Raw genomic sequence first — 144,179 nt, 5'->3', positions numbered from 1 at the left:
ATTTAAAACAAAAGCGAAGTTAGACACATATTATACAGGTATTCGCTATAAATCAGTAATGCTTAAGCTACAGTTAATATTTTTTCGCTCTTTATTGGGAAATGTTAATTTTTTGGAATATTTGTTGTCCACCGTTAGTGTCTTGTATTTTAGAACATTAGATTGTAGTGGTGCGCTTTAACAAATAAAATTTGCAATAGGCCTATTTATTAATAAAAGTTATAATTTAAAGGTTAACAGGAACACATAATTTATCACCTATGCAAAGTAACGAAGAAACACTCATGCCAGATGTAAAGGTTATTTATTTAGCCTGATATATTGGACGACGGGCAGCCGTCCGACACTATCTACTGCTTCCATCTGCCACCTTTTCCAATTTTCCAAAGGGCTCATAAAACTTTATGTTAAAAACTACATTCTGCTCGCAATGTCCGTGGCCTTCTTGTTCATGGTAAGTTAAGAGTTTGTCACCGTTACACGATATGGGTACGTATTGTAAGGTGATGTAAGCGTAAAATGGTTTAGTGATACGGTCCAGGTGAGAGTGTTGAACAATTCAAGGTGCTTATTAAAATATTTGTTGAGAGACTATTTATTTGTATATGTTGAGCAGCTTTGTGATGCCGACGGCTCTCTTGTAGGTGGCGTTGGAACGTGGGTCTTTGTCGCAGGCATCTGTGACTAATTCCATTCTGTAAGATAGTTAGTTACATTGCAAAATTTACTTTTTCCTTTGTGTTTGCTGGAACGAATTTCCTTAAACAAATTCCTAAATTATGTAACACAATAGAACATGGTTTTATTCTATTCTAGACGATGTTTCTTTACTTACCAAATGTTACATTGAATTTATATCGACAATATTATGTACCAAAAGAGTGACCGAGCAATGAACTAATTGTCTTGGACTCTCAATACTTCCTTCCTGTTGTTCCATACAGTCCTTTTGAAGGATTCCCGCCATGAAGTAAGTATATCTTGTTTGGTTACAAGGTAAAAACGGGGATTGTAACATTTTCAGCATTTATTATGTTCATATAAAAATCTTTCAAATCATGTTACCGATCACACTTTTGCTGCAAACTTATAAGGGACTTGAAATGGTACGAACGCTATGATATTAATTAATATTTTAAGAATGCATTAACAATCTTTTGTTTTCTAGTTGCCGTCACAGGATAATAAATGAATCAATTAACGTGAATCGATTACGTAGACTCCGTGGCGGACTCCCGCTCCATCTTTAGTACGTTGAACGAATCGACTCAATTATAACTAACCCGGGGAGGAAAATTAAATCGGCCATCGGCTGCCTTCAAACGTCGAAACTGTTAAAACATTATGAGCTCCATTTTATCTTGAATCTAACTTGAGAGAAACATGGAGTCCGCAGACGATTCGGCGCAGGGGGAAAGAGATAGAACGCCCAGGAGAAAGCGGGACAGACGGGTTCGACCGGCAGAGGTCGAATGTGTGGAATGTTTATGGTTCTACCGTTTTATTTTATCTGTGCCGGCAACGCATTAGAGATTGTTTCAATGGAAAGGATTGATCAGACGTTAACGTCTTATAGAGAACAGATTAATAGACGCCGACGAATCAACTTCGCAACCAATTGGTATCACACCCGTATTACTTTTAGATGACGCTATCACAACTTTGTATAAATGGAGATTAAATCAATCTGCGCCGAGATTGTTATGATTTTATCATTGCAATGTGATAAACGTATGCCCATTATATCATGGTGTTAAAATTCACTTAATTTTTACGTTAGGTTAAATTAAATGAAATATTTTACATGATGACATTAATTAATGCATAATTAGTGATTTATACAATTAAAAGCAGTGAAGCCCTACTTGCTTCAGCATACAACTCTCAACCCAGAGGTCGTTGATTCAAGCCCCGGATTTTCACCAACGGACTTACTGTCTATTTGCATATCTTAAAGGAATACCTCGTGAGGAAACAGGCCTGTCTCAAATCCAAAAATCAATTACATCTGTCAGACAGGCTGGTCACCTATTTGTCTATGTAATAACAATTATCAAAGAAACGGATACAATCTGATGCCAAGAGACAAATAGGGTTGTAGCGCCGCTGGATTATTATTATGCAAATATAAATAACATATTTTGAAGTTACTACGAATTACTAGGACAACCTACAATTTGTGGCTGAATGAATATAATTTAAGTACCCGTAGTAAGTATAATTTGAGTACCCTGATGTACAGGTCTCCCTAGACTTAGTTCAGGGGCTTTATTATCTTCTAAAACAATGTAACTTGTTATTGAATAAAGAAATTTTGAATTTTGAAAGTACGAAAATGTTTCAGATTTTCTTCCTGAAAGAAAACCCGCTAAACATTAAGCTTTGATTACGAAACTATAAGGGAATCCGGTACTGTCACCGCCGCCCGCACACAGACCTTTTGTCTCGTTGGCTTTGAGCCGGCGCAAGATGCATTGTCCGCGATTAGGTTCGGTGCAGCGCCAGAGACGGCAATTGTGTGTTGTGACACCGCTGCGCCCGCGCCGACAGAGACCATGTTTGCATTGTTACGTGCCGTAACATATCGCTTTGAGCTATGCCGATGTATTGAGCTTTCAATGGGCCTATCTATTTACTGCCTATGCATATTAGTGTTAATTTTTAAACCATAATAAAGAAAAATAAAAGGCCTATGATGTATGTATGTGTATAAATAAGTGTGTGTTGCGACACTCATATGGAGCATAAACATTTGTCTCACAGGTCAGTCTTTTGTCTTGTATTGACGCGGTTCCTTCTTAACGCTACTCATAGATATTTGGGTGTTTTTCTTATACGATTTTTAATAAAACATCGATATAATATAGTTAATAGAATATCGATATTAACGGATAGAGACCCGTCAGTATTTTTAGATTCTTTTGTATACCTACTACCCTCGCGAACGTTTCGTCTTCGCCTAAATATGTTTTTTAACTTAGCCTACCAACATTAGGTACATACCAACATATGGAACGTTTTGCTATGCTATTCCCTAGAAACTGTTTGCTTTTCCGGTATAAAAACCAAGTACTAGATAAAAAAAAATTGTGAAATTTTTTTCTCCATAAAAGCCTTCCTCAGAGTTCAAAGAATAAATAGAAAGAAAAATATTCGAATTGATCCATCCGCCTTCGAGTTTTGCGTTTAGCAACATATTTTGCGGATATTTTTTATTTATATAGATACCCAGAGTCAGCTACTCAGAATTGTCCATTACAGTATCCCAAGCGTCATTCATACTTCTTAATTTACTATTATTCTTCTATAATTATAAACTTCAAACTAATGAGACTAATTTTGTTTTGAATGTAGAAATATGTATATTATTTTGTAAACCATTTCAGTAATTTAATATTCTTTATGGTGTTCTAGAGTTCACATTTAATTATAACGATATTAGGTATGTATCTAAAGACCGGCACAAGTTAAATCAATCAATCGTTAAGTAATCAGGCATTAAATAAATGCCTCATTACTAAATTAAGGAAGCATAAGGCAGTGTAACTTTTTAGTTTACAATAGTATCTATATTCCAAATCCTAATGTCTTTCTTTTCCTTAATATCCTGTCTATTGGATGAAGCCACATATGTAAAGATGTCAAGTACTAAAACATTGAAAGACAAAGACAAGATGAGAAATTTTTGATGGGACATTATTCTATATGTATACTTAAAGTTCCTACATAGTTTAAAAATACCATAATTTAATTTTGGCCTGTTACATGAAGGACAAGTCACGGACAAGGACAAGTCGTAAATTCAAAGACATTCTAATTAATAAATTTTACATGTCGATAATAATAAAACTTATAATAATTATATGAAATCATAAATAAAAAATAGCTTTATTAATTATGTAAAAAGCATTTCATTCCAAATTCAAAATAAACATTTGTGCTTAGTTCAAATGTTTGAAGTCCCATAAACCAAGGAATATTTTTGTGTCTATTTGGTTTATCTTTTCAGCTTTTGTGCGCCATAATTGATTCACTGGGAATCGAGCTCAGGTCCTCCGGTTTATACGCCATGTAGGTCAAACCACTAAGCCTAAATCAGTCAATATTTCAAACATACATATCAATTACATATCCTACACAAAAGCATCATTTGTCCGATTATATCTTTAATTAAAGGTGGGAATCCAGTATAATAAATGGTAAAATTTAATTAAAACTAGAAATGGTTAACACATACATTATATTTTCTTTTTATTACGATTACAATAAATTAATATGTTATTACTTATAATTACAGGTAGCTGTACATATTTACATTTTAACTAACAGAAATATCACAGATTCAAAATCTACGAAGTATAACAAAAAAGTAATTATTTGAGAGTTGGGGCTTTCCATTGTTTCTGCTGGCGTTAACTTTTCCTGAAATAAATCGTTTCTGATCAAACCGTGAATGCAATTATAATTTACAAGAAATATCGATTATCTCTCGTGTAAACGCGCTGTTTATTTAAGCTATGATATTTACATTGTTAATTAAATCAACTAAAAATCAAGTTTCTATCAACTGTGGGTTTACGAAGTTATGAGAATTGGACGAGATTAATCGTTTATTATCTGTAGGTCTACAAAACTTTAGAATACAAATCAAAGCGCAACAGAATCTTAAATGTTCCAAGAAATTATACCTATATATATATTATTTTTTTTACTACTGAAGTACGCGTGTAAATTCTAGGAATGGGAATTTTCTTAACTGACTTACTAAGCCTGTAGATACCATTGATAATTTTTAACTATCAGTGTCAATACAATGAATTTAATTGGTTATAGACGAACGCATATATGTCAACGCTTTGCAGTTTTATTTATTGGAGGTACTTACTTTTGCTAAGATTTTTAAAGTTAAAGTCTCTTCGTTTTTTACGAAGCGAAGTGACCAGATCAAGGCAAAAGCTAAGGTTACAGACGCGCTAACCCACGCCTCACAGCTGAAATGGAAATGGGCTGGCCACATGGCAGGATGTACAGAAGATGGACCGCCGAAGCCATCAGCTGGAGGCAATCTCCAGGAAAGAGAAACGAAGGGATGAGAAGATCACAAAAGCGATGGGCTGACGACATCATAAAGGTTTCTGGAGAGATATGGAGAAAGAACAGATCAAAATGGAAAGTTCAGGAGGAGGCCTTTACCCAAAAAGAAAGACGAAGTAGTGGAAATAACAACTGACTAACACCTATTTGTAAATTTTACAGTGCGGAATTAAAGTAGCGTTATTATTAATATTTTATTTTTTGTTGCAATTCTCGAAAATTGGTTTTAAAAATCTTGTTAATAACAAAAATGTATTAAAATAAGATCTGGATCATCTCATTGTGGTTCCAATTCGACTATACACGAAATTTACTGCGGCCTTATGATGTCCTACGATTCTTTCTTATTGAAAAAAAAAATGCACAACCGAAACAGCCTTGCGATTCTGAAATTCACTTTTTTTTCATTTTACGATTTGGCTTTCTGATAAGGATTTAGCTTGTAGTTTATTGTTTTGAGCATTACCGCCGCTGTGAAAACCGCTGTGTGAGTTCGAAAAATGAGTTACAGAATCGCAATGCTGGCCGAGGAACGACAACACAACCTCAAAACGTGAAAAAATTTTGTACTAAAATGATATAATTAAATTTCTAACATTTTAGTCCTCCGTGTAATTTTCACCTGTATATAATACTTTTCAAAGTAGTAAATTGGTGTAGATTTTTATGAATTTTTCAAGTGTCAAAGAAGGTCAAAATCTGAAATCTGAGGATGACCATTTCATTTCTACTAATGTCTATGTACGTCTATCTATTGAATCCAGATCTATGGATTATAATTGTAAAATAAACATAAGTCTGCACTTGATTTTTATGTTTAAGTAAATAGTATGAAGTAATAATGTGAATAAGCGACTAATATGTATATGCGCCGTTATAGAATAGCGAAGACGCCACTATTTATAGGCTTTTTAAAAATATAAAAACCAACATACCTATAGTACTATTACATGTAATCAATAAGTATTGAATAATAATCTACATCATGTATCTACAATTTTACACAATCTTTGCTAAAATCATTGTTCATCGCACGCGCTTGATACTATTGAAGGCATCCTTTTATTTTTATATATATATTGTATGTCTAGAAAATAAAGAAACCGTAGTCCAGAAATTATTAGATGTAGATAACAATGCAAAACATGTATTGAATGTGCATGAAGGTTTAGTGAGTAATTATTAACTTACCAATTTAATCTTGAAAATTCTTGTTTTCGCCTTTCATAGATAATTTAATTTATATTAAAAAACCTCATACAATAAAAAGGAATGTTCACATTTTGTTTAAATAGTCACTGTGTTCCCCTCTTCAAAACTATATAACACATGGCGTAAGGTGCCGCTACATTTTCTTAACACTAGAACTATTGAGATCTTGAAACTAGGCGAAGTGATACCTGGAAAGAAAAGAATGGCTATTAAATCTTGATAAAGAGATATTCAGAGTATATCGAGGAACCTTATTGTTATGACCAGTATTGATTTTAGGTCGTTGAGCTATATAGAGGTTTTATTTAAGAGTTAAATATGATTTAAAAATTTCGTGTAGCTGTTGGTTTTCAAAAATTACTGACTAAACATCAAATTCACTATCGCTGAAGTTAGATTAAGTATGAGGTTCATTTAAATTGGTATCTGTGTCGGATTAATTAAAAAAGTTTTCACCCAGTCACAGCGTCTAGTTACCACTAACCTAAGTCGTTTATCTACCTGTCATCAAAGTCTATTTTTATATAGAACAGTGGGCAAACGGGCAGGTAGCTCACCTGATGTTCGGTAATACCACCGCCCATGGACACTGTCAATGCCAGAGGGCTCGCGGGAGCGTTTCCAGCCTTTTAAGAATTGTCATGTTTTTTTATTGGAGTACCCTAAGTCGAATTTGTTCGGATGTACTTCAGTGTGTAGCAGGTTCCACATAGTGGTGGTTCGAAGCAAAAACTGCCTTAAATATCGCTCAGTTGTGGAACGACGGACGTCAAGGTGAAACGGGTGGAATTTCGTATACTACCTCTATGTCCGATGATTAAACTCAGCTGCAGATATTAACCCGAGCAACACCTCTAAGCAATCTCCATGGTAAATGCGGTAGCAGATGCAGAGAGACCCCACATCTTTTCGCAACGCCAAGAGATCAACCCAACAAAGCAAATCTATTCAAGTGCCTCTAACGGTCAGTAAATTTTAGGATTTGATTACTAATGTTTGGCCACATTTGGAGTGACACCATCGGGTTACGTGTTCAATCAGGGCCGGATTTAGGGGAGGGCACCCACAAAAGAGGGCCCCCCACAATAGAGACTTAGGATTATTCTTTATATTCCGACTAGTAAACAACATTTCTTTTGATATATTTGTTAAATACTAAAATAATCTACTTGGTTTAACAATAAATTATTCATTGAAAAACTCGACTGAAAAAAATTCTTCATTTTATTTGGAAAATAAACGGGGCCGGGGGCCTCCACTCCTTTGTTGCCCTGAGACAACAAACCTCTAAATCCGGCCATGTGTACAATACAATTTTCTTCTAAAAAAATTAAAAATGCAGATAGATTTTATTTATTGAAAAGTCCGCGGGATTGGATTGTTTTGAATTTGAAGGCATGAAAGATCCATGCACTTGAATACAAAAAAAACCTCTGTTGTAGGAGGTAAAGAAAAAAAATTCAATGTCAAGAATGCTATCAAGAAACTTTGAGAAAGAAAGAAAAAGAAGATACTTATGAAGTTTGACTTATTTCTATGCAACTGCAGTTATAAAAGATTTAACTTTGATTAATTGATGAATGAATGAATTGTCCCTACATTACAATACAATAGGATTGTATTAGCATGAAGACAACGTTTAAATAAATTTGAGTTAACAAAAGTGACATAAAATCGGTATACCCACCATTCATGAATTAAGCGTATAATGTGAGAACTGGCTATCTCGCCATGTCCAGAGAGGTGGCAGACAGGACTGCTGCAGGCCAGCCAAGAGTTCTGCGTGGTATCTTTGAGCGGCTAGTAGATACGGTGCTGGTAGTGGCATAGGGTAATGTGGCTGGGGCTGCTGAGGAGAAGGTGGCGATGGTGAGGACTGCCGCGGCTCAGGCTCTAGAAGTGCATCTATTGTGAATGCCCGACGCGGCCGTGGTCCCGCCGGCAACAACGCCGCCGTGTCTGGCCCATCCATTGGATCCGGGCTAGGTCTTGCACACAACGCCACTTGAGGTGCATACATAGTCATCCCTGATGAAGGCGTTGTACTCGCCTGTCTTGCTAGAAATGCTCGGTTGAAAGTGGCTAGGGCTGCCAACTCCGCATTCAAACTATCCTTATCACCTTTGTGCAACTTAAACCTCTTACGTCTGCGGAGAAGAGACCCATTTTCAAACATGTCAAATGCTTGAGGGTGAAGAGTCCAATAAGCACCTTTGCCGGGTCGGTCGGGCCGGCGCGGCACCTTCACAAAGCAATCGTTGAAGGAGAGGTTGTGTCTCAGAGAATTTTGCCAACGCTGAGTATTTCTCCTGTAATATGGAAATCGATCCGTGATAAACCGGTATATCTCTGATAGCGGCAGCATGCGCTCTGGTGAGCTCCAGATGGCCATGGCTGTCAGTGCGATGTATGAAAACGGTGGTTTCTGGTCTCCATACGATTCACGAGTTGGTCGAGGCATAATTTAACACTGAAACGTTTTAATGTTCACGTTGTTATTGTTTTCAGGCAGCACGTCTCTCACAAGTTAATGGAAGATAAGGACTGGTTGAGCGAGCAAGCGGTGGCGCTAGTTTCGGGCGGGGCGGAGAGTCAGACGCCTCCCTTCGCCGAGAGAGCCAATCGCCATCGCGGCACTTTGTTTGTTGTTTTTGTCGGCTCTAGACCCGTTACAGAAGAATTTAAATTGTTATCACGTTTACATTATTCAGAATTTATTCGACACCGACACTTGAGCTTGTTTCGAAATTGCAATGATTAAAGAAGTAGTACTTAGCGGTGTTGAGAGAGAATGTTGGAATCGTTCAGGCCGATCGTTATGGTCTGATTTGTTACAATATCGGGAAATCAAAGGATTCTGCCTTAGGTTTAGTTCTTAAAGTGAAACACTTATTATTGCAAAGTAAAAGCAAAGAAAGACAAAATACAAGAAGATTTCTGATGTTACAATATTTTTTGAAAAATGTTTTAAATATTAAAATGTTAGGTTTCCGTTTCTTAGAAGCTCTCTTTCTGACTTTTTCATTAAGACCTTTAAGCCTTAGCAAACTTAAAAAAGAGACTATATATTTTTTTCGTCAAAATCAACGTTTAGTGTGAAACATGTTCCTATGAAATCGCTTTCAGAACTTTCTTAAAGAACTTATATAGGAGCCTCACAAATCGCCTAGCTATCAATTTATATATTTAATTTATACTAAAATGCTATGAAGGTTATTTAATTAATTCTATCAAAATCTAAAGAAAATACCTCCTCTATTTCTGTTAATATTAATTTTAACGAAGTATATTAAATACTTACACATTGAATAAAGTATGAATAATAGTGTAAAATAAAGTGAACAGAGTATTTTTAAATAAAAAACGTTTAGACAATACATAACCTCAATTTTATAGCTAGCAATTTGAAGCCTTTATTCAAAATAACTTATTGTGAATAGAATTGAATATTTAAAACCCTCTAATTTAATTTAATTCAGTTTGTTATTAATTTATTAATAAGTTCAAAAATACATACATATTCTATAAGGCTTAATTTAGTTAGTGTGTAAGTTAAATAACAATGAAAATCCTACCGACAACCTCAGTTATTTATAAACATGATTTAGATTTTTCAGCTTAGTAATAAATAAAAAAGAAATTACAACACCTATATCCAGCAACCGATTAGTTTATATTTTTTCTAATAAACTTCTACGAAATAATTTTCAATATATTATGAACGCTACGAAAGTAAGTATCTACGCTTTAGCTACGACGATAATGGCGGAAATTTACAGTGACTTTCACATTTTCAATGTGATACATTTCCTCATAAATTTGAGTTGTGAAATTGTATTGCAAATATTTTTGTTTGTTTGCTGATTTGTCAAGAATTTTCATAATTTCCAGAGGTGGAAAACTTTACGTTTTTTATATCTACCCTATGAAAGAATAAATAAAGAGCTAGGCTTAATCAACAGTACCAACGATCACTTTCAAAAAGCGTATTGCGTTGCAATCCATCAAGAATTATTAAATATATTTTAAATTTATAACGAAAAAAGTCCGTGGGTGGCGAATATTCGCAAAAAATCTAATATGTGTCAAAACTGATACTATCCAAAAACCCTATGCGATACGATCACGTGGCACATATATTTCCTTTGAAATCGCCGCCGCTAGATTAAAAAAAAACGCCTACATCTTGTTATTAAGTGTGAATTCAACAAATTGTTCACAAATATTTGCCTCTACCTGTGATTTTTTACCCAATACTGATATTTGCCGTGACTGAGTCAAGGACGCCATAAAAGCTGCCCGATTGAGCACGGTGGATTATAAATATCTACTAGATATCGCCGCTTAATGGTTTTACTATGGGAATTAAATATTGAAGACAAAAAATACAAAGACGAATTAATGGAACTTCACGTGAACGTCTATCGCTGACCAAGACTGTTGTCGCACGCAAATATAGAGAAAAATATTTTAAGTAAGAAGGAAAATGGATAGGTATGTATGCAGTACGTGCGCGATAGTAAAGTTGGTGGGTGGTTTAAGTATACTATATAAGTTTAGTCTACGTCTTGACTCTGAATCTTACTCTTAGACTCCTTAAATAAGTAGTTATTTTCGGTTGGTAGGCACAGAATTTTGTTTACATAAAAAATAAGATAGACGCAGGGATGTTCCGCGTTGAAAGAAAATATATTAATTAATTTATAATTTTAAAGTCATAGATTTTAGGATTAAATATACTATTAAAGGTTATTGATATGATTAGTTGTCTATTAACGCCAACAAACATTAATATATATACAAATAAAGGCTCCATCGCAAAATTTTCGGTGAAATATTATAAATATTCACTTGAAACCTGGATTAAATAATAATATCAGTAATTGAAAGTAATAAAAGTCAAGTAGGTACAAAATTAAGTTCAAGACTCCTCCCGTATGGCAGATCCAATATGACATAGTTTGCGTTAAGTATTGACTCTGCGTTACGAATTACTGTAAGACATACCTGTACGTGCTGTGATAATCAAACACATTGGATAATCATCGCATTCATATGAACTGCAAAAGTTATTCTTTACAGTATATAGACGAGTTGAACAATGATGATGAAGATAATAAACATGTAAAAGGCAAATAATCTATTTGTTCTCAGACAGATATAATTAATACTATCTTGTGCTAAAGCTTTAGCTTATGACCTACCTATCCCACGTTAAGTTTTAATCGATCCCGTACATCATAAACACTGTCTTCCCAAGTTCGAAGTTTATATTCTAATACTCGTATAATGTCCTTTTTATAGAGTGTAAATAATTGAGTATCAAACCGCCGACATCTGCTTGCCTTCGGTTGTATCACTCCTTTTCGGATTTCCCACTTAACTTTAATGTCCCCATAAAATTTTACGTTCTAATACCCTTATGCAATTCTAACCATTATTACGTCATACATAAGATTCACAATTAGATATATCGAAAATCTCTTCGTGTCTTAGTCGGGGCTTAGAAAGAGTTTAATCTGGAGAGGTGTTAGTTAACCTCAAAATTAGTTTCTAAGGATGTGGAGAGTAAAGCGGTTTCTGTCTGTTCTTCCTCTTTTTGTACTGTTATTACAATATTTGTTGTGATATTATTTATGAGACGGCAGAGGACTATCGGCTCCGAGTGTAGCAACGTCGCGTCGCTACTATTGATCCTATTATTAGGATAAGGAATAATATAATGTACCTCTACTAAGTTACCTTATTCATTGTTAAGCGTGTTGACCTAGTCAACAAACGTGCGACTCTTGTCAGTGCGTTCGAATCACGGCTGTGCACAAATGGAAATGGAATTTCTATAGTTCGTAGGTTAACATAAAAAAAAATTGTATAGAATTTGATTTGATTATTTAATATCGTTGTCTCCGAGAGCGATACTTTGATTATAGGGGTCCTACAATTTTTCGATACAATTTCAATACCTACATACGATTTGTCTTTAGCCTCAATAAAGCTTTAATTTCGGCGAATGTGGCGAAAAGAAAAAAGTCGGTAGGGGCCAAAACTTTCAAAATTCAGATTTATTATATTGAATTATTTAAAAAAAGCATAGAAGAAATAGAAGCGGTAGCAGGAATCGAACGGAGGCAGAGAGCCTTAGACATTAGAGTCAGTTGAAAAAAATCTGGAGGAGGCCTTTACCCGTGAAGGAGTTCCGATCGACAGAACTAAAGGTAGGATTAGGATAACAAGCAAAAGAAAAAGAATCGTATAAAAATGTAAAATAATCTAAGCTGTATATTATAATTTGTTTTTGTCATGATTGGAAATAAAACGGGCTTTATTATTATTATATTATTATTTTAAAAAATCCGATTTATTACGATTGAACAGCTTCATACGCACAGAATCATCAATTCGTTGTTGTTTTGATCGACTGTGAGATCGGGCGGCACCCTATTTGAACAAAGTTTTCGCTTATCCCAAGATTTGTCTATGACTAGAGATGAATATAAACATTGAAAATCTGAATACTGCTTCATTAAAATGAAACCTATAAAGACTTTTAATAATGCTCTAGATTATGTTAGGCATATTTACTAGAATGGTTTTATGGTTTATTAAGAGCGATTTCAAACAACCCTAAGACGGTCATGAGTGGATGATCTATATTATTTACCTAGTTATTATATTACATATCGAATTCGCGAATCGCGGGGAATCGGAAAGATTGTATAGTTGGGAACAGGAGGTAAGAATTAATAGTATTCAATTTTAAATTCATACTTGATTATCGTAATTGTATAAGCTTATATTAATAACAATTCTCTATTCTAGTCTATTTTAAGCTCTTTAGACATACAACGGATGTGTTTAATACACTCCGAAAACCCGGTAGTCGTATTTGATTCTTGAAGTTATAGTTTTTCAAGTAGGTATGTAGGAGATGACCTGTACCTACCGGTCACAATAATTAAGTAAAAATTTAAAACTTGTGTAAATGTACTGGTCAAAACTTCCTGGCTACAACCACATACGAAAAGTACAAAAGGTGTGGAATACATTATAATATAGAGCGGGCTACCCTCAAAGCCACACCACATGCCGTTACCCCGAGGCAACTCCATTATATGCGACCACTAATTGAATTTATAAAAATGGATAGATGTAATGAATTAATATTAAATTGCCTTTTAAATTGTAACTGTAAAACTGTTTGAAATATAAGCGATTATTCTGAGCGGTATTGAGTTAGTAATGGAGGATCAACTAAGTACGATATGATTTGTAGTTCTTTTTAAGGCTTAGAAAACTATACAAATAAATTTGATGTGACTATTAAGTCAGAAAACCGCGGTCAAAACTTGACATTGACAGTGACATGTCTCAAGATGAAGACTTAAGGGTTGTTTCTAAACATGAACTCGTCTAAACTTCAAAGTTAAACCGTGTAAACTATTTTTTTTTTTTTATTGGACAATTCACACCAATTGACCTAGTCCCATGCTAAGCTGGTGAAGCTTGTGTTATGGGTACTAGGCAACGGATATAGATACATATTATAGATAGATAAACATATAAATACATATTTAAACACCCAAGACCTAAGCACAACACCAAATGCTCATCACATCGATGTTCGTCTCAGCCGGGGATCGAACCCGGGACCCATGGTTTCGCAGTCAGGGGTACTAACCACTAGACCAATGAGTCGTCACTATAGAATTACCTTTAAAAAAACTTTTTAAGGTCTGGCTGACTTTGATTTCTGTATCTGTTTCGTCATCATTTGTTGTCTATTATAGGTGATCAGCCTTCTGTACCTGACACTCGCCGTCGACTTTTTAGGTCTATGGCATGTGTACTATGTACATAGGCAAATAAACTATTTTTGCACTGCCGGGGCTCGAACCTACGACCTCAGAGATGAGAGTTGCAGGCTCTCATATAATTATGATTATATTTATCACATATGTACACACATCCAACTTCTTTCATCTTAATTAAGAAATCTTCAATAAAAATCTGTTTATAATATGGTGGATGGAACTGCTATACACCCAATAATGACGCCTGTACACAAGTGCGATAATCTCCGAAATATCCAATGATACAGATAATTAATATCGGACAGGCTGTACGCCCCGCGGCGCTTCGCCCCGTTTACCTTTGAGCTGCGCCGACGCAGCATTTGTCATATTAGCGCACCAAAGGTGTGAATCACTTTTCTAATTAATAACAATAATAGAAAATATTTTTTGTTAAAACGAGGTTGTATTTTTGTATTCTAATTGCGAGTGTGACCGATTAATTTGAATTCATTAAATTACTTAATTAAATATTTACTTACATATTCTATGGAATGCCCACAGATACCAATTAATAAACAGAAACAAAAAAAAATTATTAGAGGACATTTGTTAACCATCGTTTATTATAAAGCAATATGTAGTATTGACCTAGTGGTTCCAGCCTGCAACTCTCAACCCTGAGATCGTAGGTTCGATCCCCGGCTCTTCACCACTAGACTTTCTGTCTTTGTGCGAATTAAACACTCGCTGGTACGGTGAAGGAAGACATCGTAAGAAAGTTGACAAGGCTCAAAAAGTCGACGGCGTATGTCAAGCACAGAAGGCCGATTCACCGACTTGACGATGAAAACACAAATGATCACGAAATATACAGAAATGTTAGTCTCAGACCTACAACTTCATAGCGTTGTAGCACTGGTTTAATAGCGTTTATAGGTAATAATTTGCATCACTCTAGATCAAATTGTGGTAAAAACAATTAAGTAATAACACATATCTTTGAAGCCAATATTTGACATACATAGTAATGATTGACACCAAACGAGATTCATATGCATTCAATTGTAAAAAGTAGAAAATCTACGCAGTTTCAACAATTTGATTAAAACATAAAATATCGTATTGAGTAGTTTTCACTGGTCCATAGAGACATTTAAATATAATTTTTGGACTGTTTGGTGGGATTTGTTTCAAATTCAGTCCCATTTAGATAAGGAAACTATCCTTTTAAAATTGATTATTAGACTATTATTAATAAACGCGGACTAATTCATATAATATGGCTACGCTGTATGTTCTTATATTGAAAAATATTCAAAGGATAAAATGCTATTTTTCAATGCCCAACATAACTTGGGAAAAATGAGTCGAATCACGAAGGACGGAAAAGCACTCTCCCCTCGAGAGCATTGAATAATAAGTAACAAGCTCTATCCATTTTCTTACCCCTAAACAATGGACGAGGGGTAACAAGTGAACACAATCGAATTTAAATTGTTTTAATGCGTTAAAAAATGCTATAAATTCAGTTATGTACCTCATGAGGGTATTTAAAAACACTTGTTATTCTTTCCATTTTTTTAAAGCTTTATTAAGCCCTTCTACCTAAAAAAATCTTAATTATAAGCCAGGTAGCTCACTTGATGTTAAGTGTTACCGCCGCCCATGGACATTCTAACTGCAAGAACTCCACACTCACACGGCAAGTGCGTTGACGGGCTTTTAGGAATTGGTACGCTCTTATCGTGAAGATCTTATCCTGTGTCAAATAGGTTCGGAAATACTTAAGTAAACAGCTAGTTCCCCATAGTGTTGGTGCGCGGAAAGACGGACGTCGAAATGACACGGATGGAAATTCACAGTATCTGCCCTAATCGCTTCAACTTACTTAGAAATAACTTATTTTGAATTTTTATTTCATAAAATAAAATTAGCATCGCACCCATCAGTAATACACAGGCATAATTCGAAAAATAATAATTTTGGGAAATGGCGTTTTAAGATTTTGATTTGTTCCACTCCGGCTTGATTTTTTAATTAAATGTTTTTATTTAAGTCATCAATATGAAACGATTTGTTCTATGATAATGCAGTAGCAAGCTTTAAAATTAAATGTTGTTAATAAATTCTGTAAAATGATTGCTGATTGTTTAACAAAATTTAGTTAAGCCTCTTAGTACAAAAAATATTACAAAAATTATGTAATTCATCTACAGAATCAGTCTGGAATATTTTTTGTACTACCTTGGTAATGTAGGGATCTATTACATATATGACCTACAAAATAACTGCTAAATGTTGAGGAGCAGACTGTTCCACAGCGCTGGTCATTCTGCCAGAGACCACAGCAGCTAGTTTGCGCTTTAGTCGCAAAAAAAGAAAAAGAATGTAATAATACTAATACTATATTAATATTAGTAAAAGCTAGCAGTTCAACGTGTAACGGTTGAAACGAAACTCATCTATTTTTTGTCTTAGAAGGGTAAGTACAAACACGAATTGCACAACATTTGAACAGTCTAACTTCTTTAAAAATGGACAGTTTACGAATAAGTGACTCGTAGTAGTAAGATCGGCAGGTGTGTGAGAGAGGCACAAATATGTTTACTGAGTTATTATTGTCCACATTTTCTCTCTCTCAGCGCTGCTACATTTAAATTCCCTTAGCATTTAAATATCACTTCACCAAAAATGTGAGTTAGGCCCTAGGCTCTAAGGGTGCGATCTAGAGCTTGAATGATTAATGTTATTAATTTACGTCTTTGTTCTTACGATGTAACTGCGGGCTTCTATTTCGTCATGCCCACTGCCGGGACCTTTTGCTTCTTAATTAATAATTTCAATGAATCATTTATAATAATATATTCATTCCATGTAACGTGGAGTTGTTTTGGTAACCACTATTTACAAGCGTCTTAAAAAACATACTTGGTAATCACCAGGATTACAGGACAGTTTCTTGCCAGTTCTTTTCGTTCATTTTACAATTTGATGTACCAGTAAATGTTAATTTATAATTTATAATCCGATTAAATTAAACCAACTCAGTTGAAAACAAACCAGTAAAGGTCCAAACATCATCACACACATCACAACATATACAGTTTATACAATAAATCATAGTTCCCATGGGTTAAGGCATCAGAACAATACCTATTATGTTCGAGTAATGGAGGCTTTTGTTATCTAAAACATTGCTTCCGGTAAAAGTAGGCCAATCACTCGGACATCAATCATATTGCACAAATTAATTACTCTTGGTAAATTTGAGATTGATTAGTGATATAAAAGTGATTAATTAGTGTTTCTTTCTCAATATTGAATAAAACAGCTAATAAAAATGGCTATTTAACGTCATACTGTCTCTAAATTGTCTCCGACAATGTTTAACAAGTAGATTATTTATGATGAATTTATATTATAGAAAACGAGAAGAACTTCGAATGGGATACCCCATTCGATTCTTGTAGGATTAGAAATTATAGTGTTAAGGTACCTATTCTTCTAAAATAATATCAGCTCTCGTCTACCTCATCTGCCGTGTGATTCTGTTAATCCGTGAGTTCACCTCGCACTAACAACGTTCCCTTCGTCACTCACGTCATTTTTGGAATCTCATGGTATTCTGTTAAGCAATTTCACATTACGACTTGACAAGCGGAGGGAGCACGTAGTTTATTGTTTATCAGAATGACAACTCGTAAAATGACTGCTTCACGACTGATTTGAGCGCGACCGCCGCAGCGAAAACCGTTGTGAGAGTTACAGAATCGCAAGGCTGAACCTGTCCCATAATTAATTTACTAACAAAATTATTACAAAAAATTATAAGGCAGTAGAAACAAAAGTCGCGTGTGGCATACGCGTCTTGTGTTTCTACTATTTAATTTAATATTTAGACCCAAACATACTATGCACTAGCATGCATTTGTTTTGACTGGTTATGTACTTTAATTAACGATAAAGAATTAATTTATTTATGAAGATCCTATTAAGGGTTTAGCGTACTAAGTTATTTACCCCAATTAATTTAAAACATGTAATGACTTGGCACTTCGATTTTTAGATTTCGCGAATGTCTTGTTCTCTACTAAGGCATTTTAACGTACAAAATTATATTTCAGATGTTCATGAAACGTTGGCAAGAGTATGTTAACGTACACGACGAATAAGAAATTTGGTCTGATGACCATTTCCGTCGACACAGATAGACTATTAATTTGTTAAACTATCTTGTGATATATTCTTTACCTCTGGGACGTAAATATTCTGCTTATTATATTTGTACTACTTTGTTAATTACTTCATTCATTGACATAGGTAAATAAACCATACACCTGTCAGCGACTAATCTGCGGCGGCGCTAGTTCTACGCCAAAACGCTGCAAGTTCGAGTCCTTAGCATTCAAATCGACTAACTAACTAACCTCTTTTTGTAGTCGGTTAAAGATATGTCAACGTATGTGTTTTAACCTACGTTTTCATGACTGCTAAGCTGCGGGTGCTTATAAACAGCTCGAAACTTGTGTATAATAAACATCATTTACTTTGTAAAAATACAATTAAAATGCTTACATATCTAACAACCCGTATCTATAAAGAGGTATAATTTAAATTCTAAAAGAATTGGACGCATCACTAATCTCTTATTATTCAAAGATCCCGTAGATTTTCCGATGAATTAAACATGTTTTCATTGTTTGCGGGGTGTCGGGGGAGGTGAGGAGGCGTTAGAACTATTAACTCGCAGTTCAGAGATAACATCGACCGACAAACTCGATTAGTGAGTGAAGTGAGCCTGCGCGTGCGCCGTGTGTTATAGGCGATGGAGATTGTACAAAATACTTTTGTAATAAAATGATTTAAAAAATTGCTTAAGAAATTATACTCTTTTTCTAATAATACTTAAGTTATTGTATTGCACACACTTTCGAAACGTATTGATATTAAATATATAAAAGACATAGTACATTCATTAAAATGAATGCTAAAGTTATGTATATTTTTGAATTAATTTTTATATGTATTATGCGTTACTTAAGGAAGTGCATTATTATTTTTCAAAAACATAATAAGTGTACAATTTGTACCACATGCATACAAAGCTCCTTCATATCAATTCTTATAATCATAGACATGAAAGTTGAATTTATAATTTTCTAGTAAAGTTTGTCCATTAAACCCTATGAAATTAAAGTTTAAGTCAATTGTAGTTAATTACTTTTGGTCCGCTCAAACAACGCTTTGGCGGTAATTTGGTCTCATAACTCATATGTGTAACCTCCCCAAAACGTTGGCAGTGTAGACGGAACGGCGCGCATTGAACAAGGCAGATTAGACAGAGAGACTGCTGCTTATATATTTTGAATATTTACTTAAGTAATTATTATTTGACATTAATAGATAATGTCTTATTTTAGATTATATATATAAATAAATGTATATTAATAGATTAAGCCAAAAGTAATGTTTCTCATCTCTGGAAACTAAAAGCCGTACAAAAAGTAAGAAGAGATATTATAAGCATACATATTGACTTAATGACTTTCATGTCCCAGAGGGCATCCAGGGTAGAACGTAGAACACCAGCCTGATTGGTCTCATTGCGGCCTCTTTCGCCTCAACAGTAATGTTTCGTTGTCAGTTCTGACTTGCGATTCTGTAACTCACTTTTCGAACTCACACAGCGGTTTTCGCATCGGCAGTCGCTCTCAAATCAGTCGTGAAGCAGTCATTTTATGATTTGGCATTCTGATAAACAATAAACTACAAGCTCCCACCTAATCAGAAACCACCCATTCGAAAAGTGAGTTACAGAATCGCAAGGCTGGTCTGAGCGTGTGGCCCACTCACTTCCATTTTCGGCTTTAATGCTTCATATGGATCATACAAATGGACCAAAGAACGTTTATTTAAAGATAGATACGTTATAAGCTTGTTAGAATCCACCTAATTGATTATACGACCTGATACCTAGTTTTGTCTCTCTTGGTTTTGGAAGAGCTATTATTTATTCTGTGGTGTAGCAACCGAGACTATATAGTCAAATGTTTGGAACAGGCAGCAAGTAATAATTGGTGTCAGGCAGGCGCCCGCATCTCCCGACCGCAATACCATTGTGACCACGATGCTTAAATTCAACTTGTGAAATTAACCTTTTATCGATTTCTTAGAATATCAGCGGACATTCGGAACTATTTTTTTTCAAATTTCCTATTTTATATTTTTTCTAAAATACTCTTATAATAAAAAAACTTTGAACTTTTGATAGTATTTCGGTAATTTCATTGTATATCTAGTTTTTACTATGTATACGTAACAATACAGTGTTATTTATATAAGAAAATGGAGGTGGGATAAAGTCTTACATCATTAAAAATTCCAAAAACTAAATATTTAAACAAACAAGAAGATAATAATAATTTTGATTAAAAAAAAGGCTCTTTATTAGAAAAACGTGGCAAGACAGTATATACTGTAGGATATTGGGTTTGTGGCTAAACAATAAATTCGTCTGGTTGGAAGAGCTAGGAAATAAAATAAGACTAAAGATGTTCCACTCATAAGAGGATTATTACTTTAGACTTCACTTTTAGACGGCACTGCTAAGATTTCTTGGTAACATAACTTGTCTCGCCAAAAAAAAGTAGGGAAACATATCCATAAATATGTTACCTCCTTTGGGTTACGGGACTCAGAAGTACCAGGGTCCACGAGGTGGTCTTTAGTCGTTAATCTCTTATCTATAGCGATGTGAAACCGTAACAAATTGGAACCGACTCCACACCTCCGACACTATTGTGCTCCTTACCACGACATTGATTTTTATTGCTTATACAACATAATGCCCATTGTCATTACATTCATAAATAGAGCATTCAAAACCATAGAGTATTTCATGCTAATTCACGTTTGAATAACGGTTGCGTCGGTTCTTAATGATTTAGAAAGGCTAATGCTTAAATATATTATCTTTTAATATGTAAAATTCTCGTGTCACAATGTTCGTACTCCATACTCCTCCGAAACGGCTCGACCAATTCTTATAAATTTTTTTATGCATATTCAATAAGTCTGAGAATCGGAAAATCTATTTTTCATCCTCACATCGATATTGGATAAGATATATCAGTCGAATAAAAGACATTAATATGATGACAATTTGCATAATAGCACTCAAAGGAAGGTTTACAATGAACATCTAAATCGTGTTTGAATTGAAAGAAGCGTCTTGTCCGGGCTTCGCGCTGCTGGACTTTTTTTTAATATTAGTAATAAATATGGCCTATATATAGATAACCTATGTAACTGTACGTTCTAACGGTAAAATAGTTTTTAAATCTCTGGTAGATTTAAGTTCATTCATTACAAGAACAAATACAAACACGTCCTTATAATATCAGTATAGATGTATTACAGATACTTGATACCTATGCGTGTTAACTAATTACAATCTATCTTAGGAGCTTTTTAGATATTGTTATAAAATTAAAAATTCAGTGTAGTATCTTTGATCGACACTAAAATTATATAGAAAATATATAACGTAGATTTTGTTTAATCATGCTTCTCTATTTATCTTATGATTCACTGGTAATAAATACTTAATCAACAGCTACAAGTATTATTTACTTTCCACGATTCATCCCATTAAGCAACTGAATAAACTCATTACGAATGAATGCAACTACCCGCCGAAAGGTCTCTTTCAAACGATATTAAACCGCATTACTACCTTTATTCTCAACATTGATTAGTACCATATCATTTAGTCCTGTTTTCTAATTATAAATTGACACCATAAAATGAGCTATATGCTGTACGTCACAGAGTACCAAATTGTAAACTTATTATTTACGGGCGGCATCTTAGAGTCCAAGAGATGAAAAGCGCCGCCCGCGACCATTTATCATTGACAAACACAATGGTATTGGGACAGGGTTCACGAAATTAGTCAAACAAACTTGAATTCAAAGTTTGGGGATACTATTATGTATATCTTTATGGAGGAAGATTCCATATAATCCTATAATTTCTTTCTTAAACTATATTGATTGACAAGGGCCAATGTTTACACATAATCACTGTTAGGTGTACGCATTCTGCAAATAGCATCGCTTATTGACTCTGATTGAAACCCATTCCGACATCTATAACTACCGTAATATCATGTCTGATACATCAAAGATAGAGCGGCTCGTATCAATTTATGATAATTATACATAATATCTGTGAGGTTTGTTTATGTGCCTCTATAAGGCAAGTCGTTACACTTTTGATTAAACTTTATAATCGATTTAATTGGATTCCATCAAAATTGGCCTTTGGATTTTGATAATAAATATTTATACAGGTAGCAGCTGCATTAAAACATTGCCCGATACCCAAATAATAATTAGCCTGCCCTTAGCACCTCGGTCGGCGTTCAAGAAAAAAGATCGGCCAGTCTCGCTCGCGAACTAACACAACCTGTAATTTGGAAATTATTATCTAACACATTGTGCCTTTCTGGTTATCCCGCCGGTCAATTTGCCGTTTTTATAGCTCCCACAGACTCGCGGCTTCTAATTATCTCGACCACGATCGTGCCCGGGGCCAGGTCTCGTCACTAGCTATTATTTAAACCCTCGCACCAGGCCATAGAGCTCAAATTGACTTTTAATTTCACGCTTGAGTTAGAAACATGAGAAAATATGTTTAGAACAACGCGTCCGCGCGAACTATATTTGTTTTACTGCGAATCCTGATCTAATCATTTTACAATTATAAGATCCGTAATAAAGTAGCCTATGATTGGAGTCCGACATCGAGAGAACACGGTAGTCAAAAGCATTTAATAATATTTTTAATTAACAATCGTTAAACATTAATACGATGCAAGCGTCGTTATAGCGGTTCGTTCTCTACCTTGTTAGTCGCAGTCTTTAATAAACCGTCACATTTCCTTTTTATACGCTATCATCTATGCATGATGTCGTAAATTTAAATATAAATCGGTAAGTTTTAACGCCCAATTTTTAAATTAGAGACACGAACAGAAAATAACTGTAAGTTTGGGAGCGATTTCGGCACTCGTCGGTATTCTATTAGAAAGGACTACTAATAAAATTAATTTATTTCCCCGATTGCAGTAAGCTTCAAACACTTGCCGCGATTTCCCATCATTAATCATATTAATTAAGACGAGGTATGAGCTCTTTTGTCCGTGGTACTTTTGTTAAGCGAGAGTTTTAAACGCTCTTCTTTTGAAAATCGCTTCGGGCAATATCGGTGTCGTGCAAGAGAGCGATAAACTCCGTTGAAATGTGCGCAATGACACTGCCGTGACTTGGCCGCGTATGAAGCGCGTGCGCGATTAGTCAAAGACAATATTGTTTGATGGTTTCATACGAACATACAATTTACTTGCTATTATAATGTTATGTGTGTAATCGAACAATTAACTATCAGCGGCTCGCGACTGAATTTGTACTGCTCGAGTTACTACTATCGTTTTCGAAATTGTTTAATTAAGTGCGGTTCTGAAATACCATGACTATGGATCTGTGATTAATTTTATATTTCAAGCATCGGTACCTATTCAATGAGTTTCGGTACTCAGGTAACGGCACTTTCCTATTATTTCATTTTAAAGCTTATCAGTTAAAAGTATACCATATATCTTTACAATATTCCAACGTAATGTAGTAGGGTCTCAAATTCTTGCTAGCCGGAGACTATATTATACATACTTTTAAACAGGTGATTAGTCGTGACATGTTTTCACCCGCCTTCAGCAGTTCTTTCATCACCAAACTTCTGTTTCTTGAATTTTTTCAATAAACGGTTTAGACACTTTTAAAAATTTAAGAATCATACCAAGTTTTTTTTACAAATTTTTAAATTTTTGAAAAAAAAAACAGCTTTTGGTAAAGTAGCTTTAGCACGCAATTTAACTAAACAATTGATGTGCGGTAAGACGAACACAGTGAAGGTGTAAACTTAATACGTTAGTAGGCTACGAAATACTAAAATGGTATCATCTGATGTCCTATTATCCATAGAAATGACGGAACGTTTACCTCAGCAAACAAATACCTAAATTAATTTAATAAAAACATTATTTCTATCAATACAAGGATTACTTTGATGTAACTACGTGAACCATATACATATACGTATATACCCCGTACACTTAACGAAGTACATATTAATTTAGTAATTACCATTCCTTTTTAACTATTCTCTTAGATCCTTACTGTCTTTAAAATTATACATATTTTTTCATTTGCATTTGGCTTGTTATAAAGAAATTATTTAGCATAGGAGTCGTGAACTTTGTTTAATTATAATTATTCATGATTTTTCTAGTTCCTCTGATCGATAAAACATAAGAAACCTTCCGTTTGTTTACAGCTAATACGTTTACACATATTCTATACTTGTTTAACCAAAATTAAATAGTTATTTTTATGACCAAATATAATAGTTAAGCAAAGCAAATAAAAAATATTGTTTTTGAAAACGTGCGTTTGTATAGGCTGTGTGTTGGCGTAAAATATAAATTTAAAAAAAATGTGAGCCGTCACGGGACGCCTGGCAGATGTGAAACATCGACATTATTTTGTAAAAGTAATATGCAGAAAAGAACAGATTGTGATAGGAACTAAATATGTATGTCATAATGATAAAATAAAATATTACGATTTTTTTCCAGATAACGATGACTATTAATATTGAATAAACATTATTTTCATTAAATACAAAAATTTACGAATTTATTTCAAATCGTGACTACTTAATTCGTTTAATCAGTGACTTCGAAATACACACACCGTACACACTACTGCATACCTACCAAAATATAGCGTGGCGACGCGTCGCCACGGCATGCGTCGCCACGCCAGATATCGGTTTTACGTGCGGCTATAGAAGTTTCACATCAAAAAGTTTGCAGCTGTTAGTAATAATTTAATAAACTAAGTTTTATCAGCTCTAAGTCTATTCACATTCACGATATACAAACGACAAGTGATGTATCGCACACATTAGTTTTATTAATTCAAGAGGAATTATGTCTTCATCGACTACCGTTAGACTTGCAATTATCTCGCATTAAGCTGTATTATCGCATGCGCACAATCACCTTAATACGCGATATTAAAGTAATTACTCGCAGAATCGCTTTGAAAGTGGATAATAAGCGGAATCTTTGTACTGTTGATAGATTTGACTGGTCTATATATAGGCTTATATCAATGTTAAGCTTTCAATGCATTATAAAGAATTATTTCGCTAGTTAACTAATTTAAGGTGTATATTATGGTCAGAGTCGACAATTAGCGCGAACTACCATATGTGAAAATGCAATATGTTTTTGACATACAGGAATCGTAATCTGAATGTAACCTTTTCTCTCAATACATACATACTGTTTTTTTTTGTTTTTTGGAAATTTGTTAGACACGTAATTCCCACGCCGTGCATTCAAATGGATTTATTTGTGCACAACAAATACTTGCCTACAGTGGAAATCATCGTGAGGAAACCACCACATCTAATGTCCAAATATCGAGGATTAGACTCAAAATATATGTTGTAAGCCACTCGTTAAGTACAGAATGTATGAACTTTGTTAAAGCGCTGTAACTAATGCTCAAAACTTTGTGATGAGTTTAGGGCGCTATTAGTCTTTTTAATTAGTACCACTTTGGGTACATGTTACTTAAATGTTTTTCATTCAATAAAATCTATTTAATTTTGATTTTTCTGTTGATAGTGTGCGTCCAATTTGACTTCTGAATCTGACATTTCGTTTATTAAAAGAAAGAAAGAAACATGATTTAGGCACATCATAGAATCATATCTAAAAGAAATGAAACATTTCTTATTCTCTGCATTCTAGTTTTTGACCGTGTATTCTCGTGTTAGTTTTTTTTACCAATAAATGAAGCAAAACGTTCTCATTTCATTTAATTAATATAAATATGTGCAAATTTAATTTCATTGAGTTATCCAGAGCCTTACTGAAGCTAAAATGAAGTACTACATTCGTTTGATTAAAATTAAATTAAAATAGACCCTCCAACACGTGTCCAAAACTGATCATCAACTCGACGCTTCCTTAATTTTAATGACAGAATGATTGGACACGGCCCCAAAAGAGAAGACCATTAAATACGCATTCCTTAATGTCTTTAAGAAAAAAGAGCAAGATATAAGGTGCAAACTGGGCGGGCGCGACTTTCGCAGATCGATCCAAAAATGTGACAAATGGTAGCGGCTTCTTTCATCCATACAACTCTCATTTCATTGACAAGCTAATATCAACTTTGATACCTCAAAATAAAGACCAGTGTCTAGTAAAAAGGATGGTGTTATTAAGAAAATGATGATGAATAATGAAATTTAAAAAGAATTGCAAATAACTTTAAGTATCTCAATCGAAAGTGTTAACAAACAAAAAATAGCTATAATATCATGCTTTAATTTGTATTATGTGTGTAACGAAACATGTGTGCCACACAATTCTAGTATGATTGAACCTTTCATTGGCATTCTGAGCTATTCTTATTATTAGTTCTCCACAGACCAGGACTGCCAAAGCAAGAATGACATAACAGCAATTCATATTCGTGTATTACCTACACGTAGTAAATAATAAAATTCACGCAAATTCAAATTAATAATAAATCCTGCTAACTCTGATAATAATTTGACTTTGATAGGCAGCAGTTAATGTCAATAGATTGTGACGTAACATTTGATAGCCGAATGGTCACCTCTTGGACGCTTCAAAGCACACAACTTTGCATGCTCGCACGCCACGTGGTTATAAAAGCTTATAATTAAATAATTCGAAGCACTAATAATATGTAGATCTGTGCGTGTATCGGCGGCCATTAGACGCGAAACGGCAAATCATTTACAAGAAAGCGAGAACCCGCCTCGAACTATTTACATAATTTATTCATTTGATAGTGCTTTGGTTGTAGCTCGTTGGATTTTTTAACTCTTTTTATTATGAAAATGTGTTGGAAGCAAAAAAATACTCGATTACATTGAGTCCTTTAAGATAATCATAATATTTAACATCAGATGAGCCTCCAGCCCGTTTAATACGTTTCCTAAAACAATAATTTGTAGAAGTCTTATTCAAGAACGACAAGCATGCATGGTGAATATCATGAAGGTGGAGGGAGCGAGATAGGTATGTCAGGACCGTAGTAAGTCTTTGGTCTCTGTCTACACCTTGGGAAAAAAGGAAATGTGTTTACACCGTTTTATACTATAGATATATTTTACATTGGAATATTGATACACATCCAATATAACCAACGTATATAGTATATTTACTCTATATCTACTACACGGAATTATTTGAAATTCCTAATTGATGAAAAAACATTTTTTTAAGTAAGCTCATCAATAAGCTTCATTCGCGAAGATTTAACTTATGGTACTTTACTATATCCATAAATGTAATTCAATATAGAAAATTATTCGTTAACGCAAGCTTTGGCGAGCGAGCTACAACCGTATTCGAGTGCGGCTGTGATACGATCTACCAAATATTAAACTAATATTTAGGCAACGCTTTGCCTGGTGCCGCCTCATTTGAATACGGTGAACTTACATTAAATACATCACTAATACAGGATTTAAACCAGTAATATTTAAATAATAAAATGTATAGTACCCGAAATGTAAATTAAATAGAAGAAGTCGTTTAGGCATTTTAATATACACCGCGAACTTTTTCTTGTCATATCAAAATTTCAAATAACTTAGTGATATAGAATTTGAAAGGATTACAGCCTTCATTTAAAAACAATTACTCGTAAGAATACCGACTTACTAAATTAAAATTTAGTTTAAACAAAGTAAAAACACAACTTAACTGGCCATACATATTTGTATTTAAATAACTCTTTTAAAACTAGTCAATTTAGGTGAAGACGACCAATAAAATATTACTAGTTACAAACCCGTATATTTCGCTTAATTTAAATTCTATTATTTAAGATTACCAACATTGAAACCATTTCATTAGTTTTAGTGCTAATAATTAATTTTGCAGATATTATTAACAAAACAAAGACTGGCATACAAACATTATAAACGATAATACCTGAGATTCCAACGTTAAGTTTAATAAACACAGTGAAAGCTCAGCTTAAACGTAGTTTAAAATATCATAATCATAAGCCATTAGCTGACTAATGCTGTCTTTGCGGCGCCCTTTGAACACAGTTTTATTACGCAGCTATTAATTGTGAACGATCCCTCGTATTTACATCGAAATAAACCTTTCTACTGCGTTTACTAAGGTCAAAATGTCGTAAATATATTATTAAATAAATCCGATCAACGGAAACTACGTTAATGCGGCTTTCATTTACATTAACCATAACAATTCTTGATCTCCTGTAAGTAGTTAACACTTGGGAAGTAAAGATCCCGTGCACGCGATGATCGAAAATGGTAATGAATATGAAAATGGTAAAACCTCTAGACAACATTTGACATTCTACTAACACCAGCCACTACACTTTCTCTAATATTAATATACCTACCTAAGTATATTCATTGGACTCATAGACAAAGACTTAACCTCTTTCAACAATAAATAGTCCGGTTAGCTTTGAAATTGATTTTTTAAAATTAAAATTTAAAATATACCTATAGGAGTAGGATAAATAGGAGTATTTTTATATTTAAAATAATGTACTTTAGATTAAGGTTCTATATATATATTTTTTATATAACATTTGGTTCTGCACTTCTCGCACGCATCATGTTTCTTTATTTTTTAGTTTTTCTCTCTAACTAAGGTTGTCTGGAAGAGATCGCTTATTAGCGATAAGGCCGCCCGTTGCATCCCTTATAATTTTTATGTATTGTGTTTCTTTTATTTGCAACGAAGTGTAAATAAATAAATAAATAATTATTCATTCTCTGCTTTCTTCGTAGTAGTGAATATGTTCTTGTACACCTATAGTTGATGAACGTTTATATGTTTGTGTAAACTACTTAATTAACTAGGTATAGAGAAAGGAAAAATTATATGAAAAATACTTGTTGACACGCACACACACTTATCTTATATTTTTATTATTATAAGTATGGGTGTCAGAAAACGCCGTGTAGCAATTTGCAAACATTTTAATACTCTTCGGATATTAAATAATTCACGTGTCACTGAATATTTCAATATCAATTAGCCGAGACTATGAGAAGGCGGTCCCGCCCCTTTATCCGCAGCCAATGAGACGACTCTCGTCTGTCCCAGAGATCACAGAGACAACAGACTATGGGACAATTTATGAGACAGGCGGTTAAAGCGATACAATGTTCGTCTTAATTACTAATTAGCTAACTCTATACGAATTTTTGTATGTAAATTAAAAAAGAATCAGTCTTTTAAATTATCGTCCAAGACTGAAATCTTTTCTTAGGTATGTTACAGCAAAACATTTCAGGGGTGTCTTTATAAAAGCCTAATAATTTGACCGTAACATGCCCAACTTAAAAATGAAAATAAGAATCATTATATTAGAAATATACTTACAGTTCATATACCAATCATTTCATTGACGGCTCATTGGTCTAGTGGTTAGTACCCCAGACTGCGAATCCATGTGTCCCGGGTTCGATCCCCGGCTGAAACAAACATCGATGTGATGAGCATTTGGTGTTGTGCTTAGGTCTTGGGTGTTTAAATATGTATTTATATGTCTATCTATCTATAATATGAATGTATATCCGTTGCCTAGTACCCATAACACAAGCTTCACCAGCTTAGCATGGGACTAGGTCAATTGGTGTGAATTGTCCAATCAAACAAAAAAAAAACCTAAGGTGTATACTTTAGAATACTATGTATAAATGGTTAATTTCTTCTGAGTCAACTGTGGTACATACTCCGCTTGCCAGCCATAACTTAAACCATGCAATGCCTACATTGCACCTCTTTCATAATCCAATTAAGAATAATTGTCGATAAACTGACAGCTCAGATATCGATTTATGCGGTGATATTTTTACATCGTTAATAAATTTATTCTTGTTCTTGCGTTTGATTGCGCGCCGTGTTTCATTAACAACATTAGATTCGCACCATTTGAATTGGCAGCTGTAATCAAATAATAATTTGCATTTTAACTAAGTTGAAGAAAGGCTTGTGAATCTTTTAAACGTTTCGAAATACCTATATGGAAATACCTTTCTAAACCATTAAGAAATACAAGTACAAAGTAATATAAAAAATCTGTTTGGCTATAAACTTTTTAGGTGTGGGCCTCAGATTTCTGTATCTGTTTCATGATCGTTCGTCAATCTAATAGGCATGTAGGTTATCAGCCTCCTGTGCCTGACACACGTCGACTTTTTGGGTCTAAGGCAAGCCGGTTTCCTCACGATGTTTTCCTTCACCGTTCGAGCGAATGTTATATGCGCACATAGAAAGAAAGTCGAGAATCGAACCTACAACCTCAGTGATGAGAGTCGCACGCTGAAGCTACTTGGCCAACATAAAGTAATAAACTATTAAAATATTCTAAATTAGTTACTTAACGTATACATATAATTATATAAATAGTAATAATTGAATAATCTTTGGTAAGTCTACCATAGCATAGAAGTAGACAAAGGAATAATATAACCAAGCCTTGTTTATGAATTTATGAGGTATTAAATATGTATATAATATGTTATGTATGAAAGCGGTACAGCTCTATTGATTTCGCGGTACATTGCGCACGTGAAATACGAGGTCTGCGGTGAACCCAGACTTACGGCCGCATCCTCCCGATTTATTAGATCGTTATACTGCCTCGGGCAAAATAAATTTCATTTCAATACATTTTTATTTCATTTTTGCCATGACAAATTCCAGCGGGGATGTGCGGTCCACCATGCGGGCTGGAGTCCCTCATGTTTGACCAACGCTTAAATTGTTTATTTGACAAATAATGAGTGTTATAGGTAAAACATGTTTAGTTGTTTGTAATCTTAACATGTATGGTTTCTTGCAAAGTCTGCAAATCTTACATTACTTTTGTAGTTAAAATGTAGGAATAAATCTAATAAATTGAAATACATATTAGGTATATGCTTTGTTGTTGGTTCTACATAGAACAAACCAACAGAGCTGGTGCGGCTTGTAAAGCAGCTGAAAAAGCTAAAGCATGCAAATGGGTCTAGGCTCCGAATATGATTTTTTTGCCCTATTCGGTTTCGAAACCCTTAGTTCGTGGGGTCCTATCGCTATAAGGCTTTTTAAGGAAATAGCAAACAGTTTAGTCGACATCACAGGAGACCGAAGAGCTGGCAGCTACCTTGGACAAAGATTTAGTCTAGCTAATTAAAGGGGGAACGCTGCCAGTATCTTCGGAACCTTACCAAAAGGGACTCATTTTAATAATATATATTAGTTATTATATATTAAGGTTATTTATTGTTTTTTTGTTATACGTGTATCTTATTTTGAATATTATAAGATTATAGAAGCTGGAAAAACGCTAAATATAATCTTTGAGTAGTATACATATTTGTAACTCATGTCTATTCAGCAACGTCAAATTATTATATAGCTATTAGCCGAATGTCATTTGTCATTGTGAAAACTGTAACAGAAGTTAACCCGACCATAATCCACGTTTAAGGCCATGGCGACCGCACGGTTATTAAACAGATATTTACTACATTGTTGTTACAAATAAATGTTCGTATTTTGTCATGCGGGACGCGCTGTCATAACAAACATTATTTCATTTAATTTTATGTTTTTGTAACATACCGTGAAGCTCGGCGTTTTGGAAAAAGCTTTTGTTGGGAACAAAGATTCGCAATTTTACAACGGTTCACCCTATGCAACTAATGTTTCGTTACTAATTGCTTACACTTTTTTAAGAAAGCATCTAAGAGAAATTCGATTAAACGCTTTTACGGATTAGTATTTTACGCATCAAAGTAATCGAGTGTAGAATCACGAGGAATTCGAGATACGAGCCGTAAAATATAAAACACATTCCATACTCCCGTCGCATGAGAAGTGCCTATAAAAACCGTAAATATATAATGTACCAGTATTCAAATTTACGATTCGTCTCGGGTTTAAACAAAAACGTTCTATAAATTAATAGAGCTCGGCACGAGTATTGTGACTGTTGAGCTTTTCGAATCGATTTTGATCTGCGCCTCTCCTAGTTTAAACGCGTGCTTGGAATATTACAGTTATGATAGAAATGCAATGCAATGAAAAATTGAATTCAGCTCTAGCTCAGTTGAGTGTCAAAGCAAATATAACGTTGTTATAAAGAACATTTTAATAGTTTATTTACGATTACACGGTTACTGTTTTGAAAGTCGAATAATGCAATTAATTAATCTTTTTCAAAATTAAACACGCATAATGTCAAAACATGCTTAAAATTTAATAGTTAAAAATAAATAAAATAGTTTTAGATCTGTTAACTACACGATCGAATCTTAAAATTACGCTATAGTAATATAATATTACGTTTCGTTACTATTGTTAAGCGCGTTTGATTTTTGATGTGATTAATACATTCTTACCTAATTTAATTATAACTGAATATAGATAAAGAAAAGCAACTAAAATATATGTCGAGTTAATAAGGTCACGGCTAAAGTACCATAAATAAAGTACGCATGTACTAAGTACTTGTCGTGCGTTCGGACTACGGCTTTAGCCAATGAACTTTTCTGTGTGCGAATTTTAAGTCGCTCTTACAGTTAGGTACATTACTCCTTTGCTTATATATATATTAATTATGACTCATTTACCCTAAGATAGCTTTTACATTTTATTAATATTTTTAATTTAGTTTAGTTTTCGTTAGTATACCTATTTCTAGTGTTACATGTAATTTAATGTATTTTGTTATTTGTTTAAATACTTCTTTTACTTTACCCTCAGTAGGTGTTTCTGTTTTATTTTTCCATGTTATATGAGTGTATTTTTTGTATTTAGGTAACGAAGTGTTAATAAATAAATAAAGGAATATCATGAAGGTTCCGGCATGCCTTATGCCAAATATCAGATATAAATCTGAGAATAAGATTAAGGGTTATTATAAAACAGAAAAATATAAAGTAATACGTTTATGAATTAATAATGTTATCAGGCCCAGACACGCTTCACGAAACAGACAGCCAACTTCCATTAACAGCCTTTCCAGAAGAAAAAGGCCACCAACCCACTGTTTAGCCGTCTAGTACTGTAAGTGTCCATGAGCGGTATCACTTAACATTAAGTCAGCCTCCTGCCCGTTTCCCTCGTTATAAAAAGTTCTGACAATTTTGTTTTGTACTAAGTATAAGTAATAATTAATATAACGTACATTTAAATAATTGTAAATACGTTATGATTGAATGTTTCCCTCTTTCGATTAAGGACAAATTAATCATTACATATAGGGTGTATAATGTGTCTATTGCAATAGCCGGGTGTCCCGGAATAAAATAGACCGGATGTAAGGGAACGAACAAATGCTCGATAAATGGGCGGTACTACATAAACGACTCTAATGATATTATTATTCATAACTTTCAAGAATAATTTGATAAATTATTCACGAATTAATATAATTTAATTTCATTTAATTATACACATCATGTATGGAATTTTTAATCGATTATTTGAATTTATAAACTAAAATGTCTTTGTAAAAGCTAGCTTTAGTTTTTTTACCTATATTCTTAAAGAACCAACTATTAAGCAATCAACTCTTAAGTCAAGCTGTTTTTGTACTGGGTATTTACTTGATTATTACGTTTTCTATAAACATTAATATTATAAACAACTAAACTACCTAATGATACCTTTTAGTACAGCGAATAAAAAGGATTCGATTATTTTTCTAGTCACCAATAATTTTTATAATTACGTTTCGTTGTGTCAGAAGGATATACTAATGACTTTAATATAGAGGTTAACGCACCTATTAAAATTTAAAATCATCCAATAAACGCTAAACGAGAATAATAAACTTAAATGCATTAAATAGTTACACAGTCAAAACCATAGCATATCGAACCGTAGTAATATGGTAAACGCTGCAGCGATTTGATTTGAAAATTCCACAATTAGTTCCAAAACCACATAGAATGTTACCGATCTCTATGGATATTCCCGGATTAGGCAATCAGGATCCATAGATAAGGGATTAGTTCCATGTATTCCAAGGATTCGTAAGTTCAAGGTAACTCTCATACTTCAGGTCATAAATAACATCATCCGATTGGTTCCAATCAACTACGGCATTAAATGTCTATCAAATGTGTCGGTTAAACTGTTATTGATGGTTCCAATAGATTGTTAATAGTAAAACAAATGCTGTACCTAAAACGTTGCGGCGTATATAAAAAAAACACAAAAGTTACATTTTTCTTTTTGTACTGTACAGCAAGTAATGAACTTTAGCGCCTAGGTATAACGTAGTATTACTGAACATCTGACAAATAATTACAGCGTTGAATGTAGAAGGTCAGCATCGGGCAAAAGTACATAGTATTCGTTCATAACATGAGGCAAGAACTTATAATCATCTATAACAATAGATTACAGCGGAAGCATTGGAAGTGATAATTCGAAAAATACAACCGAGTAATAACTAGAGACGCATCAGGCATCGATGAAATGACTACAGACCTGTAATTAGTGGCTCATGCAAAATGGCTGCCCAATAACCAAAATAGCTAGACCTGGTAGAATATGAACGGTCAAATATTAAAGGGTCCCAACAATAAGTGGCCGTCACCCCTGCACACGCGTGTGTGTTAATTTAATTTTCTACTTGCAGTAATTGCAGAGGGTACATGCAACGAGTATTTGTATATTAAAGGCTGTCTGCTCCTAAATCACATGGAATTATAAGGCTGAACATGAGGTTAGGCCTGAATTATAAGCATGTGAACGGAAAAAACTAGGTAGATATATTTCTGTTAATTTTATTTGTGCAAAAGAAATATGTTTTCTTGGATCTATTGTTTTATACAAAACTAGTTATTGCAAACCACTTCATTCGTATGGAAATATATTATATGCGTCGTACGAGTTTTATTGCGTAATTTAAATAGGCATTTCTTCGCCCTTAGTTTTTGATCGCGACGGCAATTTAATTGTTACAGAATTTACTGATTATTTTTATAGATCTTTAAGTTTTTAATGACAACTTAGCCCGTGTGGCTGATATTGTAAGTTTCTATATTATAATGATATTAGATTTCTTAAAGCTCCGTCCCACCTCTCTCGGACAAACACAAAGGCTGGCGCGGCCGCAGAGCGGGCGGAAAATGATAAACAGCTCAAATATAAGAGTATTTTCTCCAAATTTGATTATCTTTCCTTTGGAGTAGAGACTCTTGGGCCGTGGGGCTCAAGTGCACAGGCGCTAATTAATGATTTAAGTTGGCAGGTAGTACCGGTGACCCCAGAGCTGGTGCTCTCCCCGTTCAACGAACTAATATCGCAATACAGCGAGGAAATGCTGCCAGAATTAAAGGTACCTATGTATGTTTAATACCAAGCGGATCTTCTTATACTATTAGGTAATATTCATTTTCGTCAAATTGATTATACGGAACTGCTACACTTATTTACATCTTCCTGCTTAACTAAACTACAACTAAAGAATGTAAATAGGATATATTATTATCTATTTTTGTATTAATATCTGTAAATTTCGGTAACGCATGGTCGATTTACATAAACTGTATTAATTAGTACCTACCTAATACCAATCAATTCACACCAATTGTTGCGTGCCTATAAAACCCATTCAAGGATTTCCAAAAATGGTTTTAAAGTATAATTGGTTGTTTACAAACCTTAATAATCAGCCGACGACACCGTTCTCAGAGTTAGCATCAATAAATTTGTAAACGATACCACATAACTTCTGTACGAACAAATGAACGTAAATTAAGAAACACATTCCCAATACATTGCTCATTCTCGAGTTATTTTTCGTTCACACTTCAAAAGAAGCACGCAATGGATTAGTAACGGGCGTTGTAAAAATCTCGGCAAGTTTTTACGACCGTTATAAGAACACCTGTGCATGTATTTTATGAGTTTATGGTTTAGCACCTTCGAGCTAGATACTGCTGTAATTGCTTCATGAAAGCCTCGCATAAGTACCGAAATAAGTACTAGTTAAATTAAAATTAATAAAAAGTAACATGTAATAGTTTCCGTTACGTCACTCAATTCGAGTACACTTGACTTCCAAAGTCATCCTTTTGTATAAACTAAACGCCGACCACTTGTAAAAAGTTTGAAAGCAAATAATGCCAGTATTCACGCGTTGTACACAATGGCAACAATCGGTAAAGCCGACATAATCTGTTCGTCATTAATAACAGTTCGCAGGTTTGGTGTTAACATGACAAATGTGAGTTGGACACAAAGCGCGCCGCGCCGCGGGGCATCTTGCCATCATACCTCACAGATCGAATTAGATATAATTAAAATTAATATGTATCGGTTTTTTCATTCTAATCTCTGGAATGTACCTGATAAAAAGGAATATACGTAATTGAAACGTGGTAAAGTTCATGAAATTCATGAAGAATTTATTATAAACAAATTATAATATAACAGAGACAATTCCTAACTATATTTGAATAGTGAAATAATTCTTATTTTTGAAGTTATACTTCTTTAGGCACGTTATGAAAAATTTATGAGAATGAAATTTTACGATGCGCGCGCACCTGTGACACAAAATTGGGAGTGTGATTATAGCGTGCGCGAGCGAGATAGGAATAAGACAATCTACAAGTAAAAAGAAATAGAATATGCGTGAAGTTCGTATGCCAAGAATTTTGAATGACCATAATGACATTTGTCATTTACCTTTTAAACAAATAAAGGAGTTTTTATTATTTTTTCAAAGAAATTTAGCAATGCTTTTTCACAAAGACCTATTGTTACTTAGTTAAAAGGTTATGAAACATACGTAGTTATTAAATATTGAATGAATAATATAATAAAATAATTATTATTATTAATATTAATTAATAATTGAATAATATACTAAATATTAAATATTATTACATTATTAACGTTAAATATTTGTTATTATTTATTTAATATTTTAAAAAAATAAAGAAAGCCAAAGAAGTATAACTTCTTACGCGCGTACATAAGTACACGCACCCTTTTTTTTAACTGGGTTTGTATACAGGGCATAGAATTATACGCCATGTCGGCCTTATTTTATCTAGTTACACTAATATTATAAACCTAACTACAACTGTAACTCAAAAATTACTAAACTGTATTTTAAATATCACACAAATGAACAGTATTTACAATATTAATAGTAATAAAAATTTATAAATAGAAAATTGAAACAAGTTGGTCCTTGTGGCAGTGTACCTACACTAGAATACTACTGTCGAATATTAAAATTATGGTTTAGCGACCAAAAAATAAATCCGTTATAATTTACACGAAAAAGAAACGTAATCCTACCTATTAAAGTAATTAAACAAATCAGTAGCGCTACAACCTTTTTAGGTCTGGGCCTCAGACACTGTAACTGTTTCATGATAATTTGTCAATCTATTAGGCAAGTAGGTCATCAGCCTTCTGTGCCTGACACACGCCGTTGACTTTTTGGGTCTAAGGCAAGCCAGTTTTCGCACGATGTTTTTCTTAACCGTTCGAGCTAATGCTAAATCCGCAGATAGAAAGTCCATTGCCATAGCCGGGGATCGAACCAACGACCTCAAGGATGAGATTTGCACACTGAAGCCACTGGGCCAACTCTTATTAAAGTAAATAAAGGTACTTAATTAAACACAGCAATTGCATAGTTATCTACATCTATTAATATTTATAATTCAAGTAATTATTGACGACTCTTCCGCGATATCTTATACCAGTTACCGATAACAATGCTTAAAAGTGCCAACAATTGAAACATATTAATGCGGCGTATAAATAAAACAACGATGCAAGCGGATCTAGTATTTCGTGAGGGGAGGAGCTATAGCATTAATGTGGAAGATAAGTATCTTTACTTTGAGCCGCCGACCTATTGTGCGCCCGCGCGAGAAAAGTATTCTTATTAGACAATGAGCTTTTATTGGGAACACAATGGTATTCGCGAGAGCCCTATAGCGCTAAGAATACGCAATATAGTGCTAATATGATCTTGTTTTAATTAAAATATGCCTTTTTGATAATTATAGTTGATTAAAGACGCATTTAACTATTAAATGTGATACTCTCGAAGTCTACGTGAAGTTTCAGTTGCTTCCTCAATTACCTAAGTCCCTTTAAACCAGTGTTTCCCAACCTTTATTGTGCCATGCCCCCACTTATAGATTTAAAATAATTTTTTTATGCCACCTATGTAACATACATCATTTTTAATATTATTTTTTATTTGCCTAAAGGGACTCCTTTTAATAATATATTTTACTTATTATATTTTAGAAAATTGTTAATAATAAAGTTATTAAAAACATACATGTCACTTACATGAAATAAAAAATAATATTTTTTTTAATATTAAAAGTATAATTGTTCACTTAATAAACTTAAATGATAGGTTTTAAGAAGAAATTACTAGGACGAACGAAACACAGTACTGAAGTTACTTTTCAAAACATATTATGAAGCTAACAATCAAATAGCCCCTCCTGTAAGGCATGGGCCCCATGTTGGGAAACACTGTTTTAAACTGTTTTGAATTTATATTTAAAAAAAACTAGTGGTGTTACAACGTCTCAGGTCCTGAGATTCTGAACCTGAACCTAATATTTCTGTATCTATTTCATGATCATTTGTTTTTCTAATAGGCAAGTAAGTGAGCAGCCTTCTGTGCCTGGTACACGCCGACTTCATAGGTCTAAGGCATGCCAGTTTTATCGCGATGTCATTACCGTAAATTAATAGTATTAAATTTGCATGAAGACAGAAAATCTGTGCGCAGCCAGGGTTCAAACTTAAGACCTCAAACGCGAAAATCATACGCTGAAGCCACTTGGTGTACATCACTCTATAATTTACATTGCTTAAAATTATATATAACCTTATTATTTAAAAGAGAAAGATGCTGTTTGCAAAAAAAAATACTATTCATTAAAACGTAGAGCGGCGCTGTGATTGGAACCAAGATAAGAGTCATCGTGATGAGCAGTTTCTACGTTCGATTAGCAAATACATTGTTTACTACAATGAGTAATCAGACCCTAGTTGTCTGTGAAACTAACTCGATAAATTAGCCGGTGAGCTGCGCCGCTAATAACCACTACAACACAAATATTTAATAACAATCCCAGATCCTTCGAGACGACCACTTATCTGTACAACGAGGACACGAGTGCAATGAAGTGGTATTTTTAATCACTTATCGTTACTGGAGAATGATAACCTCGTATGTCAAAAAACCATTTATTTTTTATTCTTAGACTCTTATGACATTTAACTGGTATAATTATGAAGTAAGGACTTATTTATTTTATTAATAAATAAGTCCTTTTTACCATCTAAAACTATGGACAAAATACATAGTAATATTCTAACGAAGTTTGACGAAATGAAAAATTTTTTTCGTTTCCTGTAATGTTTGGTTCTCTGGAAATACGAGGTTACTTCAACGATGTTATAGCTTTACATAGGTGTAAGTCGTGACGTAGGGTAGGCTGCGCTGTGGCATTGCTTATTTCTACTTGGTTTCTATAATGGAGTTTATATGAATCCCTACAGAATTGAATATATAAAAATGTAAAATTTCGTGTTGGTCGCGATCTGCGTTATGTTTCTATATAAGAACTACTTCGCAGTCTTGAATTAGGTAACTAACATTAAATAGTATTCAATTAAAGACCGTAATCTTTTATATAATTTATGGACTATAAAAAAAAATGAATCGCTGCCAGCGTTAAAGGTACACTACACTACCCACAGGGACCAAATTTTTTAAATTTGTTTTGATTTTATTTTTAATTATTCTTATTATTACTTCTTAGGTTAACAAAATTGTAAATACTGAATATTATAATATTTATAGACTTTATTTATTAAATGTTAATTTAATTAGGATAACAAGAAAAATCATCTCCATGTACGTCGCTGTCCAAATTATCGCTGCACGATTGTTAAACATTATTACGTCGGGTGTTGTTTAATAGAAACAAAAATATCTGGCGGCGCGCCTCGTGTTTGATCTCGAGGTGTCCGTCGGCCGAGCGCGATTACCCTTCTCTCAACCTATAATCAAAAGTGCCTTGGGCAGCCCTCAATGACTCGAACGTACTTAATTATTGGCACCTCTACATTACTGCTCCAATACTACATTCTTATCCAGCATGCAACAGATAGTAAAACGCGTCAAACATTCAAAGAAAGTTATTATTACGTATTTTAAAATCGGCTTATAAATATTTTGAGGTCTGAAAACTAAATACACAGTTTTAATATTTTCAAAAGCAGTAATGTACTGCAAACAAAACGATGCGCCCGTGTCGTTGCCAGCAACTTATTGGAAGGTCGGCCTGCACCGGCTGACGAAGCCTCTCATTTGGCCGCCATTTGTCGGCCATTTCGGTGCTCACATCATAAATGGATCCCGCTTCGGGTCACGTTAACATCTCGGGAGAAAACGTGAAAAATCACACTCGGACGTGTTAAATAATATGTACATACGTAGTTAGATTGGAGATCCTTGAATGCTGTCGCTTATAGACGTGATAAACGATATTGATTTAAAGGATTACTACTTGGAAGTTGATGAGATGTGCTTTAATGAACGTTTGTAAAGGTTCTAAACGATAAAAATGTATTTAAACTCTTTTTTTTTTAAGACAAATCACACCAATTGACCTAGTCACATGCTAAGCTGGTGAAGCTTGTGTTATGGGTACTAGGCAACGGATATACATACATATTATAGATAGATAGATATATAAATACACAATATTTAAACACCCAAGACCTAAGCACAACACCAAATGCTCATCACATCGATGTTCGTCTCAGCCGGGGATCGAACCCGGGAAGTTAGTACCCCTGACTGCATCCAATCCATGGGGATTTGCAGTCAGGGGTACTAACCACTAGACTAAATGAGTCGTGAACTTTAACTTATAGCTTCAAATTTGAAGCTTCATACGTTAAATATTTATGGATATAATGAAATACTACAGAAATAGGAGACTACGGCAAAAAGAGCATTCGAAAATAGCAAATTTTATTAGTTAGAAAACTAATAAAATCTCCAACTACGAGATTCATGCACCAGTGGTAAGGCAGTGTTGTCCGTTTCATAGTATTGGAGATCATAGAGATGTACCTAGATTTTTTTGCAAAGCGTGTTTGTGGTACCTCTGGAACGTATTTTGTGGATTTGTTTAGAAATATTATTATCACTTTTATAACTAATTTTAGAACATTAATTTCAATGAATTCCCAATATTGGACACCAATAGTAGCGAACAGTAGGTTTCTTGCTGTGCTGAAACTATTTATTTTTGAGGCATGGTTAAACTTCCAACTATATAATTCTATCGGCGCAACAATACAGCGTGAAGTTAACCCTGTTTATAAATTGCCAACGGCGAGACGCATATCAATTGTTCTTAAGAATAATCTTTCAAAAATTATACGCCGCCCGCATTCGCTTACCTTAAAGAAGGCTCTACTTTAAGTGATTTATTTATTTCAGTTAAATAGCGTCATAAATTATATGCTGTGTATATCTGAGGTTTACAAGTTAAAGTATAAGGTTTAAATATTTTAAAGCGGTTCACGGCGTTCGTAGCGCGTAGCAAAGCTCTTCTATTTGCTACGCCGCTACGGCAGTAATTCAGTGACAATTGTTCACGTACGCACGCAAAATAATGTTTTAATAATAACCTAATATTAAGCAATGTTTTTCTTTGTTGCAAAAGCTAAACGTTGGAATGCGCATAAAAGTAATTAAATTATCAAGAATCCTTAAATGAACCACCAGTTTAGGAAAGAGAAAAAACAAAACTTAATAGACGAAAAACACATCCATCAGCTTTTTTAACAACTCCCTAAGACAATGATCTCCGCAGACGTATCGGCGCAACCAGAGCGAGATAGGAATATAGGTAAAAATGAGACAGCATATAAGGTTGTTCTCGGGTTACAAAAATAATTTTTCCCTTATTAAATGTTGTTATAATGGCCTGCCGTCGACGTGCTTTTAATGAAAAACGGATTAATAATGTTGCCGCATTAAAGAAGTTTTAGATATTTGAACCTCACATCGAGGACCTAATGGGCTTCTTGTGGATTAGCTTAAGGTTTGACGTGATTAATGAGATTTGATTTGTTTCATTAGTCGAAGCCTTTGAAAATGGTCATTAGTTTTTGTGTCAAAAGCTTAGACTTATGTTTGTTTTACGTCGATTTATTTATGGAATCAAAAGGAATAATATACCTATGTTGTATTAAATGGTTTTAATCAAATAAGAAATGGGTTTAAACTTAGGGCCTTTCAAAGCGTACCAATCGAGAGTATATTTTTATTAGAAATTGATATATCTTCCATACTTCTATAAAAGAAAATATTTTACATCATGCTATATGATTTAACATGATCGTTTGTCATTGAAAAACGAACCTTATTTATAAGAAACTAAATTAGTTTCATGCTGTTTTAACTAAAAGCGAGCAGATTCTTTAAAAGACCGGCAATGCACTCGCGAGCGTTCCTGGTAGTGTCCATATCACTTAATATCAGATGAACCCCAGCCCATTTGCCACCTGGTATATAAAAGAATACAGTCCTAAATGCAATTCGACAGAAAGAGACAAATGGAATTGACACAGTGTTGGAATAAATAATGAGATATATTAAGTTAATAATTAATAATAATAATAAGAGAAAGCAAAAGGTTGTAGACATAATTACCAATGCCTAGCCTGACAAAAATGAGCCTGGAAATTCAGGTTGGAATCCGCGAGATAACCTTTAGCAGAAGCAGCAGTTAGTTAGCATTAGCCCGTAAAAGCAAGAAAAATCTTGATCATTCACGACACCAAGAGAACATATTAAAAGAAAATGTAATATTAATTCGATATTAAAATGAGTGTTCTTTATTCAACATTCTCATGAATTCTTTAGCGATTTGGCTTCGAGTTCCTCGCGCATACAACTTACGCCATCTATCGTACAGTAGAGACACTATAGTACCTTATTTTGTAAAACGTATAGTTTTTCAAAACGATTTCTTTTTTTAACCTTAAGCTGTTATTTCATATTGTTAAAATAAATATTAGCAATTGATTTATATAAAAATTATTTGTAAATAAGAATTTTTTAATATTATTTTTTATTGCATTACACACATTTAAATGAGGCCATTATTTTTTATTTTAAAAACGCTTCATGTGAAACGAAACGCAACATATAATAAATTAAACAAAATTGAATGACATTGTGACAAATTAAATTAGAAGCGACAAAAACGTTTTCACACGGACGATTACAATAAAAAATTTAATCAGAATCAATTTGGCACGTCGCTTTGTGGTAACCCCTTCTATTACTGTCCCCTAACGGAAGAGCACAATATGCTGACTTGGCGTAACTGCGACTTTTCGCCTCTCATAATCGGGGAGGCCGTGCCTGTTTGTCATCTATCTTCATACCCACAAAGAAAAAGAAAAATAAACTTTATTCTCAACTGGTAAAGTTCAAAATAAATCAGCACATTATTTGCAAGGATCATAAATTTTATCGTATTTTAATACAGCCGTAACAACATAATAATAATAGGGTAAATGTTTTGGTAAGCCATAAATAAGTTGAGAGTTGGAACGACAATTCCGTATACAGCTAGGGGACATTTTATATCACTGAATTATTGATGTAAGCAGTTTTACAAAAATTATTTACTATTACTTTCTAATTAGACTGTGTCACAGAGATAAAAGAGCCGTGTTAGACTAGTGGCATAAGGCTGTGACCCTCATCCCTGAGTATGTTTGAATCACTACTATGGACCCGTAGAATATTCCTTCTACTATATAGTAGACCGAGGCGAATCGGATCACTTTTTCTTTGAGGTTGAGTAAATCATACTAAAGTGCTATATAATGCTATTTTTATTGATAAAATTGTAAGAAGTAACAATTACCTATGAAATAAATATTTGAAAACTTAAATCATACATATAATCTCTTAATTAGCTATTAAAAACTAAAAAAAGGAAAATATCCGATTCGCCCCAACATTCGGGGTGAATCGGATCGTGCACAAAATATAACAAAATTTTAAGGTGTAGTGTTAAATAACTTTGGAATCAGTAAAAATATATAATAATAAGATAAATTTTAATTATTGGCACATAATTCACATATATATTATGGTCCTTTTTTCTGTTAGCTCGTGAACGGTACTGAAAAACTCTTAGCAGCTTTACGCAAGGTCAACTCTTTGTTCTGGACTTATTATACAGCCTCTTTCATTTTTTCTTGACAACATTCTCCGGTGGTCATGAAATAAATATGAATCAATAACCTCAAACATGTAATAAATCAGTTTAAAAGTATCATCCAATTCGCCCCTAAGGATATGATCCGATTAGCCCCGTAGTTAAGACTTTTGAAATAAATATTTTAGACGTTAACCTCTAAGATTATACTTAAAAGCGAATTGGTTCTTCAATATTAACACCTTGCTTAACAATATAAACCAATGTAGTTAAATTTTAAGACAAATCCGTCATATGACACAAAGAAATCGTAAGTACGTAACCTTAGATGAGCGCCAAATTGCGACACACACAAAAAACTGAGTGGCCGACGAGCGGCATTGCCACTGATCCACAAGCCCAATCGAAATACTGCTTATGTCGGGAGGTGCTCAGTAAATGGAGAGACACAAAACGCCGGTTGAGTGCGTTCTATGTGAATGTGATATTTGAATTATCAACACGTTTCTTATTTTGATCCGATTCGCCCTGTGATCCGATTCGCCTCGGTCTACCCTATATATGCGCAATTAGTATTTGCTTGTACGGTGAAGGAGTAGTAGGAAAGCGGCAAATGCAAAAATCTGAGACATAGACATAACATTTATTACTAACAAGACACACAAAATAACAATTATCAAAAAAATGATTGAAAGATACACAAGAACAATTTTTTTCTTTTAAAGAACAAGGTACGTTTTAGACAGTAGAATTGTGAGGTGTTCCACTGTTCCACAGCGTTGGTCATTCCGCCAGAGACCATAGCAACTAGTTGGCACCTCAGTCGCAAAAAAAGAAAAATAATGTAATAATAATATTTAGTAGAAAAAAATAATATTAGCAAAATTTAGCAGAGAATCGATCATATGTATCACAGGGAATAATGAATATGTCTATGAAATAAAAATGATAAAAGAAACGGATGCAGGTCAAGACTCATTTTCGATTCTAGCGCCATTATCATTAGCACGTATTATCATTATTATACACAGGGCTAATAAAATATACTATTAGTTTCGCATGATTTGACTTCAACGTTGTTAATTTATAAGTCCTATGACACTGTTTAATAACATATGCAGCTGATAGTACCTAACAACTACTCTCAAAAAAATGAGAGCTAAATCGGCTAAATTGTATAAGATTTAGGTTATATATTTTATAATTGTTATTCAAGAACACTCACAACAATCAGTATTATCCATATAGTACAGTACAGTACAGTAGTCAGTAGTATAGAAGTCAAGAATTAAAAATTCATCCAATCGTTGGCCGTAGGTATACCCATTATGTTAAACGATATGAAAATGATACATGGAGAGATTGTGTACATTATTCAACGCCGTAAGCCTGCATTAAATAGACTTTTCTATTAACCATAGAATATAATAAGAACCAAGGATCAAGACCTTTCGGAAGCAAAGTGTCAATACCTTATTTCTAAAAGCAGTGAGTGAAACTAAGTACATACATAAATCCTTAGCTTAGTACAAGCAATAAATTCACTGCTATAAGTGTGAAGTGTTGTTAGGAGTAATATTGCGCAAACGTGCGGTATTTATTTAAGAGTGCTAAGTGGCCCGCCCAAGCAAACTGTGCACTCAGGGCGGAAATGGGCCACAACTAATGCCTTACCCTTACTTACCGCTGAAAACCCAAGATTTTTCATTTAAATGTTGATTTATTTAGCTATTTTCGTATCGTATTTGTTTGTGAAAAAATTACAATTGTAATTTGTTAATAATTCAGAATAAAGGTCTTGACCTGCAGTTATGTTAGTAGATATAGTATCATAAAGTCTGCGTTTTTTAGTTAAAATAAAAAAATATTTACATGTGCCAGAGTCCGATCTGAATTCTCCCTACCTACGTCATAAGATTCTCATCGTATTATATTATAAGGCACTTCAGAGGAATAGATAAGACATAATAAGGCCTTTATTCGCTGACAATTTACAAGAAAACTTAATTTACTATTAAAAACGAACGAACGAACATAACTTATGTTTGTGCTGTATTTTGAAGATTTTTATATATCTATCAAAATAAAAATATTGTTACTATTAACTAAAAAATAGTTTTTTCTGCAGGTTGTCCTTTGACATAGACTAATGCCTTCCAACTCGTTAATTTCGTGCTAACCTTCTAAATCACTTCAACAGTTTCCTTGGTCCATGATGTGTGTGTCAACATGTATGTAAACATTGTATTAGGAAGCTTAATGTACTTTTCTTAACTTTCTAATCGGTACTGTAAAGTATGTTTCTTCAACTAAACCTTTAGCAGGAACCATAAGTAAATAGTTAACATAACAGAATAGTAACCCTTATAACTGGATCAGCGCCCCGCGCGATGGCGTATCTGGAACTAAATGAAAGCGCGAAAATACATCTAAGTACATATGTATTAAACAAATTGTATGGAAGACGCCAATAATATCGTACAAATACTTGACAATAGGATCGTAAAAGTCTCGTAGTTCTAATATCTTTGGTCTGTCAAGTAAATGTTAAGCTAACCTCAACTAAACTCATTGCTAATTCATGCTCATTACTAAACTCATTAGTATCTCAACTGGTTCGTTTTAACAAAGCTATGGTAAGCCCTCTGTACTTCAAACACAACTTTAAAAAAACTTATGTTTCAATATTTTATAGGCATCTTTGCAATTATAATAAAATTTGGTACCACATAGAGCAGGAGGCACCGCCACTAATGAGAAGTTATACATGACAGCCTGTACCTAGAAATTATATTCTGGCAATCTTCATGTTACAAAACGACTTTTGGAACGATTGCCACATCAACCACAACCATTTGCCAATTAATTGAATTATTAGGACCTCAAAGAATTTTTCCCCGAACCACAAATACCGTCTTGCGTTATGTTACACGCATACGGGGTTATTAGTGCTAATGACAAACGGACAGCGCCATTGTGCGCCTTTTACCGCATCGTTTCCTTTTCGTTTCGCCAAATAGAATAACAAAATACGCGAATAACCGCATAATTTCGATAGATGTAAGTATTAATTGTCTAAATTATATATAAATTATCGGGAGAAGCGAAGTCATTTATAGGTTACGTTTCTTTTACTTGTTCATTTCTTTTATAGTAGGTATAGTTAAGTTCTGATAATTTAATTCAAGTTTATCAGATCATTAAAACAGACAGATCAGGAATACAGGTGCCAATTATGTCAACGCTAGGCCAACACTGTTCTATTATTATTCTTTCGATTCATAGTTAACTGTGTTCATTCATATGTGTATTTAAGTATATTCATAGTTTATTATTAAAACAATATCAATATCTACCCTATCTAATCTAAATGCATCAATGAAACTTCTGAAGGTGAAGATGGGTTTGATTTCATCAATTCTCTGCTCATAGAACAGCTTGTTTTATTACCTTGTACCTATTTTTATTGTTGATAAAAAAAAAAATTCTTTATCAGAAAGTAGGTAGGTTTCAGAAACAATTATTGGTTCACCATTGGTCGGTTTGGTATCGACTTCGACTCAAGGACGCATCTACAATGCACGTCACATTATACAAAGCTATTTTTTTCTGAAGTTATACTTCTTTAGGCGCGTTATGAAAAATTAATGAGAGTGAAATATTACGATGCGCGCGCACCGTGACACAAAATTAACAGAATGAAGTTGCCCACGGAAGATGCTACGACATTGGACATAGTTTAAAACAACATTCGAATAATAATAGAATTTATGTTACACTTAATGTAAGAGAATAATAATAAATATTTATTTATTTAATGTTTCAAACGTAAACTGAACTTTATTGACTATAATGACTACTTTTCCAGTCTTTGATTATTTAATTGTAATTAATTATTTGCATGCAATCAAAAACTATTTTTAATAATGCCAAAGAAGTATAACTTCTTACGCGCGTAAATAAGTACACGCACCCTTTTTTATAAATACAGTATACATATGTCTATATAATGTAAAGAGTGATCAATTTTGATGATTTTATACAGAACCTTTAAATATCTACTAAAATGGTAGTACTCTGTCCACGGCCCCAAGGGGCCATGACCCACTCCATTTGTATCCACCCTTAACGCACAGGACCTCAGAGACGCCTTACTAAGTAAGTATTATGTATGACATAAAAATATTTACCAGCCTTCCTAGTTCCTCGTTCGTGATTCGTGAATAATTGAGCCCTAGCCGCCCACCGTGCGTGTTCTTGGACTGTAATGAACAATTTCTAATTTAGTTTTTTCTAGACCTAGAAATGTTATGAATAGGTAAATTATAAATGTGATTACTGATATAGTTTCCCTCAATTATTTGCCACTAAATTCATAAATTATTACATTTAACTAAGTTCTAGGCTCTAAGCTTGCTGTAAAGATTGTCGTTCCTTTTTTATGCCTAATTACTATTGGCTGCTAAAATAATTAAGTACCTACATAACTATGATGCATATGATATTATAGCATCGTGAGTATCTGACTATAATTTTTTAAATTGTGTTTAGTTTGGTTGTACGGCTGGAATCTGAGAAATAAGTTTGAAAAGATAGGTAGGTACATAATACCACTTTTATGTGTATTATGTACTTTATATGAATGTGTATTATGTACCTATCTATTCTAACGGAGGCTCCGGAATGATGCCAGCTGGCCCGTATCCGCTCCTCTCCTTGCCCTTCTCGCAAGGGCGAACCTGGATTCGCCAGAGATCCGCTGAACTCCAACATCAATGATGGTCGCGAAGCGCGTACTGCAGACAGTCCAAAATGGCTCTGCCAGCAGTTAACCCGCAAATGACAAAGCAACTTCTAAGCCAAAACAGAACTAATCTCAAAACAATGATAGGGACTATTACAGGCTATTGTCTCCTGAATAAACCATCAAAACATCTTTTTGTCCTAGGCGCGACAGACACCCCCATGTGCAGAGGCTGTTTCAGCGCAGAGGAACAGTCCCCCACGTAGTCCTGGAATGCGAGGCTGTGGCTTAACAACGTGAAGAAATCCTCGGAGCAGAGAGGTCTCTCCGTGAAGCCTGTGAAGTGCCCAGGAGACTTCTGTGCTTCTGGAAGGAGCTAGGCTGGCTTAATTAGCTAGGACTTTACGTACAACAGACCGAGTATGAGTCTAAGTGCGAAAACTGAGTCCACCAACCATACCATACCAACACATAAAACCTATTACTGATATCTGAAGATTATAAATACTGTAATCTTCTATTTACGCTCTTTGATGGGATTTGTGGTGGCGGTGTTACTTAGACATATCCCCTTCATGGTAACAAAATCGGTAACTTACACTTTAAATCAAAGATTACCTACTATCTTTCGTCTTTTCCCGTCAAAATGTGTTTACGTGTGGTAGTTTTTAATCTTCCTTTATATTTATATATTTTCTTAGTAACCTATTGTTAATATTCTATTGTACCAATTTCATATTCTGTCGAACTTATGAATTCAATTGCTCCATAGACAGTCGTAGATTACGTTAAAGGTTAGCTTCTGAATTATAATTGCTATCAGTCATGATATCGTATAATAGCTGCACGATATGAGACTTTTTAATTCGATTTCATAATTTCAAATACATGTAGGTACCTACATAATTGATATTAAAAATTGTCTTCTTAAAAAACTTAATTTTATAGATAAGTCAAAATTAACAAACAAAACAACAGTAATTTAAGAAACCAATTTGGTTTCTTAAACTTTTTCTTTAAGTGCGATATATTTACACCTCAAATGCCTAGCCTACAAAACAATTTTATACGTCTAGAAATAATATATAAAAGAATATTATGTATTTTGTGTAGCTAATTATAATTTAATGTTACTAAGAGTGTGATTTTATTAATTTAATCAAAAAATAGACTTGTGCGAATTATGACACCCGTATGTCAAAATCTATTATATTTTCGATGTTCAGGAATCGGCCTTGACCCTCGGGGGACCCCACGGGGGCCTCATAGCCTAGCGGTCTTATTAAGTGGCAGCTAGGTGAGGGGTACCGGGTTCGATTCCCGGTTCGAGGGCAATTTTAAATTTAATTTAAAATTTGTTCTCGGCCTTTGGGAGGGTTGTGCGGTACCGGTCGAATTTCTAAAGGCAAGCACGATTTATAAAAAAAAAATCTTATACTTGACGCTGGCTAATGCATAAACCGTGCCAGAGCCATAAAATAAAAAAAAAACAAATATTATCACGAAATTTATGTGCCTGACATAACGTTGGGTCTAAGTCATGCCAGTTTTCTCACGATGTTTTTTTACGTTCGATCGAGCGTAAATTTCGCACATCTGCCCTGCGATTCTGTAACTCACTTTTCGAAATCACACAGCGGTTTTCACAATAAACTACAAGCTCCCACCTTTTCAGAATGCCAAATCATAAAATGACTGCTTCACGACTGATTTGAGAGCGACCGCTGATGCGAATACCGCTGTGTGAGTTTGAAAAGTGAGTTACAGAATCGCAAGGCAGCTCCGTTTGTGCACACTGCACAGTCGTGTGCTAGGTCCTAAGCCATGCGTTTCAAACGCATGTATTTGAATCAGCATAGAAACCAAAGCAACATAAAACGTAAAATCTTAGAACCTAGACAATTCAGCCCTGCGATTCTGTAACTCACTTCACGAACTCACACAGCGGTTTTCGCATCGGCGGTCGCTCTCAAATCAGTCGTGAAGCAGTCATTTTATGATTTGGCATTCTGAAAAGGTGGGAGCTTGTAGTTTATTGTTTATCAGAATGCCAAATCATAAAATGACTGCTTCACGACTGATTTGAGAGCGACCGCCGATGCAAAAACCGCTGTGTGAGTTCGTGAAGTGAGTTACAGAATCGCAGGGCTGCTTTTATTTGAAAAATAAACTCATCCCTGAATCCCTACTTTTAAGCATAACAATAAACAGTTTTAATAATTAAAGTAGCTTATAAATTACGTACTTTATGGCAATAAGTTGAAAATATTGATTACAATAAAATTTATTGCACATATTATAGTTTGTTAAATGTTCATTTTTTTTATGTCTTACCTACACATTGACAATGTCAAAGTAGTTATTTTTTTCAACTCTCAAATAGCACTGTCTGCTGTCATTTGATTGATATTTCACTAGTCTGTGACCACTGTCTATCTCGACTTAATCTGTGTTGTATGTTAACTGTTAAGTCATAGGTGTAGGGACTAGGGAGCCTCATAGCCTAGCGGTCTTATTAAGTGGCAGCTAGGTGAGGGGTACCGGGTTAGATTCCTGGTTCGAGGGCAAGTTTTAATTTAATTTAAAATTTGTTCTCGGCCTTAGGGAGGGGGGTTATGCGGTACCGGGCGAGTGCTTAAACGAAAGTCGAATTTCTAAAGACAAGCACGAATTATAAAAAATCCTATACTTGACGCTGGCTAATGCACAAATCGTGCCAGAGCCATTATAAAAAAAAAAGTCATAAGTGTTTTCAGTCATCACTCATCAGTGTATTGACTATTGACTATTGAGTATTCTGATTCTGAAATTGACAGTAACCATTAGTATAAATTTTAAAAGTCAACTTTTATTTATGTTTTAATGTTAATACTTTGTACTGCAGAACAGCTAAATAGTACGAAAATTATATAAAAGTAATGCTTAAATATTCAAACCGTTTTTAGCAAGATAACAATTAAAATACGCTTACAATGTTAAGATCAAAATTAACCTATCTTGGTTGCTTACTTCAGAGAACAACGAACACTATAATCCATACAAATTATTCTCAAAATGTATTAAAAATAACAGATACGGCTGTCCAAACATATTTGAAACAATTAATGATTGAATATGATACCTTGCATATAAAATCTCGTAGATCATCGGAAGAGACGAGACGCTTAAACGAAATTAAACCTATAGTTTATGTTTTAGAGCAGAGAGTAGCCTTATACGACAGCATAGAATCATTAAAAGAATTAACTAAAAAAGATAACAATGATGAAGAAATTAAGAAAATGATTAAAGAGGAAGCACAGATATATCTGACTCAGCTGACAGAAGTTGATGACGATTTAAAATCAATATTACTGGCACCATGCGTCACCAATGGTGGTATTGTACTTGAAGTAACAGCAGGTGCTGGAGGTCAAGAATCTATGCTATTTGCTAAAGAATTATTTGAATTGTATCAGTCTTATGCTGAATATAAAGAGTGGGAAGTTGATATAGCATCAATTGAAAAATCAGACATAGGTGGTATTCGTAAAGCATCAATGTTAATGAAAGGGTATGGGGCCCCTGAATTGATGAAGATGGAAGCAGGAGTGCATAGAGTACAAAGAATTCCTGTCACAGAAAAAGGTGGACGTATTCATACTAGCACAGTATCAGTTGCTGTTTTACCACAAGCAACTGAGATGGAGCTTGATATCCCAGCGAAAGATATCATTGTTGAAACTAAAAGAGCCAGTGGTGCTGGGGGTCAGCATGTGAACACAACGGATAGTGCAGTCAGACTCATCCATACTCCGACTGGTACTACAGTAGAATGTCAAGAAGGAAGGTCACAAATTAAAAACAAAGAAATTGCAATGGAAAAACTAAGAGCCTTATTATTACAGAAACAAATTGAAGAACAGTCCTCAAAAATTAACAGTGAAAGGAAAGCGCAGGTACAACTCCTATTATTCTATGTATTCATACATATTCTGTGAATTCTCTGTTAACATAACATATGTATTGTGTTTTGCTTACATTATGTGAAGTTTTTTTCTAGATTTGATTTATTAATTATAGCTATTTGTAATTAATAGTAGAAAAGCTATTTCAATTACTTTAGCAATATAAGATTTTATTAATTCAATTATATTTTTTAACATACCTATAACATATATATATATATATATATGAATAAAGTTATTACTACCTTACCTATACTTACCTTTACCTACTTGATCCAATTTATTAATTATGGTTGGTGTGTCATTTCAGGTTGGCTCAAGCAATCGCAATGAGAAAATTAGAACTTACAACTATCCTCAAGATCGAGTAACAGAGCATAGAGAGGGTGGTGTAAATATACCAAGTCTCAAAATTTTTATGGAGGGTGGAGAACAACTGGAAAAACTGCAGGAGTCACTTCTGCGGCAACAAAGATACGAAATCCTAGCAGCTGAGGTGAATGAATTTATTACTAAAAATCAAATTGAAAGTTAATTGCTATATTGTCTTTATGATTTAGACCTTTTTGTTTTATTTCATAGATTTTATTTTTTGTTTCTTTGCCATTAAAATATTTTTAAATAATTGAAATAATTTTCCAAAAACTGTGCTACAAATACTTTGTCTAAATCTGTATGTATGTACTAAATATTATTAAAATTGTTTAAAACATTTTTTGTCTGAGTTAGTAGTTAGTAAAAGTTCATAAAAATTATTTATAAGTAGGATGAAAGATTATAGATTAATTATGCTAATAGACAATAACCATTCAATGTTAGGTATACCTTTAAAATAAAACAACTTTTGTTACAATAAATATTTATTTGTATAGACTTTTCTTATTTAAAAATAACTTAAATTAACCCATAATGATTTCACAGTATAGTTTAATATACTAGGCAGCTTTTCAATATTTCCCAATCATAAACTCAGGACGGAGAAAGGACAATAACTAAACACCATCTATTAACATTGAGATAAATTACTTTGGTTGAATAACACTTAAATCTAATTAAACTATACATTGATATGAATATGCCAATAAATGTGGCACCTTGAGACTATTATTTTCTAGAAATTTATAAACACTGATATGTTAACAGACATGTCTACGATTTTTTATTGGAAATATAATTTGATTCTGATACTTATATAGACGGCTAAGGAAAAACATCAAATTTAAAATATTATTTTGATCCATAAAATATGAAGTATTGTAAAAGGTACCCATAAAACATTTTTTGTTGGGAGACTTCCGCGTCCGCACATGTCGATGTTGCTCTCCTGAAAAAAGAAAGTTTAAATATACATAAAAACTGTAACTCTAGGGGCCTAGCGGTCTTATTAAGTAGCAGCTAGGTGAGAGGTACCGGGTTCGATTCCCAGTTCGAGGGCAAGTTTTAATTTGTTCTCGGCCTTTGGGAGGGTTGTGCGGTACCGGGCGAGTGCCTAAACCGTACATGGAGGACACGGTCGAATTTCTAAAGACAATTTTAAAAAAATTATAAAAAATTATAAAAAATCCTATACTTGACGCTGGCTAATGCACAAATCGTGCCAGAGCCATAAAAAAAACTAACTCTACTCTCAACCCTGAGCTTGCGTTCGAAGCTCCAATATGCAGCACTAGAAGTATCTCTTGTCGTAGGCATAGATCACCTATTTGTTTCTAAAATTGTTTCTATAGAACAGAGGAAAATATGTGCCCCAATGAGGGGTCACAAGATGTCATACAGGTTGATGCGATGATTTGTTCAATACAATTAGCGCGTAGTAATGACAAGATAACACTTAACACTGCATCATTATATAATTGTTCATTTCAGTAGATTTCAGGCAGAAATAAGATCGTGACCATGTCAATACTGTACTTTAAACTAAAAAAAACTTAAAATATGTTTATTATGGAATATAAGATACAGGTATCACTACCAAGTCATTAAATTTGAATCGGTAGACCCCTACTTATCGGCAAAGGAGATAGAGGGTGTAGGCAGGCAGAAAAAGTCGGCGTAAAAACTCTCGGTACTCTTTTAAAATAGTAAATCATCATACAAAATGAAAGAATGAATTTAATCCACGATTTATAATAAGGCCTTTTTAGTTTTGATGGTTACCTCAGTATGATTTCGTATGCACGATGACGGCTGCTTCCGATACAAAGGATGCTTATGTTTCAGACAAGGTAATGATTCATTGTACTGAACTTCTGCTGGGTCTATTGATAATATCGAGACATCTTTCTTCGCACACATCGCGTCAACGACCACCAGCAGCATATTTGTATAATTCACGAGCTGCGCGTAAAATGGTCTCGAACATTCTGTCAAGGGCTTATTCAACTTCGCCTCCAAGTTCTTGTAGTCTATTTGGTACAAAAACATCTCTCGATCGCAAGGTGTTGGACGAGTTCGGTTTATAAGAACGATCTTTTCAAAATCTCTCTCATGAATTCGAGTGGGCGGTTTTGACATGGATGGGTCATCCGTGTCTTCATCGTTTTCGTAATTTTGGTACGCAACTAGGGAAATAAATATATTATTAGCATTGGACAACACATTATCAATGATGATGGGTTTAAATGTTGTTTTAAAACGAATGAGCGAAAAATTTCAAAATGATGCCAAAATATTTACAGTATAAAAATATAACTGTTTATGATGAGAGGTCAAATATTGAAGAATACGCTCAAAAAGGTCTGAAATAACAACCTAATGGCAACATGCAGAAACCAGGCCAAGTTTTACCAAATGAAACTTAGCTGAAGCTTTCTAAAAAATATTGTAAGGAGATAACTTATTTGATTTCGGATTTATATGCAATGGTAGGCGCCTGGCAAGAAACATGAAACAATATACAAAAAAAGGTTCAGCTCCTCGATAATTTTCTACGTCATGCACATTCCGAAATTAACTACTTATAAAAATTTAAGTGAAATTCATATCAAGTAAAATTTTCAATAAGTGCCCTGAGACACAGTCTACGGTGCTCGTACTATAACTCACCAGTGGATGTAACATACTCTGAAAATAAGATGGAGTCGTTACTACATCACTTAGCTAAAACCGATCGTAGACTCCATACACAATTTCGATCTACATCAATAATTCGACAAATTGCCATCGAGCCTTCATGCTCCGTGAGAAGTTTACATATTTGTGTATTTGTGCGGTGTTTTTGTATTATAAATACAAGTAGTAGCAAACATTAAAGAAGATTGTGGAGTTCTTAAGCATTGTGTCTCAGAACAACGAGAGCTTTGTTGGTACAACACCGAATTTAGTTATCTAGTCTAATGTATTCCTAAATAAACATTTATAATTGTTGGTGCTCGTTGCAGTAACAGATCATGCTGACAACGCGCATTTAACACTGCAAAAATACTGTAAGCTGTTCTACCGCTGTGTAAATCATAACAATTTTTAGAGCCTATGCGGACAGAGAACCGACGTCAGATTATGCGAACTTATATCATTCTTATTTATTTCATTTATGCACAAAAAATGTGCTTCATTTAGTGTTACAGTCAACATAACAAAAAAGGTGAATTAGTACTGCTGCGATCTCAAATACCACGACGCTTGTCTTTCCGCACATGTGCGGATCTAGTGTTATATATATTATTTAAACTTGATAAACAATTGAAAATAATATAGTTATAGATTATCATCTCTTTATCTTGATATTTTTCACAGCTTGATTTATCTTACGTCAACGGTAGGTCAGCGGTTAATCGACCTAAGCAATGTTATATGTTTTGGAACCAAGTTTCAGTAAAGGATGCTACATACATTGAAGCGATATCTTACCGTCATCGAAGTAGCTGGACTGTGCGAACGTTAAGGACACCGAGTTATAAAGCCATACCGAGGTGGTCACAAACCAAGACATTATTAACCGCAGATTTTCCATTGGCTGAAATATAATATATAAAAATATATAATCAATAAAAATACTATAACCATAAATATAATTAAAGATACTGATCGATTTTAAAATTTATTTAACAATAGTTGCTGTGTGAGTTTGTTAGGATACATTTTAGTATTCAAATGTATGCCGCTATGAAATATAATGTGTACAAACCGATTGGATTTAATGAGCATTATAACTAACCGTTCTTATTGTTGAAGCTGGGTTCGTGACTTTTTTCTCTCTAAAGCACACCGCTTGGTAGTCAATCACGTGCACTGTACGAAACACCTCGTCTTCTACTAATTTTTGCATTATATCCGGTCGAATCTAGTAAATAAACTCATATAATGTATTATGAGGTACTTATACTAAGTTATCAATCATTTTGGAGAAACAAATGACTTTCTAGTAATTTTTTTTCGTTAGCATGGTACCTATAGTTTATCTGTAATGATAAAACAAACTACTAAAACTTATGTGGCTACAATTTTCTATACCTTTCCAAAGAACTGTCCAGTTTGTGTACTGTCTTTGCTGACCACGATCCAGCCGTTATTATCTACTAAGTAACAGTCCCATTCCTCCGAAGCGCATGTCACGCACTCCTTATTATGCTCACACTGAAAGTAATAATTATTTAAGTCTAGAATCATAATGATAAAAGCAGCATGTGATATTAAATTTAAAACAAAACATCTGTTTTAACACAATACATATTTATATTAATAAGAGACAAGTAGTTTTTTTTATTAATATTTCCCCTGCCATTGTGTCCAGGGATTTTTTCTATCTCTTAAATTTTTACAATAAAACATAATACATTACATTAATTACAATAATCTACTTCAGAAATGGTGTGTTACGCGTCTCGCGAAATACGCCCCGGCTACATTGGTAATATTTTTATTTACAATATTATATCTAATCTCTATCTATCTATCTATCGCTCTATATACGCTCTTTCAGATTTGTTTGCCGCCTTTATATATTTAACAATTTTTTCGCAGAACCGTTCCAGGCACGGTCTGTGCTTTATTAACATGTCCTGTAGGCCGTTACGGTCTACAGTAATCTGCATTTGTTGCTCCAGATCGTGCCTGGACGATGCTAATACATGCGACGTGACAAATAGTTAAGAGTTGATGGTGTAAAATACTGATTATAAATGTTCCTATAAAAATTTCACAAGTAGGTTACGCACCGAGGATGTGATATTATCGAACCACTCCGTCAGTCTCTCGTGTTTGAACTGGAATCCTACCACCGCGGCTGGAGCCTTACGGTGTCCGTCACTATGGAAGACCGCATGGGCAGCCGTTACCAATGCCGAGCTGACGTTCAATGGGAATTTCTCTGTATTCATTTCCACACTATAGACGTAGCTAAGGGGATCCACGTAGTGTTGTTCCACTGCACGACGATACCATACCTCATCAATAGCGCGAGGCCATACTTTACCAAACTCCACTCTGTAAATAATTTTTAAAGCCAAGATCAAAATTCGGTTCTAGTTTAATGTAAATAGTTGCTGTGTATTAAGTTAGAAGTTGCAACTACTAATTCAACTGTGGATTTTATTCTCAGAAATTTATAAACTGAGGGTAGCAATTGTACCCTCAGTTTAATTAAACCTTTAAATTCCAGAAATATTGACACAAAGACCGAAAGTACCGCAAAGAACTAGCCGTTTTTTATTCCTCGCAAAATCAGTCTTTAACTTTACATAAAATTAGTTACACCATACTTAAGATTAAGTTTTTAAGGCACAGTTTCCCAGTTTAACTACCTGTTGCAACCTTAAACATGTAAGATATGGATCTTATGGATGTATAATATGTTTTTGTGGCAAGTAAATATTATTTTATTATTATTAATTTAGTGGGAGTTTATGGACGACCGGTTGTATAGGTTAGGCTCTCGTCTATTGTGCTTTAGAACCTATCTACCTAAAAGGTTGTGTAGTTTACAAAGTTCAAAAAAGGTAATTCTTTTATAAAATTTACTATATACTCACTTATCATCGTGTTCCTTAGGCGGGTGCATTTGCCACCTTGTTAGACCGCTGTGCGTAGCCAAAAATGCCACTATATACCCAAAACGTTGTATGAACTCCGCCCTGTGACAAAAACAATTGTAAAGTTAATTATATTTGTTATAGTATTATTATATCAATCAGAATATATGACGTAGAAAAAAAGAATTGCTCCATTGAAGGTACGTACGTAAATTGAGGATAATAAAAACGGTTTAGTAATGGCAGAGACGTCAAAGTCGAAACATTGTGGATACCTTTACTTTATTTTTGTTACCTTTACGATTCAAAGATGAAATATTAGCAAGAAAACTTCAGTAAAGCGAGAAGATAGCCCCAGTAATAAACGATGCATATTTACTTTGAAAACACCGATGTTTTTTTCTGAACTTACAAGTATCCTTGAAAGCTTTGTAGACAACATCAAACATAAACTTACATCCAGGCTGCTATAATATTGCATTTAATCTTAAATGTAAAGAACTCTTAACAAGTGTTTAATTTGTGATCGATTGCACTTTGTAATACGAAATGTGCTATTATTATTGTCGCTACCAATTTTTGTCTTGATTGATGAACAATTTTAAGCACGTATTTATGCTAAAGTTGCCGTTCAATTGTCCGAGTAGGATACACTTAGGGATTCCGAAGATAGATTGATAGGATAGATTTCACAAAAAGCTTAACGAAACGTGCAAATTCGTGATACATTACCTCGGTAACAATCCAATCACTTTGGTCAACGGGCTATCCAGGCGGAATAACAGAATGTATGTGCAAAAGTAAGTTATATGTGCATAATTTATAAAACTTATACATAATTGAGTGACTAAGTTAACTGTAATGCTTGTTAATTATTTTCCTATTCGGTGTTTGATTCAAGTTAAGGGTGTCAAAGTAGAAAAAATACTTACGCCTTTTCATCCGAGGCAGATTCGGATATGCTTTTGTTGAACCATGCCGTGTTTCTGGCGTCGTATACCAACGCTTGCATAAGTCCATGGTCACCTAGACAGAATAGTAAGTTTGTATTATTCGCAGAATTTAATTTATAAAATGTTTGTAAAGTTAACAAAAAAAATGGTGCGTGTACTTATGTACGCGCGTAAGAAGTTATACTTCTTTGGCTTTCTTTATTTTTTTTTAAATATTAAATAATTAATAATAAACATTTAGCGTGAATAATTTAACAATATTTAATATTAAGTATATTATTCAATTATTAATTAATATTAATAATAATAATTATTATATTATATTATTAATTCAATTTAATAACTAGGTATGTTTCATAACCTTTTAACTAAGTATCTATCTTATATAGTAATAGGTCTTTGTGAAAAAGCATTGCTAAATTTCTTTGAAAAAATAATTAAAACTGCTTTATTTGTTTAAAAAGTACTACAAGTAGATTGTCTTATTCCCATCTCGCTCGCGCACGCTCGGCGCCCATACTGATAATTTTGTGTCACGGTGCGCGCGCATCGTAAAATTTCACTCTCATAAATTTTTCATAACGCGCCTAAAGAAGTATAACTTAAAAAAAAAAAAAATAGTATTTAGAAATAACTTACAATAGTATTCAATCCTTTGCGCTGGTTTCCTTTCGCTATCTACAGAACCTTTAATGTAAAATTGTCGTTAATTTTAAAATTTTGCCAAAAAAATCTTATATCACTTACCATTCCAACAAATATTTACCAGTTAGATTGAAAGATTAGTAAAATGTAATTAAACGACTTTTTTAATATTACGATGTAATTAATGTTATTATTAAAGTGCTCTACGTCTGGTTCACAGATTATAATATTACTTCAGTATTAGTTATTAGTGTTATCTATTCTCTAATTCGACACAATTATTCACTCATGGGTGGATCTTCGTGTTTGATTGTGGTCCGAAACACAAATTTAAAGGTAGGCGTAGGAGTCATGATATAATTGTGCCTTCACCCGCTTTAAGCAGATAGATTTTCCAACTCCATTTTCCTTTATTTTTGCTGTTCATTAGTGGTTTCTATGTAAAATATAACAACTTTATCAATCAATAGCTTTCATGTTACCGTTATGCCCGTGTCCCTGTTTATTCTTGTGATGTTCGGGCGGGCGAGGTTTCGCTGGCCAGCGCCAACCAGGCTTTGCAACGCGCTCCAAAAAGTATAATAATTCCTCCTCGGGAGTTGCAAATGTGCGCTCGTAGTGGCGACAGTATAACCTAGATTTTAGATCTAATTACAAATTTGCAATAAGCCAAGTAAAGTTGGTTATGTCACATTTATTTATTACGAAATTATCATTAGCGTGATAAGGACAAAAATATTGTACCTTATCGTACGTTATAAATTAAGGAAGTTACTCTATTTAGTGCCTAGATATTATTTTATCTGCAATGTATGTGATTTATTTGGATGAACGCGCCTAGCACAGAGACTAACATAAAAATTTGCTTCAAAATATGTATTGTGTTCAAAATGTGTATTCTTTATAAATTGTATTCATTAGTCACATTTACAATACATAATATAATATTATATTTTATGAATTTAAAAGGTAAGACAGCAAGAATTCAGTGGCGTAACTATACCATCTGGGGCCCGTGGCAAATTCTTTTTATGGGGCCCTATCAGTAAAAATTATCACGTTATACTTAGTTTAATTTTAATAAACTTTGAGATTTTCAAATAAAGTTAATACTCAAATACACGTTGTATATGTCCCACTAATGGGCACATGACATAGGCCTCCTCTCTTAGCCGAGAGGGAATGGTCTGTAGGCCCCACGCTAGCCCAATTCGTATTGAAGACTTCACATTCATCCATAGAACATAATATCTCTTGGGCAGGGGCCCTCTTGGGTCGGGGGCCCGTGGTGATTTGCCAGCCCTGCCGGCTGCCACCCTATTGTTACGCCACTGCAAGAATTACACCAGTGTTACTGTACTTCTTTATAACGATGAATCTTACCAATCGGGATGCACACTCCACTTGTCAGACAGATATTGTCTGGCCGAAATATTCTTTGACGTGAGCGATAGGCGATGTATGTCGTCTGTAGGCGGTGGTGTTATTCTATGGCGTCCGTAGTTCTCTGGTATCGTTACCACCAAGGTGAAGGGCGAATCGCTTATACCAGTCCAGAAGTAGTGCTTCTTACCACGTGATACTCTTTTCTGAAATATATACATAACAACAAACAAACAAACAACAACAACAACAACAACAACAACAACAACAACAACAACATTTTAGAATTATTTACTGTACTTAAAGAAGCCTCACTATCGAACAATGTGAAGGGTGCGAATATAGGTAAATTAATTAAAAACCTCACCATGTCATCCATATGGTACTTGACATTCATTATCTTATTGCCGGTTTTCTGATCGATTACATCTTGACGCAACTGTAATTTAATTTGTTATATACAAACCAGGACTTAAAATTTTATTTTACTTTTAATGATGCTTTACTCACCGCAGTCAATTCTTTACTGAAATTTCGTGGACTTCTGTCGTCATCAAACAACTCCACTTCGATCATATCCACGCTGTTATAACTCGGTTTTAGGATTTGTTGAAACTGTAACATAGTAATGTAATAAATTCAATAGATAGAGAAAATTAAATAAAAATACGCCACTTACCACTGGCCTCAAATCGGGATGAATCAAAATATATCCGTTATTTGTCACCATAAAAGCATAACCATTAACCCCGATCTGAAATTATAGAACAAGAAATTGATTAAAATGTATTCTCTGGTTCGACAGTGACTGTTAATACAATCGATCCCTACTCCTTTACAAATGGTTCGTTCTACGCCTTTAAAAATGGATTTTCAAAGTTTTTGGTATTATTAACACTTGTTCAACTGATTATTATATATATCAAATCAAATCAAAATCATTCATTCATATAGGTAACACCATGTACACTTATGAACGTTAAACAAGAAATACATATTAAATGCTTCTAATTTTACATTTACTGCCAGTTCTCAAATCAAGGGCGTAGAACGGAACAGAAGAACTGGCAATAAACTCTACGCTACTCTTTGTAATCGCCAAGTTTTTTGTGTTACACAATGTTTGTAAGGAGCTGCAACCACTACACCATGTTCCAATTGTAATAATAGTTAACTATTAATAATAATAAAATAAACTAAAAACAAAGATTTGCCGTCTATCAGCAAGAGGCATGGTAAAATAGGAACATGCACTTGTCATGGAAATAACACGCCAATACATAGTCGAAATTACTAACATCACCGCATACACGAATTCAAGTCCAACCAGCCACCACAAGTAGCACCCGTTAACGAGCAAGACGCATGGCCAGTCATCGGCCTCCTCGCCATATGGCGAGAGACATAACCCGACGCATGGACGCTGCGTATAACGTACCTTATAGGGTGCCATAAGAGCTTGAATCTCAGATAGTGGTACATCTGTTCCTGCCACTCCCAATAATCTAGCAATTCGCATCTGGAATTTAATTTATGACTAAAATACAGAATCCATAATTTAAAAGCAATTTAATAAATTCATAATCAAGCACTTAATTAGGTATAGAAGACTACAATACTTTAACACTCAATTTAATTTACCATTTTATAGTACATACTTCTAAATAAAATTATTATAATTATTTAACACTAGCAAATGGGATCTGGCTAATATCTACGCCCCGTTAGTTTATAACATGATTTATAAAAACTACATACTTAATACCTACATGAACTTCGATCTAAGATTATATTTGGAGAATATATATGTAAAAATTTCTAGCAAGACTACATGAAAATCCACATTTCCGTGAATTTAACTACATTTTTATCTAAACTATTCTTTCTATTTATGTGTAACCTTCACATAAGTAGTCCAAGTAAGTTGCTGTTAGTGTTAAGTGAGATTTAAAATATTCCAAAAAATATTTGCTTTCGTGGAGCATATGTTGATTTGTGGCTCCTGTGAATGTGGGTTTAAAAAAAATAAAGGTTATTAAAATTTTATTTAAATCAGCACAGTGTCCAGTCACTCAGTCCTCTCACTCATCCCTCACACACTAGGTCTAAGAGAGCGAGGGCCTACCTCCTTTTGGCCGTTCTCCTCTACAGACTGCGATTGGTTGTGGACGTACGAATGCAATAAAATATAATAACATGTAGATAAATGCATTATAACAAACACTTCTAAAAATCAAAAAATATCTCATCTATCAATGAGTAAACTTATATATACACTAAAAATTGTTAACATATGAAAAATTCTGTCATTCTTTAAAGTAACATTACTTAATAAAAGCCCCATACGTCGCAAAAGTCGGGCTGCACGAAATTGTTAATAAAAATATTTACATTTACTTCTCATAATACAAGTCAGTTAAAATGTCTCTACGAAGACATCGCTAAAGTCAGGCAAAATTACTTTATCTTAGATAGTGTGCATATAACAGATCATAATTCTTGCACTGAAACAATTCGCTTGGTAAATAGTATTGAAAACTGATTCATAGCACCCTAATGGTCTACGCCTACAGCTAGTAGAAACTACGCTACAGTAAGCCAAGAGGGTATAACATAGTCGGGTGCGACTGCAACGGCCGTCATCTATCGAGGACAGATGCATCGCTAACGGGGCCAAATAAGACTTTACCGTTACTGAAATCCAAAATCTAAATCGTAAAACTCTCATGTATCTTGCAAAACTTTACATTAAAATCATCAAAATTTTCTAAGTGTAGTACCTCTTTTGTAACTGATACCCAGTAAGCTTCATTTATCAGTACATTCTCTGTGATGTTCTGAGGGGAAACCACCAAACAAAGGATTACTATCAAAAGGTAATTAGATAATATACAAAATGATAACGATATCAGCGATTATAAAAACAGCTTCCGCCCAATTAGGATAAAACGTAAAAGCCAATCTGTGAACATTGACAGTAATAAGGTTTCAACATGCATAGTGAAATTTTGAATTTGGACAATATTTTTTAATTTTAATAAGTATACCGAAAACAGAAAGATATAAAAACTGTAAAAATCTTTCTTGAATTTGAACTTTAGTTTTAGTTTCGTTCTGTTTTCGCTGGACGTCTCAGTCAAAGATAAAATTTATTAGTATGTACATGAATATTAAAAACAAATTCTTACCTCGTTATGGCGGAGATCGTATATTGGCATGGATACTGACGTCATGAGCTGATATTGTGAGTTTCCTATCTCACTGTATTGACCTTGTTTCATCTGAAATTAATATCGTAGTAACAACAGTGAATTTAAGAAAAAAACTTTGATGTAATTGTTACCTGAGTTATTTTCCATCGTCTATTCTGCTCCTTCTCAGAGTTAAATAGAGCTTTATCTCGTCGCTGACTCATGAAGCGTTCTTTCTGTTCTGCTCGCTCCCGTTGCTCCCATAAATAATCTGCAACTTTTGGATCCTGCAACAGTTTATTTGTTACAATCCACATTCATTTAAAAGCTTCCTCACACGCACCACAACCACACGACGTCGCAACGACAAAATGCTGTCAAGCAGTGGTTACGTGTGAATAGTGTCGCTAGCTTTTTGTAGTTGCGTTGTGGCACCGACAATATGTCGATGTGGTTGCGTTGTCAGCAGACAACTCCCCCTCTAGTCGAATTGACTCCGGCTTTCATAGCGGAAAACTGTCGTAGCGGCAACGCAACGTTGTGCGTCAGCCACTAGTTCGCAGTGTCACTGATGGTTGCGTTGTGGCTGCATTGTGGTCGGTATCACACACACGGTCGATAACGACTGCAAAATGTGGTACGTGTGAATAGTCCTATTCATTTTCTAAATATACCAGGCCGGGCGGCCACGTGGTGTGGTTGTGGTATATGTGAAGAAGCCCTAAAACTTCTTTGTTTGTTGCTACATTTATTAAAATCTCTTGATATCAGTTTTACGCAAGGAAACAAAAATGAAGTAGGTACTACTTCTACTTACAATTCCCTAAAGAGACAACATATTTTTTAGGTACTTCTTCATGAACTTACGGTCACATTTGCATATACTGGTGTCCATACAACCGGATGTTTTTCGCGCTGCAAAACCAGTGGACGAGCCAATACGTTAACATGTTCCAGAACTCTTTCTCGAACCTCTGCTAGAGTACTCAAATGGACGTAGTATCCTCGGTTAGCGCAAGCCATCCATTTCACTTCTCTTACATCTGCCACCTAGTAATTGCTATTAAGTTAGATCGTTGTTTTGTTGCTCCATTATCAATATGAAATGGCAAAAATATTAAGTGAGAATGCACTGTGATCTATCGATTAAATCATATTTTACTCTAAGTTGCATGGACATTGTAATGAATAAAATAATGTAAATAATGTTTTTGTTTAATGAAGGCTTGCCTAAAAACTAAAAAATGAATAGGTTACCCAAAGTAGTTTATTCATAGAAAATATCAATTTACTTTATTTTTTATCTAATAATAACAACAATTATGACTTTTTTATGAACTTAAGGTCTTAATTAAATAATAAACTAACTACAGACAAGCTTGACACACAATTACCAGCGAACATCATACTAGCTAAGCAACATAAAGAATGAAAGTTGGGCTTTGGTCGAATTCTGATTCATGCAGTTTTCATATGACTAGTTATACGAGCAAATACTTTCAGCTTTAAAATAAATGTAAATAATTTGTTGAAGACCATTTAAAATTCGTATTCGAATAACCAGTCACGTTAAGTCAGAGACAAATAGAACACATAGAGAGTACCACATTCAAGGAGTACTGGTAGAAGACAAGACAGGAAGGCATTATGCAGGACGCACAATGGCTACAACACAGTAATACCTGGAGTGGTACTACCTTTACCTCGCGACCTATCAGGTACGTGAACACTCGCACTGGTGTGTCATACTTCCAATTGTATTTTTCAAAAATCTCCTTGTAATTATATGGTACACCATCCGTTACAAGCATAATTGCCTATAACAGAGGAATTCATTAATATTTGTTTTCACGTACATTTGATACATACATCATGGAATAAGCCTTAGTACACCTACTTGATTGCAATTAGCGCCGCCACTATTGTTTCTATATATTTCTAAAAGATCAAATGCTCTAGTTAGTGCAGCTGAAAAGTTAGCTATCTCCATTGTTTCAAAATTCTCTAACGCAAGTTTAAACTCTCGAATGTTTCCTAAAGTTGCCTGTAAATTAAAATTTTGTTTTAATAATCAAACTTTGAAAGTCAAGCACATTCTCATATTTCCAGTGTTTACCTGCACCAAAGAATCTTCAAAACATGGCACAATTTCTTCCACAGTATCAGCAAATGTCATAACATTCACGAAATCGTTGTTTCCTAAAGTATCCAAAATGTTAGTTACTACATGTTTCGCTATATCTCTCCTCTGCCCTGTCATGGAACCACTACGGTCAACCAACACGATAACATCTTTTGGGCTAGCAGCAGCCTCCATATACCAAGCTCTTGTTCGACAATCATATATATCAACAGGGTCTGCCCGCCACTTCATTGCTGCGGGAATAATAAAAAAGTTATATTGAATAGGATTTTATAAAAACGTATACAATTTACGTGTACATACCGGGATAATGTCTCATAAACCCGGTTGAGCTACCAAAATATTGCCATGAAAGAGTAGGGTCACTCTGATAGTTGTTAATGAAATGTGTATCCAATCCTTCAGACCAGTGAATTCCTTTTATGACTTCGGGTGCTAAAACAGCAATACAATAAGAACAATTGCATTATCTACACCTACATAATTTATAAATGCTTAGGTACATACCCCAAGCATATACATTTGTTGGAACGTGAACACTAGTAAAATTAATATTAACGGGTATATTTGAAAAGTGTGGATTTTGGTACAGACGAACATTCTTTGATGGCGGACGATCGATGTTGTTTTCATTATGAAATTCAGGCTCTGGGGTAGTAGTAATACTATCATCGAGGAGATCTTCCATTTCTTTACTGTTAAAGAACTGAAAGTCCTCCGGAACAGGATCGTCTTGTTTATCAAATGCCATATTCTCTGCTGCCTCGACGATCCTCTTCACGGCACTAATTTTCAACTCCATCATTGCCCGAATATCGTCCGCCACACTCTGTACTAACTTTTCGCCATCCCTTGATTCTATTTGCGCCGACTTCCAACTCTGAAATAAAATTTGCGCAGTGTTATGTATGAATGTATGTATGAAGTTCGAGCAGTGTTGGCCTAGTTGATTCAGCGTGCGGCTCGCGTCCCTGAGGTCGTAGATTCGATTCCCGGCTGTGCATCAATGGACTTTCTTTCTATGTGCGAATTTAACATTCGCCTAAACGGTGAAGGAAAAAATTGTGAGGAAACCGGCTTCCGCCTCCAAAAAGTTGACGGCGTGTGTCAGACATAGGAGGCTGATCTCCTACTGGCCTATTAGATTCACAGATCTTGAAACAGATACAGAAATCTGAGGCCCAGACCTAAAAAGGTTGTAGTGTCACTGATTTATTTTTCATTTTATGTATGAATTTCTTCATCAGTGTTATTAATATTTATTTCTTTACAAGCATGGATTCAGTGCCGATCGTTGAGCATGAAATGCCGTTTCCTCACGATGGTTTCAACCAGCGTAGTTTTGATTGCGCTCATAGAAAGATAAATTGTGCACAGAACTCAGAGTTAAAAATCGTTTGCTTTACCATTTCTCAAATGTTGTTGAAATTATTACTGATTATGCTTTTAATATAATATAGGTACTAAATTGTACACTATATACTGGGATAAAATTGTAAGGTAGTTATAATATCATTGCATTCCAAGGGAAATAATTCTCGCTATAACTATAATTTACCTATGTCGTATACTTACATCCTCAACCTCCTTCTTTCTAGTAATAAACTCTCCAAAATGATATAACTCAGTGCCGAGTTTAACTCCCCAACCCTGTACTCTGCAAGTATATCAGGAAAGATTTCAAAAATTGCACGCAATTTTTTACGTAAGAGACTACGCCATAGCAAAAATAATATTTTTATATGCATTACAACTTACGTGTTGAACGAAATACGGCTATTGGGTACATGCTGAGCTCTGGCCGTAAAATACGTAGACTCAAAAGATAAAAGTAGGAATATTACACCAGCACGATAGCACATCAGAGATCCCTGAACCACACACTGATTAAACCACTCTTTTCTTTAAAAATTGTTCATATTGCTGTTTCACGTAATTGGACACTAGTTGCTTATTTTCTTTAAATTTGGTAAATTACTTGGACTGTTCTAGGGTGTGCTCGATAACTGATAGCCCTGCTATGCGCAAACTCGGAGACGACGCATGCGCTTTCAATGACTTGCGTGGTTCGACTGGGAATACCTTCTTTGTTGTGCATTTTTATTTCGCACAGTTCTTACAAACTACCAGTCAAGGTAGGTTGTAAGAGCCGCACACCCAATAAATATCGATTGAGCTGTAATGGGTCAAGGTCAATTGTAGTATAGGTTTTGAAACTTAAAGACGCTTTGAACAAATACATTTTATTGTGAAAATAAGAAAGGTACAAAATATATTTAGTACCATATTCGATGTTCAGTATCACGTGAAGAGTTTTAAGTTGATTAAAGACATCAGTGCAGTTACTATTAAGAAAACAAAGTTTACTTTCGCAATACATCCCCGTCCGCATGCTGTTATGTTTCTTTCCTGCAAAAAAAGGAAAATAATTTTAATTGTTTTTTAGAAAAAGACCTACGCTACAACTGAATAAACGCGAATTTGATGTTCGTGTTATATCTGTTAACGTAAAATTGTAAAAACCGTTAGATTGTAATCTATCTCGCGAGATTATAAACTGTCGAAAGATTGTGAACCTCAACGAACTGCTTACAAATTAACGTATTATTATTCGGTAGTTATATGAAATTGTTGGGAAGTAAAATTAATCTGTAATTGACCAAAGCAGTTTGAATGATAACTAAGATAGTGTAGTACAATCTACAGAATAATAATACGTTAAATTGTAAGCAGTACGCTGAGGTTCGCGAGATAGATTACAATCTAACGGTTTTTACAATTTTACGTTAACATATCCGTTAATGAAGTATATAAGTTGCGATTATCTGTTTATGATTACTTTAAATGGAAAATATGTGATAAGCTGTGTCTACAAACCCGAAATCACATCTATTTACTTAGGTAAAGATAAGTGTTAATGGTTATGTAGGCGGCTTCGCTTTGTACCTGTGTATGCCCGAACATTACATAATGTACTTATAATGAATAATTGTATCTAGTTTTTTTTTTTTGTTTTTACATAAATGTATATATTCTTTGTTTTATTGTTTAAATTACGTCTGGGTGATCTGGAGAAACTGCTTTTCGCAACAGGCTATCCTCTGTTGACATTTTTATTTTTCTCGTTTTGTTGTTTCAAACAATGTTATCATTTCAATCAATTTACCTTATCGTGATATGTGAAGCAGCCCTCCAGTCTTCGCCTCGGAAGCGCTCCCAAATCCAGTTTATGACAAGGCTCCCTACTCGTAGTAGAATCTATTGTCGGCACAGGAATTGTGTTTGGTGGTATAGTGCAATTATCAAACTTCCACGAACCGCGCTCAACGACCACCAGCATTAAATTTGTCTTCGGGACTAAAGTCGCCCAATATGGTGGATGACAGTCGCCAAAACTTTCTTCATAAACGACGGGTGATAGTATCATTGAATTGAGGAAGTATGACTGGTTCAGAATGTACAGCTTAATGCTGTGGTCGCAAGAGAAGAAACGTTTGCCTTCTGGTTCTTCGTTGGCTTCTATGGTTTCGTTTTCATTGTTTGTTTCGGGGTAGGGGGTGGTTGCCTCCATTGTGTCGCTCACTGAAGTAATTTTAATATTATTACAATATTATATACGCGTCCTTTATTAGTGGTTAACATACGTAATGTAAGGTAAAATCGTTAAAAGTAATTATTTTATTTGGCTTGGTTATCGGACCACACACTATAGTATGTATAGTCTTGATTACAATTAATTTTCACGACAAATTGGTCGCAGAAATAAATATCAGTAAAACAGTGTTTTTAGTAAGTCCACACAAGTTGACAGACGGGTATTATAAATAATTTTAAGAATGTGGTAATGAAACGCCTGCTGGTGTGTATCTTCAGAAGCGTGTTTTGGTGATATTTTTTAATAAATCGTTACTCTGTCAGAACTCTAAAAAATATGTACCAAGGGGAAGGTAATAAGTATGTATTTTTTTGTCTTTGTAAGGAATATACTCAAGTGCTCGAAAAGGATCAATTTGAAAATTTTTCACCATTAAACTTTTCAAATTGATCCTTATATTATAATGTAATGTACATTATTACATTATAATATGGGCTATATTTATTACTAAGATATTAAAAAATGTCTAGTGTTTTATAAAACAATAATTACCATAAGGTTCAATTGTAGCTGCGTACAAATGATTTTTCCAATTTGCAAAATCAAATAATATTAAGAAGGCCTCAGTTAACAACCATTTGAATAAGTTTGACGCAACATCAAATATCTGAAATTTTACATTTATATTTTAAATAGGTTTCAATAACAAGCATAAAGGCCAGTACTCTGAATAGCAATACCCAAACCGATAAAATTAAATCTCGCATTACCCGTATCGCTGGTGAATGGTACGGAAACTCAACAAAAGACGGGACCACAATCTCTATAGCTATAGAAGCTACAGGGTACCAACCCTTGCTGCGTTAGCATTGCTTTATTCCCTTCATGTAATTAAAGGAATAGAATATCGAAGTCGCGCGAAGTCGTCGCGTAAAGGTACACTGCCACAGGGACTTAATATTTATTTTAGTATGTATAGTGTACACCATATAGTGGTTTCAGCGTGCAATTCTCATCCCTTAGGCCGTAGGTTCGACACCAGCTGTGCACCAATGGAGTGCGTCACCAATTGAGTCTCTATGCGCATTCAACGTACGATAAAAGAAAACATTGTGAGAAACCCGGCATGCCTTAGAGCCAAAGAATTCGACGTGTGTCAGTCACGGCTGATGGCCTACTTTGTTTGTTAAGATAAATAAATGATCAAAAAACAGATCCAGAAATCTCAGGTCCAGGCATAAAAGGTTGTGTTATTTTAAATACTATTTTGAATTATTGTTATATACAGCTTAGATTAAGATAACAATTTTAATTAATGATTTTATCTTTATATTGTAAAAAACTTACCGATCCCCGTATCGACCAAGCACAATTTGGAACTTTAATCATTGATATGGGACAAAGTGCTTGATAGTTGAACACTTCGACATATTCAAAAATTTTCTTATGTATGAACGATTGAAGTACAAAAGGTTGGACGCGACCGAAGAAGTCACCAACAGAATTGTCGTCATTCTCTTCAACCAATACAACAATGTATCCCGAACTATCGATCAAGTAGCAGTCATATTGCCCATCCTTGTTACACGTCAGCTCCTGAAAAAGTTGAAATGTATCGATCCTGCCCTTATAGTTATGGTCACAAGCTTCCAAGTGCGTCCAAGTAAGTATTTAAGATGAAATTGCTCATGTGTAAAATAATCGCACTGATGAAGCTGAAAAATAATATCAACGCCTATTAAAGTCTGCGCTTGACAACGATTAATGGTTTAATAAAAAACAGTATTTTTTAGATGACTTATGAAAGTAATCAGTAAGACGAGTGTGTTTTTGCAGTTGGGCATAAATTACTACGTAAGTGAATGTATGTTTTCCACAAATTTCAAAACTGAAACTGAACTAAACTGTCTAAGTTTCATCAACGGTTTAGTACTTGTTAGTCCTCAGTTTTCTTATCCCATCCCCTTCATAACCTTTTTTTAGTTAAAAGGTATTTTATTAACATCGCCCCACAACGCAAAGCCTTTACAAATTTTCTTACTTTCTTCCAAAGTTGGGGAGAATATTTCACGTGTAAATTATGTGCTCGAATTAAATGTACTTACATCTCCATCCCTATTAGTAATATCCTGAAATACTTCAAGGAAGTTGGAATGCAAGTATTGGAACCCAACGACTCCTGCAGGTGTTTCGGAATCACCGTCCTTGTAGAAAATTGCGTAACTGGCTGTTATTGTTATATCTCCTTCGCTATTTTGTACTGAGGGTCGATTAGAAATAGTTGTATCTAATATTGGCAACGGTGTGGCGATCACTAAAGATTCTTTGCTTATCATGTGCTGCAGTACGGCAGCTTTGTACCAGGTCTCTTCTATTGCGTTGTGGTATTTGTCGCCGAATACTCTGAAAATATGTCTCCATTAAGTCGCTTTAGATATGATCGTCATGTAAGTCTTGTCTAGTCTTTGAAGTGTTAAGAGACGAATATGCATTCAAAAATTGTATTTCCTTTGATATATATATGGAAGAGTATATCGCATTAAAAGGTATTTAATTACATGAGTTGATAAGAAAAACATATAATATATAACGTCGGAAATGTTTTGTTATTTTTAACAAATTTTCAATATCGTTCTGAGAGGATCAATATTCAGTCGGAAGTCACATTTAACATAAGGGGGCGTCCATAAATTACGTGATGTGTTTAAGGGGGGGGAGGGGGAGGTATGGAGTTAGCGGAAAGTTGCTCAACATTTCTTTTTACAATAACAATCCAACAATTTACGTAAGAAACCCACATTTTGAAAAGTCTCACGTGAGATTGGCGGATGGGGGAGGGGGTTGAATAAAATCTCACGAAATCTCACCCCTCTGGTGATGATCTCCCCCTCGGGAGGGAAGTACAGAAAATTTAAAAAAGCACCTCACGTAATTTATGGATGCCCCCTTAAAATAATATTGCTTATTTATTGTTTTTCTTTAAGAAAAAAATTAATACTAACTCGCCCTTAAATTTTTTCTTCCTAAAACCATTTTCATTGACGATCTCATTCTTGTCATCATCGAATATGTAATGCCACCGTGTTAGTCCACTAGATGTCGCTATAAATCGTACACTGACGTTGTATTTCTTAGCTAATTCCCTTTCCTCCGCCGTGGCGTCCCAATGTCTGAAGTATGGACTGGATAACTTCGCGTCAAACACCAACTGCTTGACCAAATCTTCATTACAGTAATAATCGTCTTTGCCTAATGGTGTTGTACCGCAATGAGCTGAAATGCGATAAACGAATTTATTATATAACTAAAGTCTTAGTTATATAAGAACAGAATACGTTAGTAGTGTACATGATGTATTCTTGACAAAAAAATATATAAAAAAGTTCTCTCCACACTGGCCTACATTCTCCAAACCGCAACGTTTGACTCATAGTCATCTAGAAGTATGCGTCGAATATGTTATCCTGCATTACCTAAAATACGTACCTACGAACTACGGCAAAAAAATGTTTACCTACGAAGGCGCACGCTCACACAAGCTCTATAATAAACTACCCACAAATATAAAAAATATTACTTCTTTCAATTCATTCAAATTGTCAAGTGTGTTAAAAAATTACTTTTAAATTCATGAAATATATTAGAAAATTACTTTTAAATTAATTTCTTATAATTACTTTTAATTCATATTTCTTTGGTTACTTTTAAGTTTATGTACGGCTATCTTTTTATTGTCATTATTTTAAGAATGATGATATGAGTATTATTCTCATATAAGTGAAATTTTTGTCTTTTTTGAGAAATAAAGTCTTTAAACCTTAAGCTAGAATAAAAAAAAAACATTTAGCCTTTCAGCAGTATAAGCACACACTTACTATTTTTTTTAGAAAACACAAGTACATGGTAGATCAAGTCGAAGCACACTTTGAATTAAAAACATCTAATTAAATTAGTAAATACCTACTTTCAATATTAAACGGCACATCCTGCGTTTCATCACCGTATTGTTTCTTTGTTATATCGATTTTGTTCTTGGAAAGATTTACAAGGAACTTAAATATCTCAACTTCAAAATCTTCCGATTCATGTCCTTCTAAATAATGATATTTGCAATAAACCCTGAAAATAAAACATGTATAATATTTTAAATACACATTTATTTTTTTAAATAACAAATTATTACTTCCACGTCGCTATTATCGAAAAAATTAACAGTTATTTCTGTATGATTCTGCATATCTGATTAAACATCAAATCTTAATACATATATATAAATTACGTGTCACGTTGTTTGTCCGCGATGGACTCCTAAACTACCGAACCGATATCAATCAAATTTGCACACCGTGTGCAGTTTAATCCAACTTAAAAGATAGGATAGCTTACATCTCAATTTATACCCGTAATATTATTTTATTGCAAAATATTTCTTTATTATTTGATAGTCACAATTCTTACAGATGGCGCTGTGTTGAAAGTACCAACGTTTCACATAAGCTACAATTTAATGGCATAACCACCAAAAAAGCATGGTGGATTGGTGTTCTCCTGCCGTTTCTATTGAATAGTTTACTACTATGTAATACAACAAAAATCTTAGCCACAGCAACGCTTGGCCGAGTCTACTAGTCTAATATATAAAATTCTCGTGTCACAGTTTTCGTTGCCATACTCCTCCGAAACGGCTCGACCGATTTTGATGAAATTTTTTGTGCTTATCCGGTATCTATGAGAATCGGCCAACATCTATTTTTCATCCCCCTAAATGTTAGGGGTAGTCCACCCCTAAATTTAATTTTTTATTTTTTAGACAAAATTTTTAATTTCTATTTTTTTATGATACAACATTAAAAAATACATACAACCCCTAATTCTCACCCCTCTACGATAAACCCCTATTTTTTTATTATAAATGATATACATGGCAAAACGACGTTAGCCCGGTCAGCTAGTAAAATTATAAAATATTACCAGTCAGGATGAACTCGATAAGTGAAATTGAAGTAACTGGTTACATTGACACCAATAAGTTCTTGACCCTGTTTAGCTTCTAAGGGATTGTCCTTCAGCATCAATTCCGTGTCCCCATATCCCATAGGTAACGAAATACCCATAGAGAATGGCGTACCCTCTAATTTATTAAAGAAGTAATCGTGTTTCACGCGAGCAATTCTCCTGAGAACAATATTGGTACATAAGAAAACGAATGATAACAAGCTTTGTAACGCTTTTAGATAACATTTAAGTCTCTACTCAATTTTCATTTCTCGTTTAACTTAGTAATAATGGATAATTTAATATTACAAAGCAGATATTATCGCTTTACTTACATTAAACGCAGAAATTGTTTTAGTTTCTGCGTTAAATGTAAAAAATTTCAATGATTTGAAAGTTTACAAAATAAACAAAAAACATGTCGGAGTTATTACAATATAGAATATGTACAATCACAGACATGTATTATGTTGCAATTCTATTCTGAAATATACAATAGATACCATAGATTCTGGTGGAATTTAAAGAGTGTCGTATTGTTATATACGTAATACATATACTACACTATAATCAATATTATTAAAATCTTTGTATTTGTATGTATAGTTATATGTATGTTCACATTATTTTACGTAACTTTTAACTTTCTGTTCGTAGCTTTACCAATTAGATTGGTACTAATCGTATTCAATATTGGAGTCTGTGTAAACATGAAATTGATTCGGTCGCATTTAATAATTGAATTGTTAATTGTGATAATATTATCAAAATTGAGTGGTATGAATTTACATTTCTACTATTTCCAATTAACTAAGATGAGAAGTAACTTAATAAAGTTCGCTCGTCGAGGTGAAAATGAAAATGTTTAAACATTCTTGTAATTCTACATCGCAGATATTACCGAAGATTGTCTTCCTACTAAGGATTCATAGTTTTCTTCTACACGTTTTGTAAAGGTCTTTTGATTTTGGGTTAATTATTATACTCGAAACTCAGATTTATTTACAACGAATATCTCATAGGCATAAAATAATATTTTCTTTATATTATCTTTTGTTAAAAGTATAATTTTACTATATTTTTGACGTGATAACGTCTTTAAAATCGTTTTAGTCGGGTGACATGTTCAGAAACTTGTGTCACACCAAAACCTCACGAGTGCGATCGCAGGTATAACGAGAGAGAGACGGACCGATCTCCCGTCTCATCTCGAGCGCTGCCAGTCATTCCGTGAATGTATGAAGAAAAATGTATATCATAGTCGAATAAGTAAACTTGTCATTTTACACCCGAAATTTATCATCAAAAGTGTGAATAAAACGATAGATGTAATTTAAAATTTGAAAAAATTGTTATCTTCATTAATTCCTTACTTCCCAAAAACTTATATCAGCAATAAGACGTTATCACGTAAACATCTCGATCGTAAACCTACTTTACAAACAACCAATATTTTTAATTAGGCTTGAGTTGCTCTATAGGAAATATTAAAAAGAAATATATATACGTTTATTTATGGTATATTTTTTATTTGAGTAGTTTAAAAGATTTTTAAAATATATATGATGTTAGCTTAAATCTTGAAATTAAAGCCTGAAATTCTTTTGCACTTACCTCATATTGTCATAATGAAACAGCACTTTGACATTTGTCATATTCCCGTCAGTACCATTTACCAAATGCTCTCTCAACTGCTTGATCTGATCTCCAAGCTCTCGAGGACCCTTACCATCATCCACTTGTTCCACTTCAACGAAATCCACACTGTTATAGTTCTCTTGAAGTTCATTATTTATCTGTATTGCAAAACAATAATAATAAACAACGTGGCTTTGCTACATGTCCAAAATATTATAACCTAGAAATTTAACGGGACTTAGGTATTTGACAATTTCTCAAGGTGGTCTTTAAAATGTTAGTGTATTGTGAAAATCTTTTCCTTTAAATGTCAGTTACTTAAAAATTCTCTCAATGAACGTTTAACACGCCTGCCCTGCGATTCTGTAACTCACTTTTCGAACTCACACAGCGGTTTTCGCATCGGCGGTTGCTCTAAAATCAGTCGTGAAGCAGAAAAGTGAGTTACAGAATCGCAGGGCTGGAGCGAAAACGGTCACGTGTGTTTTATTACGTCACATTAAACTCAGCAGTTCTTATACTTCGTCTCAAGGTAAGATCAAAGTCAAGACTAGCGCCAATAACAAAATCAAATACGTTTGTGACATACGAATGCGCCTCTGAATATGTATTTGTAGAATAGTTTAGTAGAAGGAAACTATATTTTTTTTAAATCATAATATATATATTTATTGTTATAGTGCCATGATTCAACGTAAAACATACACAAAAATACACACTGAATTGTACCTCCCAGTGCCGGATTAGCCATATAGCAAGAGTAGCAAATGCTACGGGCCCCGCGAACTTAGGGGCCCCGCGCTCCAATGCCTGTCTGACCGTAATATAAAAAGTATTAATTTAGATAGTAACGTCAAATATCTTGCATACCTTTAACGCGAAGCTTTTGCTTCCACATTCCACTTCCACATAAAAATAAACTCGACTTCGTCAAGTATAATCGTAAAAATAAGTACGTATTTATCTTTTTAGCGTTAATTTTCAAATTTTAATTATAATCGATATACATATTTAGACTATCATGTTATTTGTACCCTTCAGAATTTTATTTTTATATAGGTATACATTTATTTTGGGAGTTTACGTAGCCGAGATTGTACTTTTCTAATCGATTTTAATATAATATCGATTATAAGTATTTCGAGGAAACAGGCGAACTATTTAAATCCTAAAGCCTAACCAAAGGCCCCTAGGCAGAATTTGCTACAGACCCCGCGCTGGCTTTATCCGGCACTGGTACCTCCTCGTGTTTAAGGATCGCAAAATACAATAATGTCCTGTGTTGCATAAAATATCATTGTCCGTGAATTGGGATTAGAAAGAATTATTCAACCTTGTAAGCATTAATTACTATAAATCAACTTAAGTCGTTTTATTCACTTTGTTATTTAAACTATATGCGAAACTAGCAATTTCCACTTGTACACATTTTAATAATTGACCAGACACGCTAAGCCTTCTTTGTGTTGCCAAGAAAAGTAACTTTAGAGTTTGTTTATGCCATAATATAAATCCAGGCGGATTAGTTCAGCGAGGTTTATTCGGCATTATTAACGAAATATATAAAAATCAAATTCTAATATTACAAGATTTTCTGTTGTATCATTGCTTATTCTCGTATTAACTGTTAAGTATGAAATACCACTTACCGTAATAATTAAGAACGGGTGCAATAGAAGATATCCATTATTGCTCACAATGAATGAATAGCCATTGACTCCAAGCTAAAAAAAATTGCACGTGTATTTCAATGTCATATTAAATTACACAAAAAGCGTCTTATAACAAAAATCTCGCGTTTTCGTTGGAATAAAATTATGTATTGATAAATTTAATTAAATCATTAATTTATTGAAATTATAAATTTAATTAGAATTTAAAATTAATAACCTTATGTATCCACAGATAAAAAAGTTACTTATGAATTTGCATATATATCTAGAAAGGCGTTATATTGCATTCTTGGCTTTTATTCAAATGACTGGATTTTTTTGAATACGTATAAAATAGTAATCAAACGCCTGAAATTGTTAGCAGTTTATTGCTTTGCCATGCCAATATTAAAGCTGTTACGCACCTGATGTGGTTGGGCCAACTTGGCGATGCTGTCTATAGGCACATCTGTACCAGCCACTCCCAGTAATCTTGCATCATTGTGATTCTCATTGTAGTTGTAGTCAAATGCTGGAATCGCAACCGATGTCACTAACTTGTCCTCGTCGGGCTATAAATGAAACAATTGAAAAAAAAAACTTAAGATTCTTTAATAAACGAAAAATTACATTTAACTAAATATGAAAATTTGAGATGATAAATATGAAACTAAAATAAGTTATTGCACTCTCTAATTACTAATTTTAGGCGTCCAAAGAACTTCAAAACTTCAATCAAAGATATTAGAGTTTATTTTGTACATTGTATAATTGGGGACCCACACTATTATGTGTGTGGTTTATAAATATACGTATTAAAGATATAATGTATCCTTCGTGCACCATTTCTCTCTAATGAACCATATTCAATTTTGTAGTCAAACTTTAGTAGTGTATAGTAGTAGAATTGGAGAATTGAATTGAATTATTTTTTGTACAAATCATTACAAAAACTACATCATAAAACCAACACGAAATATATTCGTGACAGTCCGCATACACTTAACATAAGTGTGTGGAAATCTATTTCGAAGGAATTCAATATACTATACAATGTGCCCTACAATTTTCTTTTACCCCGTAATTACAGAAATTCTGGGTCGGGATGACCCGAGGGTCTCGATATTAAAGAAAGAGTTTGTATAAAATTTTATTCGTTCGTGTTTGGTAAATAAAAGTGAAATATTGTGGGTAGAATACTAAGGTAAGTAAGTGTACTTATGTTCATAATAAGCTAAGAATGTCAATATTAAAACTATGAATAATTAATTAAATAAAAATTATGAATGAATAATATAAAATAATAATAAAAATGAATAATTATTTAATAATTAACTATTAATTTTTATTTTTTATTGTTTTTGATGTCTTATTTTATTTTATGTTTTCTTTAAGTATTGTTATTTTGTGTGTTTATGTGTGTGTGTTTTCGTTTGCAATAAATGTTATGTCTATGTCTATGTCTATGAATAATATATATGAACAAATCGTCGACTTACCGTTGAAACATCGTTGCTCACATTCCATTTCTCAGTTCTCTAAAATAAAAGAACACATTTATTTTAAAAGATTACAGAGTCAAAAAGTCTTAGTCAGTTCTCACTTTAAAACAATTTATTGATTAAACACAATGTGTGTTTGCCACCGTATTCGAAAGCAAACTACATATTTCGACGAATGTAGTTTTCACGCTTTCTATGGTAGAAACTACATACATAGACATACTGAAGCAGAACTAAAAGCTGTTATTTTTGTTCAAATCCACCATTAAACCATCGAACAAAAGTTTAAAATATTGAAAGAGGTTAAGTAAGGTGACTTTCGACAAAAAAAAGAGTGGCGGAGAGTTTATTGCCAGTTCTTCCCTTCCGTTCTACGCCCTTGATTTGAGAACTGGCAGTTAATTTAAAATTAGAAGCATTTAATGTATATGTCTTTTTTTGACGTTCATAAGTGTACATTGTGTTACCTACATGAATAAATGATTTTTGACTTTGACTTGACTTGTCTCTCACTATCTTCCGGAACCTATTTACTATGTTGTTCGAAAATATCTGTCCATTTTCAGGACCTGGTGCAGCGGCTGGCACATGGACCTGGCAAGCCCAAGCAAGGGAACTTTGGATGGAACCATTGATTATTTTTTGTTCAATAATGACTTAATTAGGTAAATAACACCAAATTGTGGTAAGGATTTGTGCCCTCATTGGCTACTTTATGTATAATAATCATTTGTTTTTAAATATTTCAGTCAATAGATCACCTTAAGTAACAATATTCTAAATTATTAAGGAAGCTTCATTACTAAACCTGGCATTTTTTATATTCTACACATTTTGCATAGTTGTTTAAGCTTAATTTAAGGCAAAGAGCATACAAAAGATCTTAATTTTCGGTTCATTCTCGAGTTTAAATGAACGTTTGTGAAATACTTTGAAATTTGGCCGTGCCGGTTTCACATTATGCAGATGAAGCTTGTTCTGTGCGATATAATTTCCAGCTAAGCCTGTTGCTCGCGCAGTGAGAATAAATACGAATTTATCTTTCATGAAACTATGAATTTCCAAGTTAGAATAATTTAAGTAAATGTGCTTGTATTTAAAATTATAAACAGCATACAGACTATTTAAGAAAAAAATTTTATAAGAAAATAATAAATTGCTTTTGAATTTTACGCTAAACCTTCAATAATTCATTATATACGTAATAACTTATCTATAAACACTAAAATGTTAATATTAAACGTTGTTGTTGACAAAAAAGACTAATTTATCTTTCTTTATAGATATTATTCTTCTTATAGTGCCATCTCCTTGCGAAGGTTGGCGATCATCATGGCTAGTTTGATTTTGGATGCCGCGCTTCTAAACAATGACTTGGTGCTTTGACCAAACCATTGTCTTTAGTTTTTCAACCAGGACGTGCGTCTGCGGCCAGGTCTCCTTCTACTGCCACTTTGCCTTGTATGATTAGTTGAAGGAGCTCATAGATATGTATATGTAGTATAAATGTTAAGATATCTCGTATAGAAGCTATTGCAAAATAAAAAGAATTTGTAAAATAAGTAGACTCCTTATTATCATTATTTTAATATACAATTCATATGCTTTTATTTACATTGAAAGTTTTATGTAACAATTTAACACAAAGAATTCAGAAGTGTCTCCGTTAACAACGGACTCTTGTAATCATTGCTTTGTTTGAGACTCTTTTGTTCTATGAAGAAAATTGTCACACCGAGAATTATGTTTTCTTTTATAGAACAAGGGGGGGAGGGGGCAAACGGGCAGGAGGCTCACCTGATGGTAAGTGATAGCGCCCCACCCATAGGCACTCTCAATGCCAGAGGGCTCGCGATTTCCTTGCCGGCCTTTTAAGAATTGGTACGCTCTTTTCTTGAAGGACCCTAAGTCGAATTGGTTCGGAAATACTTCAGGTGATTTCACAAAGTGGTGGTGCGCGGCAAAAACTGCCTTGAAAAACGCTCAGTTTTGGAACGGCGGACGTCGAGGTCATACGGGTGGAATTTCGTACTCTGCCTCGTGGCCCGGACTGAAGTACCATCTTGCCTTGCTGAGCACACCAAGCTTTAAGCTTTATATATACGTAATTTATCGACACTTGAAGGTAGGAATAACTTTAAAAATAAAGGATTTCCATGTGACCTTTATTTATTTAATATTAATTTTTCCTTTTTAAAAGGGTAATTTCTAAAATCCTTAGTTCATTGACTGTCATAATTGTCAGTTTCCATCTATTGAAGTTTCGGCTAGTTAAGGTAGGATAAAAAACAACATATTGTTACACACTAAATTGAATTTAAATATGTTGATTTATATGCTTATCGGCAACTTACCGTATAGTCAATATTGGCATGAGTCCAAGTGGGTGGTGGTTCCTCCCCTGCTAAAATCATAGGACGAGCGATGACGTTGATGTATTTTAGCACCTGCTGTTGAACCTCTTCCACAGAATGTATGTGCACGAAAAAACCTGACAAAAAATGTGTAAACGTAATCCGTGTTGTATGATTATGTTTTTTGCGACATCTTTTTTTAAATGGTGGATTATTTTAAATATTCGAGGTAATTTAACTTTTTATATTATTTATTCATTAAATTATCGTTTTTTAAAGAAAACTCACCTCTATTTAAGCAAGCCATCCACTGTATTTCTCTAACATTTGTGACCTCTTTGCCGATTAGGTAGGTGAATACTCGGACAGGTATGTACGTTTTTCCTTCAACCGTCTCACGATTGTACTCCTCAAAGACCTCGGTGAGATTTCCGGGTACATAGTCTGTTATCACCATCACCAACTGATTGCACCCTTGAGCACTAGTCACATTGCAATGGTGACGTCTCTATAAAAGTACATCTGTTACACATATCATCGTTAGGTATAGGGATTCAATTTTTTTTTGTGTGGATACTATGTCCGGATTGCCTATTAAAGTGTATTGATTAAAGTTAGATGTTTTTATGATTATTATGTAATTCAGAGCTAATTTCAGTCCGAGAAAATATGTATCTATGTAAAACGGAATAATTTAGAATTCCATATAATTTTTCTTGCAAATCATTAACCTTAAATATATCCCGTAAATACTGTTGATTCAATATATACAATGACATACATAATCCGTTATTTAACAGAACAGGCATTTTGTATATTTCATCAAAAATTTCATTAAATTAGCTAATGATTTCAATAAAAAAAACGCTTCGTAATAAAATGTAATAAATTGAATGGCACGCTCACAAAGCCAGTCTTGAATAAGTATTTTAATAAACAATTACCTCTTTCAAAGTTGTAAAAGCTTTTTTATACGCCTCCGTAAGGTTGGCGTTTCCTCCCAGGGGTACCTTGTGTTTTTTCCCACCGTCAGTCGGTTCTAGCGTGTCACTTATTGTTGACAAATTCTCCGGCGTAGCTTGCACTAGGCCTACGAAACACGAAACTACTTCCGATGTATTCGCTTTAAACGTATACACATTTACATAATCGTTATTCGACAATGTGGCTAGAAGTGATTGCAAAGTTCTCCGTGCCACATAGTTCTTAAATCCAGTCATAGAACCAGAGACGTCGAACAAGATTATGACATCTTTAGAGCAGGTCGCGGCTTCTATGTACCACGATTTCACTCGACAGTCGTATGTATCAGCTCCGTTCATGTTCCAAGGCATTCCGGGGTAGAATCGTAGTATTCCATGCGAACTTCCAAAATATTGCCAGACTAAAGATGGATCGGAGTTATAATTCTTAATAAATATTTCATTAAGCCCCTTCGACCAGAGTATTGCCTTTAATGCGTCTTCCTCTAAAATAGAATTACTTATGAATTTAAGTTATTTAAAAATGTTTTTAAGCGAGCAATAATGTCAGCCAAGCTTGATTTAGTTTGGTTTGGCATTTCTTAGACTTTGTATCACTAGGGTCACACATATTATCATTTTAGTTACCTTATTGTTTTGTACTTTCAATGCAACGACAGAAACAACCACAACAAAAACAGAAAAAACCTCGAATAATGTGTTCACATGTTTACAAACCTTTATAATAAATATTAGTAGGAACATGTATACAACTCATGTTTGTATTGGTATCGATGTCATAGAAATGTGAATCCTTTTCTAATGTAACATTAATATAATCCCCATTGTTTTTGGCAAATTTGGGAACTTCTTCTGTTCTCTCTAGCTCATTACCATCTTCGTAAAAGAAATTAGAATATTTAGCTGAGCAATAACTGATTGAATTATTTGCTTCGGTGAAATTAAACTCGGATGCAAGACGCTCCGCTGTCGCGTGAATGCACTAAAATGTAAAATGAGAAATTTGTAAATTCTATACAATTTAAAATTAACTTTATTTTACCTAAATTTAACATTCAATTTATAAAACCGTATTTGTATAACAAATTTGCGTTAAATAAGTAACCTAACCTAACCTAGACGATATAAGGTAACGTTAAAATTTAACTTATTAATCTTGAGATTATTTTGATTTGAAATCATTAGTTGTCGTTGTAAAGTACCTTAACAGCGTTGATTTTCCTCGTCAACATGGTACTGACAGATCGTAATGACGATTCTAAAATCTGTCCTCCATCTTTTTTCTTGACACTGGCATTCATTTGTTTATATTTCTGGAAAAAAGCGAAGAATAAAGGCACTCGAGATTTCTTGCTCAAATAGAAATTAATATACTCCGTAATGGAGACAAATTTTTCACCGCTGGTATTTATTTTATAACATGATGGACTATATATTCTATACGATATACATATATATAGACGCACTGTAGACTTAATTGTATTGTAAAAAATTAAAGACTATTTTACGAAGTTGCGTACGTAACAGAAGGTAAATTTCTTTTTGAATTGAGAATCGGGGATCGATTTTTAGACTTGTTTCGAAGGTAGAAATACTTTAGAATCAACATCTTACAACCGTTCTCAGAAATATAACAATTATATATATTTAAATAACATTGCGTCTTTGCTATGAATAGGTAGGTATATATATATATATAATACCTTTTAAGCGTTTAGGTGTTAATTAAAAATAAATAATGCATTATCATGCATTTCATGAAATGTTAGTACTTCACCGATTTAAGACAAAATTTAATATAATATATATACATACTGAATTACAACTACATTTTATAACATTATTCATTTAACCAAGATCAGTTCTTGGATTTTAAGTGTAAAAGAAAATATACAATTATACAATTTATTATTATATATATTTTCACGTATGTATCTCGAATCCATCAAATACATGTAGACGTAAGTGCCTTTTTATTTGAGGGTGTCGAAACGAGGCTCTTAAACATTTAACACTGACTACTAATAGAATATGCGAGATGTTCACTGTTGCCTGCTTTGGTACTTGCAGCTTTAGAGCGACAGTAACAATAAGAAACAAATAATTAGAGAAATGGAAGAATAAACCCTTAAAATATTTTATTATTTATATTCCATATAAATACTTTCAGTCACAAAATGGCTAAAACGTATAAGAGGCCTGTTATAAGAATTCAATTCAGTTACAGTCAATTGAGCAAAAGCTCTTCGGTAACTTACAATCCTGATTTGATCCGATTTCGTGAGCGACTCGCTGAGCCTCCATAATTCGTCGCCCAATGTTCTGGCCCACTCTTTAACACTGAAAATAAAGTAAAAGCTATACAATAATTTCTAAAATTATTTCATTTTAGAAATTATAGTATAGACCAAACCAAAACCAAAAAATTGTTGAACAAAGAATTATAAACCGCGTTTGTCTCGTGGTATATTGATCATTAAAGATTTACTGAGGGACGATGGTTATCAATTTACCACTTTTGTTTAATTTGTACGATTAACTTGTATTTTTAAATAAACGAAAATACATCATAGTGTTTTTTATTCTTGTCGATTGAAATAACATAAAACCTAGTTCAAAAATAACATATTATAAGCACGAAAGATTTGTGAAATACTTTAATATTTATATTTTTACTATTCGTTAGAAATTATTGATAAAGAGAAAAAGTCAACATTAGAAGCTACTTATTAACAGTTGAGATCACACGACAAACTTGTTGAGTCATCACTACATTATTACAACCTTATTACAATGGTCTGAAAGTGCAATATGACCATAGTGTACTGTAGTAAAAACATTGCAATGAACTCAGCATGTGGCATAAATCTTTATAACATTGGCCGAAACATAAACTTTATTGAACGCATTCTTAAATTAGAAATAATTAACAAACACATACGTATCAGATCTCCATGCGGGAACCGGCTCTAGTAAAATAACTATAGTAAATAAGAACAGATATTTGTGCTGCATCTCGACACACTTCACTATCCAACAAACACTACGCGATAAGGCACATTACACAGATAACAATCGGAAAATAGAATTTATAAACTCTTAACATGTATCAATTAAACTGAAAGCTTTCACCGGTGTGAGATAACGAACAAGGCCACTACGTGTATAAATATTTACTAACAGGACGTGGATATAAAAAGTTCTACGTGCTTAAAGCGAAGGCTGAAGACACTAGAGGTTTAAGGTAGTCACAGGTATCACAACGCGGTTCGAGTTAAGACTTGAATATGGTTTCGCGGGCGGGCGGCCTGGCCCGCGGCGGAGTTTGCTGAGCCGCGGGCGACGTTATTCACGGCGGACGCACGTGCTACGTCTATTCTGGGCGGGCAGCGATTCACATCGAACGGGAGCGAAGTAGGTCGGCGCTCGGTTTGCCACAGTACAATTAAAACAGTTACGAATTTTTTGAAAACGCTATAGCTAATTACTGTTATCGAAAAAATCCCAATCAAAACTTATTCATTGGTACAAATGCTTACCTTATTGAATTAGAACAAAACATTTTGTATGCTTCGATATTTGTACTTGGAATCGCAAGTCTGAAATAATGGCAGCACTGTCACCGAGATAAAAAGGCGAATTGGAATGATACGTAAGCAAAGCAAGAGTAGTGGAATTGCTATCAAAACAATAATCAGACGGATCCGTGCCCTTGTATCACTTCCATATCTTCCTGGTAGAAGAAACGTGGACAGTCTTATCCTGAGAAAGGGAAAGGATTGACGCTTTTGGAATGTGCACCACATTGAGGCGAATGATAAGAATACCGTGGACCGCTAAACGCACTAACGCATCAAGCCTTAAGAGCCAAGGAGATAGAGGAAAATTATTCGGGCCAGTTCTTAACATAGCTGTATGGGACCATGATGCTCAGATATGAGTTACCTACCCAGAGAGAGAAGACATTTTGGATTTTTAGCCCGAAACTAATAACGATAATTATCAGAAATAGACGATTTTAATTATTGACAATCATAGGATTATAGGATTTGTATTGGTGACGCATAAACAAAGCGGTTTTTTTATTCCTTGTACTTACAGTATCAAATCCGCCTCGAAGCTAATACAGCTTTATTGGCCTATGAAACTCGATTGTTTGATAACTAAACTGATTGTTTTTTAGTCTGTGGAACTGTATGCTTTCAGTTTTCAATCGTTCACAGTTGTGCACCAGTACAGTAGTTCAAACCACACTGATTTAAATTTTTCCTTTTTTCATTTGACCTTTAAAAATAGTAACTGAATGATGTACATTTTTGTGTTATATTCAATAATTATTCATAATTTTATTTTATTTCAAATTTGTCTTTTTTCTAAAACTATATTTCTTCTATGAATAAATCCTTTCAATAGACAGTAACCTAAAATATTTTTTGGATTCTATTTTTGAAGGATGTATGCACTAGATTTTTACGCTCTAATTAGTCATTTAGTATTCAGACACAAGTCTAATAGACCAGTTCAAATCTTACTTTGAATACGAAAGTGAAACCAATGTGTGAATCCTCATTGCGTAAGTGTATTCTTTACCATCTCTAAAACTTAAAAAGCCGCACTATCGCCTACAGGCGTAAGTGAAGAGTAAAACGTAGTTTAATAGGCTTACTTCAAATAGGTTTAATGAAATCAACTCAAAGTTTAAAGGGTCCATTTATACTCTACACTGAATAAAAAAAATCTGGGACCGATATTTTAACATGATAACCCATGTTTAGGGCACAATTCCTAAATTACGACGGTTATAAACTTGTTATCGTGGCTGTTACTGCCGCCCGCCCTACGTCTATGTAAACCTTAAATTGTTTATAGAATATTTAAATAAACCTTCTTGATTATGCTATTCTTACTATGAAAAATTCAATTTGTTAGATTAATTTTCCTGGAGACTTCCTTCTATCATGTTAATAAAATATTTTTTTTGGCTTATAACCTAGAACAGCGCATCAATATTGTAATTCAGCTTCAGCTAAAATAATATTTGTTTTAAATTTTTGTTAAAAATGTTTATATTATGAATTTAAATTGTTAACTAACAAAAAGAGCTGAAAATAGTATCCATAAAAAAATTCCAAAAATTTTATTTCGTAAAATATGGAAATAGTTACCATTCATTTCAGCATTGAAGTGGAATTGATATTATGCGACCTTGTTTTATGACATCAAAAGCCCCTCTCGAGTGGTATATCGAAACTCGGAATATCAAACTCTGAAATGAAATATATTACAGCTTAAAACGAAAGTAGTATTTTGAGCTACGCCGTCTTTAATCAGTAACTTAATTTGATACAGTTGCGTAGAATCGATTCCATACAACATATTTTGCCGTCAATTATCTACAAATATGTTATCTCGTTTAGAAGTTCGGAGAGCGATAAGGATACGATATTTACCACCTATTAAGTATGAATAAAGATCTTGAGAGACTTGCGATTTAAGTCCGGTGAATCTTGCCGTAGGATAGAAATCTTCTACCGGTCTGTATTAATGAAAAAACTCTCATTGGAAATAGAAATACGTTACGTAAATTTCAGCATTTTGTATTGTGCTACATACATGACTTAGGAAAATTCTTAAAAGTGTGTGACTTCTTGGCTCTCGGCGATGCTTTGAAACTTAAGAATTTTTCGGCATTTGTATATTATCCGCTCTAGAACTGACTTCCAAAACAAAACCTTATTTTGAACTTTCAAAGGAATCAAACCATGAAGTCGTTTCTCTCGCAATAATGTTATTATATTGATTTCAAGAAAGCTTGCCTTAAATGACGTCACAAAGAATAAGATGTCATGGCTAGAGGGTGGATGTGGATAGCTTAGGCGCCGCAATGTCGGCACACGCTATAGTGCTGTTAACATTTTGATTACGCCCTCATAAATTCGCTAAATGGTCCTAATTTACATATTAAATAAATGAAGACACTTTTGAATCAAGAATATATTTTGGGATATTAAATTTTAACTTTATTTAAAAAAAAAAAATAACAACAGAGTGTCTAATAGAGATTAAGTAGTAACTGTTATTGGATATTTTTCTCAATATCTTTATTAGTAAATTAGGTTAGATTTAAATTACTGATTAATCTTACGTTAAGCTAGATTGCCTATGATGTATCAATGAAGAGGCTTTATTTTTATTTACAAAAAAATTAATTACCTAAATTCGATCTCATGCGAAATTAAAGTTAAGATTTAACATAGTTTTTAAAGTATAACTATGTGTTTTTACAAGTTTCTATCATTGTTGTAATCACAGACATGTGTAATTTGAATTAGACTGATTCTTTTCTTGCACAGCGTATCAACAATGCAGTACCTTCGTGAGGTTCGAAATACATATTTTTATTTTATACATTTTGATGAAGGTGATACTTTGACTCAGCCGATCGTCACACTTCATTCACTCACTTTTTTGTTTCGCTTTGGTTAAGGTAGACGCACTTGAATTTGATTATATTTTTGCCAATTCTATTTGCTGTGCCTTCAATTTTATAGCCTGTTTAAAGGCAAGGTAAGTATTTGTATATTATAAGTCTAACTTCTCTCATTGTTCCCATACTATACGTAATTTTATCCTTATCCTTACGACTGACAATTGTATGCCTTTTTTGTGTGAAGGATATATCGAGGCGAGGTATGTACTCCTTATTATTTTAAGTTAAAGTTTAGTAACAACGTTCTTTGTGGTACTAGGGCTGTTCAATAAAAAGGAATAATGATTATGACGCAATTATCTTTTATTAACTGTTCTTTTATTATTCGAGGGTCTCTTCAAAGTTTTTCATGTTTGTCATGGGCTGTTTCTTCGGTTCCAGGTTATATAAGTGAAGTGTTGTAACGTCCATAGTTATGGTTCGAGCCAAGAATTTTGTTACAGATGTTGAAAATAAGCCCAAATAGCTGTATGAAATTCTCTGTCTCGGTTGTATCTGCACGTCAGAAAGCATTCTGGGTACCCAACGTGCCTTTTTGATACCCAAATGGTTATATATAATATTATGGACACTGCCAATAGAAGTTTTAATAATTTTACATAGATAAAATGCGCGAACTTCATTAATTTTACGAACGCAAACGAACACGACGTAAACAAATGACTTTATTTAAAAAATAAAACAAAAGAGACTGGATTGCTTTCCTTATTATTATTATATCCAATATCTGGGCTATGTCTGCCAGTAATTATTTTTTTTAAGCAGAATATTTCGCAATAGATCGCATTATCACTATTTATTGAACAACCAGGAATACGTACACCCAGGAAATGCTACCAGCATTAAGGGAACTCTGCGTAGCAACCAATTTGTTGGGATTGTTCTTATTTAACAGAAATTTATTTATATTTCACCTTATGTTATAATATGAAAATAGATAGATTAGAGACATATATATATAATGGTATATATCGCTTATATGAGTACTGGGGATAAATAAGGCGCAACTGCGTTTCTCTGTGAATACAAAAGAAACAACATTTAAAGCCTATATTCTAGGTTTTATAAAATTAAATAATATAAAGAGTAAATTAAAACATCTTACATCTATTATGCCAAGTGAAAAATAAAACATCGTCGATCAGACTATATCAGTTTGTTTAGGAAAATATTAAATATTATGTTTTCCTTACATATATATATATATATATATATATATATATATACATTACGTAACACACCCTAAGACTAAAAATCGTGTATTCGAATTTCCGGCACAGGAACAATAGTTTGCACAGATTTAGGGTCAAGTGGAAACTTCAACGCTCAATAGAGCCTCCTTAACATCACATGTTCAATGGGATAGGCGCGTGACTTGCTATATTCAATCTATTTGCTATAAGGTCATCATGAAAAAAAATCTATCAAAATATGAGATATCTGGGTCTTAGATGTTTATGGTAAATTGTCTATAGACTTTAGACCTCGAGTACCTAGAGTGTATAGACCTGAAACTGCTATTGTTTCGACGGGGTTTTAACTCCAGTTTACCGAATTATATTTTAACATTATTCATGACGACTCATTGGTCTAGTGGTTAGTACCCCTGACTGCGAATCCATGGGTCCCGGGTTGGATCCCCGGCTGAGACAAACATCGATGTGATGAGCATTTGGTGTTGTGCTTTAGGTCTTGGGTGTTTAAATATGTATTTCAATGAATATCTATCTAATATGTATGTATATCCGTTGCCTAGTACCCATAACACAAGCTTCACCAGCTTAGCATGGGACTAGGTCAATTGATGTGAATTGTCCAAACATATTACATATATTATATGTTAACGGAGGCGGTAAATCCATATAAATAGATAAAACAGTGTAGCCTTATTTTTTTTTTTTTCTTTTTATTTTTCAATTACTAGGAGATTTGACAGGAAATTAACTATATGCAACTGTTGCAAAATGAGTGTTTTAACATCACACGTGTTTACTGTTTAGTTTTGTACACATGACATTATAAAAAAATTAGGACGCCACTGTATTATTATTGTTTATTAAGACTGAAATAAAACATTTTCTAGAATTACTAAGAGTAAAATCCCTTATATGGCCCAACAGTCCTTTCATTTGCTATGCTCTTGTAATCTCTTATGAATATGTTGATATGCGCAAATGATAATGTTGATATATCTTTCTTATTATTTTCTCTATTATTGTATTGAAAACAATAAGAAAGTGTATAGAGATAGTTTTGGTCAACTATTTCATATTTTTTTTAGTTTAATTTTTAATTTAACTTATGTTTGAATATTGTTAACGTAAGTTGAGAATCTGTAAGAATTTTCCATCTTGTAATTTTTGTATATACATGTCTGCGCACCAAAGTATCAAATAAAATGGAACTAAACAATGGCGCCAAACGTAAAAAAATAGATGCCATTGAGTATAAAAATGGCGCGCCTCTTGGCAAATAGAATGTAAAAAACTCTTAATTATAAAACTGCCTTTTAATCTCGTAAGGATTATTATTTTCTTCAAGCAATGATATTTAATTTTTAATAGTTCGATGGATTTAAGCTATGTCGTTATACAATTGGATTATTACAGTTTTTATTATTTGTAGCAACACTCGCTTTGATCAATGGGCTGTCCATGCTCATGCAATAAATTAATTTATAAAAACCAATGCGCGGTGACGTGCCGCTGTTTTGAAGCCAATTAACCGTATTGAATCATTAGAATTTTGTATGATTTTAAATTCAGTTACCACCAATAATTCCAATACAAAAAATTAAGTACTTTCATTTATACTCAATTCTAATTTATGAGATCCGACAAAGTCTACAAGAATTTTTTAATTTTTGACAAATTCCTAATTTCGAATTACATAATAAACAATTACCTATGTTAAATAAACGCCTTACGTAAAAAATCCGCAACGGAACATTTTTAAGCTTTTCTATTTTCTTTATATTATGAATCTGTAGTTAATATTTAGATTTTTTTGAGTTCTTTAAATCAAAACTGACACTTTAATTATATTTATTTCACAGATTACAATGCTGTCTACTTAGCACCCTATATATACCTAAATACTTTTGTTTTATCGCACTATAAATAAGGGTTACAATATAATCAATTGTACATATATACATGTATACCTTTTAATCAAAAGTGCCTTCACTACATCGACCTCGACCACGTGGTATTGAATATTTGCAGGAACCCCTATAAAGGCGACCGCGCCACGTGGCGTGATTCGGGGGCGGGGGTGCACCTGGTTCGGCGTCTATACAGGTATAAGGATAAAATAACACTCATAAGAAACCACACGGGTTTACTCGAAATTTTTATATACTTAATAGCTAATCCGGCAAACGTCGTTTTGCCATGTATATCATTTATAATAAAAAATAGGGGTTGATCGTAGAGGGGTGAAAATTAGGGGTTGTATGTATTTAATGCTGTAACATAAAAATAAAGTTATCTAAAAATTAAAAAAGTAATAATTTAGGAGTGCACTACCCTTAACATTTAGGGGGATGAAAAATAGATGTCCGAAACTCAGACATACCCAATATGCATACAAAATTTCATGAGAATCGGTCGAGCCGTTTCGGAGGAGTTTAACCACAAACACCGCGACACGAGAATTATATATATTAGATTTGATAATCGAACAACATTCACAAAAATACTGGTTACCATTACTGGGGTATCCCGTTTATCGGACATTTTTAACTATTATTTATCCTCGAAACGATAATATGACAATTTAGTACGAACATATTCCTGCTTTACATTATTAACGGTAAATAAACGTTGGTTATCCTTCTAAGCAACACAAATTCGACGTATTTTATCCTCTAATAAATAAATTCTCTATAAATGTGCGCCTTTACCGGGAAATGTGTGAAAAAACACATAATCCTCACATGTCAGTCACATGCTTGAGTATTACTATTTATATAAAATAAAGCAATAATTTAAATATACAGTATAAACTCCATGTAACGCCACTCGATTTAACGACGAATTCCCTAAAGCGTCGAAAACAATTTGCTTTGGTTGGTTTAGCATGTCTTCCATACAATGATACATTCTGCATAGCATTCACCCACTCTCAATAACGACAACAATTGAATAATAACTTTGAATAGTACTGTTAAGTTGCTAAAATTAGTAGAAACTGCACAGTTGTACGATCTTTGGTCGCTTTATTATCCTAGCCCGCAATTAATTCGACTGTCGGCATCATGCATACGAACTTTCTAAGAAATTCTTTCTTTTGTTGATAAATTGGGATTGCTTGAACGTGTAGACTGTTGTTGACAATGACTAATAAGTAGGAGTCGCGTATTATCTTAATGTTTTTCTCCCCTTCATTTATCAATAACTCTCTATAACGTCATGAAATGCACAGTCCCTTCGGAGTCGTTATATAGAGTTTACGCTGTATATGAAAATAACGTAAAAGCTAACGGACAGAACTGACGTATTTCTGTTTAAGCAATTGTTTAGTAGGGAGGCGGGTGCTCAACAATAAATTGGCGTGCTTTGTCACCGGCAGACGGCCAGGCGGTATTGTGAGCGTTTTATACGTCAGTTACCTCTTGTTACTAAACGTAGTCTATGGCTTACACTGGCTGAAAAACGCGGGAATATTTTTAAATTAAAAATATAGCTGTTCTATTGTAAGCTATATTTTAATACTGGCAAATTAGAAATAAACAATTACTGTTATAAGGTAATTAAAAAGTATATTTTAATATTAATGGGTTCCTAATATGTGCAAGCACGGTGTATTAGTTCCAACAGAGGCAAGCGATCCAGGTAACTATTTAATATTATTAATAAATAAATATATGAGGTTATTTGTAGAGAAAGTATATTTTAATTTATTAAATATAAAAGTTTTTTCTATACTTTATTATGCTTAAGTTGAAGCTTATGTTAGCTATGGTTACTTATATTGCTTACTTATTTAAAAGAAACACAGTATTATAACTCGCACTTACAATTTTTTACATAAATATGCTTACTACACGCATTTAGAAATTATCTAGGGTTACCACCGTTGTTTTTTTTTACTTGACTCTACTTACCTACTTGGTACATCAAAATTTTACTAGGTAGAAGATAGTATCAGTCACTGTTAGGTTGGTAGTTTTCATAGATACCTATTTTACAATCAATAGATTCATATATGTACATTGTAAACAACACCTCAACATAGACATTGTATATTATACATACACTGACATTTTAAAATTGAGATTCGTATTTATTTGTACCGGAAATTTAAAAACTTCCATTTCAATTTTTTTTTAAATATGTATTTGTATGCCTACATGTCTAGATAGCCAACCATTGACTTATGTCAAATGTTTTTAAAATATCACCTTCATCATTTTACGTAACAGTAATTTAAGTCATACGTGTAAAATGCTATCGAATTTCAATTTTAAAATTGTAAGTAAAAAATTTGGATATTATCTAACGTCGCGAATATATCTACTGATATATTCATATATATATTTAAATTTCTTGTATTTTATGTGTGTAGCTTTTGTTATCTACCATATCGTAAACTCCACCAATTGCCGTTTTAAATAAACATAATCATAAGTATGCAATGTTATATGAACAGTGTTCTACAAGGCTTTGTATTTTAACAAGATTAAAATCTAACGATAATCCAGAATTAGTCTGGATTGATATATTTCTATAGATTATGGACGTAATCTTAATTACAAAAAGCTCATACTATTTCAAAATTTCCTTATAACATTGAAAGCAGATAGAAGAAAAGGTAAGAGCTAAGAACAAAATGTAGTGGTCTTATATATACCATTATCTACAATTACTTTGCAAAGGCAATTCCACTGTTAGATATGCAACGTTGCACCAGTGGCAAGTTACAGGCGCTTTCTTCTCAGAAAACATTTTTAAAAATCATACTAAACATTTTACTTTATAATATAATTTAACCTCGTAGCATTAACACTATGGTTTATCCATAATGTATAACTGGGCGTCATCGACCTAAAAATATCGAAAATTTATAGAAGGAATATGACATAGACACAGAGACTGATCAAGGGTTCTGACCGCTCTAGGCTATTCATCAGGACACGCGTTCACGCGTTATACGACCAAAATCATGACAAGTGACTACAGGCTACCAAGAAGAATACCAATTCCTTATCATATAAATAGAAAGCAGAATCGGTGTCAGATTTTAATAACTGCGCCAAATGGACGCATTCTTCTGCAAAGGTTTCTCCTAAATCGGCATATAGTTGTTTTTACTGCTTTGCTTTGCTTCTAATAAATTTTCTTTCGTCTAGTTCATACAGTTTCCCTAAGAAACCAAACGTTGCGCCCCCCTAGATCGTCGCGCCCTAGGCTGCAGCCTAATTAGCCTAAGGGTTAATCAGGCCCTGCATAGACAAGTAATGCTTATAAAAAAATATACAAATGAAAATATTGCGCGCTAAACGCCCTAATAATCGCAAAAGATGGAAGAGTTTTGCGATGTGTTTTCCATGATGCATCATTGCATTCACTAATCTCATTATTTTATAAAAAATCCACTTTGAAACAAATCTGTAAATACTTTAAAAACTATACATATATATATATATATGATGTCAGGCATATCTCATCAAATCCAAAAGGTTATTGTCAGAAAAGACACAAGCCAGTGCAACGCGTAGGTTTTTTCTAGTAGAGTCGAGTCTTTGGTGGTAAATTCTAATATTTAAGTTTATCTATGGCAGCACCCGCTTTCGCACATGCGCTGTAAAATTTTTGATATGTTGTAATTTGGCGCCATTTACCTACGTTTCGTTCGTATTGAGATTTGCCTTTTGATTTGATTTGGTGCAATGCATTCTATGACCCAAAAATTGTCTCACGCAAAACGCAAACAAAATAATATTTATTTAAGTAGATATTAAATTATTGTCCGATTGGTATCCCTTAGGTTAAGTAATCGTCTTAAATAATGAAATCATATTTATGTTCATTTTCTTTGTATGAATGCTACAAAAAAATGAACATTAAAAATACAATAGGCCTAGATAATTTTAAAATACCGATACAAATTTATATCATACAAATATTTCAATTGTAATTCTCCGTCAATTCGCGGTCGGGTCAAGTATTACAAATTAGAAAAACATTTGTTCCTATTATTGGGACAGATTTAAACCGTTAAAGGCAATTTTTTATTTGTAGCGTGCTCCAAATACTGGCCAGTGTGGGTTTATAAATTATTAGTGATATTGACATCGGGAGATCGCGTCGCGCCGCAGTGGCTGCCGGCCCGCGCATGCGTTCTGTACCAAACACTAATGTATTGTTCGTGTCAAAACATTGCTTGGAAATCGGAGGCTCCGTATTAAATTCAATAAAAGTGCTACTTCATCACGACTACGTTTACATGTACACGTGTCAGGCGAGTTGCGAGAAAGATGAGGCTTCCGAAATTTGATATATGTAAGTCCTACGTGGATTTTAGTTTTTACATATTATTCGTTACTGTTTCGATCTGTAGCATGATGGTTGTATAAATATAACCTGTAATACGTATTAATTCAACCATAGATATATTACCTACTTTAATTTTCCGTCAAAAGCCTATAATTATACTTTTTGCTGTTAATGGTGTTATTATCGATCTTTATAAAGTAATTTGTTATGAAAGTTAGAACGTTGTGGAATATGAGAGACAGTAGAGAGTTAAATGTATATAATTATATATTATCAAAATAACTACAAAACATGCATATCACTTTATCTAACATTTAAAATTGCACTCAGCACGATACCATCACGGTCATTACAATTGAGACATTAATTTTCGATTAAATTAATGATCTGGTTCAAGGAGATTTCTATGGATCTATTTTGTGTAAAATAAATTTTTGTGATGTCTAAAAAATCATCAGTTGAACGAGCATTGTCATGTTGCGACAACTGCAAACATTTTTTATTTGTAAACATGTGCTGTGTAAATCATTGTAGAGTTGATTTTATTTGGAATATAATCAAAATTGTGTATGCGATAAGAACGAATAACAAGGAATTTTACCAATGTGCTTACTTCATAAAATAATTAGTTTTCGTCGTTATTCAGAAATAAATCAGCATTTTTTTCCCGCGATTTTGCCAATACTAAAAATTTAAATCTAGATTTAACATAGATACAGTTTCAAGGATAACATTGCCTATACCTTAGTAATTTTAACTGAAACTCACATAATAATGCCTCGATAACATCTACACGTGAGAACAAAACACAGCATATATGCCTCTCCTTCATGAAACGAACACGCGAAATCGTAAATCTATTTATCAACTCGGATATTTCACTCTTGGGAGCCTTGATAGAAACCATATCTACAAATCTCTTCATACACATCGTTACTATTTGATTTATACACTAGCTGATGTCCATGCAACTAGGCAATCATCTAATCTTTCCAAAAATAAACAGAACACAAAAAAAAATGTGACTGAAATTTCGACGTGATCGTGAATAAACGACATACCCAGAGCGAGTCACGCCTGCCAAACCCCTAATAATCTGGTTTCTACTCCTAAAGTTACTGTGAATGGGCGTGTGGGATCCCGGTAATTTTTGAAGAAATTCACGCAACAATACTTTGTTAATTATTGTCAAAATACAGATATTACTTTGTTTATACTTAATAATGTCACCAGAATTCTCTTAAGTTCTTCAAATACTTTAACTTCGGGTTTCGTACGGGTGGACATTTATTTTTTAAACATTTTATTTTGGCATAGGTAAACGTACAGTAAAAGCGGACATACCTAAATAATAATGTATTTGCCTATAGTGTATCGCTGGCTCCCTTTGTGTACGGGACTTGATGAAAACAAAATGATAACAATAAATGACATCAACATATATAAATAGCCTATATTAATCAGTGATAATGTAGCATTCAAATGTTGAAAGAATTTTTAAAATCGGTCCATTACTTTTTGAGCCAATTCATTACAAACATACTTACGTACAAATCTTTCCTCTTTATAATATTAGTATAGATAGAGATAAAGCACTACTACCCAAGAATGTCAGTATAATCAGCATAATTAGGTCAACAACAGTACGATTGTAAAATTAAGAATACACAACATCATAGATGCAGGTGGCCTGTAACATCCCCGTAGTAACAAACGTTAATTAGTCGTACCATCGGAGGCCACTTGAACTGTCTAGAACATCAATCAACTACACTTGTGGAACAATTACCCGGCCTCGATGTTTGTTATAGATACATTTCCACCAAATATTTAAAGACGTCCACGTTTTTTCGTAGCGTTGATTTTCATTTAGAATACTGGTAAAGCTTAAAAATCTTATAAGCAAAAAACAGAGCAATAGATAATAGAAAGAAACGTGAATTTTTGACATAGACATCATTGGTCAAATGTCATTTTAGTCTCGCGGTGAACAGCAGAGTAAACCAAATAACCACACCATAATGAAAATACACATTTTAATCCGACGTAAGTTATGTTTACGCTTTAATTATGAATATAATTTTTAATAAGAAAAAATATAAGAAATGTAGATGGCGACATGTGGGTAGTCTTAATTTCTTGGTACTTGTGTTATAATGAATAATCCTTTAGCCATACTCACAGTTAACCATTAAATAATCTGTAATCATTATGAATAAAATAAAAAATACAAGAAATGTTGATGGCGGCATGTGGGGTCTTAAATTTCTTGTTACTTGTGATATAATGAATAATCCTTTAGCCGTACACACAGTCATCCATTAAATAATCTGTAATAATTAATCTAAAATAATTGCCCAGTTAGACGACGGATTCAATAAAGCAATGATATTCTTTATCTTCCTTTTAAAATAGGATAGAAAAATAAGTATTGTTTGGTTGCCTTTTATTTTTTTTTAATAGTGCCATTAAATATTAACACGCCAACAATAACATACAATTGGCGTGTACGATTGGTCCTTTGTAGTGCAATATGTGCATCCGCTCGCCAATGCTATATCTATTGAAACCACCTCCATGTCATTGAATTTTACTTCCTAGACTCACAATTAATATTTACAAAATAATAATATACTAGATAAAATATTTTGATGCCTACTTTATAATTGATAAGCTTTTAAGGAATTTGCAATAACAAATGAAAATATAGTTGACGAAAAAAATATTTCTATTTTCTCGCTGATTAGAAATAATTTACAATTTACCTTACAGATGTATTACAAACTAAAATCACTCCAAAAACTTATTACAAAAGTTAAATACGACCTATATTAATTCAAAGAATCAATCTCGAATAAAATAATCAAATTAAATGGCATACATTTTATTCAAAGAGTGCACTCATCTACTATCGCGTTACTACGTCATGTTAGGTACATAACTCAACGGTCCTATTGATGCTTTGGTTATGTGCTTCACATTCTTTATGAGATTTATTGGAAAAAATATGTTCTACTTTGCATCAACAAATATATGTAAAAAGAATTACTCTGGGGAAATTATTCTACCGTCTTTGTTATTGTTTAATATTCGTAATATTAACATCGTAATAGGCTGTAGCTATACTCAAATTAAAACTAAATTCAAAATCATTAATTCATTTAGGTAACACAATGTACACTTATGAACGTCAATAAAGAAATATATATTAAATGCTAAATGCTTCTAATTTTAAATTTACTGCCAGTTCTCAAATCAAGAACGTAGAACGAATAAACTCTCCGCCACTCTTTTTAATCGCCAAGTTTTTAGTTTTAACACAATGTTTGTAAGGAGCTGCAATCATTACAATTTTTCACATGACATCTTAAGTAATTAATAGTTAATAAAAATTAAAAACAAAGATTTGTCCTCTATCAGCAGTAGGCATGGTGAAATAAGAGCACGCACTTACATGGGATAATATTTGATTACCTACGCAGTTTGTAATTTACGTGTCTCTTCACATCATAACTTCTCCCTCTGTTCTCCAGCTAAGTACATCTGTATCTGTATCATGCAATTTAACATTTCCAGCGATAAAGAAAGTGTGCAAACCAGCGATGTTGGGGAGAATCTGGCAAGCCAGCAGACGTGGTCTGACTCTGGATCACACGCCGTCGCATCATTTTGCCTGTTCCCAGTGGCAGACTGGACATAGACCAACAGCCTCATATATTGTTTACAGGTAAGTTTGAATATATTTCATTGAAGGGGTATTAAAATCTAAATGAACTAGAATCATTTGATTACAATTGTAGGAACCGAAAAATTCATGAAATGAAAGCTGTTTTTGTCTTGAGACATACGAAGTTATAATAGACTTCATAGGTAAGTATTAAGGTTGCGGAGTAATTTATATAAAAAATAAATAATTGTTTATTTATTTATCTTTAGTTTTTTCTTTAAATTTTACTTTAGTTATAGGTAGTGTAATAAATAGAGTTTATTTACCCTCTGTAGGTGTTTCTTTTTTTATTGTTCCATATTAGGGTTGCCTGGAAGAAATCGCTTGTCTGCGATAAGGCCGCCCTTTGCCTAATAGCTTTTTTATATGTATGTTTTTGTATAAGGTAATGAAATGTAAATAAATAAATAATTTAAAAAAAAACTTACACTTAAGTTACAAGTAAGACCGTTCGCTGATGCCGCTAAAGGCCTCCTCCAGACCCTTCCATCCTTGCTCTCTTTTGACCAAACCTTGCCTGCAACCAGTTTTTTTTCATCTTCCCATCTCTTGTTTTTTTTATCATTTTTCCTTTTTCAAATTTTTTGGTACCAACTCAATATAACTTTACTCCAATTCGCAGCTCCTCTCAATGTGTGTCCATCTCCACTTGTCCTTTCGAATGCTCTTTGTAAGGTCCTCTATCCTGGTCCTTTTCCTTATGTAAGTATTTTTAATTTTAACCATTTAGTAAGCTTCTCTTCATTGCTCTTTGACGCACCTCAATTTTTTTTATTTGGGCATTGATGAGGCATGTAGATGTAGTAAAAATGGGACATTGTTTATTTATTATTTAATTACATTTCATTGCATTAACATAGTACTCATTGAACATAATTAAATGAAAAGGAGGGCAACTAGCGGCCCTCAACAAACTCAACCAACATTGTTCTTTGCGAATACGGCTAAAATAAAAAAAACCTTATTAATTTCAATGGCCTAATTAAAATATTTGATTTCCAGGTGGCTATTTTTCCTGTCAGCATTATCAATTGGCTTAACAAGTTTCGCGTGCCAAAGACTGCCGCCTCTCTATGATGGGCCGAAGGTGGAGCTCAATTACTTCAAGTGGTTTATTTACTTCACTAACTGGGGATACATGCTCATTGTCCTACAGGCAGCCTTAGCTTTAGCTGTTGTTCATAAGTACAGGAATCAGAAAACCTATTGCATACGTAAGTATTTATATTATATATATTTATATAATATAAAGACATAATTTAACGATGCCCGGTAAGGCTTATCCCATGGTTACCAACATTTATTGTTAAAGAAAAATATATAAAATATCTTCACATTATACTATGTATTTAGATAAAAACAATTATAAAACGCAATTAAATAACGACAACAGAATATTTTGATATTTTTTTCCACAAATGGAGTTGTGCTTTACCTTAAAACTAAAACAAATTGAGAACCAGAGAGCTTTGGCGTTGTTTAAAAATAGTTTCTTATCATTGGAACAATTTATATACGTCTCCGAAATGTCAAGATCCTCGCGTGATTTCATCTAATTATTTCAAAGAATTTCTGCGGGAGGCATCTTTACATCAATTAATTCACATTGCACTGTCGCGTGTCATTGCTATTGAGATACTTGATTATCTCGTATGGTCAAGCACGTGTTTCATTCATCTAAATCGTGACCATGAGACAATACTTTAATCTTGTGCAATGGCATGAGATTAATTCAAACATTATATTATACGTAAGAACTGTTACCGTGAAGTTAACAAAGTTTTAGATAAACGCCTAGCAACTGCGGCAATACATCCACTATGTTCATACAAATATGTATGCCTGTCATGGTAGAGTCACTAAGTGCGCCAATAGGAAAAATAATAGATAAATCAGAGCCTATCCAATTTTCTAAATGTCCTAGTGCAATAAAACTGACGGCTCATTGGTCTTGTGGTTAGTACCCCTGACTGCGAATCCATGGGTCCCGGGTTCGATCCCCGGCTGAGACAAACATCGATGTGATGAGCATTTGGTGTTGTGCTTAGGTCTTGGGTGTTTAAATATGTATTTATATGTCTATCTATCTATAATATGTATGTATATCCGTTGCCTAGTACCCATAACACAAGCTTCACCAGCTTAGCATGGGACTAGGTCAATTGGTGTGAATTGTCCAATAAAAAAAAAGCCCATAAATAGAAAACCAAACATAATTCCCTATGTTTTAAGATAAGTCAAATATTATCCTATTTTATGTCGTTAAACGTCATATAATAATTCTTCCTCTCTCTTCATTTCACGAGTAATTGTATTGACTTCCTCATAATATCCTCTGCTGTATGCTTGTCATGGGGCGAGCAATATGTTCGTGTGACGCATTTGATTGATACAATTTCGCGTCAATTAAACTGGTCGAGTGGGACGTTAGCAATTATTATCCTTATTGGTTCCTCATTCCTGTTATTGACGTCGATATTGCTAACAAATAACAATTGTTATTGAGTACATGTGGGTTGTAATTGGGTTCCGATTTATCTATTTTTGTCTATGAATATTATAACTTTATCGCGCTAGATTCAAAAATGTTTAAAGATTTAATAATTTATAGCTGTTATGCAGACACTAAAAAGGAAATACGTTTATTTTTGTATTTAAAATTTATACAATAACGTGAGGGGCATCTGTCAGTAAAATCGAATAGTTTCATGGACAGGTCAATAGTATTCGTAAAGGAACAAAAAGACTACAGTCCGGTTACCCAGCAGACATATTTCTGTGTCTTTTTTATTGATAATTTTTGAACCTGGGGACGCTGTATGTGACCATGGAGGCGGATATTTGCCTAATAAATATTGACTATATCACTAATACACTTTTTTTGTATTTGCATTAATAATATAAGTACTAATATTCTTCTAGCTTGTGATGATGAAGACATTCCATTACCACGTCGTCAGAAGACACCATTCCTGTGCCGTTTGTACTGGCTGGTGCATAATATTGCCACGGACCTCGCGTTCGTTATAACACTTGTATATTGGACATTGGTCCATGACCCTAGTAAGTGAATCTGAAAGATTTGATTTTAACATTACACATGTTAAAAAGAGGGCGATCATAATATGATATACTCGGGTGAAAATGACATGAGCAAATTCTCATAACCGCTCCATGCATTGGAGTAACCCGTGATATCGCGGCCCACGAATCCCGAGAGGACATTTTTATATGGAAAAAGTCGAATAATAATAATAGTAGTAAATAATCTATATATATAAAAATGAAACCCGTTTTCCGTTGTCACGACATAACATGAAAACGGCTTGACCGATTTGGCCAATTCTTTTTTATAATATGCTTTGAAGTACGAGGATGGTTCTTACCGAGAGAAAAATCGAAAAAATTGAGTGAAAAAGTCTAAAAAACAACACTTTTCTATATTCCCATACAAAATATTCGTTATAATACTTAAAAGTCAATTTGAACTTTAATACCATATCATAAAGTTCAAGTGTTAGTGGAGGGGTTCCGGGGAGGTAAATTTTTATTTTTTGACATAATGTATTTGTTGTCTTATCAACTTTCTTTTTCTTAGCTAGACCGGTGTCCCGAATAGCAGAATAAGGTTTAAAAAAAAATAAAGAATCGACTGTTAGGCGGTACGATGTTCGCCAGGCCAGCTAGTTAAGAATGTAATTATAAGCTTTCTTTGTGACCCTTTTTAATTTGCTGAAAATTAAATTCATACAGAGTTAAGAGCAACTGAGACAGAATTGACCTTTCTAAATACTTAAATTTAGCTAAGCTCACAGATATTTTTTTAGAAATGCACGAGATAAACGCCTTGAATATCTTGGTACACGGCTGTAACTCACTAGCGATGTTGCTAGAATTGGCTGTGACTGCGCATCCGATACAGGCTATGCACGCTTTGTTTGGCGCAGGCGCAGGTCTTATGTATGGGATATTCAGCGCCTTCTATTGGGCTGTAGGGGGAACGGATAGAGTTGGTCTGCCGGCCATCTATCCTGCATTAGATTGGAACAAACCTGGTAAGTGTAGTAGTAAACCACAATTATTGTAGTACACATACATTTATAACTAAAATAAAAACGAAACATTTAAACGAATTTTGTAATATGACATAACAGATCAAAAACATATGCAAGTTAAATTCGTAAAGCATTTTTTCTAAAGACCAATTAAGGGCAATTTTACACATAGTCGAAAGCGCCAAATCTCTGGTCTCATAAGCACATCCTTACATACACACCCTGAATACACACCCTTGCATACACACCCTTACATACACACCAGCACATAAACACCAGCACATAAACACCCTAATAGACGTGTCTATCTTCATAATAAGTTAAATGTATTTTATTTGGTTTTATTTTTTTCCTAATTTCTGTCTTTACTGGAAACTGTTATATGTGCTTTCTAAATGTCTATTCCATTCTTAGCTTTACATAAATAAGCTTACGAAACATTGTTTTTTCAAGGTTCGGCGTTCGGTTTCGTCGCCCTATGTGCGGTAGTGATGATGTTTGCTCACGCTATCGCCACCGTACTCGCAATATTACGCATGAAGTTAGCTGCGAAACTTCGACCTTCGGGCTCACACCTCGACAAGTTCACTCTGCCTACACACTGAGGGTCAATTAAGCGGGATTAGACTGGTTTTCATAGGTCAATGGACTACCAAAATTTCAATTACACTATCAAAGGTGACCCTAATTGCACATGATAAGACATAGGTAGCATTTCTAATTAGGATACGATTCAGATAACACTTGCCTCGTTGAGGCGTCATATCTGCTTATATAGACTAAGAAATAACTTTTATTTAGCTTAGTTAAACCAAAGAAAACCAAACAGTTATTCATTATAGATAATATACAAAAAGTTTTCATTGCAAACCGTACTTCAAGTGACATTTGACAGTTAGAGATCACTGACGTTCCAATCTCTATTTGATTCGCACTGTATAGCTTCAATTTTGACGCAATAGGGTAATTCTTATTTCAAAAAGTTAAAGTAAGTTTCTGAATATATGAAGTTTGACAATTCGGACAGAGACTATAGATTTCATTGTGACTCAAAGATTAGCACTAAGTTAAGAAAACTGCAGATAACATAATTTCGCTGATAAATTATGACTGTGATCGTCAGTATTATTAAAGTAAGACCATGATCATATACGAATGAATTATAGGAATATAAGTAACTGCTATTGGCTTTGAGCATTTATTACGTTAAACTATAAGTACCTATGTTTATTGTATTTTCAAATCTACATAATATGGCGGTTTAAGAGTTAAGGTACGTTGGGGCAGCTCTGGTAAATAGGGCTTATTATTAATATGTCATTGCATTCGCATATATATGATATATTTATAATAGATACATACAGCTTGTGTTAATTGCATGTCGTCGGTAGGTCAATTTGTAAATCAATAGATTTTTTTAAATGTTAGTTATAGATTTAGAGTATAGATTTTATTACATGTTTTATAAAAATGTGAGCTTTTGCTGAGCTTCAGTACATTCTTAGCCCAGAGAGACTAAGAATTCGAATCATAAGCAAAGCGCTCGATGTGAGTCTCAGTTCTCTGCCTATTAAGAGAATTGCCAAGACTAAAGTCATCGGAAATTGTAGAACAATGTCCCAGTTTTCGTAATTATTTCCTATTCATAAGTAGCACGAATTTTGTATAAATTGGCACTTCACAGGATATAGCGTCTTTTCTATAATATACATATATAATAAGATTCAGTGTCATAGCAGTGTCATCTTAGAATTATACAAGTTTCATCCAGCTCAAAGCGGATTAGTAGATTTTATTTTTACGACGGTGAATTCTAATTTACTCAATGTTATATTTGTCTAAATTACCTATAATAATACATTTATCGCAATTATGAGCAGGTATAACATATTATAAAGAAAATAAAATAATTGAAAATAAAATAATTCAAACTATTTAGGCGTATGATACAGTAACGTATAAAGCGATTTGACGTTTATGCATCGTCGAACAAATGAATGCGCAAAGCAATTGCGCGGGACTCCTGATATTTGTTTCTCTATTTAACCAATCCGTCGTAGGTATTCAAAATGGCTGTTTTTAAAGAAAACAAATGCAATTTAAGAAAATAACCAAATAAGTTACCATTACCTATTTATGATGTTTACTGTAGTGTTTGTGATTTGTAGACTTTAGTATGAATTGTTCCTAGCCTGAATGTGTATGTATAGGCACAACTCTGTGATTGATTTAGTGTTATTTAAGTACTGTCCGAATGCCATTTCTGTAAAAGATATTATTTAAAACAGCTTTTACCTAAGTATCGCCAAAGAGTTAATTTATTACTGCTCAAAAGCGAAATTCTGTACATTAAAATAATTAAGATATTCTGTGTGTTTTTTTACATTTACATTTTCTTGTAGTATACCAATTTCGAAATTATAATGTAAAAACGGCAAATAAAATTATACTTTTAAAATATTTGTTACGAATATGAAACGCCTGAATCAAATATTCCGATGTATAAAACATATTGCTCTTTTTATATATGCAGTAAGAACTAAGAATTAAAGTTTAATTTCATTAACAATGTGGTTTGTTTTAAAAAAATATATATTAATCTAATATATAAAAATTAAATTAATTATTATAAAATTCTCGTGTCACAACGTTCCTTCTCATACTCCTCCGAAACGGCTCAACAGATTCATATGAATTTTTTTATGCATATTCAGTAAGTCTGAGGCTACTATCTATTTTTCAAACCCCTAAATGTTAAGGGTGGTCCACACCAAAGTTTTTATTTTTTAAATATAATTTTTTGTTTTTATTTGTTTATGATACAACATACAAAATTACATACAACCCTTTTCACCCCTCTACGATCAACCCCTATTTTTATTTGTTAATTAAGATCTTATGACTTGAACTCCTCTCCTGAGGTTAATACAGAGAAAAATTCACAGAAAATCCTAAAAAGTTTTCATTCCAGAAAACCGAACAGTCTCTGGGGTAGCATAGCAAAATGTTCCATGTTGGTATGTACTAACAAGGTAGGCTAAGTAAAATCACATTAAGGAGAAACGAAGTCCGCGGCGGCAGCTAGTATATTAGTTTAAGAAAGCTGGCGAGCCAGTGTCAAGAATGTCGTTATATCAGTTATCATATAGGAATTAGCCCTTGAACCTACATAGTAAGGTGTGGAAGGGGGGTAAGTGCTACTCTTCCTCTGACCTAAAGGATCATCGACTAATCTAACTACTGACTGATCGACCCAAAGGTTCTGGCTTAGGTCAAGAAGTTGTGGCTTTAGTGGTCGGAATAACTTGTTTGTCTTACAGGTCTCGTTACCAGGCCATAAAATTATTAAAAGAAAAAAAAAAGAATAACTTGTATTTCAGGTATGACATCGTTGCAGTGATTGGAGCCGTAGAATGTAGGTGTCACTACAAATGGGTAGGTAATAGGTATATCAGAAACGTATTCGATTTGATATACGGAATCCACACTCAGCGCTAAAAGTATATATCCTATTATGACAAAGGACATGGCATGTATTTAAAGTTTGATATTTTTTACATCCTGATTCGAACAGAAAATACTAAGAACATTGATTATTTATTGAGGCATTACCATCCCAGTATGGTCTAGTGGCCACTTAGGATATGGAGTTATTGATCCACAACAGAAAGAAAATTCACACAAAGGCATGCCCTGGCGAATAACCTAACACTAGAATGCTGCAGAATTGATTCGTCGCGATAAGGTAAAAACTCCAGTGTTCATATGTCTGACTACCAATGCGCTCGAATAATATCTGATTATATTTGATTTAAAATATAATTAACTTATACCTATAGGTTAAGTATAAATATCGGTCCATATCGTTGCGAGTATGCATGCCTGGGGAAATTTTACACATATACTATATGCTAAATACTAAACATATATAATTAAATGGATCAAAACAGTATTTATTCGTCTGCCTGGAATCAAACGTAAAATAAATCTTATATACTTACTGTTTTTTTTATTTTAGCGTAGGAACTAGCGGCCTTTGAGCTAACAAACATTAACTTGTAGTAATCTATTTCATAACAAACTATTTTTGATCAATGTTATATTAATGGCAAAGAAACAAAAGAATATAATTTTTAAATACTCTTTTTTGAATAGGTACAATAAAAAATTAAACTCAGAGTAATTATATTTACATAACACTCCTATAATAAAGTATTCGATGCAGCGGTATTTAAAGAATTTATAAAATAACATGTGCATATAAATTAAGTCTAGCCCTTTAATTTGAAAAGCCTTTAATTAATACTGCAATTAAAATGCTGTGTAATAAAAATAAAATACAGGTGTGATTTTAATTTCATTTTGCTCAGTATTTTTTACAAGGCATACAATATTTGATTCCGTACCAATATTATGTTTTGATCTAACGAGAACCTATATAACCTATATAACTCACTCGTCCTCTTGGTTTTACTTGAAGAGGTATAGTATGATTCAAGTCGTTCCTTTTTAATCATATCATATTTTAGGCTGTTCCTTTAACCTAAAGCAGGGGTCTCCAAACTACGGCCACGGACAGATATTGTCCGGCCCGCGGAGAGCTAGCATACTTGAAAACTCCTTTTAGAGAACATATTTTTATAGCAAATTAAATTTAGTTTACTGAAGTATTCTAATTTTATGTTGAATAATTATTAATATGACATCTACATTGATTTGGTCATGGGCTAACTACTTATAACATTGTTGTAGGCTTATTGTTATTGTTTTTGTGATAAAAATATTATAACAAGCATAATGACATATGGTTTTGGCCCTCGGAACTAACTGGAGTAATCAGTATGGCCCTAAGACTGGAAAGTTTGGAGACCCCTGACCTAAAGGAAGGAGCCTCGACTAGTTGAACCACTGAAAAACGTCTGGTCCTGGCACCTATAAGCTACAGGTTGCTAGGAAATATATATTCATACATAATATATTGATGTCGATGTTTAAAGTTATCAGATAACTTTTCTAAATAAATCGAGCCCCAATATAACTCCAATTTTTTTTTTATAGAACGGGGAGCAAACGGGCAGGAGGCTCACCTGATGTTAAGTGATACCGCCGCCCATGGACACTCTCAATGCCAGAGGGCTCGCGAGTGCGTTGCCGGCCTTTTAAGAATAGGTACGCTCTTTTCTTGAAGGACCCTAAGTCGAATTAGTATAAATTCATAATAATATAAATTTAATTGCTTCAGTATAAAACGTAACACATGTTTCAATCATTGTTTAAATATTCGCTATGGAACGACTGCCGGAGGACGTGAAAAAGCCATTACGTTTAAGTATTGACATCTTAGGCCGATCCAATATAAATATATGGAATAACGATTCCAGATGGAAGAAAATATATGTCGTATACATGTTGGTTTTAGCTATCGTTTTCTTTATAAGTGTTGGTTTGTATACCATTCAAATGTTTTCGGAGGAGGTTCCAATTTCGGAGTTAGCCTTTCAAGTTTCAACGTTTTTAGTTTTAGTTGAAGGTTAGTATGCAAACACCATAACTATCACTAGCAATCTAGCTTTGTAAAAAAATATGGCATAAAATTATTGTAGCAATACAATTTGTTTCTCTTTGTAATTTATTTTAGGAAGGATTTTTTGTTTTGTTCAAAATTATTTTTGTAAAGAGAAATATCAAATATCAAGCACTCCTACCAACCTGAGCGTGCGATATTTGCACAATATCAAATAAATGTACTGACTATTTAAACATAGACTTTTCGCTTAAATATGTAACAACGCGTGAGTGAATTTCGAATTCGAACATTAAATACTTCGAATTTTAACAAAGAATTGTTAATTAGTGTATCAATCAAGTAATCAAGTAATAATAAGTATCACTTATTATTACTTGTATTAACACATTTTACCCTACTGTTATAGCCACATGCAAAGCAATACTAATTCTAAGGAACAGAACAAATATTGTTGAACTTATAGAAAAAATAGGCGATACTTGGAGAATAGACAATTTAAATGAACGGCAAATTCGAAACAAGGATTTTCTATTCCAAAGATTAAATTTCTGTCTGAAAGGTACTATTTATATATTATAATATTCACTTTCATGATAATGGCTGTTTTCTTACATCTTCACGATGTTCTTAAACGTTCTTGTTTGTGACCGTTTTTAATTTGATGTAAAAATATACTATACAAAGAGCCCAAATTTTTATTTAATTAGAAACGTATTCTTTTGTAGTTTATTACACATGTAGTATGATAACAGCGTGGACCACTGCGTTTGCACCACTCGTAATCGTACTTGGTAAACTTGCAATGGGACAAAACATTAATCCTCTCCTGCCTTATGGTTGTGCAATCCCTTTTGATCCATTAAAAGATTGGTTTCGGTACATGCTGGTGTATGTATTTGAAGTGTATGCAAGTAAGTTTTAATGAGCATACATAAATTTAGATTGCCTTAATTCACACAAAATTAATTATTAAATCACTTTTGTTATTTTATGACCAAGACAATCTTGTTTTATTATATGTATTCCTCAATATGCAAGAAGTACAACATATAGTTTATCTTTATAAGACTTATGACACAGATTTTATTTACAATTGTACAATCCAGGGTGATGTTTTTAAGTTTATTCACGTCCTTATTCAACTATATATACATACTAGACATAGCAAACGAATTCTGATTAAAACTAATATATATTAAAAAGTTTGACACGTCAAGTTTATGTGTATTTTTTAATATGGTTTTCCAGTTCTCCCCTTTATGTACATCTATATAGGAACAGAACTCCTCATGGTTACTCTATGCGCTCTTCTTAGTGTCGAGTTTGCCATACTGAAAGTCGATCTTACGTACGTAAAACCAGATAACTCTTCAATAAAAATCCTCGTTCGTAAACATCAGCAGCTCCTGATGTAAGTAATTTTTATATTGTTTAGACTACGTAGTTTTCACTTAAGGAGTGTAATGTCTAATATAATGCGATCTTAATGTAATTTCAGGTACATTGGGTTACTTGACAAAATTTTCAATATAATATTATTTTTAGACTTACTTTTTATTACTGTTATTATGTGTATATGCGGATTTGCTGTTACTGTAAGTATTTAAGCCTGTTTTAAGTAAAATAAAAGATTTGCTTGAATGTTCGAGACTTTATCTTATTATACTTTTAGTATAGTGTTAAAGATTTTCACCATTATTAATACCTCACACAGCGTCCTAGCTAAAGTAGAATATTACACGGTACGGTATGGTCTTGAATGTTTTTGTAATAAATCTTGTAATTATTTTTAATTGATAATAGATGGCGAACAACGTTGTGGATTGTTTTAAAAATGTATTATGTGTACTTTCTATATTAGTTCCTGTATACATATTTTGCTACTTTAGCGAGCAGCTTAAGCAAGAGGTAAATAAATAAATAAATAAATACTACATTTAAATATGAACTTTTATCATAGCCATGTTAAATACAATTAATAAAGCCAAAAATTTTCATTTTCAAGTGTGACGTTCAGCATCTTTATAATTATGACAATTTTATTACAATTTTTGTAAAACTAGACCCCTATATACCCAATATATTATATAATTTAGAATAAAATACTTCGATTCCTACACGTTAAAAACGTTAGTACCATTCTAACCAAATCCGACCTGTTTATGACACATCTAAACAAACGGTGAGGCGCTTTTACTATTTGACTTAATTTAATAAAATTGTGACTTAATCAGTAAAAATTATAGTTACTTTACTCCTGTTTCAGTGCGCTGATATTGCACAAGCGGCATATAACAACAAATGGTATAACGTTAGCGTAAGCTACAAAAGGATTATTTGTTTTATTATCACAAGGTACTGTTATAGTTCCCGGCACGTTAGTTGGCAAGAGTCGATAGACGCGCAATATCAATTTCAGCTATTTTGCTCTGATAGATATGATATGATGATATGATTAGACTTGATTGTTGATTTGGAAGAAAAGTATAGTTTTTTAGGAAAAAAAATATAATATACGAGTGTATACGAGTACCTACTCGTAACCTAGCTGATTCATTATTTTTCAGTAGCTGATGAATCAAGGAACTGATAGTTTGGGTATAAAAGGCATCTTTTTTTTTCTATTAACATAAGAAAGTCGAGCTAAAATAAAAAAATGGCGCTACAACCTCTTTAGGTCTGGGCCTCAGATTCCTAAATCTGTTTCATGATCATTTTTCAATCAAAAGCCGCCGACTTTTTGGGTCTAAGACATGTCGGTTTCCTCACGATGTTTTTCTTCTCCGTTCGAGCGAATGTTTAATGCGCACATAGAAAGAAAGTCTATTGGTGCACAGCCAGGGATCGAACCTACAACCTCAGGGATGAGAGTCACGCACGCTGAAGTCACTAGTCCAACACTGTTCAAGAAAGTCGAGCTTACCAAAATTTAAATTATAGCATTGAAGTCCACAAACACTTGACGATTTCGTAATCTTGCCTCCGACATACAAAATAACCTTAAACCTACGATACGTTTAACTCACTATCATAAGTTGTATATGATTTTTGGGAGATTATCTTGTTCCTTATTTTACAGGGCCCAAAAACCTTGTTGTCTAACATCTTTGGGATATGTGCCTATAACACTAAACACATTCTCCAAGGTAAATGAGCTTTTATACATTATAATTTGTATTAAAAGTACACACTATGAATTTATTCTTATTTATTTCAGGTAGTGAGTACATCATGGTCTTATTATTCAGTAATAAGAACAGTGTATGGTAATAAATAACATTTTAACAGAAACAAGAGTAAAAAAATTTGTCTGTTAATCAAAATATTTTTTCTTTCACCAAAACTTTCACAACTAGTTAAGTGAGTCAAGCAAATGAGAGCCATATAATATGAATTATGCACAATGCTGCAATTGAAATTAAAAATGTATTTTCAATACTTTATTTTTACATAATCTATTAAAGCACATATTACAGTTACTAATGTTAAACAAATCATCTTCATCAATCATTCCACGAAAATGCGGTGTAAAGATCTAATTGGACTTCAGCCCTGCGATTCTGTAACTCACTTTTCGAACTCACACAGCTGTTTTTGCATCGGCGGTCGCTCTCAAATCAGTCGTGAAGCAGTTATTTTATGATTTGGCATTCTGAAAAGGTGGGAGCTTGTAGTTTATTGTTTAAGAGCGTGTTTAAGAGCGACCGCCGATGCGAAAACCGCTGTGTGAGTTCGAAAAGTGAGTTACAGAATCGCGGGGCTGGTTTACAAATAATGTTTAGTGTGTAATAACTGTATGTATTTACGGCCAAAACCAATATGCAATATCAATCCAATTTTAGCTGTCATAGACTGACAATTCAATCCATTTCTAAAGAAAAGCATGCCAATATTCAATACATGGACTGAGATACCAATCTAATTATTCAACCAATCGTTCAGAGGGCGGATAAGAGATTGAAGATTGCCCTCTGTATGAAAATGAATGTTTACTCATGCCAACAACCTATCTGTCCATTTTGTAAGTTGCTTCGATTGGCCAAATCAATCTCGGATTGCTATCGGTGAAACTCGTATGATTTGGGTTTGGGATTGCGACCTAACTTAATATTCATTGGGAAAATTTATTCATCTTCGTCATCTTCCAGTTCTAGTGATAGTGATTTGGAAGTTTAAATGCAATTATCCGATTGGGATAGTAATTCTGAAGCTGGAAGAAGACAACGTACTTCTGTGCGAAGACATAAGAAGACAAGAATTTATTATATCCAGAGCCTGAATGACGCCGAATTCACATTTAGATTTAGGTTAACAAAAGAAGCTTTGGAGACACTTTTACACAAAGTGATGTCTATATATGACTTCTTGCAGGTTTCATCTTGTCATCAACTTTTGTAAAAAAAAATTAAATATTAGCTACAACCAAAAATATTTGCTACTATAGATACTACCTACTAACTCCACTTCAAAACCTCAAGACTCCAGCAGAACATCTTTATAACGAATCTCAAATACGAAGCAGAAATGTGGTGGAAAGGACATAATATGGTGTTTGGAAAAAATCGGTTCCCCAAAATCGGTTTGTCAAAAAAGGTTTTGCTTCAAGTATCTCGTGTACAAGCCGTGATAGTGGCATGTGCAGTGTTGCACAATATTGCTATTGATATGCGATATGAACATTTTGAACTACTGCAACAAGTAGATGAACAAGCTGATGATATTGATCAAAGCGCAATTGACAACGTCGGAAATGCAAGTGTGCGAAGTAATCTTATAAGTGATTATTTTGCTTTATTACTATAATATTTTATAAATTACAACATTTTTGAGATAAATTAAATAAAAATTCAATGCTTTTATTTAAATAAAAATACAATTTTTTAATACAATACATCCTCGCTCCAGGCACAATATCTATTATTTTTCTAATTTATTTAACAATATATTTTTTTCTATGTCCCATAATTCTCTTTTATGCTCTCTTTCTTCCTCTTCAAATGCCCATTGCTTTCTCTTATTTAGAAGCTCTTCCTTTCAATTGACTTTCATTTCCTTCGACAGACAACAATATCATGTCTTTGACTTTTTCCTCGATAGGGGGTAAGAGGAGTAGCAGCACTAGGGCCACCTCCTGTACGATATGTTTCAGCATGTATCAAGGCAGACTTTTTTCTTGTAGCCCTCTTTAAGCTTTAGCACTGCGAAAGTTTACCCCACTTGTGCTATTAAACAGCGCCTCCAGCGTCTTCCAGCACCGCTCTTTCTCCTGCCAGGTGACTGAGTCACTCTTTTTATTTTCTAATATATTTTTATGGTCAGCAACAAGCGAAGTTAGAAGGTCAACTTCTTCCCGGCTGAAATTGACGCTTCTTTCACGTTTTTGCGTAGACATTTTTTTAAGTTAAAGAACCAACCTCGAATCACAAAAACAACATACACAAACTACTCAGAGAAAATTTATATTTGTAATAATATTATGTACTAAAATACTCAATAACCTAACAAACAATAATACCATATGACAATGACAGCCCGTTTCATTACAAGTAATATTAAATGACCAACAAAAAGGTTAAGGTTCTATGTTTTTCTATAGAATTTATTTGTTCGTAACAAAAAAACAAACAAAACGTTGCATAGCTATTTGCTACTTTATCCATACATTGTGAAACAGACATTAAGTCTTACTTATTTTATTTCGTTCCAAAAACAGCAAACTTTTGGTATGCTTGAACACAACATATTGCATTGAACGAAACGCGGTCGAGAGGCAAGGATCACGCAAAAGATTGCTGTCAATCTTTTGTCAAATAAACAATCGGATAGCAGAAATGTTTATTGGCATGCAGATTGGAGATCGGTCTTTAGATATGAATCAGTCCAAGATTGGTTATAATCATAGATTGATGATACATTATTAATTTTGGCCGTTAACCAATCTGATGTCTGTTTCTGTCCTCGACGTCTCGACAACTGACAAGCCACGGTGTTAGTGCCATACATTCAGCATTTACATAAAACAATGCTTTAAAAGGAATAAATCAAAATTCTTAATAATTTTTATCCATCACAGACTATCATGACAGATTTATGTTATTGTAAAAGTTATGTTTGATCAACCTTATGACTTTTATACCTTTTTAAAGGAATTGCGCATAATGATCAACGCGAAATGTTTAGTTATTTTTATTAATTTAATTAAACCACTACACTCAGTCCTGCTTTAATAACAAATGTCTCGCATGTCACATTCGAAAGCCAATTTATATTTTTGAATTGAATATATAGGTAATTTTGACAAAAGATCATAATAAAAAATAAATCTTAAACTTTAAAATTAAATTCATTATGGCCCAATTTTTGATTACTACTAGTAGAAGTATGTGTAAAATATTTAATTTTTTATTATTATTTTAAGTTACTAATATCAGAATATTATAAAAACTATATATAACTTTTTTCAATGTATAACAATAAGGTTTAGCACATAGTTTAAGCAATTCTCGTGGGAGTAAATTGTAACTGCAGATATGAATGACAAGTGACGGCGTGTGAAGGCGGTTTTTTTCTGGAGGACCTTGAGCACCAGATCTTTCGGAGTTCGGACATCACCCGTAAGATATGCGCTGCATAAGTTCAGTCGGTCGTGCGCAGAAATCAGCGCATGACGCGTGCGTATTAACCACAGATAAAATACGAAAGTAATCAGTGGTATGTTAACGCGTATTGTTAAATCCAATAAATGAAATATGTTTTTTTGTAAACGCTTTCGTTGTATTTAATTTTACAATGAAAATAATTATTAACTATAAAAATTAATTATTTCAAATATTTTAAATTACTCCCTTTTTTTATTTAATAATTTAGTAACGATTGATCTACGGTTTATTTACGCACAGTTTAAATTACGACGACATTAAATACTATTTCTCATTGAAGTGCAATTTTGGACTAAGTAAGTATAAAGATTGTATTTTTTAAATATAAGACTAGATACTTCTACATAATAATGTATTAAAACGCTTTAACATGGAAGTTAGATAATAAAATAATAATGATTTAATTCACATCAATAATCCAAATTTTGATAAATAGTTTAGTAACTATATTAGTAAACAGTAGTATGTAGTTGGTTAGTAAACAACGATTAATATTAGTAATATTATTAGCGGTATGGTTTGTTATTTATATTTATTGGGTACATTATCAGCCACCTATAAATGTTGACATTGTAATTTGTTTTCGTATTACAATAAATATATCCACCCTAAGTAAAAGTATTATAATTGTCTAAATACGACCACGCCAAAGGTATCATGACCACATTAGTGTATCACGTACCTTAACTTAACCAATAAAAAAGAAATTGTAAGTTATTCATTGTTTATAATAATTATTATACTTCGATATAAAAACTAAAAGAGATATTATTAACTTACAAGTAAAAGTAATAAAAAGGCTTTAAACTCAATCTCTCCTATCTTTCTACGCATGCGTGTATTGATTTTATTTAAAATTATTGCCATTAATTCATAAAATATTTGAAAAAAACTATATATCAGGGCATTAGCATTCTAATTCTGTTTTTTTTATATATGTGAGTTTATAAAACACTCAAAATTTTGTAGTTCCTTTTTATAATATGATGATGAGTAGCCACTTAATGTGCTATAATTTGAAGTTTAAATCAACTTAATTCTACGACGTATATTTATTAATAACAAAAAAATAAATAATATATTCTAAGAAAGAAATAACACAAAGAAAATTTACAATTAAAATTTTCCGGATGGGTTTTCTCGGATAATTCACTTGAATATTAATTAATTATTTATGAGACGTAAAGGAAGTACAATTTATTTGTTATATGACTTTTATAAATAAGATTTGATGAACTTTTAATCTTTGAAAACCTGCCAAAAATTAATTCTATCTGTCAAGCAATTTGACTGTATTTATTTATTAGTAAATATAACTTTTAAAATTAAGAAAAAATACGCAATAATTAATACTTTAATTTTTTTGTTTATTGAATTGGTAAGAATGATTCATGCTTTTGCACCTTATTAAATTAAATAAAAACGTACACAACATAATATTTAATACCTAAATAGTTATTGAAATCTTTGTCCTTTACTTATAATCACTGCAAATAGTTAACTAATATAAAACCAAATGTAAAATAATTGTGTTTTATTATAAGATAATCCCGCATAGGTACTATATAAAAATATCGTGTATTCAAAAGGATGTGACGTATTACCCGTTTTCTATAGCCGTGATCAATTCCTGTAGTCAATGTAATATCGTGTCAAAGGAAACTAAGTAATCTTAGGAATAACGATATAGTAACGAAATCGCATTTTCATGCACAACGCGATGTACGAACACGCTTCCTCTTTTGCCACAGAATTAAACATTATTCAATTCATTTTTCTACTTTATACATATCACTTGTATAAATTTCCTCACATTCCGATAGGGCTTGATCGCAGATATCTGCTTCCTAAGCTGAGAGAAATGCAAGTAGTCTTATACGCTAAACAATCGTTGTTTCACCCGAACTGAACCTTAGACATCCAAGCCCAGTTAAATTTTACAGTTCTTGATTTGCATCTTGCTATTTAAAATAAATAGTATTGAATTAGTGCTTAGTGCAACTAACTGTAGTAAAACAGGTAGTTCTTGATTAAACAATGTTGAATTTTTTAATAATATAACAAGTTATATCACATCTAGGACAACGTTTTGATAAAATAATTAGTCGAATTATAGAGTATGAAGTAGATACACGCAATGCGTGATTAATTTGATATTAATGCAAGCGTTTTCTTAAAAAAATTATTCACTATTTAAGAGAACCAATATTATTGCTTCATTCGGTTTATAATTATTATACGTAATAATAATAAAAATTATATTTATTCAAAATTTGAGAAAAAAACAATTTTCATTATATATTTATATATAATGAAAATATAATATACATAATATACATACAATATATATAATATACATTTCCATATTTAAAGATTATATATCTATAGAAACACCAAATTCTTTTCAGTTCCAATTACACTGGAATACATAAATAATAAAATAGGTTTGATAACATTTAAATCGCTTAATTTTGCGATGCATTCTTTTAAACTGTACTATTGGATACGTAAACGTCTTATCCAAATCCGATTGCCTTGACTTTTAAAATCCAATGCATAGTAATAGGAATGCACTGACCTCTACCATACTTTAAAATTAGAGTTTTATGTTTCAAGTATCTATTGCAACATCAAATCAACTTGATCGATAGTGTGTGGACCTTGATGTTGTCAAAACACCTTCTATTTTCCTTTAGCTTACGTTACCATATATGATCTTTTACTAAAATATTACACATGTTTCCTAACATCAGAACGACAATGACTACAATTTCATTATTTGTTCGCAGATTTAACGACGAAGGGTATCAATAAGGCATAACCGACTTGAGCCAATAAAAATGACTAAATTAGAAAATTGTAAGGACAGTGCGCCGGATCAGTTCTATGGATGCTGCTTGGCCAAACTTAGGGAAGGAAACGAATCGCCGGATCTTTTTGCAAGGTCATGGAGCGGAAAGATATCACCGCTAGTATGGCGTGTACCGATATTTGTATGGGCAGTCAGTATTATTACGTGGTCCGTCGTCTGCTTCTGGGGACCTCGGGAAATGTTCCTACTGTATATGACACATTGGGGCCTTGTTATGATATTTTTGGAATCACTCTTCGGTATATTAGTGTGCATTAAGGAACATCGCGGACATTTTAAAGGTAGGACATAATAGATGTCACGTTGTGTGAGATAAAAACGACACCGGTTGCTAGGTGATATAATTAGCTGAGAGCTAGATCCAATTAGTATTCTTAGTAAAATGGGCACAATGTATCATTAACCCTACAACATGCAACTAAAAGGTAGAGCACTTCTCGACCGTAATTTATTAGGCTAAATAAATTTGAAATGATAGTTGAATAAAATTACCTACGAGCCAGTTCTAATGTTCTTCTAATATGTGTAATATCAAAATATAGCTTCTAAATCACGATGGAATAATGTTATTAAAAACATAATAAAACGTACGTAACTGAGTTACTTTTTACCGCCTTCATGATGAATGGTCAAAATAAAATTTTCGAAACAAATTTTTATTGACATTACGTATAATTTACAAAATTAAAAAAATAATCAAATTTTGGAAATTCTACTTTACGATTATAAGAAAGCCAATACGAAAACCATTATACTACAAAGAGGTTTTATGCCCTTGAAATGCTTCAATGTTTTTAATAGTGTTACAACTTCAGATTACGCAACTTACGAGAACCGCAGGTTTTTCGCCTTTGACCCTGAATTCACGAATGCATTACGAATGTTTTTATAACTGTTAAATGTTTTTAAGTTTCGTAACGACTTAATAAATGCAAACAAAACAATCATTTTCGTGACACGAAGTATTTTTTATCAATTACAGCTGTTTTATGATAGTATAAATATAGTTTTATGTTTTATAAAAATAGGTAATTGTGTGGAATTAACTTTATAACAATTTTTTTTAAATGAACGAAAATTTGTTTCAAAAATCACTCCAGTGCCTCAGTGGGTTATGCTCTCTTAATGACGATAATACAAATAGTGAAGTGGTATCCAGATAGGGATAAAAGACTATATCCCTATGAACCGTCTCCTTAGGTATACTTAACCAAAACGGATATTTGGAAGGTGTCGAAACAAAAAATTCTTTTGGTATACATGATTAAGAAACACGTTCAGAATTATAATTTTAGTGTCGATTACATAATTCTACAATTACAATTTTACTCTAGTATGTATCGTTTGTTTGGGAAGCATTTAAAAAATATAATTTTAAATTATGCTTTCAGATCGGTCGCAAGGTCTACCTTGGTATGTGAGGGCATACTGGGTTTTGTACAACATCACTATCCCGCTGGCCTTTCTTATTTCTCTCTTCTATTGGGCTGTTCTAAGAGGAAGTAAGTGAAACCTTTCTAACGTTCTAAAACACGCAACTAGATGTACGGCAATGAGGTATGGAATCAATAGTAGATTTCTGCAATTCCCAAATCGATTTTACGACTGTAATTACAATCGATATAGGAAAACAGGAATATATTTTAGTTGCGAATAATTTAATAGTAGCTTTTGCGTGTTTTAAAAATATTCATGTATAATACGCATTTGTTTTCAACGTTTTTATGTTTGCAGCGGTTGCCAACATAAACTACGCACCTGACCCGATCTTAGACATAATGTTACATGGAGTAAATTCTGTTTTGATGCTGATTGAACTGGTGATGTCTCGTCAGCCGAGCCGTCTTCTCCATGTGATGCAGCCTCTATACTTTTCTGGTGTTTATCTACTCTTTACGCTAGCACATTTTTTTGCCGAAGGACACGATCCGTAAGTTTATTATCTATTTTCAAATCTTAAAGAAACACTCGTTGGACAGACTTAAACGCGAGTTTATTTCATTATTTTCTTAACTCGTTGTTTTCTACTGACTGACTCTGAATGGTACGACTATTCGAATGTAATTTATATGTTTAAACTCGTCATAAAAGCTTAATTTGAATATGTAGGTACGTATTAGTGTGTACATCTTTAGTTCTAGAAAATTAGTTTGATTATTCCAAACAATATAGTATGATGGTGGCTGTACACACTCGGCGAGAGCTTCTCGCCGGGAGTCTCGACCGAGAGGACCGAGAGAAGAGCGCAGCCTGTACACACTCGTTACGTTAATTGTATTTAAAACAAACACCGTTAATAATGGACGTGGCAACCGCTGCTGCTGTTTGTCTTTGTGCAATGAGTTGTTATAATTTTCTTCACGTTAACCATTAAAAAAAATACGAAGCCATGGCGAAGAAGAAGATGGTCACTATACACCGCAACAGAAATTCGAAGTTCAAAGAGAGTATTAAATTCCTCTGTTTTGAGCGACTATACATATGTGTTCGTCTAAAATTGTTATTGCTAATTTCAAATTGAGTTGTTGTACCATGTTAAACCTTCTTTTAATTCAAGTTATACCTGACTACAATAATTTTACGTAGACATTCAAAAAAAAATATTTACTGCCATATGCATAAATATCTTAATATTTTAGCCAAAAAATTCAGACGTCACGTGTTAACAACAAAAACCATAGCAAAATATTATTTATTTAACTTCGCGTTAAGGTGATCTTAAACAAAACCTTCAAACAGTAAACCTTGTAACGAAGTTACATCTAAGTTTACAGTTTGCACAAATATCAAACAATATTTGTTTGTACAAATATTTTGCACTTTGTCTTCGTAAACTAACATGCGTATACTATACATCATAGGTGTTATTAATAAAGGTATTTGAAGGTAAAGAATATTTGGCGCATGTATTTTTATCGAAGTAACTCGCGAGGGATGGACGATGGATAGGCAAAATACGTCGCTTAGTGAACTCAAGACAGCTGGACCACTTCGTGGTTTTTCTTTTCATTTACTTCGTGAACTCTTGGGAGGTTTTATGGAGAGTATTGGAAAAAGGCTTTTTTAAAAAATATAATAAGGTTAAACGAAGGTCGTGAGGACAGCCATAAGCATAGACTAATAAAGCAATAGTGATATTGCCTAAACATTTATTGTTTCAAGTTTCACGCTTAAATTTAAATTGGTCGTTTTAAATATTAAAGTCATTTATAATTGTATTAAAGTATGCCATTATTTCTATGTACGTCGAAATATAATAATGATCAAAAGAGATATAATACTTGAAATACGTAAGGAAGGAAATTGCAAAATTTTACGCACAACAATAGATCGCAAAAAACCTTGAAGGTACTACTTATATTAGACCTCCCAAAAACAATTCTATAACGATCGTATAATAATGACACCATGATGACACATCCTTCCAACTATGGGAAATAATTAAGCAAAATAATATTCTTTTTAAAAGTAATTAGGCCAAAACGGAACTTATTATTAATTTAGAGTTACTTTTTAAAGATTTTAAACGGATTAAATTATCATACTTAATCCTTTCAGATCAGACCTTGCGTATATCCTCGCATGTCAAGGAGGAAATATTAATTATCCTCTGACCATTAATCTTGCATGACTTTCGAATACTAATCGATGCAATCGTTATAAAATTTTCAATTTTAATTTTTCTTAGATATCTCCCAATGTCATGAAAGAAATTCACCTGAATATATTATTCAAGTATAATAAGTAGTTGTTGTTTTTATAATATCAAGATCAATAATATTTAATAAATATAAAAACAAATAAAAGTTTAATTAAAATTGTAATGCGGCGAAATTTTCCAATAAGTAAACTTTGCTATATCTCGTATTCAAGGTGACGCCAAAGGCCAGAGACGAAAATACTTCGAAATTAACTCACGCTGGGCAACATGACAACTTCCATACATATTCTATGGTTAAACTCACAAAAAAGATATGTTACAATTGAAATTCACTGTGTACAATTTTTGAAGTGAAACTTCTTTATCGGGGTTGGAAAAAATTTTTGTGTAACATTTTTTCGTTACGCGTCACATTTTTCGGTTACGCGTCACATGTTTCGGTTACGCGTCACATTTGACCGTTACGCGCGTCTTTTTCTTGTCCCTACCAGGGTTGATTCAAAGAGATTCTAAACCATTAATAACAAAAATGTATAATAACGATAACAATGATACTAAAAATTCTATTACAATTTATGAAATTCTGTAATAATCTTAGTGGTAATAAGGTAAAATGAAATAATTGTATTATTTGTATTCAAGTCTGTGATATTAAAAGCCTTTTGTTAAACTTTATCTAATTTAACTTTATTTAACCAATTTCTGTAAAGTTGCATATAGATAATTTTTCGAAAAATAAGGTCATAAAGAAGTTTCACTTCTAACGTGTGTACACTAGTACACGCACATTTTTTATTTAATCGGAAGACGGTCTATATCTTTATGCAACTGACACAACAAAATACTACAATATTTGAGTACTATGAGTTTAAGTTTTAAAACTTTTATATCCCTCAAAATTAATATTAACATATTTTATCTTTTCAGATGGGGCAATGCTTTCATATACCCAGTGATAGACTGGTCGAAGCCAATAGAAACGCTCATAGTGTTGACTTTGACAGCATTATTCTTCGCATTAATGCATATATTAACCGTAGGAATTTCAACGGTTCGTGACTATACTTTACAGAGGCTATCCCGGAACAAAAGTGGTGTATACAATGATGGATTTGAGCCTTGAAAAACTAGATCTCAGTGAAGCACTGATAAGATAATGAAATAATTATACAGTTGATATGAGTGTGACGGCCGATGACTACTTTAGGTGTAAGGAAATTATTTGTGATTGTTTTATTTTTTTTTACAATTATTATAATTTTCACAAATCAGAATTCAGGGTTGGAAATGATTTCAAACTCTTCGATTATCAATAAGTAAATAATGGAAACAATTATTTACTTGTAAATAAGTAATATTTATTTTGTGATAACATTAATATTGTATTGTGTATTAGATCATTGTGAAGTAAAAACACGTAATTTATATTTAAATTGCCTATTACTCGATAAGTAATCATTATATTAAGAAATAAAAAGGGATTTTATGATTGGTAAGATGTGTTGTTATAGAGTTATATAAGTTGTACAAGTATGTTTAACTGAGGATTGTATGAAATAAAAGCATATATTTATTTGAAGTTTTACTAATATACATATTTACATATAAGGTTCGAATTTAAAATATAATGTTTTCATCATAAATATACCAACTATACAATAATCAAAATATAGCAAAACTTCGACGACTTTATTATAAGTATGGGTTAAAGTTAGTACAGTGTTCGTTACCATGGTTACGATATTATATATAAAAGTATGATTGCTATGATCTCAAATGACGTACCTATTTTAGTCCACGTTTTATTTCCTTGATATCATAGAAAGGGCATTTTTTTACATCAATAATACTATACATATGACAATATTAAAATGCCCTTGAATGAATGAGGTCGCAAGCTCATTTATTTACTTACGATCAATAATAATAATTTCAGTAGGTATATTTCTCGTATGGAAAGCCCTTATTAGTCGTATTCGATCCAATAAAATTGCAATTGGTAATTTAACTTTTTACCCAGAAAAATCTAGCTTCTCCCTTTATTTACTTAAAACGATTTTCTAAATAAATATATATCTATGATAATATCGATAAACGCGAGCGATATATTAAACTGAGAACTCTAAAAAAATAAAAAATAAAAATGTTTTTTGTTTTTTTTAGCAATAGTAGAGGGATTTCACAACTTACAATATTTTTCATTAGAAACATTACATATCTTTTAAATTACGCTTTACAAAATATCAAAAACCACATAAAAACGGCTTTCAAATTCTTAAAACAGATAACACTAGGAAATCTAATAATCAATACATTTAAAAAGTCATAAAATATACTTAACACCACTATCAGAAATCTAATCAGCTCAAACAACTGAATCTCGTCGCGTATTTGGCCGCGGGCTGCGAAGTGACATTGTAGTCGCGAAAATGGGTGCGATAAAGAAGTATTGTAAGAAAGAGTTCCAAATTCGAAAATTCAAATTCGAACATGATGATGGGGAGGAGTTTTTCATAGGCTGCTTTCAACAGAATCGTTCGTGTCTGCCCCTTTTAATAATACGGGGTTTATTATTTTTATGTTCCGTGGCTATAGTGGTATCATCCATAGTGCTAGTGGCGGAAACAGGAAAGGGCGCGTTCTGGCCGATATATTTGACTCATTGGGGAATTTTTTTAATGATGGTCTCTACTGGTTTTGGATTTGGGATTTCACTGCACCGCTATATGAAAGGACCTATTGGTAAGTTATAAAGTGAAATTTTTGAAGCTTCGCATTCTGAGTTAAAGTTATCCTTTAAAGTGTAAATTTTTATATTTTACATACAATAGTTACCGGGACTTTGAATGACAATAGTTAATTATTTAAATAGAGCGTGCTTAATTTAAAAAAAAAATTATATAAAAATGTATTATCTGTATGTAACTAATTATAACTTATCTTATAATATTTTACATTATGGTATTTCAAAAATGTGTACTTACTTAAAATTAAAGGCCATCAGATAGTGATAACATTGTGTTCGAAGTAAACTGCAATAGGGCATGACGTGACAAAGACATATTTGTATTATGCATTATTGTTGTGTATTTAGTTAGGCAAGGAAGCGACTAACCGGAAATAAAAGTTTACCTTAAAAGCCCCGTAGGCGGTCGTATAATGGATAATGAAAATATTACTATGTATACACATACATACATAATACAAAGGTGAATAATTCACTTGGAGGCACATTATATTACTATTTATTAAGCTTTTGGTTCTTCATTATGTATATAATCCATTTTATCTTTATTATAGTCAAATGTTTATCTCGTTGTAGGATATATATTTTATCAAATCTACACTATCACTTCTAGTAATATGACACTATAAAATATAACTACTTTATCTGTGGTGACGAATTCTTTTCCTTTTATATAAGTACATAGTAGAAACACCACGGTAGCACGTGGTGTAATATAATAATGTAACGATTAAATATCGAATATTCAAGTGGACAAACAATATCAGTGTGCTATCTAAATTCAATTAAAGAACACAAATTAGGCGAAAACAATTGGTTTGGATTAGAAGAACGTTGATCACTCAAATATTTATTAATATACCTGTTTTTACAAATGAAAACTCTTATAATTTAGTAAGGACATTGCTACCAAAAAATCCGTTAAAGCATTTTTCTTTATAAATCTAGCGAAGAATTTAAATACTGTTACTGATCGTTTCAGATACATCATTTGGACTACCTTGGTATATAATTGTGAACTGGTTCATATACAATGTGACTGTACCTTTAGCCGTGTTCATTACGGTCTTCTATTGGGCATTTTTATCCGGATTAGCAGACTCTGAAGAAGTCGGTAATATTATAATTCCATATTTATTTTTGATTCTAGGATTCATGTTATCCATTACATTATAGATACGCAAGAAGTAGAAGCGTTAGTTTAGTGCCCAGGCACGTTACTTAGGCTGTGGATTCAAACCTATGTGCGCGTTTAATACTTATTTTTACGGACAAGAAAGCATCGAGGGAAAACCCAAAACCCGACGACGCTTAGCGCAGAAGGAGGCCAAGATTGAGTTATATATTTACAATAGGATATGTCTATTACTATTTTTATCGATCGACTATTGATATTCCCTTGAATTAATAAACTGTCTTATTACACATTATTTCTAGAAACAATTTATCTCTGATTGTTTGTGTTTACTCTCTTAGTTAAAACAACACATTATTCTGTATTATCTATGTCTATTACAAACAGTCTCAAGCGTTATTAAGTTGACAAACCAGTACAAAAATTATTGACTTAACGAAGACAGCTACAAAAAATTAAATGTCGTTTTTTTTCAGCTGGATTAGAATTTGCACCAAACAAAGTGCTGGATATCTTCATCCACGCCATAAACAGTGTGGTGATGTTATTACTACTGCTAACATCTCGTCATCCCATGTTCTTACTACACTTCTATAATGTGTTTGGCTTTGCTCTGATCTACATGTTCTTCAGTATTATTTACTGGGCAGCAGGCGGCACTGACCAGTAAGTTTTATTAAATTTCATGACTACATGTAATAATTAGCTTTCGGTAGCGTGAGTTTGCTCGTATCTAGTACTATGGTACTAATCTGTCATTCTTAATGTCAGACTTATTATAAAACATGTATTAAATGTAATATCGTAACTATGGTAACTAACACTACTATCATTCATCCGTAATTTAAAAATTACCTGGACGAGTGTTACCTTACACGTACAGTGTAAACTCTCTTTAACGTAAAAATTAGTTGAATTTCTTTCGTTTAACACAAACCCCATACATTAATTCGTCATTGCCTATAACAAAACCTCTCTATAACGAATGAAATACGTTATAAAGAGTGTACACTGTAGTTTAAAATAGAAGTTTAAATCGAAATTTAAATTTCCCATTAAAACTAAGGTAAGGAAATAACATTAAGGTAATCTGTTGGTCAAAGTACAAAATCTTATCTTAATCTTGAATTAATTTTTATTAAATGCATATATCGTCCTATTATCTTGTGTAACAACGTTGGACATTACTCACGAAGAAAATCCATTTCAATATGATATTTTTTTTAGTATTCAATGGTAGTATAAAATAAAATATTAAAAATATCAGCAGTAATATCCGCTATACACTACCAATTTCTACTAGGCGCACAAAAATTACATTAAAGTGCTTAGAGCGGAGTTGCATTAAAAATTAATATTAATGGCAGATCTTATAATAATTTTATTTGTGTTTAATAGTATGTAATAGTTTTATCAAGTAGTGAACAAGCCTAGCAACCTAACCTAGATAATGACTATTTCGCTGTATATAGAAGCCAGGAGTTAAATGAATTGCAAACCTTTTGATTACGTCGGTGATAACAAAACTTACTATGCGAAAACTTATTGAGTATCACGTGTATTAATATTTTTTTTTATTTAGGCAAAATGTGAATGCAATTTTGATATGAATGCATTGGTGCACTGCAGTATTTTTTACGCATATTCGTAAATGTAATAACTTGTAAACTGCTTTTATAACGACCATAATTTTTACATCACTTTTCTGATGTATAAAAGAATGTGTACCTTTTTAAAAATAAAGTATTTTCACAGATTCGGACACACCTTTATCTACCCCATGTTAGACTGGGAGCAGCCGGCTGTGGCATCAATAGCTGTAGTATTTTGTGCTGTTCTTATCATAATAGTTCATGTAATCATTACCTTGCTATCTGTAGCAAGGGATGCCCTTGGAAAACGGTATCGAAATGATAATTCTATAGATTTTTCGAGTAATATGTACAGTTAGAAGTTAAGAACTGTATTGAAAGCTAATCCTTAATAACATAAGAGATTTTTAATTTATATAACTATAAAGTGTTCCTTAAAAAAGTGTATAAACTGCATGTCTAAATAAATTGTTTGAGATTTATACGTTTATGAATAAGGTAATGGAGCATTTAATTATGAAGCGCCTATTTCTATTATTCGGCTGCGGCGCTGTACACAGCTTAATAGTGCAAGGGTTTATCAACGTATTAGATTTGACATACGGGATAGTACCAACTAAATAACTCAAGACATTATGCTACCATAACGTTATATGAATAGTTATTAAGAACTGGTATGAAAATAAAACGGTAAATATTTTTGAATTATTTGTAAGCTTTAGTTCACACTTACAATTTAAAATATAACTAGAATTTTGCTTATGCACATTAATATGAACATTGTTATTAAATAGTAACATTTCATACGAGGATTAATTATTGTAATTAATATTGTTACGTGTACTTATAATGATTTTCTCCTTCCTATAAAAATATAGGATAGGTTGAGAATATATTCTCATTTAATTATATAGAATTTAAGTAATGTACTTAGGTTTAAAGACTTTATTTCTCAAAAAAGACAACAAATGTCACTTACATGAGAATAATACTCTAGATAACATAACATTGTTCTTAATTGTACTTAATTACGTAAATATATTTTATATTTTTGTTTTTCGTTTGTTTTAATACAAGCTACGATTAAAGCTAAAAAACAATTAAGATTTGGTGATTTAACCAGTGTAGCTAAATAAATGTAGAGACCGAGTCTGCTGCTACTAATCACTACGATGACGTCATACCTTGAAACGTTGAAAAACTAAGTCAGTCCGGCTGCTAAGGATATATACTACTTCTTGGTTAAACTGGTTGAGGATCCTTCCATTAAGTTGGGAGAAGAAGGGCCCAACGTTCATCCTCCACAAATATGTGAAAGAAATACATGTCTACCAAAGATTTAAAAGAAGTTTACTAAAATATAAAAGTTACTTGTAATTTCTCGGATTTATGAATTTGACGAGTGTCAATTGCGCTTCCTACAGATTCTATAAAATAATAATAATAATAAATCTGTGGCGCTACAACCTTTTTAGACCTGAGCCTCAGATTTCTGGATCTCTTTCATGATCATTTATCAATCTAATAGGCAAGTAGGTGCCTGACACACACTGTCGACTTTTTGGGTCTAAAGTAAGCCGGTTTCCTCACGATGTTTTCCTTCACCGTTCAAGCGAATGTTAAATCCGCACATAGGAAGAAAGTGACGTGAAGCCGGGGATCGAACCTACGACATCAGGGATGAAAGTCGCACACTGAAACCACTAGGCTAACACTGCTATAGATTCTATTGTATAGAAAAAACCTGCTAGAGCCGCCTTGGATACAGAACCCAAACATTTAATATCAAACCTATGTGGATTAAATTTTCAATTAATATGATACAATCCGATATTAGTAATACTTAGAATCGCTGAATCGAACATTAAATATTTGGCAAGATTACTGTGAATGTGCTATCAGGAGATACGATATCGGTTTTTAACGATAACTTTTTCGGGTTACACAAATAAAAAACCTTCAGTTGTAATGTGTCACAGCTATGAGTGCTATTAAGGAGTTCTTTAAGGAGGAGTGCCAACTCCATATGGTTGGTTTAGAATACCAAAAACCTTCTCATTTTTTTCTAAGCGCTTGGCAAAATACGCGATCACCAGTCCCACTTTTAATATGGAGAGTTCTGCTGTTCTTGACTTCTATAGGCATCGTCCTTACTTCGTTTATAACGTACGTTTTAAGTCCCATTTACATAGGATTCTGGTTCATATATCTGACTCACTGGGGACTAGTTATGATGGTACTCGCAACTGGATTTGGAGTAGGAATCTCAGCTCGGTGTTATTTTTATGGGCCAATTGGTAAGTGCATTTTTGTTTATAGATTTGTCAATATACTTAATAAACTTATACAATAGAAAAGAGCGTACCAATTCTGGAAAGGCCGGCAACGCACTTGCGAGCCTTCTGGCATTGTGAGTGTCCATGGGCGGCGGTATCACTTAACATCAGGTGAGCCTCCTACCCGTTTGCCTCCTATTACATAAAAAAAAACACTTGGTAAAACGATGCAAAGTTAATATGCATCATAATGTATGTAATTATTATGTGAAGTATTTCATAGTTTATATTTTTGCTATCAAAATTATTTTATTGTGAATTACAATTATGAATGATCAATACAAAATTGTTTCTACATTTTCAATTACGTACTGCAAAATAAAAATACTACTTATTATGTAACGGGATTTTATATAATTATGAATATAAATGGTTTTGCTAATACTTTTTTCTCAGGAACTCAATTCTCGCTGCCGTGGTATGTAAAAACCTACTGGGTTTTATATAACGTCTCAATACCGCTGGCATTTCTCATCACTGTTTTTTACTGGACCTTACTATATGAAGGTAGTTTACTTTGTATATTAAAATAATTATTGTTTATTATTTATCTGTTTACAAATTCATTTGCATGAACAACCATTTACATATTTACAAATTGTAGTGTAAATTTAAATTCCTAATTAGTTTCATGCAATAAACCAAACAATAAGTAGATATGTTTCATGTTCTCAAACGCTTTATGTTAGGTAGCCAAGAGCCCTTTTTCACTATTATTAAACTCAATGTTATGAAAGTTTCGTACGTTTATTATAACTACTATCGGTACAACTTTCAGAGGGTGTAGAAGAGGAAGTGAGTCCAGGTCTCGACATAGCCATACATGGAATTAACTCCCTAATAATGTTTCTTTTTCTACTCGGCTCGTCACACAAAACTCGAATTGTACATGTAGTGCATCCCATCATCTTCTCCTGCATATACGTAGTCTTTAATCTCATATACTACATCGCTAATGGAACTAATCCGTAAGTACTTCTGTATATAAGTTTTTATGAAATATTATTCATCAAGTTTAAAGTCATTTAAATGACCTAAGTTCCTTTTATACAGTGATTTTGTGCACCAGCTCTGGGGTCACCTGTATTATCTACCAGGCGCCAACTTATATCTTTAATCTTTACTATTACTTATCCTGACTAATCAAGACAAAAATAACGTATGGTGTTATGACGTAAGGTGTTAACATTGTTAATTGTGAGATTTAACGAGAATATTTTTCCAATTCTATCTCGTCTATCTATAGCGGGAAATTTGGAATGGACGGTGTGGGGAGTTTTGAGTAATTAAATATGTCGAAGCAATGGCTTTACTGTGAGCGACCTTTAACATTATAAATCAATTATAGGCCAAAGCAAAATCTTACATAATATACATATTAATATAATTATATAGTATACATAATGTTTCTGGGTAACAGGATGCTTTTATATTATTATTATTATTATTAGAAAATATTATTTTCACTCTTTATTAAGCACAGAGTTACAACAAAACAATAAATGCTATACTATTTATGAAAAAATAAATAAAAAAATAGTAAAATGTTTATTATGGAACATAAGATACATATATCACTTATTCCACGTCATTAAATTTGAATTTGTAGGCATCCCTACTCATCGGCAAAGAAGACAGAGGGTGTGGGCCGAGAGAAAAAGCCGGCGTAAAAAACTCTCGGTACTCTTTTAAAATAGCAAATCATCAAACAACACTTATTTTAAAACAAATATCGCAAATTAATTAGAAGTAGCCTGTCTAGCACTAGTCCCAGGCCCTTTTATCAATTAGATAATCGTTAACTTTATAGTAAGTAATGAATTGAAATGATATGTGCTTTTAAAATGCTGAAGACACTCTCTAGCTGTAACTCCGACGATTTAGGTAATCACCACGCTTATAAAGCTAGAAAAGCATCGTTCAGTTTGAATCCATGAAAAGTATTTTTTTTTAATAGAACGGGGGGCAAACGGGCAGGAGGCTCACCTGATGTTAAGTGATACCGCCGCCCATGGACAATGCCAGAGGGCTCGCGAGTGCGTTGCCGGCCTTTTAAGAATTGGTACGCTCAATTCTTGAGTAAGTCAAAAAAAAAAACAATTTTTCGTATAATTACGGGAGCGATGCTACAGACAATAGCTGGACACCCATAGACTAATCTGATGGTATTTGATGTTGCGCTGCTTCTTAAATATTAAAGCTTGCATTCTTACCACATCTACGATCCACGATGACTTCAATTAATCTTCACAAGTACATATATGTGTTAAGGTGTTATATTTTTAATCTCGATTCTAACATCAACTAATGTTTACCGTTTAACTAATACTCAGTATTCACTTTAATGTAGGTCACGTGTATATAATTGATTCACGTGTTTATCCTTTATGAATATTGATCAAATAAAAATATACTGGGAGATGAATTTTTTGTGATTTCTGTTATCTTTAATTCTTATTTACGAACGCAAACCAATAACTTTGTATTGTTAAGTTGACCTCGTAAGTTAATTAATTAAAAATTGTGCACTACAGGTGCATTTTATCGAAATCGATCTCACTCGATTAAAATTTACGTACTTTTTTATATATTTTCTTTGGCTATACTGTTTTCCCGACTATATTGTTATTGAAGGTAACTTGTGTTTAGTTACACATAAGTTAGTTCGATCGAACTTAAGTGCGTATAGATATTATCATTAGCATAATAGCACTTGTAACAAGTATGATTAACTTCATACTATTTCAGTTAACAACTTTTTGTTTCGGTAAACATAATGTATACCTACAGAAAATTTAAGTAAGGTTTTGTTCAACGTTATTTATTTGAAGTATGTCTCTGTTCATTCCTATTCAGTGTTGTACCTGTCGTAGCCATATTGTCATGTAATACATGTAATGCCGTCCCTTCAGCTCTATTAAAAGGAATGGCAGCATTTTGTTAAACTCTAAAAATTTACTTACCTACCGTATCCCACTTTACGTTTGTTTCAGGTTAGGTGACCCATACATATATCCCGTGGTATATTGGGGCAACCCTGGGATTGCGATACTAGTGATATTTATAACACTCTTACTGCTAATAAGCTTGCACTTCGTTACTATTGGATTGGCGGCAGCACGAGACGCCATTGCTAACAAGATTTTGCGACCTTCAGTTACAGTCCACGCTCAGGAGGACATTGGGTTGAGGACCAGAGGAGAATCGACAGTTTAATCTGTTCTGCTATGCTACGTCCGCTTTTAGTCGCATTTTATCTTTGCACAGATTTAATAAATAATGAAAAATGTCTAGAAAAACATGCAGGGATACTCCTAAAGATAAGATAAGATATGGATCAGATTTTTAGTTTGCTACAATATCATATAAGCAGTTCTTCAATAAGTTTAATGATGAGTCAATTATATGTGTAACTGAATAACAGTAGTAGTACAAATGTTCCCATCGATTATGTCACGAATGTTAACTATATTAGTAGATTTTAGAATTTGAATAAAATATTATTTATTATTTTATTTATTTATTTACTCCCAATAATACATATACGTAACAAACACACATTTAATTATAATTTAATCCACGGTTTGTTACATACGTTGCAATGTTCCGTAGTCATAAATGATTGCGCAAACTCGTCTGTCGAAAGAGACATTCAAAATGTCAGTCAGTAGGACAGTACAATACTTTTCAAATCTAATATAAAATAAAGAAAATATATTTTTTATTTAGTTTTTATTCCCCATTGTATTATGTTGCTGTTTCATTCTTGACATCCAGTCGTAAACTCAGAGGCTTTTAAAATCATATTAAAAACATAACAATAATTTAGCAATATCTATGCAAGTAATAAATATATAAAATGTTTATATTCATTGCACGAATAACACTTATAACATTTATACAATGTCGAATTCTTCAAATACCTCAATATACTCTTTATTTATGTAAGTATTATTTTTATATTTAATTATGCAATGCGATTAATAAGGATTATTTTAAATACCTTTACCATTATAAAGATCCAGCTACTTACGTACTACAACTTAGTAGTATTACAACTTGGCCTGCATTTGATGACATTGAGTCATGAAATCCAGTTCTGATATGCTAAAGAAAGAATTACATAAATGTTTACCAAGAGGGCTACGGAGTGACTGTGCAACATGCAACCTCCGCGTAATGATCAGACTGCCGCGAAACGCTCAACAACGCGACGTGCCTACCGTATATTTAATAAACCTTCAATAAACGGAAGTTCTTAAGATCTCCCAGTTTTCTTTAACACAATTTTCTCATATTCCACATCGGTATTGACAAGTGATAAATGATATCGACGATAAGACACTCTAATATGTATTCGCGTTGTGAAATTATTATCTCACTTGGCCATCATTGAGTTGAGATGAACATTTGAAATGCTCTAGTTTTAAAAAGTGAAAATGGTGAAATATTCCAGGAAGAGCTTATCGCTCTCTGATTTGTGGGTGCTCTCGAATGAGAAATTAAGTGATTTTTACCTCACGTCATGGCAAAAGGGAGAGTCTCCGATACCTATGCTAGTCATGAGGTTCATGCTGGCAAGTGCGGCGGCGGGAATCTTCGCATGGTCTGTCTACTCTGGAGCCAGCCCGTATTGGTTTATATTTCTGACAAACTGGGGAGTGTTATTGGTTTTTCTGATGACACTTAGCGGGCTAAGCGTATCACTCGTCGCTACTTTTAAAAAACTTCCAGGTTTGTTTAAATCTACTTATTTATTACCAAAACGCCTACAAAATGTATCGATAATATTACATTGTAAAAATTGAATACTACAATAATATTTATTACGTACATTGAACGTGAGACGTTTATTGCAGAGTTTGTTTAGTTGAACGCGATAATCTCAGGAACTTGTTTTGATTTTTTTTTTCCTTATTTCAGAACCGAGTGTCTATTAATTAAGATAATATTTATTAACTTGGGTAAAATGTGTGAATCTGTTTCATTTTAACCTATGATCACAATCAAAATACGTGGTACGTTCTACGTTTAGAAGCATCTATGTAAAAGTTTAACATATCTATTTAACAAATTTATTTTACATAGTAGTACATATCAAGGATTAACCTTTAATTTTGGCCATAACAATCGCGTATCACCATCAAGGCCAGTTAGCGGGATTTTATATAAAAAAGGAGACAGACTGATTTTATTTAAAGCTCGCAACAGTATATATACTACAGTATATATACGTATGTAATTATAAAACTAATGAATATACATTCATGATGATGAAACCTTACCATCAAAATATAACAAATTATTCAAATATTTGACTAATAACATAAAATTGAAATGTTCATTATTATTTGTTACATTAGGCACTATGAACCACTGGCTGTCTGATTTCAGAATTCAAAGTACATAACGTAAATCAATTAAATAAGTAGATTGCGGTAACTAAATGTTAAATTGTTTTGTTAACTTATCAAATTTTATAGCATAATTAATATAATTTTACCCGGCACATGTATAAAAGATTTACTTTATTACAAATTTATTTTTAATAAAGTAAATAATAATTTATTTAATTACAAATTTAGTTAACAAACATAAGTTAAATTGAATTTTTGTACAATCAAAAATACATCAAGAACCGTTACAAATAAAAAAATACGTTTAAAAATCCCACTTGTACTGTCAATTCCTATTTTCTAAATAATTTTATCAGTTTTCCAAAATCCCAAAACCCCAACAGTATAAAACCCAGGACGCAAGAATTTACCGGTTTTTTAATGTTTCTGAGAAACCCACTTTTACTTCGCGATAGGAAACATTACGAAACGTTTTACAACAAGCACTGCTCGATGACACCCGTAATCGACATAATGTTTACTTGACCTTGTTATGAAACCATAATGAATGAATAAAAGATATTATTGATAAAGTATTTGTTGTGAATTCGCTTTTGTAACAGCGTCGAGATTATTGTCAACAGCTTCGACTGCACAAAAAAAATAGGAAACTGAAAACCGATAACGCGGTAAAGTTTTCTGTTCGCGGTATAGGCTTTTAAAGCTTATGTTACGTGGGTTTTAAACTTGTTCACAGTGTAAACACCCTTTATCCAGCCTTTCAGCTTCCCCCACTGCGGGATTTCAACTGATATTGCTTATTACTATGCGACGAAGGCGTCATAGATTGCGTGATAGTCGCAGCCTCGGAACCACGAACATGGACCCATAATTACCAGTCTTTGTGTGATGAAATACTGCGTAGCTTCGTTTATACTGACGATATTTTTTTCAAATATTCCATGCCTAGTATTTTTATAAAATAAAACTAATAATATTCAGCTTTATATTCGATTTGAAATAAACCTAAATAATAAAACTCATATGTTAAACGTACACATTATTATTTTTATAGTAACAATAAAGCAATTATTTTAGTGACTCGAAAAAGCACAAGCATCCGATGCGTCGAATAACTAAGTAACAATATTTGTGGTTGTATCCGTTAAAGAAGTTTTATTCAATTGTGTAGTAGTCGCTAACCAACATTCATTCACATCAAACGATACCAAGAAATAATAAGTAGATAATAAAACAATTTTTTACCGGATTGAAGTTATAATTACAATTATTTTTCATAATTTTAAATTTAACCAACGTTTCGCCTCCTTTACAGCGTGCGTGGTCACGGTGAGTGGTGACTGAAGACAATATCTGTATTTGTTTCCCCGGAGTTGGTATCGACTAAAAGATGGAGGGTTTTGGCAGAAATGGCTCACGGTGTCCTCTATATATGTAAAGCACGCGAAACCTCGGTTAAATTTAAAATAATTGTAAATGTGTGAAAGTTATGTCAATAAAAGACAATACAATAATAAGTAGGTTTCGGTTTTCAGACATCAGCGAAGGAAACCTACCATGGTATGTGAGTACTTACTGGCTCACTTACAACATCGCACTCATCATCTCGTTAATCATAACAGGACTTTACTGGACCCTTCTTTATAATCCAGGTAAAGTATATCAATACATTATGTAAACAAAGGATTCGTTTGGAAAAAAACAACAATAAACAAACATTAAATTTATTGAAAATTTATTATCCTGAGCTACCAAGTTTTAAACAATTACGAATTAAACAATATACGTCTTCACAATATTGTGGCCATGGAGGCTGCTAAGCACTAAACGTTACGATTATTACCTCATACAATTATATCAAGCTCATAAACATTCGTTTTAAATCGTTTATAGAAAAAAATATTTTCAATATCAAAAAGATTATCGGAATTCTGAATAACCAACGGAACACATTTTAAAGTTAAAGTTAAAACTAATCGTAATTTTGTTTTTATCAGAAAAGGATGAAGAACTTGATAAAAGCTTCTGGCTCGATCTATCAACACATGGGTTCAACTCCTGCATAGTGTTTAGCGAATTCCTACTTTCAAGGACACCTCTTAGATTCGTACACATATATCAACCCATAGCTGTAGGGCTATGGTATTCGATATTTTCCGGCATTTACTATGCTGCTGGAGGTACAGACAGGTGAGTAATAATATTTACATTATATATTCAACTTGGCGTTGGATATTATTTGAATGACCTCGGAAATGCCCACAATAATCTTAAATCACTGCATATTACAGTGGGTGGCAATCTTCTGGGTAGGTCCCAGGGTCTGTAGTATAGAAGCGTCTATAGTATAGCGGCGTTGTAGTGGCTTCAGCGTGCGACTGTCATCCCTGATCGTAGGTTCGATCCCCGGCTGTGCACCAATGGACATTATGTCTGCAATAGCACTCGCTTGACCTTTGCCTATTAGAAAGAACAAATAATCACGAAACAGATATAGATATCTGAGCCTCAGCTCTAAAAGGTATCGCCGCTGGTTTTTAAATTCTATGGTAACATGTTTTTTTAATACAAATTAACGAAAGAATTAGCCTATGAGTATTCCATGCATTTTAATACGAAGGTTGCTTTTGTTTTCTTCGCCGTACGTATTCGCATGAATTGCGATAATCAACTGTCACGTATTTAATGTAAAAAATGTGTTAATTATTTATTTAATCCTAATTAAAAGAACGCAACAATATATTAGATTAAAATAATAAAATATATAAATGAAGCGAAAGCTCGGATGTTGCTATAACATTGCTTTGGTACAAGCACTTTTCAGTTGAAAAGAGTAGGTATAAAGGAGTAACTTCTACTTGCCGTTAGCATTCTTATATATGTTGTATTAGTATTACTAATCTTTTTAATATAAGGTATTTATGGCATATAATAAATAAATAAATAAATAAACTTGATGTTAACAATCACTAGTTCTGTTGTGTAATGAACGTGAGTAAATCATGCTCAATTCGATTATTTTGCTCAACGTTAACAAACGTTATATAGGCTATATAAAATACGTTACATAGGCTATATAGTCAGTTTTTTAAAAGAAAAATACGACTCGTTTCTGGCTGATTTAAGGGAAATTTTCACTTGTGTATTGCAAACCGTTTGTAAAACTTCCCCTCGTTAATTATTGTATTTATTACTTTCAGCCTTGGCAATCCATTCATATATGAAATATTGGATTGGCGACAAACACACCGATCCTTGGCTTTGGTTGCTGCAGCGTTGGCAGCGCTAATCGTTCTTTACGCCGCGATGTGGGTTCTAACTATATGCAGAGACAAGATTTCCGTAGCTATCATAAGGACCACCAGTCTAGACCTACCGTTTACACCGCCTGATCGTATTTCTGGTGCCGTATAGGTTAAGAATCTTTATATAAGTTTTAGGTTTATTTTCTGTTAAAGTAAGGTAAGGTTAACTTACTGATTGGTAATTTATTACTAGTAAGTACTTATTCCTCGCAGAAAAAAGCACTTTTATTTAATGGGAAATGACATAATAATGATTTAGTTATATAAGGTTTATGGATTTACTGTTTTACGCTATGAATATTAAACATTACCAATGTTTATAAACTTTGCTCAACGACCTGATGTTTTTGTAATGAACTAAGCAATACAGGTATTGTGTAAGAGGCTGATGTCATAATAATGTATAAATTTTCAGTATATATTTTAACTATGAATATGTAAATAATGAGTAATGACTGACTACTTCTGAAAAAGTATACAGTTATACACAGAGTATGAGGCAGAGGGCGTCCATCGCGTTCGGTCTTGAGCCTCGTATTTTACCTCGCTCCAAGTCTTTCCGGCTGTCATTGCCTCGTCTGCAACTGTACGACGCCAGGTTTGCTTGGGACGGCCACTCTTCCACTTTCCTTGCGGGTTGCGGGCCTGCTTGGAAATATGATTGGGATTCCTTTGGAGCCCTATCCAATTCCATTTGCGTCGCTTGATCTGCTGGCTGATCGGGGTTTCTCGACCGCTCATTTAAGATGCCTATTTAGTATTGCATTAAATTAAACTAGCAACATTTTAGCCACGAGTTTTAGGTGATCAAAATATCCATTTTCATACAACACTTTAAACACTCTCATTAATTATTCTGGGTTCTCATTAATTATGCTGAGTGTCAATCAAGTTATCTAAATAGGACGATTTGTGAAAACAGCAACCTTCATTCAATTTCCTTTTAAGTAAGAAATTGGTAAAATGATAAGAGGTTTAACAACATATTGTGAGAATACTCGGAGTATATTTATTAATATTTCTGGACAATGGAGCATCATTCTGCGGCGACCATGCTCATAGGTCCCTGTATAATACTGTTTTGAATTAGTTCCCGGACCGTCACTTGCGAAGATTTTTTTAAAGTAATTCATACTAAAAGTACTCGCAAAATCTGGCTAAGTTAGGCGACCAATACAAGACTGTTGATCTTGATCGTTACACGTCCAGACTCTCTGAGAGTATGAATTAATAAAAAGCCTCGTACTTTATTCTTTGATACGCAAAGTAAAACAAATATAATTATCCAACGTTGTTGTTAATCGTTTGGTTTATATATATATTATATTAGTATAATGTAAAGTTTTGTATGAACAATATTTAAATAATAGATTCGCTGCAAAATTTAAATAACTTGTTTTAACTGTCATCATGTATATACCTGTGCCGCGTTGCCTGCCACTGTTTGAGGAGTGTTATAAATAATGATCACGCATTATAGGAAGCTATATTTAACCAAATCAAAAGAATTCATTTCATAGATGGTGAAACTATTTGGTGCCTATTAAGGCAAGGGCACATCTATGATTTTAATCTCTGGTACCATAAGATTTAATAAGTGGGTATTAAAAGTCATAATTGTAGAATATATGTAATAAGTGATGTACAAAGTACGATTTTTGTATAATAAAGACACTTGTAGCTGTTTGTGCATTTTATTTCGAATTTTTAATTACAAACTATAAACGGGTTAGTAAAAAAAATATGTATTTTTACAACATTTATTTATAGCAAACTCGCATAAACACAAAGCAACCAATTAATACAAAATAAATAACAAGACTATATGATATGTGACTAAGAAATAACAAGACTTAACGTCTGTACTGTGCGAAAATACAACTCAAAAACAAATTTGTATAATAACAACCTAATGTGTAAAATTTATAAATATAATTTTGAATTTAGAATGCTCTGCTCCGGATTTTCCCACGACTCTTGAATTTTAAATATGGTAAACTAGCCGTTTCGCGCCCGCTTTGCTGGACGAATTAAAATAAATTTTATGTTTCATTATTTTTTTTTTTTTTTCATATTTTTATTATTCTTCTTTTTAACTTCCCGCTAAGAAAATTGAAATATTTCGAAAATCGAGTTTTTAACAGATGTTGACGTTTAGAGGTTCTAGGAAGCCTCCCCGAATGTTTCCGCGGTGAAGTCCGTATGGATAAATTTTCATAAAAGTAAAACAGCAATAAAAAAATTAAGGAACGTTGGAATTTAATTAATAAATAGCCATAAACCATCTAGGAAAAATTTCGCATCGAATGGTGGTAGTACGCCGATCGCCGAATACGATCAGTGGTTTAGGCGTGATTGAGCCTCAAACGAAGACCATTTTCATTATATATATATATATATAGATTTATTGCCTCTATTAATTTTCGTCAAACTGGGCCTGTTCGCCAAAAGCCCAAAAAATTACTTTGTTTTATTAGAAAATTGCTTTTATTTGTATGTTTTATTAATATTTTATATACACTTTTCAAAAATATTAAGTGATACGAATCCGCAACAGAACATTAAAATACCAATATAAAAAGTAACAAAAGTATTTTAGAACAACAGTCTCAAAAAATAAGCCGTCTTACACTCAAGTCAACATTTCCAAAAATATATATTTCCTTATCTTCTAATGTAATGTAATGTAGCTAAGTATTAATTATAGTATAACATCGATTGCGAGAAATTACCAACGTTTAAAGTTACCTTTGTAGCTAGAAGACTAGTAGGTCAATACATTGGTAAAAACTCTTATTAATTGACTTAATTAAAACGTGTCCTATACAAAATACGACGCTTATACTAAAATTACTCTAAAAATCACGACACAGATACTTTTAATGAACAATGTATCTAACATAAGAGATAAAAAAGGCTATAAAAATCATTCATTCGACAACCATAGGTAAAAATTACCCCATCAGTCTCAATACTGTACGTTTTCACCTAACGTT

General features: G+C 33.2%; 9 protein-coding genes across 21 annotated transcripts; 6 read left to right on the top strand and 3 right to left on the bottom strand.

The window, feature by feature from the left end:
- Positions 1-4,223: 4,223 nt before the first annotated feature.
- On the bottom strand, positions 4,224-8,837 carry LOC125054747 (fork head domain-containing protein FD4-like). The gene is made up of 3 exons (XM_047656797.1): positions 7,994-8,837; positions 6,286-6,494; positions 4,224-4,422 (listed from the first exon to the last, which is right to left on the bottom strand). Exon 1 carries the CDS (start codon positions 8,765-8,767, stop codon positions 7,997-7,999), a length of 771 nt encoding a protein of 256 aa, XP_047512753.1. The 5' UTR covers positions 8,768-8,837; the 3' UTR covers positions 4,224-4,422; positions 6,286-6,494; positions 7,994-7,996.
- Positions 8,838-52,074: 43,237 nt separating this feature from the next.
- LOC125051115 (peptide chain release factor 1-like, mitochondrial) lies at positions 52,075-54,088 on the top strand. The gene is made up of 2 exons (XM_047651312.1): positions 52,075-53,210; positions 53,530-54,088. Exons 1-2 carry the CDS (start codon positions 52,245-52,247, stop codon positions 53,752-53,754), a joined length of 1,191 nt encoding a protein of 396 aa, XP_047507268.1. The 5' UTR covers positions 52,075-52,244; the 3' UTR covers positions 53,755-54,088.
- Positions 54,062-69,581, bottom strand: LOC125050417 (voltage-dependent calcium channel subunit alpha-2/delta-3). 11 transcript variants are annotated; one of them, XM_047650304.1, is made up of 29 exons: positions 69,262-69,581; positions 69,079-69,160; positions 68,011-68,383; positions 67,807-67,938; positions 67,477-67,736; positions 67,258-67,404; positions 67,058-67,177; positions 66,228-66,410; positions 65,513-65,647; positions 65,358-65,450; positions 64,950-65,006; positions 64,295-64,321; positions 63,608-63,688; positions 62,849-62,923; positions 62,680-62,784; positions 62,537-62,608; positions 62,170-62,375; positions 61,269-61,420; positions 60,781-60,828; positions 60,121-60,214; positions 59,921-59,953; positions 59,189-59,290; positions 58,376-58,643; positions 57,672-57,794; positions 57,376-57,501; positions 57,069-57,174; positions 56,265-56,282; positions 55,377-55,780; positions 54,062-54,543 (listed from the first exon to the last, which is right to left on the bottom strand). In XM_047650304.1, the coding sequence occupies exons 1-29, from the start codon at positions 69,363-69,365 to the stop codon at positions 54,439-54,441; spliced, it is 3,831 nt and encodes a 1,276-aa protein (XP_047506260.1). In that variant the 5' UTR covers positions 69,366-69,581; the 3' UTR covers positions 54,062-54,438. The 11 variants fall into 11 exon arrangements, with proteins under 11 accessions (XP_047506260.1, XP_047506344.1, XP_047506498.1 ...); XM_047650388.1 differs by having other exon boundaries at positions 67,064-67,177; XM_047650542.1 differs by lacking the exon at positions 64,295-64,321.
- Positions 69,582-69,730: 149 nt separating this feature from the next.
- LOC125051032 (voltage-dependent calcium channel subunit alpha-2/delta-3) lies at positions 69,731-87,600 on the bottom strand. Its single transcript, XM_047651196.1, has 19 exons — positions 87,164-87,600; positions 86,481-86,562; positions 85,425-85,535; positions 84,940-85,204; positions 84,184-84,707; positions 83,528-83,747; positions 83,240-83,376; positions 80,883-80,921; positions 79,809-79,955; positions 79,381-79,455; positions 77,708-77,889; positions 76,070-76,273; positions 75,063-75,217; positions 74,101-74,371; positions 73,204-73,501; positions 72,446-72,694; positions 71,651-71,765; positions 70,670-71,085; positions 69,731-69,912 (listed from the first exon to the last, which is right to left on the bottom strand). The coding sequence occupies exons 1-19, from the start codon at positions 87,235-87,237 to the stop codon at positions 69,805-69,807; spliced, it is 3,672 nt and encodes a 1,223-aa protein (XP_047507152.1). The 5' UTR covers positions 87,238-87,600; the 3' UTR covers positions 69,731-69,804.
- Positions 87,601-95,296: 7,696 nt separating this feature from the next.
- On the top strand, positions 95,297-108,360 carry LOC125053299 (protein rolling stone-like). 2 transcript variants are annotated; one of them, XM_047654616.1, is made up of 6 exons: positions 95,297-95,547; positions 101,788-101,938; positions 102,941-103,152; positions 104,861-105,001; positions 105,766-105,993; positions 106,447-108,360. In XM_047654616.1, exons 1-6 carry the CDS (start codon positions 95,502-95,504, stop codon positions 106,596-106,598), a joined length of 930 nt encoding a protein of 309 aa, XP_047510572.1. In that variant the 5' UTR covers positions 95,297-95,501; the 3' UTR covers positions 106,599-108,360. The 2 variants fall into 2 exon arrangements, with proteins under 2 accessions (XP_047510572.1, XP_047510581.1); XM_047654625.1 differs by lacking the exon at positions 95,297-95,547 and adding an exon at positions 97,996-98,217.
- A 3,792-nt stretch (positions 108,361-112,152) lies between these two features.
- On the top strand, positions 112,153-114,797 carry LOC125054331 (putative odorant receptor 92a). The gene is made up of 6 exons (XM_047656179.1): positions 112,153-112,431; positions 112,769-112,931; positions 113,019-113,115; positions 113,787-113,875; positions 114,600-114,666; positions 114,738-114,797. Exons 1-6 carry the CDS (start codon positions 112,263-112,265, stop codon positions 114,795-114,797), a joined length of 645 nt encoding a protein of 214 aa, XP_047512135.1. The 5' UTR covers positions 112,153-112,262.
- Positions 114,798-118,146: 3,349 nt separating this feature from the next.
- Positions 118,147-126,285, top strand: LOC125053916 (protein rolling stone-like). 2 transcript variants are annotated; one of them, XM_047655540.1, is made up of 5 exons: positions 118,147-118,475; positions 120,969-121,332; positions 122,443-122,553; positions 122,786-122,981; positions 125,640-126,285. In XM_047655540.1, exons 2-5 carry the CDS (start codon positions 121,020-121,022, stop codon positions 125,833-125,835), a joined length of 816 nt encoding a protein of 271 aa, XP_047511496.1. In that variant the 5' UTR covers positions 118,147-118,475; positions 120,969-121,019; the 3' UTR covers positions 125,836-126,285. The 2 variants fall into 2 exon arrangements, with proteins under 2 accessions (XP_047511496.1, XP_047511503.1); XM_047655547.1 differs by having other exon boundaries at positions 118,147-118,479.
- Positions 126,286-132,151: 5,866 nt separating this feature from the next.
- On the top strand, positions 132,152-136,031 carry LOC125063665 (protein rolling stone-like). Its single transcript, XM_047670234.1, has 4 exons — positions 132,152-132,482; positions 132,918-133,028; positions 133,300-133,489; positions 135,515-136,031. Exons 1-4 carry the CDS (start codon positions 132,167-132,169, stop codon positions 135,735-135,737), a joined length of 840 nt encoding a protein of 279 aa, XP_047526190.1. The 5' UTR covers positions 132,152-132,166; the 3' UTR covers positions 135,738-136,031.
- Positions 136,032-136,602: 571 nt separating this feature from the next.
- LOC125063674 (protein rolling stone-like) lies at positions 136,603-142,783 on the top strand. Its single transcript, XM_047670245.1, has 4 exons — positions 136,603-137,255; positions 139,414-139,530; positions 139,876-140,068; positions 141,079-142,783. Exons 1-4 carry the CDS (start codon positions 136,961-136,963, stop codon positions 141,290-141,292), a joined length of 819 nt encoding a protein of 272 aa, XP_047526201.1. The 5' UTR covers positions 136,603-136,960; the 3' UTR covers positions 141,293-142,783.
- The last annotated feature ends 1,396 nt before the right edge of the window (positions 142,784-144,179 follow it).

This window comes from Pieris napi, chromosome 1, assembly GCF_905475465.1.
Source record: "Pieris napi chromosome 1, ilPieNapi1.2, whole genome shotgun sequence".
Lineage (NCBI taxonomy): Eukaryota > Metazoa > Arthropoda > Insecta > Lepidoptera > Pieridae > Pieris > Pieris napi.
Note: the sequence above shows the minus strand (reverse complement) of the source record. Positions and strands in the feature narration are given on the sequence as shown.

Excerpts from the sequence above, each read along its gene's own strand:
- LOC125054747 (XM_047656797.1), bottom strand. The coding sequence starts at position 8,767 with ATGCCTCGACCAACTCGTGAATCGTATGGAGACCAGAAACCACCGTTT.
- LOC125051115 (XM_047651312.1), top strand. The coding sequence starts at position 52,245 with ATGTTAAGATCAAAATTAACCTATCTTGGTTGCTTACTTCAGAGAACA. Across the intron at positions 53,211-53,529 it reads ACAGTGAAAGGAAAGCGCAG|GTTGGCTCAAGCAATCGCAA; the intron begins GTACAACTCCTA and ends GTGTCATTTCAG.
- LOC125050417 (XM_047650304.1), bottom strand. The coding sequence starts at position 69,365 with ATGTGCTATCGTGCTGGTGTAATATTCCTACTTTTATCTTTTGAGTCT. Across the intron at positions 67,405-67,476 it reads TTGAAGATTCTTTGGTGCAG|GCAACTTTAGGAAACATTCG; the intron begins GTAAACACTGGA and ends TTTAATTTACAG. Across the intron at positions 61,421-62,169 it reads TGGAGTGTGCATCCCGATTG|GTTATACTGTCGCCACTACG; the intron begins GTAAGATTCATC and ends TCTAAAATCTAG.
- LOC125051032 (XM_047651196.1), bottom strand. The coding sequence starts at position 87,237 with ATGCAGCACAAATATCTGTTCTTATTTACTATAGTTATTTTACTAGAG. Across the intron at positions 85,536-86,480 it reads AATCGGATCAAATCAGGATT|AAATATAAACAAATGAATGC; the intron begins GTAAGTTACCGA and ends GCTTTTTTCCAG. Across the intron at positions 69,913-70,669 it reads GCTTCACATATCACGATAAG|GAAAGAAACATAACAGCATG; the intron begins GTAAATTGATTG and ends CTTTTTTTGCAG.
- LOC125053299 (XM_047654616.1), top strand. The coding sequence starts at position 95,502 with ATGTGCAAGCACGGTGTATTAGTTCCAACAGAGGCAAGCGATCCAG. Across the intron at positions 103,153-104,860 it reads TCAGAAAACCTATTGCATAC|CTTGTGATGATGAAGACATT; the intron begins GTAAGTATTTAT and ends ATATTCTTCTAG. Across the intron at positions 105,994-106,446 it reads ATTAGATTGGAACAAACCTG|GTTCGGCGTTCGGTTTCGTC; the intron begins GTAAGTGTAGTA and ends TGTTTTTTCAAG.
- LOC125054331 (XM_047656179.1), top strand. The coding sequence starts at position 112,263 with ATGATAACAGCGTGGACCACTGCGTTTGCACCACTCGTAATCGTACTT. Across the intron at positions 112,932-113,018 it reads AAACATCAGCAGCTCCTGAT|GTACATTGGGTTACTTGACA; the intron begins GTAAGTAATTTT and ends ATGTAATTTCAG. Across the intron at positions 113,116-113,786 it reads TATGCGGATTTGCTGTTACT|TGCGCTGATATTGCACAAGC; the intron begins GTAAGTATTTAA and ends CTCCTGTTTCAG.
- LOC125053916 (XM_047655540.1), top strand. The coding sequence starts at position 121,020 with ATGACTAAATTAGAAAATTGTAAGGACAGTGCGCCGGATCAGTTCTAT. Across the intron at positions 121,333-122,442 it reads ACATCGCGGACATTTTAAAG|ATCGGTCGCAAGGTCTACCT; the intron begins GTAGGACATAAT and ends TTATGCTTTCAG. Across the intron at positions 122,554-122,785 it reads TTGGGCTGTTCTAAGAGGAA|CGGTTGCCAACATAAACTAC; the intron begins GTAAGTGAAACC and ends TTATGTTTGCAG.
- LOC125063665 (XM_047670234.1), top strand. The coding sequence starts at position 132,167 with ATGAGTGCTATTAAGGAGTTCTTTAAGGAGGAGTGCCAACTCCATATG. Across the intron at positions 133,029-133,299 it reads CTGGACCTTACTATATGAAG|AGGGTGTAGAAGAGGAAGTG; the intron begins GTAGTTTACTTT and ends TACAACTTTCAG. Across the intron at positions 133,490-135,514 it reads ATCGCTAATGGAACTAATCC|GTTAGGTGACCCATACATAT; the intron begins GTAAGTACTTCT and ends CGTTTGTTTCAG.
- LOC125063674 (XM_047670245.1), top strand. The coding sequence starts at position 136,961 with ATGGTGAAATATTCCAGGAAGAGCTTATCGCTCTCTGATTTGTGGGTG. Across the intron at positions 137,256-139,413 it reads TACTTTTAAAAAACTTCCAG|ACATCAGCGAAGGAAACCTA; the intron begins GTTTGTTTAAAT and ends TTCGGTTTTCAG. Across the intron at positions 140,069-141,078 it reads GCTGCTGGAGGTACAGACAG|CCTTGGCAATCCATTCATAT; the intron begins GTGAGTAATAAT and ends TATTACTTTCAG.